Source organism: Cornus florida, unplaced genomic scaffold (genome assembly GCF_030987335.1).
Source record: "Cornus florida cultivar Cherokee Brave unplaced genomic scaffold, ASM3098733v1 CherokeeBrave_3.0.0_Hap2_Chr01, whole genome shotgun sequence".
NCBI classification, from domain to species: Eukaryota; Viridiplantae; Streptophyta; class Magnoliopsida; order Cornales; family Cornaceae; genus Cornus; species Cornus florida.
The window spans coordinates 77,324,231-77,468,409 of record NW_026775571.1 but is presented as its reverse complement, the minus strand read 5'-3'; the positions used below and the strand labels follow the sequence as shown (position 1 = coordinate 77,468,409).

At 35.9% G+C, this 144,179-nt stretch overlaps 4 protein-coding genes and 1 pseudogene across 4 annotated transcripts; 4 read left to right on the top strand and 1 right to left on the bottom strand.

Annotated features, from left to right (window-relative positions):
* The first annotated feature begins 9,127 nt into the window (after positions 1 to 9,127).
* LOC132301976 (endochitinase EP3-like) lies at positions 9,128 to 10,905 on the top strand. The gene is made up of 2 exons (XM_059799039.1): positions 9,128 to 9,597; positions 10,278 to 10,905. The coding sequence occupies exons 1-2, from the start codon at positions 9,174 to 9,176 to the stop codon at positions 10,631 to 10,633; spliced, it is 780 nt and encodes a 259-aa protein (XP_059655022.1). The 5' UTR covers positions 9,128 to 9,173; the 3' UTR covers positions 10,634 to 10,905.
* A 2,346-nt stretch (positions 10,906 to 13,251) lies between these two features.
* LOC132275425 (uncharacterized) lies at positions 13,252 to 15,603 on the top strand. Its single transcript, XM_059776914.1, has 3 exons — positions 13,252 to 13,542; positions 15,055 to 15,162; positions 15,275 to 15,603. Exons 1-3 carry the CDS (start codon positions 13,252 to 13,254, stop codon positions 15,578 to 15,580), a joined length of 705 nt encoding a protein of 234 aa, XP_059632897.1. The 3' UTR covers positions 15,581 to 15,603.
* A 39,612-nt stretch (positions 15,604 to 55,215) lies between these two features.
* Positions 55,216 to 56,873, top strand: LOC132302531 (endochitinase PR4-like). The gene is made up of 2 exons (XM_059799461.1): positions 55,216 to 55,664; positions 56,251 to 56,873. Exons 1-2 carry the CDS (start codon positions 55,235 to 55,237, stop codon positions 56,604 to 56,606), a joined length of 786 nt encoding a protein of 261 aa, XP_059655444.1. The 5' UTR covers positions 55,216 to 55,234; the 3' UTR covers positions 56,607 to 56,873.
* Positions 56,874 to 57,914: 1,041 nt separating this feature from the next.
* LOC132275418 (uncharacterized) lies at positions 57,915 to 124,049 on the top strand (annotated as a pseudogene).
* A 16,096-nt stretch (positions 124,050 to 140,145) lies between these two features.
* On the bottom strand, positions 140,146 to 140,994 carry LOC132275408 (uncharacterized). Its single transcript, XM_059776891.1, has one exon. The coding sequence runs from the start codon at positions 140,992 to 140,994 to the stop codon at positions 140,146 to 140,148; it is 849 nt and encodes a 282-aa protein (XP_059632874.1).
* Positions 140,995 to 144,179: the final 3,185 nt, after the last annotated feature.

Genomic DNA, 144,179 nt, shown 5'->3' with positions numbered 1-144,179 from the left:
AGACAAAAAATGTGTAACATAAAATTGACACCACATTAATCCGGGACCATATAATAATTTTTCTACACCAAGAGATATTTTTTGTCCTGTGTGTTGTCACTAACCTATTGAATGCTCTGGAAATTACATGGAAATCTTATGGATTTATCTTCTTGTTGCAGGGATGCCTAGTACTAGCATGTATATTGTGGTCCAAAATAAACAATGCTACTTTAGTGCCACGCAATTCATATTGAATCAACATACATACTTTATTCAAGAGAGTATTTGCACGAGAAAATTTTCTAAATGCTTTTGCTTTAAATGACTAAGATATGTCTTAGCCAAAATATAATAAAGAGTAGTGTTATTGTGAGAGCGTTCTCGTAAAATGTCTAAAAAGCTCACATTTATGAGCCACATAAAATCTGTCTATTTCTCTCTCTTAGTTTGAACGGATGAAAATTTTGTGATGAGGTTATTTCGAAGCTCAAAAAAGCGAACAAATAAATAATAAAAAAAGAATCTCAAATAGAATGAAATAATGTCACGAACGTGATAGATTAAGTCTAACCCACGAGAACCTATTTTTCTGGGTGCCTTTGTTATGACGGTTTCTAGAGGCTCTTTTCCATGTTTATTTTTATTTTGAAATATAAAATCTCTTTAATTCTTTATTCTTTTCCTTCTTAAATCTTCAAATTTCCTTTTTTTACTTAAAAAGAACTTGTATTTTCTTTCTTCAATCAAAACCTACCTAACCTTTTATCCCCTTCAAAGTTCTCTCATATTTTTTTCTTCTTAAAAAATACTATATTTCTCTTTCACTAAGTAACCTTCTTTTCTCTCTTATTCAATTTTTATTAACTTATTCTTTAAAATTTTATTAGAATTTATATACTTGGTGCATGTTTGACAATTATTTTCCGTTTTGTGTTTACATTGACAAATTAATGCAAAAATTAAACAAGTCCTGAAAACAACCTAATACACTATTACTACCTTATTTTATATTTTTCTACAATTCTACTAATTGTCTTGTTGCACTATTAGTTTGTTTTTTTTTATTTTTTTATTTTTTCATATGCTCAATATGTCTCCCTGAACTAAATTGCTCATTCCGCCCCTACTAGTGAGACACGATTGTGTATGAGTTGGATGTGTTTATAACTGTATTCTAACTATAATGATATATAATTATAACTATTAAGCTACTTAATTAACTAGAATTATATTATTTCCCTCATTCTATCTCTTCTTCTCCTTTTTGTTTTCCTTTTATTTAATTTTTTTCCCCACAATGATAAGAGGATTCTCGCTATGAACTTAATTCTCAATCATTCAATCGAATGAAACTTGTGCTCCATCCATTGATCACGTAACAACTAAAACACTCTAAATTCACAATAAGGGATTTAAGGGCTAATCAGTGCACTAGGTCACTACAAAATTTGGATAGGACTAGATAAAAAAAGCTTTACCTATACAAGTGGAGAGATGTTATTTCCGATTTCAACCGTTCAGTTCATAGATGAGGTGCTTATATTAAAATATAAATTTGAAGATAACTTAGATAAGGGATGCCCTTTAAAATAAAAGAGAGTGAGAATGTTTGATGAGAGGGTTGATTTTAACTTATTGACTAGGTCCACCAGGACCACCACTCCTTTTGAGCATTAACAAACACATTTTTTTTTTAGGTTGTAGCCTTATCATCATGATTTGCAATTACCATCGTGATATATTGAATTCGGATAAACATTAATATAAATCGGCTAAACTGGTCGGCCCATTCATAAAGGTGTGTAACTATATTGGACTCTATATCAGACGCTTAAAAAAAATTACAAACTGTGACGTATAGACCGATACGACTTATAATACCACATTTTTTATATTCCTTTTTCTTGTAAGCAATGCTGTGTAACTATCGGTATAAATCGGTTGAACTCGAATAAATATCAGTATAAATCGGTTGAACTAGCGGATTCATGAAGGTGTGTAACTACATAATGAAGGTATCTAACTATATTAGACTTTATATCGGACTCTTAAAAAAGAGTTACAAACTACTACGTATAGGCCGATATGGCTTATAATACCACATTTTTTTATACTAGTTTTTCTTTCCAAATTGGTGGGCCATTGCTAAGGATAGGTTCAATCAAATATTACCTTACCAGAAAATATTTTGTTTGTCACTAAAATATTGAATGCTCCTGAAACTAGGTGGAAGTCTTTTGGATAAGTTTTTTTTTTTTTTTTTTTTTGAAGGGTAAATGTTAGAGGTTAGTTGGTGCCAAGACTCGAGGTCATGCTCTCTAAGAGTCAACGGGAGACATCTTACCAGTTAGGCTAGAAGACTGGCAAATAATGAAAGTGTAAGAAAATGTAGACGGGTCGAATCGTCAATCTGATTATATGACAATTGAAACATAGGGGTGTGAAGTAGTGAACCCCGCCCACTCTTTTCTATCTTATGCAATTTTGAAAGGTAAGAAGATCACTTAGTTTAAGTCTTTGGTAATTTATATTGTAAGGTTACTTTAGAAAATTATTGAGTGCGTTACACTACATTCTCGAACCTTTGTTTGACTGGCAATATTTTTCAATGAATAAGAAAAATATGTAATTTAGATAAATCTCAATAGGCTGTGTAGTATAATACCTGCATATGGTCTAGACTCTAGTGTTATCTTCAATCTACTTTCGATATTTGGTCTCGAACGTATTAGAAAACGGTGGTCATGTAGTAGCCAAAATTAAGGAAGCTATGAATGTAGAGCATATAATTCTATCCAAGTGTTTTTTTTTGGGGAGTAAATTACACATAAAGTAATTTTCTTGTAAGCAATGCAGTGTGTATGTAGAGCCTAATAAGATTATTTTTTCAATTAGAAAAACATACATTCAGATTTTATACATAAACAGTCAACTATATATTATGATACCGAGTGAAATAGAAACTTACATATTTCGTGTGGATAAAGCTCTTACTCGTGAGATCATTTATGCTTAAACTAAATTATACTATTTCTCTCATTCTCTTACTCCTCTCCCTCTTCGTTTTTCTTTTATGATTAATTTTTCTTTAGTTGTTGATGAGTGAACCCTCGCTGTGAACTTAGTTCTCAGACATTTGGTGGAATGACTCTTGTGCTTCATCCATTTGATCCCGTGCACCAATTCACCGTAGAGTAGATAAAATTAAATGTACGTAGCTTTATCTATACACATGGAAAGATTCGAACATTAACAGACACGTTGTTTTTTGGGTGTTGTCTTATAATGCCGCATTTTTCATACTCATTTTTCTTTCCAAATTGGTGGACCCATCGCTAATGATCGGTTCGATCTATTATTACTAGAAAAATAGTAGTCTCATCATATTGTGGTCCAAATTAGATTCTTATTATAATTGTGTCTTTAGTTGTTGATGAGTGAACCCTCGCTGTGAACTTAGTTCTCATACATTTGGTGGAATGACTCTTGTGCTTCATCCATTTGATCCAGTGCACCAATTCACTGCAGAGTCTAGATAAAATTAAATGTGTGCAGCTTTATCTATACACATGGAAAGATTCGAAGTGTTCAGCTCAGCTGAAGTCTAATTTTTTTATGATAGACTTGATTGGCACTTATTGACAAGGTCTTACAGGACCACCACTCCTTTCGAACATTAACAGAGACGTTCTTTTGTTGTCTTATAATGCCGCGTTTTTCATAATCGTTTTTCTTTCCAAATTGGTGGACCCATCGCTAGTGATCGGTTCGATCAAATATTACTAGAAAAATAGTAGTCTCATCATATTGTGGTCCAAATTAGTTTCTTATTATAATTGTGTCTTTCCAATGGGGAAAAGCGTCTTCGTGTGCCTGCAATGGTGGAGCTACCAAGAAAGATGCTTTTGTGATCTTATTGGTACAAATATCAGAATTAGACAATTACATGGTCAGATTAAACTTTTGTTTGCTTCGATATAAAATAATTTTAAAAAAAATATATATTTTTTCGAGAAAAGTTTTTTTAAAAAAATTTTTGTGTCTGATAAAGTTCTACATTGAGATTGAACTTAAATTCATCGGACGGAGTATGTAAAATAATTTTCAAAAAATTGATTAATAAGTTATTTTTGTTAAATTTTTTTAAAAAAATTCTTGATAAATATTTTACTACAATCAAGTACTAAAAAATAAAAAAATATTTTTTTTGTAAAATATTTTATATCCAAACAAACAAATGTTGAATGCAAAATAAAAACCAAATGAAGTGAAAGACAAATTAAATATAGCCGGATGATACTTCTTTCACTTTTAAAAGTGGAGAGTTCCGTTCCTATAAGGAAGTCAAAGTACCAAATTGATGTCTTAGAAGGAAAAAAAGTTTCGAATAATAGACTTAGCCTTCTAATTAGGAAGTCAAAGTACCAACTATGACTTCATGATTAAATCATATAATAAGTCTGAAATGCCTTATATGTCCTCATAAAAACAAACTATCCCAAGCAGCCTACCAACTTTTTCTGATTCACCGAAATAATTGGCCCTTTTTATGACGGTTTCTGTGTGCCCTATTTGGGCTTGTTTGGGTGGACCAGTACACTTCATTTTGTATTAGCTCTTGTCTACTCTCTGGATTTGCGTATTGCTCTTTTATTAATGAGTAGTGATTTATGGGTTGAATTCAACAATTATTGAATCTCATCTATTTGAGTAGGGATGGTGGCCTCACCACACAATGTGACTATGGTTGTTAAATTATGAAAACAAATGGATGGCACTTTTTATTTTTTTAAAGTAGCTATACCCCTGAGGCAAACGGATAATATTTAGTTGACATTCATAAATAGTATCTAATAAATTAAAAGTTCAGTGCATCTACTGCCAACTTCTATTTGGAAGGCTATAATTTCTTAACTGCTGTAATTTCTACTCTAGGCCTTATCACATGAGGTGATGTCATGTGGTGGGGTTCACCACCTTACTTACATAAATAAAATTTGATAATTATAAAATTCCGTGAACAAATCAATAGTTTTCTTTCAATATATTGCACAAGTTTTCAAAAATAGAAAATAAAATAAACAAATCCATCTGCCCAATTAAATCTCACTGAAGCCTTACTATTTATTTAAAGAGAAACTGAGACTCCAAGTGTGTGAAAATTGAAAATGGCCTTTTAGATTAAAATATAAAAGATTTGTTTGCATGTTCCATTAAATTGAATCACACTGTTTTTCCTAAACTCGGATTTTGACATAAAAACTAATAATCTTGAGTCGATTCATATTGCATGGATCAATTTGGTTAGTTTTAGCCAATCCAAAAAAGGTTTAAGATAATAAATTTATTCTTTTTCCTCGTAAATGACTACCACAATGTTTTTGGAGCTTAATTAATCGTGAATGAATCAATTTTGTTTGTTAGTATAATAGTATTAGACATATCAAAATCAGATTTTTAAAAATTAATTTTATGAATTGTTTTCAAGAAAAATAAAGATAACTTACAAGAAGTATAGCAAATTCTTTATTATTTGAACCTTTCATTTTTTGGTTTAATGGATAGAAGATAACATTCCACCATATGCCCCGTGATTGTATTTTGCTTTTTTTTTTTTTTGGTTTTTTGTCTAAGGGGATTATGGTATACAACAGATTTATCTAAATTGCCTGTTTTGCTTCTCTAATACGTCTAATGATATCTTATCTACCTCTCAAATGGATTGTGACTTGTAAGAGTTCAAGTTTTTAAAAGAGCAAAGTAGTTGCATGAGTGATGTTTGTATATTTTTTGCCAATTAAAATATTTCTATTGTGGTGACCTTGTGGGCAGGTGTGTGTGAACGTATGTAAGTACCACCAATAAACGTACTATCACATTAAGCAAGTTACATGTGCACAATCCCACATTACTTAGGCGTGGATGGGCAAGTGTTATATGTAAATTCAATACCCTTCTATGACATAACGCATTTTAAAATCGTGATGGTCGTAAATTTATCAGAACTCTGGAGTTAAACATGCTTAACTTGGAGTAGTACTAGAATGGGTGACCCCTTAGAAAATTTCTGGTCTGAGAGAGCAAAAAAACAGACAATATTATATCAAAATAGGGTGAAAGTCGTTATAAATGGTGCTAGAGCCTGACCCAGATGGAAGTGTGGCCAATGAGGAGGTTGGGCTCCAAAGGGGTAATTGTGGTGACCTTGTGAGCAGGTTTGTGTGAGCGTGTGTAGATAGCACCAGTAGGTTACTATATTGGGTGAGCTACATATGCACAATCCCATATTGCTTGGGTGTGAATGGGGCAAGTGCCTACTACATTGGGTGAGCTATAAGTGTACAATTCTACATCGTCTGGATGTGAATGAGAAAGTATTATATGTAAATTCAACACCCTTTTATAACATAACGCGTTTTAAAAGCCGTTATTATCGTGAACTCACCAGAACTCTAGAGTTAATCTTGTTTAACTTGGAGTTTTAGAAGAATAGGTGACTCCCTGATAAGTTGGTTGGTGCCATTGTACATCTTTACTGTTAAAAATTAAATTTTCATGGCCTAATAGGAGCAAATTTATGGTCAAGTTTCTTACTTATATTTTTATAAATTGAAACCTTAACACATCCGTCTCTATTTATTTATTTTATTTACTTTTAAGATCTATTATATTCTCTATGCCTCGCGGAAGCTGAAAGCTTTGGATATTAATTTGGTCTAAGAACAAATTATAATATGTCAAACGAATCTAATGGACAACCCTTGTGATTCACGTTGAGAAACTAGACATTCAAGAGTTTTTTTAATTTTATATCATAACATCAATAATATCTTTCTACAGGTGGTTTTTTTTTTTTTTTTTTTTTTCTTTTCTACCGGCCTTAATTAGGCTTTGTTTACATAAAAACAAAGCATGCGTTGATGTCTTTTTACATCTTAAATTTTTCTCTAATAGAAAATACTAGTATGTATGTAGAATGTAATAAGATTGTTTTATTTAAGATAATAAATTTATTCTTTTTCCTCGTAAATGACTCCCACAATGTTTTTGGAGCTTAATTAATCGTGAATGAATCAATTTTGTTGGTTAGTGTTAGACATTTCAAAATCGGATTTTAAATAATAAATTTTATAAATTGTTTTCAAGAAAACTAAAGATAACTTACAAGAAGTATAGCAAGTTCTTTATTATTTCAACCTTACATTTTCTGGTTTAATGGATAGAAGATAAACATTCCACCATATGCCCCGTGATTGTATTTTGTTTTTTTTGTTTTTTTTTTTGTTTTTTGTCGAAGGGTATTATAGAATGCAACAGATTCATCTAAATTACCTATTTTGCTTCTCTACTACGCCTGGTGGTCCGTTATTTAACTCTAAAATGGATTGTGACTTGTGAGAGTTTAAGTTTTTAAAAGAGCAAAGTAGGTTTACGAATAATGTTAGTATATTTTTTGCCAATAAAAATATTTCTATTGTAGCGATCTTGTGGATGGGTATGTGTGAACGTGTGCAGGTAACATCAGTAAATTTTCACATTGGGCGAGTTACAGGTACACAATCCCACATTATCTGAGTGTGGATGGGCAAGTACTATATGTAGATTCAATACCTTTTTATGACACAACGCATTTTAAAATCGTGATGGTCGTAAACTCACCAGAACTCCGGAATTAAGCATGCTTAACTTGAAGTAATACCTGGGTGACCCCCCCAGAAAGTCTTTGATCCAAGGGAGCAAAAAACAAATAATATTGTGTCTGAATAGGATCAGGATCATTACAAATGGTGTAAGAGCCTGACCCAACCGAAAGTGTGACCAATGAGGACGTTGGGCCCCAAAGGAGTAATTGTGGCAACTTTGTGGGAGGGTTTGTGTGAGCTTATGCAGGTAACACCAGTAGGTTATCAATTTGGGTAAACTACATGTGTACAATCACATATCGTCTGGGTGTAGATGGGACTAGTACCTACCACATTGAGTGAGTTATAGATGCATAATCTCACATCGCCTGGATATAAATGAGATAAGTGCTATATGTAGATTTAACACATTCCTATGACACAATGCGTTTTAAATCTGTTATTGTTGTGAACCTACCAAAATTTTGAAATTAATCGTAGTTAACTTGGAGTATTAACAAAATAGGTGCCATTGCACAACTTTACGCTTAAAAATTTATGTGTTAATGGCCGCGGAACAGGAGCAAGTATATAGTCAAGTTTCTTACATATATTTTTATAAATTGAAACCTTAACACATCTGTCTATTTATTTTTTTATTTACTTTTAAGATCTATTATATTCTCTATGCCTCGGAAGCTGAAAGCTTTGGATATTAATTTGGTCTAAAAAAAATTAGAATATGCCAAACGAATCTTATGGACAACCCTTGTGATTCACGTTGGCAAACTAGACATTCAAGAGTTTTTTGAATATTATATCAGAACATCAATAATATCTTTCATTTTTTTTTTCTTCACTCTCTACAGGCCTTAGTTAGGCTCTGTTTACATAAAAACAAAGCATGCGTCGATGTCTTTTTACATCTTAAATTTTTCTCTAATAGAAAATACTAGTATGCTTGTAGAATGTAATAAGATTGTTTTATTCAGTTATAAAAATTTGATTAGACCGTACCTTCATATAATAGAATTACTGCTATTAGTCAGCCATGGACCGGTCCACTAGGAAAGGGAAAGACCATATGAGTAATTTTCCTAACAGATCTCTTTCATGAAAAAATGCATGAGCTTTTATGTTTTAATCATTAGACGAAACAATTTTTTTTGAGACATGTAAAAAATAAAATTAATTATTTAATACATTAAAGTAAAAAATAAATAAAAGAGTTGCCGAGTCTTTCCACAAGACCGCTTAGAAGCATATAAATAAATAAATAAATATATATATATATATATAATAATAATAATAATAATAATAATAATAATAATTTATGTATATGTGGACAATAGGCATTATTTTCTTGCTCTTTAATGAACAATGGACACACCGACTTAATTACATTTAAGACGAAATAAAATAAAGCATTTAATGCCTCAGTCAGTCTAGCCACTTGTATTCTAGAAAATTGAGTGCTAGCTTCACATGCATGCATTATAAATACCCCTCCCTCACAACCCTATCATTACACCACACATTTCTTTTCTAACAACAGTACTTGTTTTCAACATGGCTATTGCTTTCAATTTAGAAAAGGCCTCACTGATCACAGTCATTCTGGCCGGTATCCTCGCCGGATATCTGCCTGAATCTGTGGTGGGTGACTGCTCATGTGCCTCATATCAGTGTTGTAGTTATCAGGGGGAGTGTGACACTGGCAATGCGTTTTGCGGCTTTGGTTGCCAAGCTGGTCCTTGCTATAAGAATGATATCGTGGTTGCTGATGTTGTGACGGAAGACTTCTTTAATGGCATCGTCAACCAAGCCGGTACAGGAAATTGTCCCGGAGTGTGCTTGTACACCAGAGAAGCATTTCTTGAAGCTGCCGATCTTTATCCTGAATTTGGCACCACTGGTCCTGATAATGCAGCTCGTAAATTTTCTTTGCATGAGATTGCAGCTTTCTTTGCACATGCAACATATGAAACTGATCGTAAGATTTCATTCCCTCTCTCTCTTTAAATTTAAATTTTTAGGTGAATATATAATATATATACACATATATATGTAACACAATAAACTTTAGGTAAGAATTCACACATGCTCTACATGTATCACAAGACAAATTAATCTTCTTGTGTATTAAATTTAGAGTACTACTTCAAGAGAGCTCCCTCATGACCATGAGCTATTCATATTAAATTATTAATTTGAAATTTTACAGATCTCAAAAACTAATTTTAATCCGATAGTAACATATAGAGAGCTCATTATTCTTTCCAGTGATAGTTTATATATGTGTGTGTGTGTGTGTGTGTGTGTGTGTTATTAGTGCACACATTTCTGTGTGTAAGTATACATCAAGTTTTGGACTTTCATGAGTTTATTACACACGTTTACATCTACAAATACCCTTTTTCTTTTCTTCTTCTTCTTCTTCTTTTTTTTTTTTTTTTTTGCATATCATAAAGTAATCAAAAGGTTGTAGTACATTTTGGTATAAGTGACCCCAATTATCGAAAAAAGTTAATAAAAATAAAAAATATATATATATATTTTGGTACAAGTGCTGTCATGGAATGATAGAAATATGTCCTTGTGCGCACGGCACAAAAGTTAATTAGAGAGCTTTGCTATAAATATTACAATAAATAAAATCTTTTGTTTGTGCAGATTTTTGCAATATCTTTGAGGTACCGGTTAGCAACTCTATGGACTACTGCAACACAAACTATATTCAACAGTATCCATTGGCACCCAAGAAGGGTTACTATGATGGGCTAATGAACCCTAACATTGCCTCAAACGTATCTGTCACATTCAAGACGGCCTTAGGGTATTGGATGACGAAGATACACATACCCAATGTCATCGAACTAGGGTTTGGGGAAACAATCAAAATCATCCGTCCGCAAGACTGTACTGGTCATAGCGACCATCCCACTGACGCCGTCATTGCTCTTGATGCGTATTTCAAGGAGTACTGCAAACAATTTGGTGTCGACCCTGACTATGATCTCGATTGCTAAGTCACATATTAAAGTTCTTCTAGCAGTATCTATCTATCTATTTATATCTATATCTATAGATCTATAAGGAAAATAAAGAGTAGTCTGAACTTAATTTGTTTAGGTTCCTATTGATACTTTCCGGTATCTTGGACCTGCTAATATAGTGTTGACTACTTGTATTAATGTTTGATCTATAAGGGATCAAAATAAATAATTTGAATCAATTAAAATGTGGTGGTGTTTGGTTCATCCTTTACCTTTGGCAATAAATGTTTTGCATTTTTACATTATTCAATATCCATAAAAGATATCTTTGGAGATGAAAATTAGAACTAAAACAGAACAGTTAAAACTTAAGAGCTTTGATTCCGAACTAAGCTTCTGGGCTTGTTTTGTTAGACGTACGACCTTTTGTACTAGCTAATTAATTGGGAGTACTAATTAATTAACAGAAACTATATGAAAAAGACTACCACGATATATGCTACTTCCTTGCAAATAGACAAACAATGGACCTAATCAGCCGATTCAGCCCAAATAACATTTTTCATCTGTAAAAAATAGTGACTTTTTGTTTTTTAAGTAACTATCATAGTGCACTTGGGAAGACTTAAACCCTCTACTTTCATACTGAAAGGAGAAAAGAATAGCATTAAGCTATAACAAGTCTCGATTTTCTGGCTTTCTTTACTCTATTATTTGGTTGGATTATTGAATGATTGAGTTGTGGAATAAGTTTTAACTGAACCTAAGATCTAAATTATTTAATCAGTGACCAATTAAGAGCATGTTAGTCAGTTATATGAATTCTCTCTTCTTCTTTTTTTAATTATTATAAGTCATCTCATTTTCATTGCATGATTTCATTCCATATTAATTTTGAGTACCCTCTTTGCCTCGTACTTTTTATGCAAATTAATATTCCTCTTTCCACGGATTCATCAATAGATCTTCTATGCATATATCATTACTATCTAAATTTACTTTCTATAATATTATCACTAAAAAGTACCACATCTACTTTCTCTATCACATTTTGGTTTGTAATACTTATCTTTTTTCTAGTCACTCCTATAATCCACCTTAAGATTTTTATTTCCTTTACATAAATACTTTATACATTCTTTTTAATAATTTATTTTATAAAATTTTTGTTTTAGATTGTATGGTATTCAGCTTATCACAAAAAACACCACTCACTCGCCTCTATTTTGCCCAACAGGGTATGCCAATTCTACTAATTATTAGGGATGAGACTAGCCCGAGTAACTCGATTCCTGCCCAAAAAATTTACGAAAATGGATAAGGTACTTGAGACTATGAGATGGGACTGGTTAAAAATTTAGAGTCTAAATTTATTTTGAACGGGATTTGGACAAAGGTTTTAGTAGCCCAAGATACCCGAAAAATCCAAAGAACCCAAAATATATAACTTTTACATTTAAAATTATATTATTTATAGTATCATCAATAACGGATTAATCATATGAGATCATATTATTGCTATAAGATACATACTATGCATAGATTTGTTGATTTTTGTTACACCTTTGGACAGTTTAGACAGATGAATATAACATTTATTTTCTTTTAATATTTATTTGTTAGTACGATATTAAAATTTGGGATGATCCAAGAAACCCATGAAACTCACGTGATATGTGGGCTTAAATGTGATGGGGTTTTCGAAATTTGGTCTTAGTGTGAGCTAAGGTGTTAGAACCTTAGGTTTGGTGTGGGCGAACTCCTTACCCCGCGCAATCCCACCCCTACTAATTATATCAACATCTATCTCCCCCATACTTCTGTATTAATGATCATCAGTACGTACTAATACTTATAAGCCAACATGCCTCATCTAAATTGATACATAATGATAAAAAAAAATAAATAAAAAAAAAAACACCAAGTTGACCTTTTTACGAAAATTTAGGTAAATATAGAATTTCTTCTTACAAACCCTAATTTTTAGAAGAATAATTTTTCTTGAAAGGTGGGGTTACTTTTTAACTTCAAACTTCTTCGCTTCCCAACTTCCATAACCGTTTATGGGACGGGATCCACTTAGCCTGCCGAAACAACCGACCTGCCTATTAAAACCATTTTTTTTTTTTTTTTTTCATTTATTTTATTCTCTTCTTTTACATTCTCTAAATCATTGTTGAAATTAATGAAAATCCATCCTAACTAATACCAAAATCATTGATGAAATTAATGAAAATCCATACTAACTAATATCACGGGAAGTTTTTGACAGAGGAGAATTATTCAATCAGCTGATTGCGTTGCTCAAGGATCATACAGATTATTGTAAGTTTCGTCCTCTTTGATCTTTTAGAAACTTTGGATTTGAATATAACGTATTTAATGTATATACATGTTGTATAAACAGGGCAATATTTGTGTTGCTGGGATATGTATAATTAGATTTTGTTATATCATGTTGGTGTAAAGTGTAAACAACTCCAATATAAAGGCCTTTGTTATTGTTTTTAATTCTTGAAAAAGATTACTTATTATCAATTTTAATTGCCATTTCTGTTTTTCAAGAATTGATTTGTTTATTTTTTTTCTCAAACAACTTAACAGATCGATTAATAAACATCAATTGAGTGGCTTCCATGACGACAACAACAATGGTGACACAGATAATAGCAGTGATTATGATGATGATAGTGATTAGTGCAGATGCATTGGACAGAAATGGTGTATTTGATCCCTGTTCAGATGCAAAGATTCAGAGATGGGATGGGTTTAGCTTTGGTCTTGCATATTCTTCAAGAGAATCGTTCTTTTTCAATCAGACTCAGCTATCACCTTGTGATCAACGGCTCTCTTTATCTGGTAGTAAAGCTCAACTCGCCGTCTATAGGCCAAAGGTTGATGAGATTACTCTCCTCACCATCGATAGCAGCACCTTCGATCCGGTATGCTATTTAATTTTTTTTTTTTTTTTTTTTTTCAATTTTGTCTTAGTTTGTGCCCAATGTGGTTATAGAATATTTTTTCTAGAGATATAGTATCTTAACAAGATTATACTCTTTAAACCATGCCCCAATTTTTGATTATTATGTTAGCATTTCCCCCTAGCTCGGCACACAAGAAAGAGGTGGCAGCTACATTCTCATGGCGGTTGGAGGCCGTGAGTGCCCATTCTCACTCTGATCTAGCTAGTTATGGTCAGATTGACTTTCTCCTTCCCTTTGTACATTAAAATACTCTCGTGACTTCAAAGATATCTTGAATAAGGTCATTTTTAAGAGAACTTTGTACTTGTGTCCTATGAAATTTACTTTTTTTTATTCAGTTTTGCGGTCAATCTTTCTTTTGGGGGTGTGTGTGTTATTGGTAGCTGATTGTGATGCACACATCAGATCCCACATATATAGTATATTGGTTGACAGATGATATGATGAATTGCAGCATAAACCAATCAATGCACTATTAAAGAAGATTTTGAAAGAAAGTGTGATGTTCCAACATAGAATAGGGCAAGACCAAAATTAACATGAGATGATAGTAAGTAATAAAAAAAGAAAAAAGAAAAAAAGCAAAAAAAAAAAAAAAAAAAAAAAAAAAAAAAAAAAAAAGAGAAAATTTGATTTGATTTTACTGAGGTTATGGCCCAACTTAACTCTCGTTAGTTTCCCTATAGAATGTCTTATTCTTCGTTAGCCCAGGGAATGATTTTTTGCATTCCATCTTTACCTTTGCCTCGTCACCAAATCGTGGGATAAGGGAAAAAAAATAAGAATATCATCTTTAAATATCTTTAAATCCCCAGCAAAAAGATAAAAATAATTTAAATAAAAACAATAATATATCTTTGAAACTGTGTATTCCAGTACCTTTTTTTAATTCTTTCCTCCAAGGCATGGAGAGAGCCAGTTTAGAAGGTGCTTACAGGAGAACCAAATACGTTTTTCCAAGAATGAGTTCTTCAAAACGCGGACTAGTGGACTAATTCTGCTTAGAGTCAGAATAAAAGATGGAGGCACTACTCTAAAATCTTTTCTCATGTAAAATGATAATATTCAACACCCTTTATTATGCAAAGTAAACTCGTGAGCAACACATCGGTTATAAATTTGTTCCGCATTCCAGAGTATTTGTTTCTTAAAGAAGCATAATTCTTGAAGAAATTTGGCTGCTGAGCTTTTTTAATTAGCTTTTCTGACACCATGATATAATTAGCCTTTCTGACACCATGATATGTAGTATATAAAAGGCATAGAAGTGAATGCACGGTTCTCTGACTTTTTACAGTAACAAATGTGGTAGTGGTCATAACATCTATCGTTTTTGTTGTTCTTGATTTTGGGGAACAATTTCCATTCACCGTAGCAACACACACTTTATGTTTGATTGGCAGTAACACAATTTGAATAAATTGAAATGAATGATTCAGTTTCGTGACCTCTGTCAATTTCCAATTTCAGAATTTGTCTGGAGGGTATATGGTTGCATTTGCTGGACGGCAATATGCAGCAAGATCACTGCCAGTGTTAGTTGCTGATAATAGTAACACCATAACAAGTTTCACTCTTGTAATACCACTGAGCTTGGGCTTCTTTAACTTTCTTCAGAAAACCAACAAAGAAAATTTTCTGTTACACTACATATCATTGACCTTGTAATTTTTTTTATTTTTTCTGACAGGTCCTTGAATTCCAAAAGGGTACTCTACAAAACTTGTATTGGAAGAAATTTGGGTGCAAAAAGTGCTCTGGGGAGCCCTTTATATGTTTGAACAACCAAGATTGTGCAATACGAACCTCGAAGTGTAAGAGCAGTGGTGGATCTGTTGACTGCAGCTTTAGCATACAGCTCGCTTTCTCAGGTACAGACAAGAACCACAATGTGCTGAATTCATGGTATGAGGTGGAAAAACTTCGGCAATACTCCCTCTATGCCCTGTTTTCTGAATTTCGTGATTCTCTCCCTGGCTTTAAAAATCTTTTCTAAGCCTGTATAATAGCTCTATTAAAATGGACTGTGGCTGTTAAAGAAGCTCTCGTATTACTTAACACTTTATTTAATTAGGCCAGTGTGTATTTCCTGTGCAATGCAACATAGCGCACTTTATCACACAAGAAAATAATGTGATTCTCTTCATGTGTGGTAGTGACGAATACTATTAAATGACAGTTATGTGCTTTTAGGATCAAAGTTCCGATTCCTCTGCTTTTATATATTTGATAAAATTGGAACGGTTTAGCATATTTGTTTTCACCACAGAAGTGTACTAACACAATTGATTCAAATGCTTCTGGGAATGTTGGCCTCTAAGGAGGTCCTTTATATGCTAAATGGACTTCGATTTAAGACCAAATATGATTATTGGAAATCTCATGTTGGCCAGTAGTTCAATATTGAAGCATTTTGATAGGTCTTCTGGTTCAAAAACTGCAAGCACCTGTTTCTCTGTGTCCAATGCTGAAAGCACCTGTTTCTCTGTGTCCAATGCTGAAAGCATATGTTTCTCTCCCTCTACATATATGTATATATTTGTGCGCACGAGAGCATATATGCAACTGTGTGCACGTCTGTCTCTGCATGCTTGCTCATCCTCCCAAAATGTTGTCACTTGCAAACATGTTCATTTACGATTTTTTTTTTTTGTTCCATTCTCAATTTTGGACCACATGCATGGTGAAGGAATCAGGAGACTTCAAGAAATACAACTGGTCATGATCCTGTGCAAGTGTGGTATTTTTTCACACCAACATGTTCATGCTTAGTATGTTTGAAAACTTACTAATTTCTCCTTTTGACAAGGTGACTCACTTAGGGCCCGTTTACTAACGCTTTCACTTTTTTATTTTTACTTTCTTCAAAAGTAAAATTATACTTTTCATTCCTAAAAATGAAATATAAAGTAAAATTATGTTTATTAACTTTTTATGCTTTTTAATATTTTCAAAGTAAAAAATTAGAAACTAAGTTTAATAATTATAATTTTGATTTTGCTTTCTATATATATATATATATATATATATCAGTCTCTGTCATCGCCCCACTCATCACAGACCCACCTCACCCCAACCACATCTCAGTCTCTCTCATCACCCTCCACTTCCGTCTCTCTCTCTCACTTCACCCCACCCCACAAGACACCAAAACTTGGTTCTGTCTCTCTCACCTCCCCTTAATTTTAATTTTGCTTTCCCTGCTATCTCTCTCTCATTTTATTTTATTTTTTCCCGGATCTCTGCAACTTCCGGCAAGTTCTGCAGATTCCGGCGAGCCCTCCGATCACCACTTCCGGCCACGGTTTAACTGGAATTCTCTGGAGTTTATCCCAAAGTCTCTCTCTCTCTCATTTTATTTTATTTTATTTTATTTTTTTTCCGGATCTCTGCAACTTCCGGCGAGTTTCTGCAGATTTCGGCGAGCCCTTCGATCACCACTTCCGGCCACGGTTTAGCTGGAATTCTCTAGAGTTCATCCCAAAGTCTCTCAATCTCATTTTATTTTATTTATTTATTTTTTTTTTCCGCATCTCTGCAACTTTCGGCAAGTTTCTGCAAATTCCAGCGAGCCCTCCGATCACCACTTCCGGCCACGGTTTTGCTGGAATTCTCTGGAGTTCATCCCAAAGTCTCTCTCTTCATTCCATTTATTAGGGTTTCAAGATCTGACCTCACAAAACTTATGAGAGAGGAGAGAAATGGTTGTGACAGTGGCTATGGTGGGGAGGCCATGGTCGGGGACGCAGCGTGGACCGATTGGTGATAATAATTTTGGAGTTTTTTGTTTTTTTTTTTTTTTTTTTTTTTTTTTTTTACGCTACAGTAGAGAAAACACTTCTTGTGAGTAGTGTAGAAGGTAGGGAAAGTAACAAATCCCCACTTTCTCTTTCTTTCATTAAATTTGAAAGTACTTTCTAACAAATAAAAAGTAAAATTATATTACTAAACATAATTTTCACTTTTACTTCATAATTTTAGAAATTGGTAGTAGAAATCGAAAAGTAAAAGTGTTACTAAACAGGCCCTTATTAACTCAATTTATTCATAAGTTAAATATATTGGTTATTATTTTTTCCCAAAAATACGCCTATTTGCTAATGGGAATTTGAACTTTCACCTCACTTTTGTGAGGTTGGAGATATACCAGCAAATTACAAGTTACAACATATTAGTGGAGCTATTGACGGTAGTGTACATTTGGCATTGTCAAACAGTATAGACCATTTTTTTTTTTTTTTTTTTTCCCATAAATAAAATAGATCGAAATAGAATGTAGGAAAAATAGAGAGACACGAGGGCTAAGGAGTACTATACATGGCGTTTGTCTGGCATGCGCAGAATTGGGTTCTAGAGTTGCGTAGTCTTCTAAATATCTAGATATTTTAGAAGAGTTTTCTAGATAGTAGAGTTTAAGTCATGCATATAAACTCTATATAAAGAGTGATTTGTAACCAAATGAATGTACAGCAAGTAGAGGGTGTGAGTGCTACACTCAAGTAACAAGGCAAAAACTCTGTATCCCAATACTAGAAATAGAAACAGCAATATCCTATCATACGAAATGGAAACTGAAGTGTCAAAAGTTTAGTTTTAATACAAATATTCATCGGGGCTTAATTTCAATATATTAACAGTAGCCAAACTTATTAGGTTCATTGATGTTATGTAAACAATTAATAAAAATTATGAATGGCTGAGAATATTTTTATAAAGATTCTTTTAATTTTTTTTTTTTTATTTTTAGAAAAAAAATTTAAAGTATTTTTGTTTTCTCATTAAAATTCTCACGTCTGCATGAATGTGAAACTTTTTAAATTTGACCACTGAATCTTCAATATTAATTATTTGCTAGAGTTACAACTTACAAGAGCCCTTCTCAATAATTTAAGCAGCACGGTATTGGTAAGGAATTTTGAGTTGCCATAAATTTCAATATTTAATTAAATATTAATAGCCCATCCACCCATGGAAGAAATTGTCCCACTTTGTTTATGGAATTCAAGATTTCACTATTATTATTATCATTATTTTTTTTTTGGATGGTAGAGTAAACTTACACATTTATGCCTCTACTTGTGATGTTTCTACATTTTTATTTTTCCAATAATTCATGGAGACAAGGGTATTTTTGTCTTTTCGCATGTTTGTGTTCGGGATTGTGGTTGGGTCCATTTGCATTGTGCATTTTTAATTATGGGGATTAAATAGTATTTGCGTGTCGTTCACTTGTGTGTGTGTGGTATAAGAATTGAAGTAAAAGAAAAAGGGAAAAGAAAAGAAAATCTGGTGGGACCCACCACTCACACTTAAAATGGTCTTGAGACCACACTTCTTGCTCCACACATTCTCTCTCTCCCGTAGCTTCTCTCTCTCTCTCGTTTTCCTTTTCTTTTTCTTTCCACTTGAAAGGCAATCTTTGAGCTTTGATTATTCTCTCAATTCTTGGCGGATTAAGGTGCCATTTGAGGCAAAACGAAGCCCACTACGAGCTCTACGCACTCATACCAACAATTTCAGTTTTAAGCCTTCCTTTGGAGTTGGAAATTGAGACCCATCTTTAGGGTTTTGGTGCAAACTTGAGGTAGGGGCCCTTAATCCACTTCCTTCTTGTTCCATTGTGAGTTATATCTCCTTTGTGTGATAAACATGCTTAATTTGAGAGTTAATTGTTTCAATATTGTGTAATTGATGTCTAGAGAAATTCATGATTTTGATTATGATTTGTTCTATGTGAAAAGCATGTTGTGGTGATAGTTTTGTTGTATTTAATGTGTTGATGACTCAATTGATGATGTTGAATATGATATATGCTTAGTTGTGAAGTAATTATAAAATGTAAAACTTCTACATGCCATAATATTGTAAGCTTGAGACACATATACATGTACACGCCATTGGGTTGCATGAAATAGGATAAATCAGTTTTTGAATTGAAAACGGAAATTTTGGGAGAAAAGTTTTTGTGAAATGGTTTTGATAAACTCGGTCGCTGCGGGGTTACCAACGGGTCGGAGGTTAATATAGCCTAGAGGAGATTAGGGAGTCGCCCTAGCGTGGTTGAGCTAGTTGGGCCCCATAATGACGCCGCGGGGTTACCAAGGGTCAAGGACACTAGCCAATCCTCCTCTCGTGTCGCGGCGGGGTTACCAAAGGGCGTGCTGTATTAACAGTTGGAAAGTATGGTTTTGATAAATGAAAAATGGGGAGTGACATATCATGCATTGCATCTCATTGCATTGCATTGTTTACACTTGGAATTGACATTGAAGTTGTTTTAACCCTACATTGCATGATCTCCATTTCCCATTGGCCTATGCTTTGATTGGATTCACAAGGACACAAGATGTATGTCTTAAGTGTCACCTACTGAGCATATAGCTCACCCTTCTATATATTATTTTTTTTTCAGGTCTTGGAAAAGAATCGACAGATGCTAATCCACCTCAAAATGAAAGTTGTTAGAAGATAATTTTTGCTATCTTGTATTTAGCTATTTCACGTGTAATTATAGTTTTGGGAATGTAATTAAGTTTGTGAATGATCCTTGAGAAAATGTAATTAAGTATTACTCACTCAAAATCAGTTTTGTGTATTCTAAGTAACCTGTGGTAGTTCATGTTGTTGATGGTTATTGTATTTTTATTTAATGTTAAAATGTAATTATTATTATTTTTTTTGTACACTAAATCCTCTAGTGTATTTTAGTGACGTATGGTAAATTACGTTAATAACGTGGTTGTTGTACTAGAATTTATTGTTGAAATGTATTAATTTTGCACGTAAGTGTTGTGACATGGGTGGTTGATCGATCAAAAGTTGGAATACAGAGTCACACAGGACAGTGGAAAGTGGGAGTGAAGATTTTCTTGAACCGGTCGACGTATAACCCAAACCGGTCGACCGGTATCTTCACAGTGTGTTCAAACCAGTCAACCGGTATCCTAAACCAGTCGATCGATATCATGGCAGTGGGTTTTTCCACTGTTCATATCCCAAACCAGTCGACGTATAAGGAATATACGTCGACCGGTTCTGCCTTTTCATGTAATTACCAATTTAAGTTCTTAAAATTACACTTTGGCATCAATTGAAGTTGAAATTAATTATTTTATGACCCAATTAAATACCATAATTATATTTTTGCCCCAAAAGGACTATTTTATCCCGGATCTCATTTTAATTATTGTGTAATGCACGTAAATGACTATGACGTCCTTTAGGTCTTAATTTATTGAAATGTGAAAAATTACCATCTTGCCCTTTTTGGAACTCAACATTTTAATTTAACATGAAATTACCGTTTCACCCTTGGGTGTTTTTGAGGTGGGTTAGGACCCGTTTAATGATCCGGATCCATGAGGAGCTGGGTCGTTACACTACTAATGCTCTAATATGGGCCTGGTACCACCGAGCCATTTGGTCCTTTGATATTGGGGTCTTAAATAGATGTTAGGCTTGTCTCTACACTAAAATTTCTAAGTACAAATGTTTGATAATTGAATACATATATATATATATATATATGATTAAAGCTGATATTTTAGTAAGATAAAATTGAAAAGGGTTAAAGAATTGAAGTTAAATAACTTTTAGAGCAGTATTAACAAAATAGAATATTTAGTTTGATTGGTCCATCTCATAGAGTTTTAGATTATGCATGGAGCTTTAATACGGATCTCCATTAGACTACATGCCTATGCACCAAATTTACGTCATTTGGACCGCAAGACTCTTCCAAAGAAGAGGGGATCCACTTCCCGTAAAATTTTGTCTTATGAAATTATAATGTATGTAGGCCATACATGTGACAATTTTTTATTTTTTTTGGTGTTTTATGAAGTTAGTTTCTTGTAAGAAATACAATGTATGTAGACCCTACACAACATGAAGTTATTTTAGTAAGGGCGCAAATCTTCTGACATGAGATTTCCATACGGTCCTGCATTGTGTTGTAAGTGGTCTATATTTAACCACATGCTTCTTCATTTAAAAAATACTTATATCGTGTTTGATAATTACACCACTATTTATAAGTAACATCACAGGAGTCTAAAAAATAACGCTACCATTTATAAGAGGGTAACATCACTACTTAAAATAAAAGTTATTGACTGCCAAATATCTCATAAAGTGAAAACTATATTCATCCTCAAAATAATGTATGCACATAATGCAAACTAAGTAATGTCACATATAAACGTAACTCAATTCAACATATCATTTATGTTATTATTTGAAATTAAAGTATTTTAAAAATACATTAAATGTTAATTTAAAGAATTTAAACCAATTAAAGTCACTTGAATTAACTTTAGACAACAAACAAAGCATTTGATATTTCCAAAAAAATGAATAGAACCACATCCTTTTTTCTTTTTCTTTTTTTTTCTTTCAAATATTAAAAAAGCATACACTTAGGTATAAATTATTTAACATATCTTTAAAAAAAATTTGGCAAAGTTTACTATTAATTTTCACACCCACCGCCTTCACCATCAAAAGAAAAAATTTGGCAAAATTTAATATTAATTGTCACACTCACTGCTTTCACCGTCAAAAAAGGTATTCACATAGTACTGAAAAACTAATAGTCACACATAAATCTAACTCAATTCAACATATTATTTATATATTTTTTAAGTTAAATTTTATAATAAAAAATAGAACATTCAAAAAAATAGTCATATGTTAATTTAAATAGGATTTTGAAGGGAATTATGAGGTATTTGGCAGTCAATAACCTTTATTTTTTAAGTGATGATGTTGCCTTTTTATAAATGATGATGTTATTTTTTAAATTCCTATAATGTTACTTATAAATAGTGATAAAATATTACTTATAAATAGTTATATAATTGTCAAAGATCTCATGAGCTATTAAATGAAGAAGTACGTAATCAAATATAGACCACTTAAGAGCTTATTGCAGGACCGCCCATTTCAAAGGATTTGCACCCATTTTAGTAGTGCCAATTGGGCGGTGGTACTGCTGGAGACATGCTAAATTAGAAATGAAGAAGCGATAGCATGAGTTTTATCACCAATTGTTTTAGGTGTTGCTTGATAAAATTAAAAATTAATTACTTAAAATTTTAAGAACTGAAATTTTTAAGTGATAATTAAAAAATAAATTGCTTTTAACTTTTGTTTAAATTTTTAACTTTCAGCATTTATTGATAAGTGACAACATTTTGTTTGATTGCAATTCCTAAAATTACAAAAGACCAAAGTCAAAAATATAAGAGTAAATATATTTTTCATATTTCCAATTGGGTTTTCTTCAGAAATATGATTTTTGTCAGTATTAATTAATTAATATATATATATATATATATATATATATATATATATATATATAACATTAATATTATACCTATATACACCTAATAAAAATGAATGTGTAATTATCTTATTGGTTCACTACTGTATGTTTTATTTGGTACAAGGTCAATTTAATCAACAACATATTTAGTTTTAATAAAATAACTTTTATAATTTTTCAGTATTTTATAAAAACAGATGTAAAGTTCAGAAGAATAAATTCATCTTTTGATATAAAGTTTTCAAGAAAGTTCAATTTTTATAATTTTTCAAACATATGCCTCGATAATATAGTGGATTAGCGTTTTCGGTGAACTTTGGAGTGTCAAGCTTCAACTTTTTACATCTACTAATTTAAAATTCTAACCCTTCCTAGCTTGTAAATAATAATAATAATTTTTCAGAATTTTATATGGATGTAAAGAGGGAGAGCTTTCATATAATTAATATAGCATTCATAGTGTTTATGTAAATTTAATTAAATATAGTAAATAGTATGTAATGTTTATAAAAAATAAAAATAGCTTACTCTCCTAGTTGTAATATTAAAACGTGTTTTCCACATGATAAATCCTAGTTCTCAAAGACACAGGTAAGGTGGATGTTTTGCATATGTATAACATGTTTTTGTCTTCAGTGTTTTTAAAAATTGTTTTAAAAAAATTGAAATCAAACTAGCCTCTAATTCCTGGTATAATATACGCAAACCCATTAATGTTTTAGGATTGAGGGTCAAGTTTGACTAGGACGTGACGCGTAACTGTTTTCTTATAACTATTAAACTATATACTAGATCTGAAAAAGAAAAGAAAAAATTATTTAACTATACTGATATGTAATTATAACTATTAAGCTACTCAACTACAGTATAATTAATTATTTCTATCATTCTCTCTCTTATCTCCCTCTTTGTTTTTTTGTTTTCGTTTTTGTTTTTATTTCTATTTCCTATTTCTATAATTAATTGTTCTTTAGACAATGATGTAAGACCTCACATGAACTTAGTTCTAATTCTTTCTATTAAATACCTATCTGTTTGATCGGGTGGCAATACAATATGTTAAACTGAAAGCACAGTTTCATGTAAAAAATTCTTTACAATAAGTGATTAAAAGTTAATTCAGTGCACGAAGTTATTGTTGAGTTTGGATAGAATTAAATTTATGTAACCTTAGAAAGATTGTTTGTGATTCAAATCATTCAAGTTCTGTGACGATGTGTTAGTATTATAACTTTTTTTTTGAAAATAAAGATACCCTTTAAAATAATAGAGTGAAAATGTTTGATGATAGACTTGATTTTAACTTATTGAGGACCGCCAATCCTTCTGAGCATTAACAAAAAATTTCATACTCGTTTTTCTTTCCAAATTGGTGGGTCCATGCTAAGGATTGGTTTGATCATACATTACAATACTAAAATAGTATGTTTGTCACTAAAATATTGAATGCTTGGGTGGAAGTCTTTTGGATAACTTCAAATTTTTTTTTTTATTATTATTATTTTTCATCTCGTTTCTCTTTTAGAGCACGTATATCAATCTCATAATATATATACCATTTAAGTTAGGAGTACGGTTCAAAAGGGAGACATTAAAGACTTACCTCTCGAATCCCTTCTAACGTCGCTATGCTCCTGAGGACTATGGATAACTTCATTTGTTGGAGTGATATCCAGGGGCGGAGCCACGATTTTATTTCGGGGGGCACAAATCACAATGCACGTATTGAGAAAAAAAAATTTAAAAGGCAAAAGAAAAAAAATAGCTATAAAATAATATGCTAAATAAGTAATGTAAAAAATTATATTTGACAAATATAATAATCAAAATATTAATTAATAATATTTTAATTAAATACAATCACAAATGTCATCAATAAAAAGAAAGAAGATGAAAAAATGGTACAATACATAATTATACATAAGTGAAAAAAGAAAATATTTGAAGAGGGAAACAAAAATTAGGAAAAGAAATATATTTGGTGTACCATTTTTTTTTTTTTTTTTTAAAAGGAAATTAGAGTAATTTGAAAATTTTAGGATGGGCATTATTTAAAATTATCATATAAATATATGTATAAAGCAAAAATATATACTTATATATAGTAAGTTGGAGCAAGGGTATAGACACGTGTCCATTCTAGTCCTTAATTGAGTCCGTCCTACTGATATAGTCTGATTATATTGATGTCCAAATTAGATTTTATTATAAAAATGACACTTTTAATTGTCTTTCCAATGTTTTGTTGGAAACAAACCCAAGTGAAAAATGACAAAAAAAACTTGTGAAAAACGTGTGGCTCTGAGTTGTTGACAAAATGGAGGTGTAGGACGGTAGGTGGGACAAAATTTCGTAAAGTAGGGTGGAATTACGAGAAAGCTACTAAGGAATGCTTTTGTTATGTTATTCTTCTATAATGCGTACAAATATCAAACTACTATGACAATTACATGGAGTGATTTAAAAATTTTGTGGTGGGATCACAATGATGAATGGACCTTTTGCCAAATGAAAATGATTTAAAATGTGTTTGCTTTAATATGGCTACGAAACATCTTATGGCCAAAATATTAAATTAAAATGAAGACCATCAAATGAACGGAGTGACAAATAAAATATTATAAATACTTCCTCACTTTCAAAAGTCGGATTTAATTTTCCACAAGAGCATTTTGATGTGCGAAAAAAACAAAAAAAAAATAATAATAATAATGTTGTAAATAATAGGAATAGGCTTAGCCTATTTCAATTGGTTGCATGATTAAACCATATAAGAAGTCGGAAATGTCTTATGTGTCCTTAATAAAAACAAATTATCTGAAACAGTCTAACAATTTCGACTGATTCATCGAAATAATTGGCCGCTGTTATGACTGTTTCTGTATGCCCCACCTATTTGGGCTTGTTTGGCTGGATTATTACATTTAATCTTGTATTCGCTTCCGTCTAATCTCTAAACTTGTGTATAGCTTTTTTATCAAAGAGTAATGATTTATAGATCAAATTCGACGATTATGGAATCCCATTTATGTGATGGGATTTAGTATCTCACCACATGAGGTGAATATGATTATTAAATGATTGAACAACCGGATGATGTTTAGTTGGTTTTCATCTTCTGCTTTGAATGGATAAAAGATAACACTCGACCACATGCTCACATGATTGTTTTTTTTTTTTTTTTTAATTTTTTTTATATATATATTTTTATGTCAAAGTTATTATAGTATACAACCTCTTGAGATTTATCAAACTTACATATTTTGTTTCTTTATTGAAAAGTAACACATCTCATCTCTCTCTAACTATCAGGGACCTTATGGTATAGTGGTAAGGAAAAAATTAAAATCGGTGTCTTTCTATTTTAATCAACTTTATTTAATTTAACAATTAATCAATTAATCACATACAAGATAAAAGTAAAGTAAAACAAATAAAGTTTGAGAGATGACACTAGGATTTTAGTGAGGAAGCGTCAATTGGTAGAATAGACCAATTATTGTGGGAAAAATATCATGTACTGTGCAGTCTAAAGTAAACCGATCCGTCATTATATTTGAAACAAAGTACAATGAACTTTGATTCAGGCTCACACCCTATCGTTCTACTAAACACCAATCGCTGACAATCTTCTGGCTTTGCTACGTCTCGTCCAACATCTCTTGACTTTAGGCTTACTCTGGATCTTTGTAGAAGGATTACTGGTACATCAAATAACACTCCTCAAATACTTTAACCCTTTCAAAGTGTGATCGTTTCACCCATATTCTTCAAGATCTGAATTTGATGTAGAAGAAGTAAATCTACTTTCTCTGATCGTTGTAGATATAATATTTAATGAACTTTGAACACGGCCAGGAATTGAACAACACCTTAAAATCACTCTTGTGTTTTTGTGTGTGTTCTAGAAATAAAGACAGAAAAATCAAATTTGATTTTCTACAAAATATCTCTCAGATAGGCTTTTTAAGAATCAGAAGATGTAATGCAAAAGCCGTATCAACCTAGATGCAAATCAAGGTTTATATAGAATTTTCAAAGACCTAGATATGCATAGGAAAAGGTAAATTTCGTGTATAGGATTTTTAGAAAGAATTCTATATCAAATAAGAAGTATAATCAGATCAAGAAGCAAGGTTACCTAAAACTGCCGAAGACCTTGAACCGGTTCAAGATAGACAGTTAAAAATCGAAGAATCCTTTTGATTCTTGAACCAGTTCAAGATGGTCAATCTTGAACTCGTTTTCATATGATATTATGTGTCTCGATTTCATCATTTTTTTTTCTTTCTTTCTGTGCGCGACATCATCCGTTTTTCAACTTCAAAATAGGTGTTTTTCTATATACTAAGGGCATGAAGATTTTCTTGACTAGCTTTTTGTTAAACGTTTTTCTATAAGCGAGTCACACTTCGTCTTGGCGAATTCATCCGGTAGTTGGAACTTGACTCTTTGGTTGATAAGATAGGGTCAGATTTCAGGTTAGCATCCATTTATTCAAATTCAACCTGCATTAATGGCCTGACACTTAGAATTTTATTTTATTTTATTTTATTTTTTTGATTTAGGAAGTTTGAAAAATATACCCAGAATGAAAAGTGTCATAACCTTCTAACTCAACTTCCTACAGTGTTGTTCATACTTTTTTAGTAGATCATAGTTTATCAACCTTGAACAACTTTTCAATTCTGCAACCAATCTCGATCTTGAATTTTAAACTTGAAATTACAACTCGATCGGACCTGTTTTGACACCAAAATTAGCCAATTACAAAAATTATATCTCACAATCTCTCCCTTTGGCATTTCATGACAAAACCCTAAAAACAAATATAACCTACCTAAGTAGAAAAACAATAGATTACAATTTGTCAAGGATACATAATTCTTTTTATTCTCTGTTCTATTCTCTTCTGGATAAAAATTTACCTGATTTCCTACACAAGTATCAAGCAAAACTACCAGTGAAAGTTTAATAAAAATAGTTTATAAAAACTCCACTAACTCCCCCTTAATAGATTATCCATTTTTCTCCACATTTTTGGAACAAATTGACAAAGCTATCAATTTTAGAGCGGAGAAAAGGGATGAGAAACAATTAATTTAGTTAAACATATTATTAATCCAAAAATAATGATATCAAAAAAATATAATGACAATGTACACTGAACAAATGAATGAATGCATGATTAGATAACAAAATAAATCAAGCATCTGCATCTCCCAAAAAAAATAGTGGTTGGAAGATCATTATAAATCACCACCATTATCACCATCATCAGACTCCTCATCATCATCCTCAGCAAATAAAGTCAGATCTGGAGGAGCAGGTCTATAAACATCCTTAGTAGAACCACCAGCTTGCTGACCTCTAAGCAGTCTCACCTCAGCCTTGAGATCTTGAATCTCATCTTGCATAGCCTTCTGATTGTGAAGCAGTAAAGAATACATCAGATTCACATCATCTCTAGAAAAATTTCCTTTAGAAGGAAATAACTGTGTAATATTAATCTTTGGAATCTGTGATGATGTCTCATCTGATCCTCTCTGTGCTTTCTTAGCATTCTCTTTAGCTTTCTTGGATTTGTTTAGAGCACGGAGATTCAGCTCAGTCATGATATTCTGATGATAAGCCCTGGGAGGAATGAGAATTTATGCTTCATATAGAAACTCATAATGACCATGGGAACAGAGATGAATAGCGATCGACGAGAACTCTTCTTGTAGTAAACCATCATCAATTACACAATGGAAGGTGCAAGTTGAATTTCATAAAATACAAAACTTGTGCTCGCTCTTGAGTAATTTCATCTTTCTTCCCAAAATATCCAAGATTAGCCATAGCGAAGGAGTTGAAAAATGCCGCTTCATCTGTGAGGTGACGTGCAGGTATGTAATGATCATACCTTGGAAATCTAGGAACACAAAGTATGTTTGAAATTTCTGGTTATTCAAAACTTGAACCTTCCAATGGCAGAACACGTCCTGTGGTTGTATCTTTGTCTGGGAGTTCAAAGATGGCTTGTATCTCTTATTCATCAATTACATAGTCTGTCCCCAAAAATAGACACAACAAAATATGTTTCAAAAACTTCTCGGATATTAGAATAGAAATAGTGAACAATATCCAGAGAAAAACCACATTTCATTTTTGTGAAGAACATCCATTTATTTGACTCAATGTAGTCCACTAGCTTCTTCCCAGCATCTCTTAACTTGTTTAGCTTTACATTCCTTATAGTTTTGATGGAACCATCTTTGTAGACGTCATTATAAGCTTTCCATGCATGGGCATCATAGAAGTAATCTTCTGTAAACTTAATCTTCCTAGTAACAGAAACAGATGGATACCTAGCTGGTATCTCATGAGAAGGTAAGCTCGAGTCCATGGGAGCATTTGAACTTTCTTGGGGTTCACGGATGACTACCGGTTCTAGCTTGATTTGGAGCCTTTGGTGATGTAATACGTTTACCCTTAGCTTCCTTGGACAATCTTAGAGCCATTTGGTCTTCGGAATATTTTGGTTTGAAGCTTCTAAGTTCTTTCGGGAATTTTGTCGAACACTTGGTGTGCAACCCTAAAAGTGTTCTTGAGAAAACTTGATTTTGATCTTCTAAGCACCCAAAAATCAACAACAATGCACTCAATAATCCTAACACTTTTACAAATTCATTCCCAAAGTCTTCAATAATACACAACAAGTTTTTCACCAAAACTTAACCACTCCTCTAAGGTCTTTCAATCCCAAACTTCAAATTTCAAACCCAACACAATTTTCTTATATCAATTCTTCAATGATGTCATGAATTACAATATTGCAATTAGGAATGAAGAATATGATGATATTAAAATATAGGATGATATAACTATATGTATGGAAGAGAGGGGTGAGGAGAACAAAACTATGGCCTTGTGGTGTGCACAAAATGTCCGAAAAATGAGCAAATGGTATGACTTATGTGCCAATGTGGAACCAGTTCAAGTCTGGCAGTCCAATTTTAAGAAATAAAGCACTTCTTGAGCCGGTTCAGAAATCTTGGAACCGGTTCTAATTCTCCAAACTTGAATCCACAGACTAGGAATTTTCAAAAAAATTTACAAAATGTCCCATATATCCAATGACCAAAAAAAACTCAAATAAAAAAATCTTTTTGGATTTTAAAATTATTCAATTTTTTATTATTTTATTTTTTTTCAAAAAAACTAAGACCTTTAATCATTTAAATTCCAATTTAACACATGATCCAAATTTTTCAAGAGAATTTGAAGAATATTTCTGAATGCAAATGCATGGCTCCACAGAATTTTCAATATATTTCAAATCTCAAAAAACAATCACAACATGAAATTCAACTTGCAAATTTTATAGAAAAATTTAGAAATTCATCTAGCAAGTTCTTGTGTGTGTGTGACATCCATTCTCATCAATTTTTAATCAAATTTCATTAAATTATTGTCTAAATCATATGGATCGAAAAGTATCGAGATAAGATTATTTTGAGCAAATTTTCTAAGTATGGTGGCTTTCACTCTAAAGAGTAGACAGCGATTCCCCAGTTCAATTTGTCTCCACCTTTCTTTTTACTCAAATAACTCTACTTCAAAGTCTAATGGGAGCTTTCAATCCAAACTCAATAGGTAGCCTTTTCCTAAACAAATAATTCAATAAATTTTTCAAATTTTCTTTTCTTTTCAAGCTGAATAAATTTATTTATTTTTTCATGCTCCTATTTTTTTTTTTTTTTTTAAATAATAACCTTTATATCTTTTATGAGCAATATAACCTAGTCAACAATACTGTTGACCTTGAATCTAAGGATTTTGATGATCATAATTCATTAATGATGTTCTATGTGTACTAATGTTTACCTTGAGCAAAATTACAGATCAAAAGTATTCATCAAGACAAGTCATTACATATTAAAGCTCAAAGGAAAAAGCTTCACCAAGATATGAAAAAGATTCAAGAGAAGTTATCAAGATCTCATCAATGGGGTTAGCTAGGATGGTGAGCATCTTAGGAAACTTTGTTAAAGTTTGTATGAACACTTTGAAGCTCACACTCTCATAATCATGCATATAAACTCATTCATAAGTCTAAGGAACATAGGTCCAAGTTCAATATATTATCAAAACATGTTCTTGAAAATAAAGTTCCATTTCGGTCGACTGAAATGGAAGGATAATCTTAACCGGTCGACCGATTCTATAAAAAAGCTTGGATCGAAGTTTTTAAGTAATATCGGTTTACCGAAACTCAGGACCATTATATTTCGATCTACCGAACCTAGCAAATTAAATAACACCACTTGAGTTTCAGATGACCGAAAATAAAGAAGCAAATGAAATAGCAGAGCCGATTTACACAGAATGGTTTTAAACAATGGAGGAAGCAGTTTCGGTCGACCGAAACAAAGGGAGTTTTTCATCGGTCTACCGAACCAAGGTTGATGGCCAACCTCAAACCAATTTGGTCGACCGAACCTCAAGGGTGTTTTATTTTGGACGACCGAACCTGCGAGAATTCAAATTTGACCGGCCATTTTTCCTCGAAGTGCGTGTCCAACAGCTATAATACATATCAAATAGTTCTGAAAGTCTATATAATGACTGGTAGTCTTTATAAAAAGGTGTTACACTCATTAAAAAATACATTCTTACAATTATAAAGCCTTTCATCATCATATACACACTTCATATCATAAAAGAGTATTGAGCTGCAATTTATTCATACATACTCTAGAGTGAGCTGAATCTTGTACTTTAGATCTAAGAAAGATCACTTTGTACTTTATCAATCTTGTTCAAATCTTGTAAGGGCTGGTATGGCCCAAGAAAGACTAAGAGAAGGTGTTTTTCTTAGCACTTAGAAGTAAGGAAGAGCTTCTCGTAAAAGGTTTGCTCTCAACCCGCAGGGAGAAGCCATTGTGAATTGGGAAGTCTCAAGAGGGGTCTTGAGTCGAGGAGTAGGAGTTTCCGAACCTCGCTAAAATCGTTAAGTATATGTTTACAATCTCTATCTCTATCTCTTACATTTATTGTTTCATATTTTGTTTCATAAATATTATCCTTTGAAGCTTAAAATTCAGATTACTTTCTTCAATATTTATCAAGGAAGTTAAGCTTTGTTCTAATTAGTTAATTAAAACCAAAAATTAACCTTAGTTTGCTTAGACTCTATTCACCCCCCCCTCTAGAGTCTATATCTGGGTAACAATTGGTATCAGAGCTAGAACTCTATTGAAAAAAGATTAAGTGTATAGAGAACGATCATGGCAAACTTAAATGGTCATCTTCATCAAGAAGGCCAATCTAATACTAGAACTCCTTGGTTTGATGGAACAAACTACGGCTATTGGAAAAATAGAATGATAGATTTTCTTCAATCCGTAGACTATCAAATTTGGCTGGTTATAGTTAAAGGACCTTTTGTTCCAATGAAAATTGTTGACACAAGAAGAATTCCTAAAACTGAAGCTGAATAGGACACCAAGGATTATAAACTTATTTCCTTAAATGCTAAAGCTAAAGTCAATCTAAATTGTGCTATAAGTCCTAGTGAATATAATAGAGTCTCTACTTGTACCATAGCTAAATAAATCTGAGATAAACTTCAGGTTACTTATGAAGGTACTTCACAGGTCAAGGAATCCAAAATTGACATTCTTATGCATCAATATGAATTGTTTCGTATGAATGAAAATGAGTCTATTAGTGCAGTGTTTATGAGATTTACTGACATTATTAATGGCTTGAAACATCTTGGCAGAACTATGACTAACTTTGATCTTGCAAGGAAAATTCTAAGAAGCTTACCCGAAAAATGGGATGCAAAAGCAACGACAATTAAGGAAGCTCACAATCTCAACACACTTGAGTTAGATGAACTTCTCCGCTCTCTTCTCACATGGGAGATCACCCTAAAAGATAGAAAAGGAGATCATCATTGAAAGAAAGAAATTACTCTCAAAGTCTCTCAAATAGAAAAGGAAGTTGCCGGCAACAAAAGTGAAGATGATAATTTGGCTCTTATCACTCAATCCTTCAAAAGATTTCTTCATAGGAAGAAATTCAACAAGGGAAGGTTCAAAAAGGGTGAATCATCTAATGAATAGAGCAAACGAGACACCTATACCTGTTTTCATTGTGGAAAGCCGGGACACTTCAAAGCTGATTGTCATGTTTACAAAGAGGAAAAGAAAAAGAGAAGAGCAATGCAAGCCACTTGGGAAGATGACGACTTAGATGGCTCCGAAAGTGATGATGAAAAGGCAATCCTCTGTCTCATGGCAAATAGGGAAGAGGTAAACTCTAATTATGACTCTTCCTCTAAATGTGAAATGTCTTATGATAATTTAGTTGATGCATATAATGGATTACTTAATGATTTTAAAGAATTGCATGATGAACTAGGTAAAATGGTCAAAAAATGTGCTTCTTAAAGAAGAGAAAAACTTGTCATTGAAAACAAATTTCAAACTCTTCTAAATGAAAATGAGTGCTTGAAAAAGGAATGCACTTTGCTTAAAGCAACAAAATCATCTGAACTCATCTCTGAAAATGCATCCTTGAAGTTAATCATTGAAGACCAAATTGATAGTCTAGCAAAGTTTACTCGAGGTACCAAAAATCTAGAACTTATGCTAGGTGCTCAAAGAAGTGTCTTTAATAAAAATGGATTAGGATATGACCCTTTTGACAAGAAAGCATGTCTATTGAGAAAGAGAGAGCCTTTGGCTAATTACTTTATTAAAAGCAAGGACAAAAATTCTAGATGCAATTATTATAAAAGGATAGGTTATCTTATTCAAGAGTGCTCAAAGAGAAAGCCTAAGTTCATAAAGAAGTGGGTTTTTAAAGGAACATATGTGCTCTTAGCTAACTCCCATGGACCTAACAAGATTTGGGTACCAAGTGAAAATATTTGAAATCTTTTTTGTAGGATGGTTTCAAAGTCTCCACATTTTCCAAGGATAAATGGTTTTTAGATAGCGGATGTTCAAGACATATGATGGGTGACCGCACAAAATTCTCTTCTCTAGAAGCATACAACGGAGGAAGCGTAACATTTGGAGACAACTCTAAAGGCAAGGTAATTGGCATTGGGATCATAGGTATTTCTCCTTCTTTATCAATTGAACATGTGTTACTTGTTGAAGGTTTAAAGCATAATCTATTTAGTGTTAGTCAACTTTGTGATAATGGATTTGATGTGACTTTTAAATCGGATAAATGCATTGTTAGAAGAAATGAATCTCAAATATTTTGTGCTCCTAGAAGTGGTAATGTATATACCTTGCTCTTAGGTGAACTTTAAGAATAAGATGTTAAATGTTTCATGTCATCCAATGAACATAGTTGGTTGTGGCATAGAAGGTTAGGTCATGCTAGCATGGACTTAATCTCAAGATTGTCTAAAAATGAACTAGTCAAAGGTCTCCCCAAGATAAATTTTTCAAAAGACAAATAGTGTAGTGTTTGCCAAATTGGTAAGCAAATTAAGTCCTCCTTCAAAAGGAAAAAAGGATATAACCACTTTAAAACCACTTGAATTGATTCACATGGATCTTTTTGGACCGGAGAAAATTGCTAGTCTTGGTGGTAAACTCTATGCCTTTGTGATCGTAGATGACTACTCTAGATTCACTTGGGTATTCTTTTTTGTACGCAAAAATGAGGCTCATTCAATTCTTTCAAAATTTTGCAAAAGAGTCGAAAACGAAAAGGAATGTAAAATTAAAACCATTAGAAGTGATATGGGTAGAGAGTTTGACAATAAAGACGTTAAAAGATTTTGCGACGAAAACGGCTACAATCACAATCTTTCGGCACCTAGGACTCCCCAACAAAATGGTGTTATTGAAAGGAAAAATAGATCTCTTCAAGAAATCGCTAGAACCATGCTAAATGAGCACAGTTCACCTAGATCTCTATGGGCTGAAGTCGTAAACACTTCATGCTATGTTATAAATAGATTTGTTATTTGAAAAATTCTCAACAAAACACCTTATGAGTTATGGAACAAAAGAAAACCTAATATAGGTTATTTCAAAGTCTTTGGGTGCAAATGCTTTGTCCTCAATGATAAGGATAATCTAGGAAAATTTGATGCTAAATCCGATGAAGGCATTTTTCTTGGATATTCCTTTAGAAGTAAAGCATATAGAGTTTATAACAAGAGGACCTTAGTTGTGGTTGAATCCATACATGTTGTGTTTGATGATCCCCAACCTTTCCTATAAAAAGTGTGATGGGCAATGATGAAGAAGTTGAACTTGAAAAGGGTACCAATGAACTTAATACAAATAGGTCCCCTATAGAGCTTGAGAAGAGTATCAATGATCTCAACATAAATGAGTCTCCTATTGATATCTATCAAAGTTCTAATTTAAGTGTTGATACCTCTCAAAATAAAACTACTCTAAATGAATGGAAGTTAGTTCATAATCATCCCATTAACCAAGTTATTGGTGATCCATCCAAAGGTGTTAGCACAAGGTCACAATTAAGAAATGTATGCAATTTTATGGCATTTGTTTCTCAATTCGAACCTAAAAATAAACATGAGGCTGAAAATGATGAATCTTGGCTCTTGGCAATGCAAAAAGAACTCATTCAATTCAAAAGGAACAAGGTTTGGCATCTTGTCCCTAGACCTCAAAATAAAACAGTCATTGGCACAAAATGGGTCTTTAGAAACAAAAAGGATGAGTCGGGAACTATTGTTAAGAACAAGGCTAGACTTGTTGCAAAAGGCTATAATCAAGAAGAAATTATAGATTATGAAGAGACTTTTGCTCCCGTTGCTAGACTTGAGGCTATAAGAATGTTACTTGCTTTTGCATCTCACAAAAATTTCAAATTATTTCATATGGATGTAAAGAACGCCTTCTTAAATGGTTTTATAGATGAAGAAGTATATGTAAAACAACCACCGGGCTTTGAAAGCTATGATAGTCCAAACCATGTTTATAAATTGACTAAAGCTTTATATGTTTTGAAACAAGCTCTTAGAGCTTGGTATGAGAGACTTAGTGGGTTTCTACTTTCAAATGGTTTTAGTAGAGGAAAAATTGATAATACACTTCTTACCAAAATCATTGATGGCAACTTGTTGGTCATTCAAATTTACGTTAATGACATTATTTTTGGATTAACAAATGACTCTCTAAGTAAAGAGTTTGCTACCTCCATGCAAAATGAGTTTGAAATGAGCATAATGGGCGAACTCAACTTCTTCTTAGGGTTGCAAATCAAACAAACTCTTGATGTAATTTTTATTTCCTAATCAAAGTATACTAAAGATTCACTAAAGAAATTTGGCTCGGAAGACGCCAAACATGCTAAAACTCCCATGAGTCCTTCCTTAAAGCTTGATAAGGATGAGAAGGGCAAGGATGTTGATATTAAGAAATATAGAAGGATGATTGGAAGTCTTCTATATTTAACGGCTAGTAGGCCGGACATTATGTTTAGTGTGTGTCTATGTGCTAGATTTCAATCTTGTCCCAAAGAATCTCACTTAAATACTGTCAAGCGTATTTTTAAATACTTAAATGGCACTATCAACTTAGGATTATGGTATCCTAGGCACACATCATTTGAACTTATAGGATTTACGAATGCGGATTTTGCCGGTTGTAAAGTTGATAGGAAAAGAACAAGCGGGGCTTGTTACCTTATAGGTCAGTATCTTGTGTCTTGGTTATGCAAGAAACAAAATTCAGTCGCACTATCCACCGCTAGAGCTGAATATGTTGCTGCTGGTAGCTGCTGTGCTTAAATTCTCTATATCAAACAACAGCTTGGAGACTTTGGTTTATTCTTCAACAAAATCCCTATCAAATGTGATAATACCAGCGCCATTTGTATATCAAAAAATCCCATTCAGCATTCTAAAACAAAGCATATAGAGATCCGATATCATTTCTTAAGAGATCATGTTTCTAAAGGTGATATTGAATTGATGTTCATCAACACCGAGAATCAATTGGCTGACATTCTCACGAAGCCACTTCAAGAAGATAGATTTTGCACTCTTCGTCGAGAAATCGGAATGGCTATAGAAAGAGAGATTCATGATCATTAATGTATCCTTCAAGAAAAATAAAAGATATGCTTCTAACTCCAATTCGGCAGACCGAAACTATGTTTCGGTAAACTGATTTAAATATTTCGGTAGACCGAACCTAAAGCTTCCTCTATTTCGGTCGACAGAAATAAGGAAATTAATTTCCCTTCAAAAGCCATTTCAGTCGACCGATGAAGACAGTCGATCGATTGATTCTTCGGGGACCCAGATACGAACAGGGCCAAATTCGATTTAAAAGGCCCGCGAATCTCATTTTGTTGTCAATCTCATAACCCCCTCTCTCTCTCTTTTGCTCTCAAGGACGACTGCGAACCACTCTCACTCTCTCTCATTGCAAGGTAAGTTCCATTCCTCCTACTTAATTCAATCAACTCCTCATCAAACTTATCTATTGTTCATCTCTGAATTGTATTGAATAATCTGTCATCTTCCTAGGTTAGGTTTTGTTGTATAATATCCTGTCATCTATCTTATAGAATCCTTCATCCCTAGAAAGAACCTATGGCATCCCGAAAGAATCCTTCTAGAACTAATAGAGATCTAGAGAAGCGCACTAGGCATACACATGATACTGAAATTGTAACGATCCAAATCTTTACGGATCCGGATCATTAAACAGGTTCTTACCCGACCCAGAATCGTCCAAGGGTAATATGGTCCTTTCACGTTAAATTCAATTATCAAGGTTCAAAAAGGGCAAGAAGGTAATTTGCTACAATTCAAGTAATTTGGAACTCAAAGGGTATAATAGTCATTTATTTGTATCACATAATAAAAAAAATAAAGTTCGGGACAATATAGCCTTTCTAAAATGACCCAAATCCTCACGGATCCGGATCATTAAACGGGTCCTTACCCGACCCAGAATCGTCTAACGGTAATACGGTCCTTTCACGTTAAATTCAATTATCAAGGTTCAAAAAGGGCAAGATGGTAATTTGCTACAATTCAAGAAGTTTGGGACTCAAAAGGTATAATAGTTATTTATTTGTATCACATAATAAATAAAATAAGGTCCGGGACAATATAGTCTTTTTAGTGGTCAAAATATAATTAATGCATTTTATTGGGTCATAAAATAATTATTCGCAACATTAATTTGGTGCCAGAGAGTAGTTAGGAAAGCTAAATAATAAAAATTATACGTGGAATAGGAACCAGTTGACGTGTAGAAATTCACACCTCAATTGGTTTGGGTCATGAACAGTGGAAAACCCACTGCCAAGATACCGGTCGACGTGTGGAAAGCTACACGTCGACTGGTTTGGAACGTGCACAGAGAAAAGCTTACTGCCAGGATACCGGTCGACGTGTGGGAAGCTACACGTCCACTGGTTCACGTAACTCGGTCGACGTATAGGATTTTACGTCGATTGGTTTGGGTCATCTTAACACATTGTCCAAAGAAAATCAAGATACAATAACACTTGATGATCAACCACCCACGCCACTACACTCACCTACATGCTTAAATACATTTCAACATCAACAATAACAACAACCACGTTGTTAACATAATTTGCCACACGTTACAAAAATACACTAAAGGATTTAGTGTTGATAACACCTAATTACATTACCCCACTGGCAATATACATGATAAATCCAAATATTTTACATATTGCAAAAATAATACATTTTAAATCAACATCTTTACAAAATAAGTTCAAGCTCTACAAAAATACATCCAAAATGCTCCCTAAGTGCTCTCAAGCATGAGGTGAATTATCATCCGCAAATTCCTTTCCATGACCTTAAAAATGATAAATATAGTGGGGTGAGCAAAAGCTCAGCAGGTGGCACTTAAGACATGTCTCTTGTGTCCCCGTGAATCCAAATAATTAATAGGACAATGGGAAGCGAGATCATACCATGTCGGGAAAATACAACATCATATCCAATCTCAACATAAACAATACGGTGCAATGTAATGCAATGCATGCCGATGTCGCTCCCCGTTTTCAACATTCAAATCCATCACTTTTCAAACCTTTAATGTAACCCCCTTTGGTACCCCCTCAGCGCCGAGAGAAGGATTAGCTACTGTCCCTGACTGTTGGTACCTCCACAGCGTCATTATGGGGCCTAGATAGCTCAACCACGCTAGGGCAGTCTCCTTAGTTCCCTCTAGGTTACATTAACCTACCACCCTTTTGGTGACTCCGCGGCGACCAGGTTTTCATAAAACCATTTCATCAAAACACTTTCCCAAAATTCCCCTTTTTCGTATCAAAATAATTCTTCCCTTTTTCATGCCCGATGTCAATGCATGAATGTATCAACATCATGTCTATGCCCATCATTCTACAGTTACTTAAAATTTAATTGGCAAAGCATAATTCATAAGAATTTTTAATGAACTACAACATGTTTTCATACAATAAAATCTAGCATGTTAACAATATAATAGACATAGGAACTTAACATATAAGCATGCTTTTCATATAACTTATTTAATACACATCCTTTTATGTTTACATATCTCAATCAAGTCATTTTAAACTAAAATCGACACAATTAAGCATTCTAAGACACAATTCAAGTAGATTAACTCACTAAAGCACAAGACTTCATGGATTAAGGACGCCTACCTCTTAATTGTGCAAAACCCTCAAAGTAGGTCAAGAATTTTAAAATTCCTAGGGAGCTCAAAGCTGGAATCGCTGGTACACACGTGTAGAGCTCGCCGTGCTCTCCGTTTTGCCGCAAACGGCACTCAAAATTTCCAAATATTGAAGGAGTAATCTTGATTCAAAGTTTGTTGCAAAACAAAATGAAATAAAAAAGAAAAGAGAGGAAGAAGAGAGAGCCACGGGAGAGTGAGAGATAAGAGACCCAAAAAAAAAAATGTGGTCTCTAGCCTACAAATGTGATAGTGGTGGGTCCCACCATTATCCTTTCTTTTCCCTTTTTCTTTTATCTTATAATCCACACCACACAAATACATGCAATGCACCACTATAGGAATGCTACATAATTTACATAAACTAAAAAGTATGAAATGCAATTAAACCCAACTAAAATCTCGTACGCAAAACGTGAAAAGACGAAAATGCCCTTGTAACGACAAAATTCCGAAAAAATGAAAAAATGAAAAATGAAAAATGCTGAAAATTGGAAACATCACAATCTACCCTCCTTAAAGGGATTTCGTCCTCGAAATCTACTCTCCTTATGAAGAAGGTCAACAACCACACACTCTTCGAGAACGCCTGACACTACACTCCGAGATTATGAACCCACTGACATTATTGCCTTTGACACCGGACGTCGTCAGACAAGCACACACCACTGTCATCAAAACCCAAAATGGTACTTATTTCTCACCTCATCATAACATAAGACTAACTAGGCCATACGCCTGACTCATAATGGACATCGGTCCACTCAACATTGCCACGAAAGGCTCCAAACCCAAAAGAAAAATGGTCACCAAATCACCAATTAAGATGACATCCAACCACAACTCATCCTCTAAAGAACACACACTGAACCACGAACAAGGAATCCCGTCCATCTCTCAATCAATCTCAACTCTAATCTATACGTCCCTGACAGACCAAACACTTACTATCCAAGACGTAGCTACACCACCATGTGACCGTACGAACGAACACTAATCATACTTATAAGATAATCATTACACTTAACAATCTCAAGATGATTAAACAATGAATTTTCTAACGACTACATAATCACAAGTCACCCAAAATAATAAAATGTATTATCCTGTACCTAGGTCATAAATCCTCAAAACACAATATTCAATAGACAATGGTTGCATCACAACCCCTTTATCGGACACTTAATCCTCCCTAACACACCTCATCACCTGAGACAAATCATTCAAACCCACACTGTCACACTGACACAACACTTAATACCATACTCTCACTATTTATGACAACTTGAAATAATCATTGACCTTTGACCCGACATTTTGTTAAAGATGGACTGACTTAGGAGAAATGGTTGGCCAGGCGACTCTCATCATCGTTCCGATCTCAACACAGACGTCGTTCCTGTCCTCAGGCCAAAACCTCAATCATAACCTTACACAGTCTACAAACCACCATGAGATCCATTCTCTAAACAATCCATTGCTTTACATAACCTCAACAACTATACAGTCAAATACATATCCTCATAATTTCAATCATACCTTAACTATATAACTATAACAAACAAAATGATATAGCACCGTATTTCTCAATCATCGATCAACATTAAAATTTCCTAATCTTCTCATAATACCCGTACCAGGTAAACAATTCTATAACATAAATCGATCCAATCCTGACCTCATTAAAACACACCATACGACCGTCTCATGTCTGAAACCTCAAAACCAGAATCAATCATTCCTATTACCCTCAATGGAATCCCATAATCATTCTCTAACTGTATAACATTCAACAATACCAACACCGATCCTCAAGACATCGCTAGAATCAATTACTTATAAAAACATCTGAATACATGAGTCACATTATATCACCTATTCATCCTCAACCTTTCATTCATGATAATATTCTTGCCGCCATCGCAACCAACAAACATTAGAAACACAATCCCCATTCGACAACCCGTGCCTCATATCCTACCAGTCAAAACCATTCTCAAAACAAACACCATAAAACTAAAGGCTATACCTCCCTCCGGGGAAGTAAGTCGACCCCCTTCAATCAGAATCTCAATCGACGAACTCTAAAAGCGCAACACCCACTCACAAGTCCGTCCGTTCGTGGACGCGCACAACTCCTAGACAAAGACAAGACCCATAACAACGACGTCCTTGCCAAGACTAGAACAAACAAGAAGGGTAACAAACCCCACGCTCACAAGAGGCAAATGATTAGCACCTGAATACACTTGACAACCTGTCACACATTACTCATTGCTTGTCCAACCATGGACACTTAATCTAAGCAACCTCCCCCATTACCGGACCGTCCTATACAATCAACACAAAAACCCCACACACACTTCTCCGCATCACTATGCTCATCGAAACCAATTAGATAAAAGCACCAACGCTCTCAACATACCAACATTGACGTTGGACACCGCGTCCCATCCTACCTGATAATCACCTAATGAAAACTCTATGAAATACAACGACATATGATCACCTGTTCCATCTTTACCTTTTGAAGGCGACACTGCTTCAAACATTATATACACAAAACCTGTAACCTCAATCACAACGAACCACTGGTTTATCAAAAGAAAAGGGTGCCTATTTGGCAATATCGTCCTCACTAACCCCAACAACCATGCCATTCACAATCGTCATAACTGATATACAATCCCATCATCCTCCTGACACCATTATGTTCATTAATGCAAAACATCACGTCACAATGTCTCTACTACCACTCATTCGAAATAGCGGTTCAAACCTACCAACCCATTATACCACTAAGCCACCACTAAACGACTTTTTCTCAAACATCCTTAAGACAATATCATCATAACAAAAAAACAAACATTACTCTTGACTCTCCCCACAATGATCATTGCCTTCTACTAGAAAAGAACTTCAAAACCAATGAATCCTCAAAACAACAACGAGCATAAAACCTAAAATACCTAACACCCAATTGTCACCTCAAAATCATTAATGATGCTATCAATCATTAACGCTTAACCGACAACCTAATTCACTCCTTCTGGGGCAATCTACGTGCCTAAACAAGAAAATTTCATGTTCTAGGTCCAACATCATTGCCATTACCATCACTATCTCCATTACCTATTAGACCGAACACTTACCAAAAGAAAACATTAATAAAATGCAATTACGTACCTTTGACTACAGGAGGTCCCTCCGGTAACTCAACAAGAGAAACAACCGGACTGAATATATGACCTTGAGTCTCCCATTCCTGTGACTCTCTAAGGTGAACAATAATCCGTGATACTGAAGGTCGAGTCGGTCCTTGCTCGGAACTTACCCCACTGACTGGAATTCCACCTCTTTTGGGACAATCCTTCTTCCTATGATCAAGCTGACCACATATAAAACAAACTCCAGAACTAGACCGATCCCAAGGGCACTCTGCTCTCAAATGACTTGTCTGCTTGCACCTATAGCAAGCCTTCTCGACCTTAGGGAATGTCTCCAGCGGTGACGTAAAAACCATAGGAGAATGAGAAGAATCACCCTTTAACACTTTTCGTACGTGACTCTCGGACAACATCTCCATCTCCTTTACCAGATTCCACAATTCCCTATCTCCTGATCCATCCCTAACCCTTGTTCTCTCTGACTGTGCCATCGACCTTTGAGTTTCCATGACTACTACACATATAAAGTTTGTCATAGCCTCAACCAGATTCTTAACCAAAAGGTCCCAATCAAAGAGCTCGTCTTGTTCCCCATCATCATCTGTTCCTCTAAGTCTCTTCGGAGGCATGACTCTAAAAATGGAAAGAAAAAGGTCCAATACAACACAATCATACAACCCCGACTTAAATATTTGAACACTCACACACAATAAGGGCACCTAGTTATGAAATATGAACCCCCTCTACGGTCATGCTCTAAGCACCGCACAAAATGCAACTAAAAGATCAGGATAACTACACACCAAAAAGCTCAATCCACGAGCTAGGAGCCCAAGTCATTAGTTCGACAAAAACCGGCACCCAACCAACCCTAGAGTATCCAAGCTCCTCGCTTACTCAAGTCAAAACTAACACAACCACTAGTGCCACTACAAGTACTTTACCACATGCACCCCATACCATAATACCATCGTGATCTTTCATTTAAATATTTTTATTTTTATTTTTATATTTTTATTTGTATTTTTTTTTTAACACCCCGTCTTTCCTTTTAAAAACACATACTTGCATAAACCGTGCTTAAATAACCATTACAACACAAAACAAAACATGCTTGGACATACTATGCTCACCACTTGCCACATTAACATTTAAAACAACATTGCACAAACTGTGCCTACCACTTGCCACTACAATAACCCCCAGACTTATCATCATAACAAGATCAACAGGTTTTCCATCATTATCATGATAACATTACGCATTACTGTAAACGTGTAAGCATGTGATCACATAAACAAATAAGCAAGTAGACAAGTAGGCACGCCTTTCCAACATTTAAACACATAGCACATAATCATGCAGTTTAACTTCCCCACGAGGACCTAAGTGGGCCTTTACCCGTCGTCCTAAGGTTTTCGAACCATCGCTCTGATACCATTCTGTAACGACCCAAATCCTTACGGATTCGGATCATTAAACGGGTCCTTACCCGACCCAGAATCGTCCAAGGGTAATACGATCCTTTCGCGTTAAATTAAATTATCAAGGTTCAAAAAGGGCAAGATGGTAATTTGCTACAATTCACGTAGTTTGGGACTCAAAGGGTATAATAGTCATTTATTTGTATCACATAATAAATAACATAAGGTTCGGTACAATATAGTCTTTCTGTAACGACCCAAATCCTCACAGATCCGGATCATTAAACGGGTCCTTACCCGACCCAGAATCGTCCAAGGGTAATACTGTCCTTTCATATTAATTTCCATTATCAAGGTTCAAAAAGGGCAAGATGGTAATTTGCTACAATTTAAGTAGTTTGGGACTCAAAGGGTACAATAGTCATTTATTTGTATCACATAATAAATAAAATAAGGTCCGGGACAATATAGTCTTTTCGGTGGTCAAAATATAATTAATGCATTTTATTGGGTCATAAAATAATTATTCGCAACATTAATTTGGTGTTAGAGAGTAATTAAGAAAGCTAAATAATAAAAATTATACGTGGAATAGGAACCGGTTGACGTGTAGAAATTCACACCTCAACTGGTTTGGGTCATGAACAGTGGAAAACCCCCTGCCAAGATACCGGTCGACGTGTGGAAAGCTACACGTCGACTGGTTTGGAACGTGCACAGAGAAAAGCTTACTGCCAGGATACCGGTCGACGTGTGGGAAGCTACACGTCCACTGGTTCACGTAACTCGGTCGACGTATAGGATTTTACGTCGATTGGTTTGGGTCATCTTCACACACTGTCCAAAGAAAATCATGATACAATAACACTTGATGATCAACCACCCACGCCACTACACTCACGTACATGCTTAAATACATTTCAACATCAACAATAACAACAACCATGTTGTTAACATAATTTGCCCCACGTTACTAAAATACACTAAAAGATTTAGTGTTGATAACACTTAATTACATTACCTCACTGGCAATATACATGATAAATCCAAATATTTTACATGTTGCAAAAATAATACATTTTAAATCAACATCTTTACAAAATAAGTTCAAGCTCTACAAAAATACATCCAAAATTATCCCTAAGTGCTCTCAAGTATGAGGTGAATTATTATCCGCCAATTCCTTTCCATGACCTGAAAAATGATAAGTATAGTGGGGTGAGGAAAAGCTTAGCAGGTGGCAATTAAGACATGTCTCTTGTGTCCCCGTAAATCCAAACAATGAATAGGACAATGGGAAGCGGAATCATATCATGTCGGGAAAATAAAACATCATATCCAATCTCAACATAAACAATACGGTGCAATGTAATGCAATGCATGCCGATGTCACTCCCCGTTTTCAACATTCAAATCCATCACTTTTCAAATCGTTAATGTAACCCCCTTTGGTACCCCTTCAGCACCGAGAGAAGGATTGGCTACTATCCCTGACCGTTGGTACCTCCAAAGCGTCATTATGGGGCCAGATAGCTCAACCACGCTAGGGTAGTCTCCCTAGTTCTCTCTAGGTTACATTAACCTACTGGCCCTTTGGTGACTTCGCGGCGACCTGGTTTTCATAAAACCATTTCATCAAAACACTTTCCCAAAATTCCCCTTTTTCGTATCAAAATAATTCTTCCCTTTTTCATGCCCGATGTCAATGCATGAATGTATCAATATCATGTCTATGCCCATCATTCTACAGTTACTCAAAATTTAATTGGCAAAGCATAATTCATAAGAATTTTTAATGAATTACAACATGTTTCCATACAATAAAATCTAGCATGTTAACAACATAATAGACATAGGAACTCAACATATAAGCATACTTTTCATACAACCTATTTAATACACATCCTCTTATGTTCACATATCTCAATCAAGTCATTTTAAACTAAAATCGACACAATTAAGCATTCTAAGACACAATTCAAGTAGATTAACTCACTAAAGCACAAGACTTCATGGATTAAGGACCCCTACCTCTTAATTGTGCAAAACCCTCAAAGTGGGTCAAGAATTTCAAAATTCCTAGGGAGGCTCAAAGCTGGAATCGCTGGTACATACACGTAGAGCTCGCCGTGTTCTCCGTTTTGTCGCAAACGACACTCAAAATTTCCAAATATTGAAGGAGTAATCTTGATTCAAAGTTTGTTACAAAACAAAATGAAATAAAGAAGAAAAGAGAGGAAGAAGAGAGAGCCATAGGAGAGTGAGAGATAAGAGACCCAATAAGAAATGTGGTCTCTAGCCTACAAATGTGATAGTGGTGGGTCCCACCATTATCCTTTCTTTTCCCTTTTTCTTTTATCTTATAATCCACACTACATATATACATGCAATGCACCACTATAGGAATGCTACATAATTCACATAAAATAAAAAGTATGAAATGCAATTAAACCCAACTAAACTCCCGTACGCAAAACGTGAAAAGACGAAAATGCCCTTGCGGCGACAAAATTCCAAAAAAATGAAAAATGAAAAATGCCAAAAATTGGAAACATCACAGAAGCTGGAAGGTCCAACCCACCAAATCCTGAAACTCCCAACCCATATACCACTCCAAATATGCTTATCTTTCGTGAACCCAAGTTCAAGGAAGTCTATGAAACTCGATTCCTCCCCAAGATTGTTGAAAAAGGAATTTTTTTTGATAATACTGAAAATGAACCATTGATTCAACATACTTTCTCACTGTTTAATGCAATAGGCTTAGGTGAATTTGTATCACTCAAAGTCCCTTACTACCCTAAGCTTGTAAGGTTGTTTTACACTTATCTAGAGAAAAGTCTAGGGCAAAACACTTATGATTCCTTCGTCGTAGGCACTCACATTCACCTTACCATGGCCAGCATTCAGTGCATTCTCAAAATTCCTCTCAGCGATATCACCTATTTCACATCCTATAACTGGTACTGTGGGGAAGAATTTGATCCTCTCCAAGCAGTTCAACAAATGAGCCATTTCCCCACTGAAAACACTGACAAAATCATAGCAAGTCAGTTAACCGTCCAAGCATGCCTCATTTATCATATCATCATCCTTCCAAAATCAGGCGGACGCTCGGATGTGTCGTTCATGGAAGCTTTTCTCATATGGTGTGTCCTAAACGGAAAGAAATTTGATCTTGCCTTCATAATCTATCACCACATGCAAGATTGCAATAAAAAGGAGAAAATACACCTATTCTATGCCATGCCTCTTACCCTAATCTTCAGAAAATACAAGGTGCGAATAGAAAGGGAGGATAAAAAGGAGCTTACTAAACTCTACAAAATAGACAGAGACTTGCTGAATCGGATGGGGCTCAAAAAATTTGAAGACCACATTTGGTATGACCCTAAGTTTGGAGATCTGACAAATGAGGGCCAAGATATTATCATGACAGAGCACCAAGCTGAAGGTGCTAAAGTGGGTGGAAATGCAGAAAGAGAAGAAGAACAAGAAGAGGAAGAAGGAGGAGAAGAGGAAGAAGAGGAAGATCAACAGGAATCTATAAATATCCCTCCTTCCAAAGAAAGGTCTCTCTGAGAGCTTCTCCTTGAGAGTATTTCACTTTTAAAGGAGCAAATTGCCATTGAGAAGGAAAATAAGGACCACATTCTCGCCTTGCGCGAACGAGTTGAAGTGGTAGCAACTGAAGTCGATGTTATCAAGCACGACCTCGCTGATCTTCGAGCTACGGGACTTCCTCACTTTTGATGCCCTTCCACCCCCTACCTTTTTGATGCATGACAAATGGGGAGAATGATGTTGATGTAGGTTGTGAATGAGAATGAAATGTAGGATGTTAATTGTTGTGATTGAAAATGTAGTTGAGATGTTGTGAATGGGGTAGTAAAATGAAGTAGATGTATTGACCATGTTATCTTTTGAATGTACTTTGAATTCATGAATCGAATGGAACTACATGAATTGCATGTTTTCAAATACATTGTCTTAACTTTTAATATATATATGCATACATGCCTTAAATATGTTTTGCTTTTAATTTTTAGATGAATGCACAAAAAAAGGGGGAGATTTGTAAATCTCTTATATGTATATCCTCACTTTTAAAACTATGCACATTGATAGGGGGAGAACTGTTCATACTCTTTATTCACATTTGACGAACACATCAATGAATTGTCATCATCAAAAAGGGGGAGATTATTGACCTTGAATATAAGGATTTTGATGATTATAATTCATTAATGATGTTCTATGTGTACTAATGTTTACCTTGAGCAAAATTACAGATCAAAAGTATTCATCAAGACAAGTCATTACATATTAAAGCTCAAAGGAAAAAGCATCACCAAGATATGAAAAAGATTCAAGAGAAGTTATCAAGATCTCATTAATGGGGTTAGCTAGGATGGTGAGCATCTTAGGAAACTTTGTTAAAGTTTGTATGAACACTTTGAAGCTCACACTCTCATAATCATGCATATAAACTCATTCATAAGTCTAAGGAACATAGGTCCAAGTTCAATATATTATCAAAACATGTTCCTGAAAATAAAGTTCCATTTTGGTCGACCGAAATGAAAGGATAATCTTAACCTGTCGACCGATTCTATCAAAAAGCTTGGATCGAAGTTTCTAAGTAATATCGGTCTACCGAAACTCAGGACCATTATATTTCGGTCTACCGAACCTACCAAATTAAATAACAACACTTGAGTTTCAGATGACCAAAACTAAAGAAGCAAATGAAATAGCAGAGCCGATTTACACAGAATGGTTTTAAATAATGGAGAAAGTAGTTTCGGTTGACTGAAACAAAGGGAGTTTTTCATCAATCTACCGAACCAAGGTTGACGGCCAACCTCAAACCAATTCGGTCGACCAAACCTCAAGGTTGTTTTATTTCGGACGGCCGAACCTACGACAATTCAAATTTGAACGGCCATTTTTCCTCAAAGTGCGTGTCCAACAGGTGGAATACATATCAGATAGTTCTGAAAGTCTATATAATGACTGATAGTCTTCATAAAAAAGTGTTGCACTCATTGAAAAATACATTCTTGCAATCATAAAGCCTTTCATCATCATATACACACTTCATATCATAAAAGAGTATTGAGCTTCAATTTATTCATATATATTCTAGAGTGAGCTGAATCTTGTACTTTAGATCTAAGAGAGATCACTTTGTACTTCATTAATCTTGTTCAAATCTTGTAAGGGCTGGTGTGGCCCAAGAAAGTCTAAGAGAAGGTGTTTCTCTTAGCACTTAGAAGCAAGGAAGAGCTTCTTGTAAAAGATTTGCTCTCCACCCGCAAGGAGAAGTCATAGTGAATTGGGAAGTCTCAAGAGGGGTCTTGAGCAGAGGAGTAGGATTTTCTGAACCTCGCTAAAATCGCTGAATATATGTTTGCAATCTCTATCTCTATCTCTTACATTTATTGGTTCATATTTTATTTGATAAATATTGTCCTTTGAAGTTTAAAATTTAGATTACTTTCTTCAATATTTATCAAGGAAGTTAAGTTTTGTTCTAGTTATTTAATTAAAACCGAAAATTGACCTTAGTTTGCTTAGACTCTATTCACCCCCCCCCCCTAGAGTCTATATCTGGGCAACAAATACAATGATTTTTAATCAAATTTCTCAAATATGGACTAGTGTACAAAATATGAACTTAAGAAATTCAAGTCTAAAAATCTCCTAATCAAAGCAAATTAATTTTCATTGTATAGATTACAATCCAAGAATCTATTTTTATCAAATCATCTTGTGTCCCAATTTGCATTCAAAGATAGATCATAAATTCAACTAAAAAAATTTTCACATAAATTATTATGAAAAATATGATCAATGTCTCAAAACATTAACCAAACCCTAACCCTAAAAAGTGAACCAATGGGTACAAAGTTTTTCAATTAACACAATCGATGATCACTAATCACCCTAGGACTTAGGTTGAAGGTTTTGTATCCAATGTCCTTTTGCAAACTAGTTCCAATGACTCAATTGGTACATAATTGACCAAATCGTCTTTCTTGATCCATACAGTCTTCACTCTCACTTTCTGAAATTTTTTTTTTTAGATTTTAGTTCTTTCCTAGGAAAATTTATAGCTTTAGAATTTTTAGGTGAACCAAAATTCTTTTTCTTTTTAGAATGCATCATTTTCTTAGCATGAACATCATGAGAATGAAAGTTAGAAAAGTCATTCTTTTTCCTATGAAAACATGAATGATGGCTGTGTCCATTCTCACCACCAAAAGTGCAATGCAACACATTAGGCACATGACATATCATAATGCAATGAATTAACCAAACTAGGATCAGGCACAGTATAATCTACAGATTTCACAAAAACTGTTTTACCTTAATTATTATATGAGCCTCTAACAAAACCTAACCCAATTTTATTATTCACATTCTTACCAATGTTGATCATCTTATTCAGTTTGACTTGATCAGTAGTAAAGCCTATTAGTTTATCATGTGTCTTTTTCAATTCAAGCTCACTATATTCAATTCTCAAAGTAGGATATTCTTTCAAATCGTTAGCATTTCTTACCTTTTCTTCAAAAGTGCTGAATTTTTCATTGAGATCAGATATGATAGAATTACTTTCAAAACTCCTTCCGTTTCCTTCATCAATCTGTTTTCTTAGATCATCATTCTGTTCTTTTGTTTGTATAAGCTCATTTGCTAACTTGTTGACAGCCAATTTGACTTCAATAGTTTCTTCGAACATCTTCTTCAATTTTTCTTCATCCTTCTCATCCTCTTGAACCTGTTCATCATGAACTTCATTGATTTCATCATCTGAAATGTCAAAATCAGACAAAGAAACAACATTAGGACCTTTTTCAAGAAAAGCTACATAAGAAAAATCATTGCAATCTTCATGAGGAGATTCATTATCACTATAAGTATAATTTTCAAAAACAGAAACTTTCATTGTTTTCCCTCTATTCCTATCATTTTTATCTTTTTTAGGATTAGGATAAATATTTACCGAGTGACTTTTGCCACCACAATTCCAGCATGTGAATTCAGTTTCTTTTGACTCTTCTACTTTCTTTTAATTTATTCTCAATTTTTACCCCTTGTCAAAATTTCTAGGATTGGCCCCATTGCCATTCCTTCTCTTCTATTATCTTTGCAAAAACTGATTAAATCACCTAGTTATAAAAGCCACATCTTCATTAGAATTTTCATCAACAGAATTATCAACCTAAGTTGATTTTAAAGCAAGATTCTTTTCTTTTTGATTTAGATCAAAATTTTGTATCTCAAAATTGTTCAATGAATGTACAACTTCATCTACTTTCATCCACTTTGGAACTAGACAAATCCTAGTGTTCAGTGATAGTTTCTACCCTTATCTGAAATCTTTTAGGTAAAGACCTTAAGATCTTCTGACAAATTTTCTTATCAATAACTTTTTTGCCTAAGTGACGAAGTTCAGAAATAATTTCAAGAAGACTTGAATAAAAATCAAAAAATGATTCATCTTCTTTCATCACAATATTCCCCAACTTGTGAGAAAACATTTGGATTTTGGATAGCTTCACTTTTGAAGTTCCTTCATGAGTAACCTGCAAAATATCCCAAGTATCTTTAGCAGTTTTACAATCAGAAATTCTAGCATATTTAGATGGAACAACAAAATTTATAATCGTATATAAAGCTTTTCCATTAGCATTATTACGCACAGATTCAATTGCAGTGAAGTTAAAAACATCTTTTAAAACTTGAACAGCCTTACTATTGACAATATTTTCCTAGTAGGAGGTGTATAGTCTGTCTCAACAATAGCCTACCTCTTGAATTTTGCAAATAAGCTCTCATTTTTTATTTTCAAAAATTATAATTGTTTCCTTCAAATTAATAAAGGACCACTTTGATTAGATCCACCCTCTTTCAACGCATAAGACATGATGAATTTTTTTTTTTGAAAAACAATCAAAAACTTTCCATTAAGATCAATTCAATGTATAGAGATTGGCTCTGATACCAAAAGTGAGTTTATGCAGCATAAGGTATATGTGAAAAATTTAAATTTTTAAGGAAAATATTAAAAACTGTATCTTTCTATTTTAATTAGCTTTACTTAATTTAGCAATTAATAAATTAATCACATGCAAGATAAAGTAAAGTAAAGCAAATAGAGTTTGAGAGATGATATCAGGATTTTAGTAAGAAAACCCCAATTGGTAGAATAGACCAATTGTTGTGGGAAAAACCTCGTGAACTATGCAGTCCAAAGTAAACCAATCCACTATGTTTGAAACAAAGAACAATGGACTTTAACTTAGGCTTACACCCTATCGTTCTACCAAATACCAATCGCTGATAATCATTTGGCTTTGCGACGTCCCGTCCAACATCTCTTGACTTCAGGCTTACTCTTGATCTCTTTAGAAGGATTGCTGGTAGATCAAACAATACTCCTTGAATGCTTTGACCCTTTCTAAGTGTGATCGCTTCACCCTTTTTCTTTAAGATCTGAATTTGATGTAGAAGAAGTAGATCCGCTTTCTCTGATCGTTGTAGATGCAATATTTAATGAACTTTAAACACAATAAGGAATTGAACAACACCCTAAAATCACTCTTGTGTTTATGTGTGTGTTCTAGAAACAAAGACAGAAAAATCAGATTTGATTTTCTGCAAAATATTTATCAGATAGGCTTTTTAAGAATCAGAGATGTAATGCAAAAGTTGTATCAACCTAGCTAAATGTAAATCAAGGTTTATATAGAATTTTTAAAGACTAGATATGCACAGGAAAAGGTAAATTTTGTGCATAGGACTTTTAGAAAGAATTCTATATCAAATAGGAAGTATAATCAGATTAGGAAACAAGGTTACCTAAAATTGCTGAAGACCTGGAGCTGGTTCAGTGAAAGTTGAACCGATTCAAGATAGCCAGTTAAAAATCGAAGAATCCTTTTGATTCTTGAACTGGTTCAAGATGGTCAGTCTTAAACTTAAAGGCCTGACACTTGGAAATTTTTTTGATTTGGTAAGTTTGAAAAATATACCCAGAATGAAGTGTATGTCCTAACCTTCTAACTCAACATTCCTACAGTGTTATTCATACCTTTTTCGTAGATCATAGTTTATTAACTTGAACAAGTTTCTAATTCCGTAACCGATCTCGATTTTGAATTTTAAACTTAAAATTACAACTCGATCGGACTTGTTTTGACACCGAAATCAGCCAATTACAAAAATTATATCTCATGTGAGTGATGTACATGTGTGTGTATTTCTTGCCAATAAAAATCTCTAGTGATCAAAATTATATAAACCTCGCTAGTCGAACAAAGATTAGAAATTATAGTGTAATTTTCTAAAGCAATCTTAAAACATAGATTACCAAGGACTTGATCTTTCAAAGTCTCAATCTTAGGAGTTCAAATTCATATAGGAGCAATGGAATAGTCAGTTTCCTGTTAAGAAAAATAAAATTCTATTTATATATAGAATATTTTAATAATTAACTTTTAAGATTTATTATATTTTCATATGCCTTGGAAGCTGAAAACTTTGGATATATATTGATTTGGTCTCGAACAAATTAGAAAATGGTGCTCGTTTGCCGGGGCGGAGCCACCTGTGGGCTACAGCCCAGGTCTAAAAAAAAAATAATAAATAAATAAATTACTACTACTATTTCCTATCAGCTATAACCCAGCCCAAGTTACCCTATCCATGATAAATGGCCCAACCCACTAGCCCAGCAAACCAAAGCTGATCAACCTAACTATTCTGCACTGAGGCATACTGCATACACGAATACACGAACTGATACAAGGGTTTGAAAATCCCATGAATCACCCACTTGAGTGAGCCCTTACAAGACCTGAACAAGAACCTTTAGAATTGGACCAGAAGATGATGATGAAGACTTGAAGAGTCAGACTAGAATGGAAAAATCCGAAAATCATCTTGTAAGTGGTCAAATTTAGATTGTAGATACATCTATATATATATATATATATATATATATATATATAGATTTGCATACTTTAATCTAGGGTTTTAGTTACTTAAAATTGGGAATTTTTTTTTTTGGTAATTCAAAACTTAGGCTTTTATACTTGAGATAGTTTGGGTCTCGAGTGTTATGTTATGTGTAGACTATACGTAGTTATATCTTTGGAATTTGAAAATTCATTTGTGTAGTTCGAATGCTCTGTTGGTTGTCAAGGATGAATCTGTTGGTTTATCACGTATGTATAGTATTAAATAGGGTTCTTAGCTCCATTTTATTTTCATCTCCAATTGAGGGCAGAGCATACCCTCTTGTTTCTTCCATTTCTGACCCAGTTCTTCCCACTGAGAAGGAAGAACCCATTTCCCAAATTTTCTTATCTTTAGCCCTTCCTACCTTGAAATCCTAGCTCCGCCCCTGCTCTCGTTTAGTAGCCAAAATTAAGTAAGCTCTTCCATCTGCCAAACCAATCTTATGTAGAGCTTACAAGTCTATCGATCACCAAGCATTTTTTTCTTTCTTTGGAGTAAATTACATGTCATAAAAATAATTTTCTTGTAGGCAATGCAGTGTATGTAGAGTGTACTAAGATTGTTTTATTCAATTATAAAGATTTGATTAGACCCCCTAAGTACCTTCATATAATAGAACTACTCCTATTCGTCAACCATGCATGCACCGGTCCACTAGGAATGAGAAAAGACCATGAATATATATATATATATATATATATATATATATATATATATATATATCTCACACACACACTCGCACACCACTTGGAAATTTATATATATCAGGACAATGGACATTATTTTCACGCTCCTTAATGAACAATGGACACACCAACTTAATTACATATAAAATGAAATAAATAAATCATGTTAATGCCTCCTATTGACAAGTCAGTCTAGAAAATTGAGTGCTAGCTTTCACATGCGTGCATTATAAATACCCCCTCAGTCAACCTTATCATTACACCACACATTTCTCTTCTAACAACAGTACTTGCTTTCAACATGGCTACTGCTTTCAATTTAGAAAAGTCCATACTCATCAGAGTCATTCTGGCCGGTATCCTCGCCGGATCTCTGCCGGAATCTGTGGTGGGTGACTGCTCTTCATGTCATCTCGATTATCAGTGTTGTAGTTATCAGGGGGAGTGTGACACTGGCAATGCGTTTTGCGGCTTTGGTTGCCAAGCTGGTCCTTGCTATACGAATGATATCGTGGTTGCTGATGTTGTGACGGAAGACTTCTTTAATGGCATCGTCAACCAAACCGGTACAGGAGATTGTCCCGGAAAGTGCTTGTACACCAGAGAAGCATTTCTTGAAGCTGCCAATTTTTATCCTGAATTTGGCACCACTGGTCCGGATAATGCAGCTCCTATATTTTCTTTGCATGAGATTGCAGCTTTCTTTGCACATGCAACATATGAAACTGATCGTAAGATTTCATTCCCTCTCTCTCTTTAAATTTAAATTTATAGGTGAATATATAATATATATACATATATGTAACACAAGAAACTTTACGTAAGATTTCACACATGCTCTACATGTATCACAAGACAATTAATCTTCTTGTGTATTAAATTTAGAGTACTACTTCAAGAGAGTTCCATCATGACCATGAGCTATTCATATTAAATTATTAATTTGAAGTTTTACAGATCCCAAAAACTAATTTCAATCCGTATATATATGTTATTAGTGCACACATTTCTGTGTGTAAGTACACATCAAGAAGTTTTGGACTTTTATGAGTTTATAACACACATTTACATCTACAAATACCTTGCATATCATAAAGTAATCAAAAGGTTGTAGTACATTTTGGTACAAGTGACCCCAATTATCGAAAAAAATTAATAAAACTAAAAATAAAAATAAAAAAACATTTTGGTACAAGTGCTGTCATGGAATGATAGAAATATGTCCTTGTGCGCACGGCACACAAAAGTAAAATGAGGTTGTTAATTAGAGAGCTTTGTTATAAATATTACAATCAATAAAGTCTTTTGTTTGTGCAGATTTTTGCAATATCTTTGAGGTACCGGTTAGCAACTCTATGGACTACTGCAACACAAACTATATTCAACAGTATCCATTGGCATCCAAGAAGGGTTACTATGATGGGCTAATGAACCCTAAAGTTGCTTCAAACGTATCTGTCACATTCAAGACTGCCTTAGGTTATTGGATGACGAAGGTACACACACCCAATGTCATCGAACTAGGGTTCGGGGAAACAATCAAAATCATCCGTCCGCAAGACTGTACTGGTCATAGCGACCATCCCACTGCCGCCGTCATTGCTCTTGATGCGTATTTCAAGGAGTACTGCAAACAATTTGGTGTCGACCCTGACTATGATCTCGATTGCTAAGTCACATATTAAAGTTCTTCTAGCAGTATCTATCTATCTATATATATATATAGATCTATATGGAAAATAAAGAGTAGTCTGAACTTAATTTGTTTAGGTTCTTATTGATACTTTCCGGTATCTTGGACCTACTAATATAGTGTTGACTACTTTGTATTAATATTTGATCTATAAGGGATCAAAATAAATAATTTGAATCAATTAAAACGTGGTGGTGTTTGGTTCATCCTTTACCTTTGGCAATAAATGTTTTGCATTTTTACATTATTCAATGTTCATAAAAGATATCTTTGGAGATGAAAATTAGAATTAAAACATAACAGTTAAAACTTAAGAGCTTTGATTCCGAACAAAGCTTCTGGGCTTGTTTTGTTAGACGTACGACTTTTTGTACTAGCTAATTAATTGGGAGTACTAATTATATTAACAGAAACTATATGAAAAAAGACTACCAAGATATATGCTACTTCCTTGCAAATAGCCAAACAATGGACCTAATCAGCCGATTCAGCCCAAATAACATTTTTCATCTGTAAAAAATAGTGACTATTTTTTTTTTTTTTTTTTTTTTTTTTTTTTTTTTAAAGTATCTATCATTGTGCACTTAGGGAGACTTAAACCCTCTACTTTCATACTGAAAGGAGAAAAGAATACCATTAAGCTATAACAAGGCTCGATTTTCTGGCTTTCTTTACTCTATTATTTGGTTGGATTATTGAATGATTGAGTTGTGGCATAAGTTTTAACTGAACCTAAGATTTAAATTATTTAATCAGTGACCAAATAAGAGCAATTTAGTCAGTTATATGAATTCTCATTTTTTTTTTTTTTTAATTATTATAAGTCATCTCATTTTCATTGCATGATTTCATTCCATATTAATTTTGAGTACCTTCTTTGCCTCCTACTCTTTATACAAATTAATATTCCTCTTTCTATGGATTCATCTATAGATCTCCTGTGCATATATCCATATGTACTATCTAAATTTACTTTCTCTAATATTATCACTAAAAAGTACCACATCTACTTTCTCTATCACATTTTGGTTTGTAATACTTATCTTTTTCCTAGTCACTCCTATAATCCACCTTTAAGATTTTTATTTCCGTTACATAAATACTTTATACTTTCTTTTTTAATAATTATTTTATAAAATTTTCGTTTTAGATTATATGGTATTCAGCTTATCACAAAAAACACCAGTCGCTCGCCACTATTTTGCCCAGCAGGCTATGCCAATTCTACTAATTATAAGGGATGGGACTAGTCCGACTAACTCGATTCCCGCCCAAAAATTTTACAAATATGGGTAAGGTACTTGAGACTATGAGATGGGACTGGTTAAAAATTAGAGTCTAAATTTATTTTGGACGGGATTTGGACAAAGGTTTTAGTAGCCCAAGGAACCCGAAAAACCCAAAGAACCCAAAATATAAGAATAATTTATAACTTTTACATTTAAAATTATATTATTTATAGTATCATCAATAACGGATTAATCATATGGGATCATATTATTGCTTTAAGATACATACTACGCATATATTTGTTGATTTTTTTTTTTACACCTTTGGACAGTTTAGACAGAAGAATATAACATTTTATTTTCTTTTAATGTTTATTTGTTAATACAATATTAAAATTTGGGATGACTCAAAAAATCCATGAAACTCATGTGATATGGTGTGGGCTGAAATGTGATGGGGTTTTCAGAATTTTGACTTAGCGTGAGCTAAGGTGTTAGAACCATGGTTGTTAAAATCGCGATTCCAACTCGTAGAATCGTGCGATTTTACGATCCAAATACCCAAATCGATCCGAATCGCAGGAAAATCGTGGCTTTGGCAGAATCGTGAGTTGAATCGCCGGAATTGTACGTAAAACCATGGAATCGTACGATTTTATACGATTCCAACGATTCTGAATTATCCACGATTACGGCCTTGTTTTGGGTTTAAGAGTTGTGAAGAAACCCTAAATCGATTACCACAGTGCAACAATTCCATCTCTTTCGCGTCCTCTAGCACAACTCTGAGAAGAGAAAAGATGCCGAGGACAAAAAGAATGCTAGGGTTTTGGTGAAGAAGAAGCAGAGGAGGAGGAGAGAGGGAACAAGAGGCTAAGAGAGCTTACTTGAAAAAGACAATAGGAGCTGCCGCTGCCGTTGCCGCTGTGGAATTGCAACAGGGGAATTTTGGTCTCTTCAGTTCGTCTGCGCCGGCTGGGGAATTTCACTCTCTACAGATGGGCAAGTTGAGACTTGCCTAAAAAAGATTGGTCTTGGGCCTTGTACTTCTCTTGGGCTCTATTTGTTCTGTTATACAGCTGGGCCAAACGGGCTTTGCAAACTTTAAGTTTTTGAAGCCTAATGTAATATTTACATTTATATAAAATTTGTCTTACATTCCAAAAACTAAATAAATTAAATTTTAAAAGAATTTGTTAATAATTTTATATGAAATTATTCTTTTATATATATATATATATATATATATATATATATATATTTATATTTGTGTGTTTGGCTTATTTTTTATTTATTTTGAAAATAATTTTTGTTGAAAAAGTTAGTTTGAATTGTATTTTTATTAATTTGGTAGAATCTTACGATTTACGATCCGATTCTACGATTCCAATTCTACGGAATCCAAAACGATTCTACTTAGAATCCCGATTTTAACAACCTTGGTTAGAACCTTAAGTTTAGTGTGGGTTAACTCTTTACCCCGCCCAATCCCACCCCTACTAATTATATCACCATCTATCTCCCCCATACTTTTGTATTAATGATCATCAATACGTACTAATACTTAAAAGCCAACATGCCTCATCTAAATTAACACATGAAAAAAAAAACCAAGTTGACCTTTTTACGAAAATTTAGGTAAATATAGAATTTCTTCTTACAAACCCTAATTTTTAGAAGTAAAGTTTTTCTTGAAAGGTGGGGTTACTTTTTAACTTCAAACTTCTTCGCTTCCCAACTTCCATAACCGTTTATGGGACAGGATCCACTTAGCCTGCCGAAACAACCGACCTGCCTATTCAAACCTTTTTTTTTTTTTTTTTTTGGCCCTTTTTCATTTATTTTATTCTCTTCTTTTACATTCTCTAAATCATTGTTGAAATTAATGAAAATCCATCCTAACTAATATCAAAATCATTGAGGAAATTAATGAAAATCCATACTAACTAATATCAAGGGAAGTTTTTGGCAGAGGAGAATTATTCAATCAGCTGATTGCGTTGCTCAAGGATCATACAGATTATTGTGAGTTTCGTCCTCTTTGATCTTTTAGAAACTTTGGATTTGAATATAACGTATATACATGTTGTATAAACAGGGCAACATTTGTGTTGCTGGGATATGTGTAATTAGATTTTGTTATATCATGTTGGTGTAAAGTGTAAACAACACGAATATAAAGGCCTTTATTATTGTTTTTAATTCTTGAAAAAGATTACTTATTATCAATTTTAATCGCCATTTCTGTTTTCAAGAATTGATTTTGTTTATTTTTTTTTCTCTTTTTGATGAAGTTGTTAATGATGTAAACAACTTAACAGATCGATTAATAAACATCAATTGAGTGGCTTCCATGACGACAGCAACAATGGTGACACTGATAATAGCAGTGATTATGATGATGATAGTGTTGCTAAAATATATGCTTCATATGATATTTAAGATATAACAAACCTTATACTAATATGTCATGAGTTAATTAAAATATGCTAAGAAATCATTAATTAAATATGCAACTCTATATTTAATTAAATATGCAAAATAAAGCAATAAAATAATAATAATAAATAAAAAACCTGGACCGAGCCTAGTATTGGATACTATGTCCTTAAGACAGATTCGCCCCGCTATAGTGCTAACGGACTTAGTGACGTCTATCTCCTAGGATACAACGGACTACATCCACTAGTAGCAGCACTACAAACTTGTGGATACGGCAAACCTCTTCCGTGTAATACTCTCTCTGACTCAAAAATGCATCTATACTATATAAATACTGAATTTGGTGCAATCTGAACCAAATGGTTCGGATTAATCTTAATATGGCTCGATAAAATTGGATTGGGGTCTAAGTGGTTCGGACCACTTAACCTATGGTTTGAACCCACTTGGGTTGGGTTCAAGTCTAGAGAAGGAGATAGAAGAAAATGAAAAATGAACAACTTGCAAATGATCCAAAGGGAGGTATTTATAGAAACAAAAATGCCTTTTCAGATTGGGTGCATCTCTTCATCATTGAACACAACCATTGCAATAGGTTGCAATGGTTCACATGGTGTCTATTCACCACTAGACACATCCATTCTAATAGGTTGCAATGGTTCACATGGTGTTTGTTCACCAATAGACACATCCATTCCAATAGGTTGCAATGTGCCTTTTCAAGTGGGTGCAACCATGGGTTATGATGGTTTGGAAATAGGTGTAACCCTTTGAAAAAACTAAAAAGTGGTTTTTTAATTTAAAAGGTATAACCCTTTAGAAAAAACTAAAATATGATTTTTTAATTTAAAAGGTGTAACCTTTTAGAAAAACTAAAAAGTAAATTTTTTTTTTTTTTTTTTTTTTTCAAAAAACCAACCACCCAAAAAACCCACCCATTTGTGAAACCCATTTAAATAAGCCCAGCCTAAAATTAGGCCCAATCCAAAATTCCCAAAAAGAATAATCTGGACTTGAAAATTAGGCCCAAGCTCAAGCCCAAATCCTAAACTCAGCTTATTTAAATTTCAATTTGTTTCAACATTTTTTTCGTGTGGGACAAACACTTCACACATTTTGCATACCCATTTAAGCTTATCAAAACACCACACTTTGGAGCTAATTTCTCATTCATCCGGAAACGGATTTGAGAAAGTAAATATACCACGTTCATCTCCTTACGGAGAGAAATGCGTTCGTTTAGAGATCCGCAAAAAATTATTAGCGGAATCTATTCCAAATCTCATCCAAAGTTTATATTTTTTAATGCCCCCGTTTCCAACAGATAGTGATTAGTGCAGATGCATTGGATAGAAATGGTGTATTTGATCCTTGTTCAGATGCAAAGATTCAGAGATGGGATGGGTTTAGCTTTGGTCTTGCATTTTCTTCAAGAGAATCATTCTTTTTCAATCAGACTTAGTTATCACCTTGTGATCAACGGCTCTCTTAATCTGGTAGTAAAGCTCAACTCGCCGTCTATAAGCCAAAGGTTGATGAGACTACTCTCCTCACCATCGATAGCAGCACCTTCGATCCGGTATGCTATTTAATTTAATTTAATTTAATTTTTTTTTAAAATTTTGTCTTAGTTTGTGCCCAATGTGGTTATAGAATTTTTTTTCTAGAGATATAGTATTTTAACAAGATTATACTCTTTAAACCATGCCCCAATTTATTATTATTATGTTAGTATTTCCCCCTATCTCGGCACACCAGAAAGAGGTGGCAGCTACATTCTCATGATGGTTGGAGGCTGTGAGTGCCCATTCTCACTCTGATCTAGTTATGGTCTGATTGACTTTCTGTAACGACCCGAACCTGTGAATCCGGACTACTAACCGGGTCCTTTCCTGAACCCGAGGTCACTTAAGTCAAATATATCCGTATTTAGTGTCCATTCATCATTTCTAGTCTTAAATAAGCTTTAAGAAGTTTCTAGATAACATCTTTACATGCGTTAAACTACTATTAAAACAAGTTTGCAGTTCTTGAAGCAAAATCAAAGTTTTACAAAGGTTGAAAATATACAACTTTACAAAAGGAGCTTGGTTCCTAATTACATGAAAAGGCGTGATAAACAAAAGTTCTAATTCCTTCTTAAAGCTGTGGTGGATTGTCATCCGCCACTCCTTTTCCCGAGCCTGAAAAGAATGTTAAATAATGGGGTGAGCTAAAAGCTCAGTAGGAAGTGACAAAGGTACACCTCTTGAAACCCCGTGAATCCACATAACGAATAGAAATACAGGAATTAGAATCATACCATGCCAAGGAGAAAATAACCATAATATTAATATCAACAACCCAAGTCAAAAATGAATATACCGTGAGATGGGTTGCAATGTGTGATACCTCTCGATCCTAGAGTCATAGGTGATCAAGTCCGAGCACAGTTCCGAGGAATACTAAACAATTAAGTATATAAACAAACATAGAATACAAGAAGAATTTAAAGAATAATGATTAAATAAGCTGACAGAATCTAAATAATACATCCTCAAAATATTAATTAAATAATCCACTAAATCCAAAACCTCCAATAATTATCATAACTCGGGAATCCATCTAGTGGACCCCTAATAATTTACCAACTGTAATTAAATAACTGAACTAAAAGAGAATCCAAAACAAAAATATGAAGAAAAGCCCTACGTAGTCGGAAGAGTGAGTGACTGTCTCTACTCAGCACGAACAAGCTCTAACACTGGAACTGTCAAACACTAGAAAAATAATAGTTGGTCAAGCCCACGAACAAGTTCCACTTTATTACAATCCAAATAGAGACCCGATATGTAGATACATCATAGACAACTCAACAATAGCTAAGTAGTCCATATATATATATAAATACACACTATATATAGGACGCTCGCTAGACCATAAGTCTGTTTTAACCTGAATAGAAGGTAATATGCAAATCGCACATAAAGTGGGTATGTATACCTAAACCTACCAGGGTACCCAGATGTTTACTATGTCCAGTTATCCATCCTAGGCAAAATATGCACCCTAACCATGATCCTGGACTAAAGCTCATACCATGGTACCATAATCATATTTATATAAATCCATCCAAAACCAAGGTATGTCATTCAACTGTTCATTGACCTGACACAAATATAAGTAGGACTAAAGTTTTATAGTTAATCCGTTCCCTTATTCCAGAATAAGTAAGGCTTAGCGTTTTGAGCTAATTCGTCCATAATATGCCACTGTCCCATACCGGTGCATTTCATCCACAAGATCTAATAATTAACGATATAATTATGTAATGCAATAATCAATTACATCCAGAGATAAACATAATAACAATCAGAAAATTAACTGAATTTATTATTGCTAATACATAATAAACATTATATAATATCCATGAAATTTCTTAGAACAATTTCAATAATGAATTAATCATTAAATCAACATGTAAATTTAACTGTAATTTCATATTGATTACTTCCATATCATAAAGGTATAGATTTTAGCGTTTTGGGATTTTAACAATGTTCAGTGTAGCCATTAAAAACCCCCAATACAGTCTAAGTCACTTTAGAAGACCCCAGATACCCAAAACAGTAGCCAAAACCCATTCCCGTAAGGTTTCCAGCAAGGGAGCCGGATCCCCCCCAATGCGAGCCGGCTCTCACCCTCATAGAGCCGGCTCTCTCAAACAGAGAGCGGCTCTCAGACTAAGGGAGCCGGCTCCCTTCTCCATGGAGCTGGCTCTCTCTTCTGAGAGCCGTACTAAATCCTTTTGGGAGCCGGCTCTCACCCCTTGGGAGCTGGTTTTTAACCTATTTTGCATTATCTTCCTCATCTCTGATGAGTTCTAATCCCTCTGCTCTCCATTGTTGATGGTTCTAAGAGTCTGAACTATGCCCCGCACTATTCTAAATAATTTTATACAGTTGATATGCATCATAAACATAGATTAAAACAAACTTGCATATAACAAATTTCAGATTAATCATGAACACATAAAATACACATAAGAATAGTTTAAAAATCAATTTAATCATGCAAACATGGTCAATTTAATGTCTGATTAGTCCTGGAATTAACCTAGGCATGCACAGAACATAAGTCTAAGGGAAAGAGTAAGAGAAAGAACTTGTCTTTGAGATTTCGGATTAAAATCTCAACGTCGTCTTCCTAAAACTTTTGGCAACTTATGATTGCCGTCAAACCTCCTACTACTCTGGTTCTAACCTACAAGCAAACCCCGTTCCTTTTTCCCTTGGTTCAGCCTTGAGCTTCGACTGAGTTCTCCCTTCTCTCCTCACGGTTTTCTCTCTTAATTCTCTGCTACCACTCTCCTCTACAAGGTGGCGTGAATAGGGTTTTATGAACCCTAAGGCAAACAACACTATGTATATATATATAGGTGTGGAGGGAAAAATCCCCCTCCAATAAAAGTCATCCACGTAGCCACAATAGAAGTTTTATTTAAATCTCTTGATGGGCAACAAAAGCCCAACCCTATTTAAGCCCGAATAAAGACACCAACAGGCCAAGGTCACTGATGTTGAACTTCTGGCCCATTAACAAAGTCATTCGGACCAAGATACATTCGGCCCAAATTCATTTAAAGAAGGAAACAGTCCTGCTGATCGAAGGATTCATCATAAAAGGAAAGCTTTATGCAAGGAAAGTTTGGCATGGAAAGAATTATAAAAATGAAAGAACTCTATTTGCAAATAATGTTATATATGGAATGAATTGAAGGACAAGCAAGGCGAGTCCTTCCATAATTCTGCCACCTTTTTGTATATAAATAGAGGCCTAGACCTCCAATAAAGATCATTGAGCAATATACACTTTTCTCTAAGTATTCTTATTGCTTATTTTGAGTGAGTTATATTATTTCTTTTAATTTCTTTTATTGAGAGAAATTTTGCACCTACACTTTGGTGCCGTCTGTGGGAATCATATAGAAATATACTCCCACTATTGTTTCAAATAGTTTATGTTACTACGATCTGGAATGTCAACCAGAGGATCTGCAACAACGGCCGACCAACAGATAGAATTAATGCAAAAGATGCGAGAAGAGTTCTTACCCCAATTCGAAACACTTCGTCAAGCGAACGAAGTCAGCACGGCCCAGATTGCTTTGCTCCAACAGAAAAATGATACTCTTCAGGCAACTATGGCTCAGGTAACACCACAGCCACCACCAGGTGACACAACAGCACCTCCCTTCAACCGCAACATTCCTCCGGTCAACGATCCTCAAGCCAATGATGGTCGGACTAACAAGGTTCAGCCTAATGACGTTCAGCAAGAGCAGAGGATGAGAACCGAAGCGGTTGCTTCAGGCAATCATCCTCATCGCATGTAGGATGAACAAGCCAAGTCTGTAAGCTTACGGTATGGACTAATGGCATTCTGAATGGCGCTGGTGTCCAGGACGCCTTTGATGAGAAAAGGCTCTTGAGGATCTAGACGCCAGCCAAGATGGCCAGGGAACATAAGAACTCTTTAGTGAAAACTCTGTTTACCGATGATATATACCTTGTTGACAGGCCTAAGAAGTTCACCATGCCTTCTTTGACTCAGTTTGATGGTACAGGGGATCTTTCTCGTCACCTCGACCACTATTCACAGAAGATGGCTCTGGATAATCATAATGATACATTCATGTGTAAGGTTTTCCCAACTAGCCTAACGGGGGCCGCATCAGAATGGTTCAAGAATAGGCTACACAAGTCCATCCCGAACTATGAAATTTTGTATGCTATGTTCCTAGCACAATACTGTGGAAACAAGAAGCTGAAGAAAACCATCTCTAGCCTCTTCACCATAAGACAGAAGAGAGGGGAAACACTTCAAGATTACTTATCTAGATTTAACATGGAGGCCTCGGAAATAGCAGATTGTCATCCTAAGACTACTATTGAGACATTCAAGATCAGTATGATTCAGGGTACCAAATTCCATACCTTCCTAGTCAAATATTCCCCTCCAGACATGTAGACTCTCAATACTATGGCACAAATCTACATTTGACTTGAGGAGAATATAGCCCACTGAGCATAGCATGCCACCCTCGTCACAATGTACAATAAGCCTTGGGAGAAAGTTTCAAGTTCAAAAGGTCAAAAAAGCTAGCATGCCTCAGCACCGATCGCTCAGGTACCTGGAAAGAGGCAAAAGACAGAGGAAAGGTTCACACCTCTTCGTATCACCTTAGCTCAGCTATTCCAAGAAAACAAGGTGAGATTCGCAGCACCTCAGCCAATGAGGCAACCCTTAGGGCAAAGGGACAAGAGCAAGCACTGCCCCTACCATAGGGATTACGGGCACACAACCAATGATTGCAGATCCCTTAGGTGGCAAGTGGAAAACATGATAACCAGAGGTGAGTTGGTGGACTACCTCACACCAAAAGAGTATGTGAAGCCTCGGGAGGTCAACCCTCAGAAAGTGGAGGGCAATCAAGTAAAAGCCATTCATGCAATACATGGGAGATCAGAGGACGACCAAGAGTCAAAAGATGTGTACCGGTCCAGACTCAGGGCAGCCTACAAGCTAAGGAAGTTATCCTTAGTAAACACTATCGCTTCAGGCAGTATCAGTATTGGGTTCGGTGATGGAGATTTATCCAGAGTTTATCTTCCCTATGAGGATCCGCTAGTTAGAAGTCTTCTGGTGGCAAATTGTATGATCAAAAGAGTTTTGGTGGACCCTCGTAGCAACGCCAATATTATCACAAAGGCAGTCTTCGAGCAACCGGAGATCCCTTCATCATCAGTACGGCCCACCTCTAATCCTTTGATGGGGTTCGATGGCACAAAGGTGGACCCTCTTGGGGTAATTGATTTATCTGTCACTGCAGCGAAAAGGACATTGAAGGAAAACTTTGTTCTAACATAAATCCATCATTCTTACAATCTCATTATGGGAAGAGGTTAGATCCACCAAATGAATGGGGTTCCGTCTACCCTTGATCAGGTGATGTGATGCTTGTCTCCGGATGGTAAGGAGGTTATTAATCCTTGGGGAGATCAAGTCACCACCAAAGAATGCTACATGCTGACACTGAATGAAGCAAAGAAGATGATCAAGCAGTCCCAGCCAGTTGCGACCCCCGAAAGTATTTCCAAATAGCAATTATGGAGCCCTCTGCCCAAGTACTTGAAAGCAGAGGATGAAGCTAAAACTACAAAGCCTACCAATAAATCCCTCGAGGCTGTCGAAGTTATCATCGGCGATCCCTAGAAAGTCACTTATATGGGCTCTTCCCCCACAATCGAAGAGAAAGAAGCATTAGTTGATGTCATTCGATGGAACGTAGATGCATTTGCCTGGGATCATTTGGATATGGTAGGAATCAGCCCGTCAATCTCATATTATAGCCTGAAGGTGGATCCGGTGTTTAAACTAGTTAAGCAAAGACACAGAAGGTTCGCTCCTGAGCGTAATCGAATCATTGCTGAAGAAGTAAGCAAACTGCTTCAAGCAGGCTTCATCCAAGAAGTGCACTATCCACAATAGCTCTTGAACGTGGTGGTAGTTCGAAAGAAGAATGGAAAATAGAGAGTGTGCATAGACTTTACCAATCTCAACAAGGGTTGCCTTAAAGATAGCTTTCCACTACCCAAGATAGATCAGATGGTCGACACTACCACTGGCTATGAGAGACTCACATTCCTCAATCCATATTCCGGGTATAACTAGATCCCTATGAATCCAGAGGATGAAGAGAAAACCATCTTTATAACAGAGAAAGACACTTATTGTTACAAAGTTATGCCCTTCAGACTCAAGAATGCTGGGGCAATTTACCAACGACATGCTAACAAGATCTTCGACGAGATGCTGGGTAGGACGGTTGAAGCCAACATCGATGATATGGTGGTCAAAAGTGTAAAGAAAGAGGATCATCCCAAGCACCTCCAGGAAGTCTTTGACATTTTGAGAAGGTATAACATGAAGTTGAATCCTTCCAAGTATTCCTTTGCAGTCTCTTTAAGGCAGTTCCTCAGCCATATTGTCAAAAAGAGAGGAATAGAAGTAAGCCCTGCTCAGGCTCAGGCTCAGGCTCTTATACAAAATCAGGAACCAAAAACTTGCAGGGAAGTACAAGTTCTGACTGGTCAAATAACGGCTCTCAGCCGTTTCATATCTCGGTTATCAGATAAGTGTAAACCATTCTTTGATGCAATAAGATCCAAGAACAAAGACATACGGGGACCTCAGCAGCAAACTGCTCTCAATCAATTGAAGAGTTATATGGCTGAGCCTCCAATTCTGTCCGCTCCAAAGCCTAGTGAAACTCTCATCATGTACTTAGTAATCTCCGGCATAGCCACAAGTGCCGTACTGATCAGAGAAGAAGGAAAGAATCAGTACCCACTCTTTTACACAAGTAAGACGATGACAGATGCTGAGACGAGGTACAGTAAAGCAAAGAAGATTATATTAGCATTGGTGTATGCAAATAGGAAGATTCAGCACTATTTTGAGTCTTATATCGTTGTAGTCTTATCCAATTACCCTATACGAGTTATTTTTTCCAAGCCAGACTTATCCGAAAGAATAACTAAGTGGGCAATCGAACTCAGTTCCTTTCATATATCTTATGAGCCAAAGGTGTCACACAAAGGCCAGGCATTGGCCGATTTCATCCTTGCGTATAAAGATAAGCCCGAAGAGCCAGACCCTTCCTGTGATACCCCCAGATTTCCAGATGCGGGTTGGCCAGGCCCACGCCCGATTACCCAAGGATATCAAACCAATTAGTAATAAACGAACATAGAATACAATTAAGAAAACAAGAATAAATAAAACTGCTAAAATGAAACTAGAATAATAATCCAAAGCTGAAAACCTCAGAATAAAATTTTATAAATAATGAATTAATCTGATACATCCAATTTCTCCAATTCTAATACATCTCGGGAATCCATCTCTAATGGACCCCTAATAATAATCCAACTAAAAAGAAAGCTACTTAAAGAACAACCAGAGTAAACCATAGAGAAAAGTCCTACATCATCGGAAGAGTGAGTAGTAGTCTCTGCTCAGCACGATTAAGTCTAAGTCTGGATCTGATGAGTACCTGAAAAATAGAGGTGGGTCAGGCCCACGAACAAGTTCTAACCTACTACAATCCAAGCAGAGACTCGATACGCATATACATTCTATGCAACTCAACAATAGCTAATAGTCCATACGTATGTATATTCACACTACAGGACTCTCACTTGACTATGGAGAGGGTCTCAACCTGAATTGAAGGCAACATATGAAAACGCACCCATAGGTGGGCATGAGTACCTAGACCTAACAGGGTATACCTCAACCTCTCATATCTAGCTACACTGCATATTCGCACCCTAACCAATAAGTCTGAGACTTAAGCTCATCTCGTGGTACCATAAAAATATATTTAAAATCCATTCATATCCATCTATAGGAAATCTAATAAATCGTTCAGCTTATTCAACTACATAGACTTATATAAGAGATCCAATAAGTCGTTCAGCTTATTCAACAACACAGACTTAAATATAAGGAGAATTATGTTTTTATAACTCGTACACTTATTCCAAAATAGGTAGGATTGAGTATTTTGAATCAGTCTATCCCTAGTATGCCACCGTCCCATACCGATGCATACAATCCAAATATCCATATCATTACAGAACAATGATTAAAGTTTCAACAATTTAAATCCAAGATCTAAACCATGTAATTGCAAGAAATGGCTTAATAGTTCAACAACCAGCATCCAGAGCATGCATAGATCAGTTTTAATAAATCAACAACTCTATCATGCATTTAAATAAGTTTTATAATCATGTTATAGTCTAAACAATTGCTAAATTAATTTAAGCAATTTAATTCTTTCCATGATTCTCCAATAAAATTAAAATACGGAGAACAGGTATAATCCATTCTGTAATCCACTATGAGCATAATAATAACATTATCAGAATTAACATGCTCACTTTAAACTATTCCAAGATATTCAGTAAGTTTATAAAACATAATACTGTATATTTAGCAACTAGATTCCCATTAAGCATAACTGAGCAACTAAGTTCCAGTAATTGATCATTCATGTCATACATATAAATATCAATTTAAATCCAAGATAGCATAACAGAATATACAGATTCATATGCTTACTATTATACCAAACCAACACTAACTAAAACAAGTCGTTAAATTCTATACGTCAGTTAATCCGTAGCTAGCAGTGATTAAAGTTTAAGTATGATTATTCCTACCACTGTTCCATGACTAGTATGGTGTAACCATCCACTATAAACTGCAAATTAAATCATAGGCAATTAAACCTCTACATCTCCAAAAACGGTAACCATATTTGCATGTAACAATTTATGCATTGTTTTACTTTAAACACCAGTGTTTTAATCCACGTTAACTAACCCTTGGAAACTTTAATATGGCCTTAGAACATACTGAAAACCCCAATTATACCTTCTAACAGGATCTGAAATCTCCAAAATCCAACCCTCGCAGCCCAAACGGTCGTCGAAACATTAAAAACTGGAAAAACCTTGTTGGAGCCGCCTCCAAACAAAATGGAGCCAGCTCCAACTCACTTGGAGCTGCCTCCAAATAACTTCGAGCTGGCTCCAAAATATTTTAGAGCCGCCTCCTTCCTCCTCTCCTTCGTTCTGCTTGCTTCCTTCAACTGTGTCTTCTCCGGCGACGTCCAGTTCATCCATCCTAAATTATTAAGGCTACTACTAGTTTAAGTTATGTCTCAGTATGATCTAGAAATAGTTTAATGCCTTAGACATTCATCGTCAACAATCGAAACAAGAATTATGCAACGAGAGGTTAAAATGAGCAGTTTATAATTCGAGAACACACACTGTTTTAAATAATTCAATCATATGAACCAGAGTAATATTAAGGCTTTTCAAAGTGTAAGAATAGGTTTAAAGTGTGGTATAGGTTCTACACATTCAACAATAATAAATAACAGTATAAGTAGATTGGAAAGAAAGCTAAGAAACTAACAATGAAAGGAAAGAATAAACCTCCACAGCGCGAACTGAAGCCGAAGGAAGAAGCTAGTCTAGCCTCATGTCGCTCATAATTTCTTCATCTTTGGGTAGCCATACCCCCCGTGCAATTGCCTGGGCCGCAGAAGGGTCTGTAACAATGGAATCTCCAGAGTGAAGAATTGACTTGTCAGCTTTGGAAAAAATGGGCCTCCAAGATTCTCCAGCCTCAGCTAGGATGTAATCCCTAACCTTAGCCTCTGGGTCAACTTCATTAGCCTTCTTCCCTTTACTCTTAGAGACATTTTTACCCTTACTAATGGAAGGGGGTTCTACTTTGTCTTCTTCAGAGGAGGTTCGTCAACCTCCTTCTCATGCTCAGTAGAGTGGATAACGACGAGATGATGATCTTCTGCCGCTTTCTTCTTAAGAGCTTCAGCTCTTTTCCTCTCATCATCAGTAAGAGAGAAGCTGTCAAAAGAAGAAAGGGCCAAATCCATGAGGTCGGCTGCTGCAGCGCTGGAAACAATTTATTTTAAGTTGTACAAAGGGAGAAACTCCTCAACGGATAGGGGATCACTCTAAACCTATTCTTCGAGAAAGGAGAGCTTATTCTTAGCTGCTAGGGAGGGGAAGGTTATTGAAAAAAAACACCAAGAAATTCATAAGTGTGACGAAAGAGTAAGACTCGACATGGGAAGCAACCCGAGCACTTGTCATGAAGGGAGGAAAAATATTCTATACCTAACTTCCCAAATTTGCGTGGGATTGAGAGTTTGCTCGACTGAGACATAACCTAATTCCCTTTAACAATTATCATCCGCTCTTTCCATTTTTTCTCAGAAGAAGGAAGGTCCCTACATATTCTCTGTTGAAGAGAGGAAGTAAAATAAAAACGGCCAAGTTCAGTCCCATGCCAAAGATGGTGTAGGTAATCAATAGGTCGGCGAGAGTCAAGTCAAGACTCTCTAGTCTTCGGCGAACCAAAAGCGCTGAGACTATTCGAAGAAAGTTAAGGTTTACTTGAAGAAGGGCAAGACCTAACTTATTGAAGACCAAGTGATAGAAGGGGTGAAGAGGAAATTGAAGAGTGTTGAGGTGCCCAACCGATAAGAGCAATTCATTCTCTTTGACACCCTCGCCGGAACTAAAATCACCTTCCCCAGGGTATTCAACAATTTCTACCCATTCAGGGATCTCAAATTCCTCCATTATAGATTCAATGGTGAACTTAAGACGCCGAATAGATAAAATCATCATTCTCTCCTCTTTAGAGAAGACACTATCTGATCCAGAAGTAGATACTTCAGCTTAAGGTTAAGGAGCATCTATATGATTGACTGAATCGTTTGCGGATTCAATAGGGTCAGAAACCCTAGGAGGACGACCCTAATGAGAATAGGGAAAGATGAAGGTGTGGACTTAGAATCTACAGCCTCTATATAGTCATCGTAAGTGGGTGAGGTGCTTATGATACAAGATCAAAGAAGTAGCTAAAGAACTAACCTGTTTACATGATGAATTGAAGAACTCAATAGACGTAGTGAGAGCAAAAACGAGTCTTGAAGTAAGTCTTGCAACAGAATGGCAATTGACTCTCCTTGAACTGCCTTTTGCAAAGTAGGCAACCGTGCAACTTCAATTTCCTTTTAATTAGGAGCCGTAGTCCAATTAAAGAGGGAATTGGGGGCAAAGTGTAGAGGGAAAAGTCCCTCTCCAATAAAAGTCATCTACGTAGCCACAATAGAAGTTTTATTTAAATCTCTTGATGGACAACAAAAGCCCAACCCTGTTCAAGCCCGGATAAAGACACCAACAGCCTAAGGTCGCTAATGTTAAACTTCTGGCCCATTAACAAAGTCATTCAGACCAAGATACATTCGCCCCAAATTCATTTAAAGAAGGAACCAGTCCTGCTGATCAAAGGATTCATCATAGAAGGAAAGCTTTATGTAAGGAAAGTTTGGCATGGAAAGAATTATGAAAAGGAAAGAACTCTATTTGCAAATAATGTTGTATATGGAATGAATTAGAGGACAAGCAATGCGAGTCCTACCATAATTCCGCCACCTTTTTGTATATAAATAGAGGCCTAGACCTCCAATAAAGATCATCGAGCAAAATACAATTTTCTCTGAGTATTCTTATTGCTTATTTTGAGTGAGTTGTATTATTTCATTTAATTTCTTTTATTGAGGGAAATTTTGCACCTACAATAAGCATATACAAAACCAACCCTAATCCTAATTGCACCCTAAGTCTGCTAACTTAAGGGAAACGAAAATAAAAGAATAAAAAGTCTGTATGTGACGATATATATATATATATATATATATATATATATACACACAATTAACTCATAGCTATATATATATATATATATATATATATATATACAACTAATTATAATTATTAATATTAATCACTTGAAATTTTAATAAATATAATATCCATAAATATACATATATCCCCATATCTATTTGAACAACTATCCGTGGGTAATAATTGTGCCCATTTAAAACTCCTAACCAAGTAGTCCATAAGACCCAAACGGTTGGTCCATTTCTACTATCCAAGCCCAAAAATTAAAAATAAAATAACCATTTAATTTAAACAAATAATATTAATTTAATTTAAACAATTAATTACAACCAAACACTTATTCAAACAACACAATTAGTTCAATTTCCACATAAGCATACAATTTAAATAAACAAATAATTTAAGTAAACAATTAAACAAATAGCCAAATAAATAAATAATGAATGTAAAATGCACTTACATAATTAATTAAATACCGAGAATTATCCTTTTAAAATTAGGGGTATTACATTCTTTCCCCCTAACAAGAGGAATTCCATCCTCAAAATTCGCTCTTACCTCTTCCAATATTTCAGGAAACTGCGAGCAAATGACATTAAAAGTATAACCTTATTGCAAAGAATCTGATCCCGACGGTCTACAATATGACACGGTGGCTCCATATATGTTGCATCCGGCTGCAACTCAATCTCACCAACATCGATATCCTGATACCAATCCTCATCTTACAGAAATTTTCGCAACATGGAAACATGAAACACATTGTGCACACGATCTAAATGGTCCAGAAATGCTAACCGATAAGCCACAGCTCCAACTCGATCCGTAATTATGAATGGACCAACAAACCACGGTGACAACTTCCCTTTCTCCCCAAAGTGCATTACTTCTTTCATATGAGACACTTTGAGTAGAACCTGATCTCCAACTGAAACTCCAATGCATAAGTATGACGATCGGCAGAACTGTTCTGCCTACTCTGGGCAGTACGCACGCGATCCCGAATAAGAGCGATCTTCTCAAAAGTATCTTTAATGAACTCAGGACCTAAAAATCTACTCTCTTCAACCTCCATCCAACAAATAGGAGATCGACATGGTCAGTTGTATAATGCCTCAAACGGTGCCATTCCAATAGTTTTCTGGAAGCTATTACTATACGCGAACTCCACAAGTGGCTAATAATTCTCCCAGTGGCCCTTGAAGTCAAGAACATAAGAACGAAGCATATCCTCCATGATCTGATTAACCCTCTCGGTCTGACCATCAGTCTGAGGATGATAAACAGTGCTAAGATGCAATTCTATACCCAAAGCCTGCTGAAAACTCTTCCAAAATCCTGACACAAAGCTCAAATCCCTATCCGATATAATAGATAACGGAATGCCATGTAACTTCATAATTTTTGTAATGTAAAGTCTCGCCAACTGCTCCGAAGTGAAGTCAATGCGAATAGGGAAGAAATGAGCTGATTTAGTTAACCTATCAACGATGACCCAAATGGAATTGTGATCCTTGAATGAATTAGGCAATTTTTCCATAAAATCCATAGAAATGCTCTCCCACTTCCACTCTGGTATAGGTAGTGGCTGTAGAGATCCTGGCAGCCTCTGATAATCAATCTTAACCATCTGACAAGTACTACATTGAGAAGCAAAAATAACAATGCCTTTCTTAATACCTGTCCACCAAAACTGCCGCTTCATATCCTGATACATTTTGTCTCATTCTGGATTAACAGAAAACTCAGAATGATGAGTCTCAGACATCACATCCTTCCTTAAATCATCATTAGAAGGTACTATTAAACACCTTTTGTACCTCAAACCTCCATCAATCCCAACATAGTAAAATAGAACCTCCCTAGAAGCTATCTCTACAACTTTATCAATGCACTGCTGATCCATAAGTTGTGCCTTCAGGACCTTGTGAATGATAGAAGGTGTAACTACCATGCAAGCCATAAAAGTATCAGACAACTCATTAACTGTCTTTAAAGTATTCCACTCAGTAGTGAATAAAGCATAAAGACTCGTATAGTGTCGACGACTGAGTGCATCTGCCACCACATTTGCTTTCCCTGGATGATACTGTATAGAGAAATGATAGTGTTTCATAAACTTTAACCATCTGTGCTGTCTCATATTCAGCTCCCACTAAGTGAACAAATATTGCAGACTCTTATGATCACTAAATAATTTGAAGAACTCTCCCAACAGATAATGCCTCCAAATGCGTAAGGCAAAGACCATAGTTGCCAATTCTAAATCATGTGTTGGATAATTAAGCTCATGAGGCTTAAGTTTACGAGATTTATACAAAATTGGTCATTCTTCCTACTTTAACGCACACCCAAGACCTTGCAAAGAAGCATCTGTGTAAACTAGATACTTTATCCCACTCTATGGAGTAGACAGAATCGGCGCAGAAGTTAACTTATTCTTTAGCTCATCAAAAGCTTTCTGACAGTATTCATCCCACACGAACCATACACCCTTCTTAGTAAAATAAGTGAGTGGTGCCGCTATCTTCGAGAATCCTGAACGAATCGATGATAGTATCTTGCCAATCCGAGGAAACTCCGAATCTCGGTAGGTGAAGTAGGCTATCCCCACTCTACCATTACTGAAACCTTGGCTGGATCTACCGTTATTCCCCTAACATTACGTGAGCCGGAAACTTCATTTCTAGTTGCCAAAATTCACATTTCTCGAACTTGGCATATAACTGGTGTTGATGAAGTGTTCGCAACACTGTGCGAAGATGTCTAGCATAATCGTCCTCTAACTTAGAATAAATCAAAATATCATCAATGAAGAGAATGACAAATTGATCTAAGTAAACCCTAAAGACTTTGTTAATTAAATCCATGAAGACTGTTGGTGCGTTAGTTAATCCGAAAGGCATGACCCGAAACTCATAAGAACCATATCTAGTGAGAAATATTATCCTAGGAACATCCTACTCCAGAACCCAAAGTTGATGATATCTAGAATGCAGATCAATCATAGAGAAATATGTAGCTTCCTTCAACTAATCAAAAAGATCATCAATCCTGGGTAAAGGATACTTGTTATGAATAGTAACCTTGTTCAACTCCCTGTAATCTATACACAGACGAAGTGAACCATCATTTTTCTTCATAAACAAAAGTGGTGCTCCCTAGGGTGAAGTACTCCTACGAATAAAACCCTGACTGAGTAATTATTGAATCTGATCCCTCAGCTCTCGTATCTCTACTGGTATTATCATGTATGGTGCTCTAGCAATTGGCATAGTACCTAGATTTAAGTCAATCATAAAGTCTATCTCTCAACTTGGTGGCAACCCTGGAATTTCTTGAAAAACATCCGAAAATTCCTGTATAATTGGTATGCTATCCAGTGACACAGTAATCTACTCATTAGTATCCTCCTCCATATAGAACAAATATGTGCTAGTAACCCCATTAGAATGTGGCATAGCGACGACGTACATATCCTGACTAGGTATGGTGAAAACAATAGACCTATCATAACAATTAATTTGGGCATAGTAGTGAGATAACCAATCCATTCCAAGTATCACATCATAAGTGTGCATGTCCAAGACCAATAGATTGGCTAGAAACCTGAGTCTACTAATATCTAGTGTCACAAGCCCATCACAAATGGTAGTATCGCCTAAAGGTGTAGAAATACCATGAGGTCTATCGCATCCTCGTGTTGTCATCCTAGATAATGCAACAAATGATTTAGATACAAATGAATGTATAGCACCCGTATCAAATAAAACACGACCCTGTGTACCATGAATAGGAAACATACCTTTAACAGCCTGAAGTGCCTAAACATCCTATGGCATGGGTTAAACACCCTGCCATAATGTAACTATTGCGGTGCCTGTCCCTAAGGCTGTGGCGGTGCTGGTAAAGCCGGATATGTCTGTCCTTGAATCCGTAGAATCTGAGGAGCGAATAAAGGTAATGGTGCCCTCTGTCCCTACTGCACATGTTGTTCCTGTCACTATCCTACTTTAGGACACTGCCTGGAAGTGTGACCAAACTTTCCACAAGTGTAACAACTTCCCTGGAAAATGCCAAATTACCTCCTCTGTTGGTTAGTCTATGGCTGACCCTATCCTGCCTGTGGTCCCCCATCTTGCTGCCTCCGAATAGGTGCCCCATTCCTGTGAGCATTTGAATTACCCTTATGCTTCTTCCAAGACTGCTATCCTTGGAATTTGCCCTTATCATTGTGTCAGTGTCCATTGCCATTCCCTTTCTCAGCTGATTGATTAGCAGAGTTTTTATCACCCTGCTTCTCACCTCTAGCCTGTCTGAAGTCCACGGTCAATTGATACTACTGTAATGCAGCGTCTACCACATGAGCACAAGCAGTGTAGATTGGACAACCCGTAATAACCCGCTTAATAGACCACATAAATCCCTTAATGAAACTATTACGTTTCTTCTCCTCTGTATCCACCTCATCTGGAGAAAAAAGAGATAAGCGCGTGAACTGCTGCTCATACTCTGCCACTGTCATGTTCCCCTGATCTAGATTAAGGAACTCTGTCTTCATAGCTGTCCTAACTGCATATAGAAAGTACTTCTCATTAAAGCGAGTACTGAACTGCTCATAGGTCAATAAAGTCCTCTCCTCTACGGTGGTAACTGACTCCCACCACTGGAGTGCATCACCGACCAGCTTGAAGGTAGCAAGCATTTGCTTTTGAGCCTCTGTGCATTGAACCATGCGAAGATGTCTCTCGATGTCCTTCTTCCACTGGTGAGCTGCTTTCACATCAGTGGAGCCTGTGAACTTAGGTGGGCTCCCCTTTGTGAAAGAACTCCTAGCCTTTTCCTAAGGATCAGTCTGAACCACTGGTGCTGGTATAGGTGTCTGCTAAACCTGTGGCTGATTCCGAAGTGCAGCTGTTACACCTGCATCTATAGCCCAGGTAATGCGGTCATTGAGATGAGGAGGATATTCTGGATCTCAACCCTGATTCTGAGTCTGCTGAACTTCCTCCTGCTCTACACATAACTGACCATCATCATCCTGAAACCCAAGCAATTATTATTCTTCCTCCATTAGCTGACGATGTAGAAGATCTTGCTGCCTACATGCTGCTTCCCTTCGCTTCCTATTGTTCCGTCTGGTTCTAGCGTTAACCATTCTGTTAACATAAAAAGACAGATATCAGCACGATTTAAAACGAACTGTAAAGGAATACAACGAATCCTAAACTTAAGCTCTAAATAAGAGAATACGCTATGTGGAAGTCTTATTACGAAATAACCCTAGAAACACTTGAACCCGGAGGGTTTTCATACCAACTATGATGCCCCTCGATTCTAAAGCCACGGGTGATCAAGTCCGAGCACAGATCCGAGGGATACCAAATAATTAAGTATATAAACAAGCATAGACTACAAGAAGAATTTAAATAATAATGATTAAATAAGCTGACAGAATCTAACTAATAAATCCTCAAAATATTAATTAAATAATCCACTAAATCCAAAACCTCCAATATTTATTACAACTCAGGAATCCATCTAGTGAATCCCTAATAATATCCCAACTGTAATTAAATAACTAAACTGAAAGAGAATCCAAAACTAAAACATGAAAAAAAAACCCTACGTAGTCGGAAGAGTGAGTGATTGTCTCTACTCAACACGAACAAGTTCTAAGACTAGAACTATCAAACGCCTGAAAAATAATAGTGGGTTAGGTCCACGAACAAGTTCCACTCTACTATAATCCAAACAGAGACCCGATACGTAGATACATCCTAGACAACTCAACAATAGCTAAATAGTCCATATATATATATAAATACACACTATAGGACGCTCGCTAGACTATAGGTCTATCTCAACCTGAATAGAAGGTAACATGCAAATCGCACATAAAGTAGGCATGTATACCTAGACCTACCAGGGTACCCAGATGTCTACTATGTCCAGTTATCCATTCTAGGCAATAAACGCGCCCTAACCATGATCCTGAGACTCAAGCTCATATCATAGTACCATAATCATATTTATACAAATCCATCTGAAAACAAGGTATGTCATTCAACTGTTCATTGACCTGACACAAATATAAGTAGGACTAAAATTTTATAGTTAATCTATTCCCTTATTCTAGAATAGGTAGGACTTAGCATTTTGAACTAATCCGTCCTTAATATACCACCGTCCCATACCAGTGCATATCATCCACAAGATCTTATAATTGAAGACGTAATTATGTATTACAATCATTAATTACATCCAGAGATAAACATAATAATAGTCAGACAATTAACTGAATTTATTACTGCTAATACATAATAAACATTATATAATATCCATGAAATTTCTTAGAACAATTTCAATAAATGAATTAATCATTAAATCAACATGCAAATTTAACTGTAATTTCATATTGATTACTTCCATATCATAAAGGTATAGATTTTAGCGTTCTGGGATTTTAACAATGTTTAGGGTAGCCATTTAAAACCCCCAATACAGTCTAAGTCACTTCAAAAGACCCCAAATACCCAAAACAGTAGCCAAAACCCATTCCCGTAGAGTTTCCAGCAAGGTAGCCAACTCCCCCCCAATGGGAACTGACTTTCACCCTCATGGAGCCGGCTCTCTCCAAGAGAGAGCCGGCTCTCGACCTAAGGGAGCCGGCTCCCTTCTACATGGAGTCGGCTCTCTCCTCTGAGAGCCGTACTAAATCCTTTTAGAAGCCGTCTCTCAACCTGTTCTGCATTATCTTCCTCGTCTCCGATGAGTTCCAATCCCTCTATTCTCCATTGTTGATGGTTCTAAGAGTCTAAACAATGTCCTGCACCATTCCAATTAATTTTATACAGTTAATATGCATCATAAACATAGATTAAAACAAATTTGCATATAACAAAATTCAGATTAATCAAGAACACATAAACAACACATAAGAACAGTTTTAAATCAATTTAATCGTGTAAACATGGTCAATTTAATCTCTGATTAGTCCTGGAATTAACCTAGGCATGTACAGAACACAAGTCTAAGGGAAAGAGTAAGAGAAAGAACTTGCCTTTGAGATTTCGGATTAAAATCTCAACGTCGTCTTCCCAGATTTTTCAGTGACTTATAATTGCCGTCAAACCTCCTACTGCTCGGGTTCTAACCCACAAGTAGACCCCATTCCTTTTTCCCTTGGTTCAGCCTTGAGCTTCGACCAAGTTCTCCCTTCTTTCCTCACGGTTTTCTCTCTCAATTCTCTGCTGCCACTCTCCTCTATAAGGTGGCGTGAAAAAGGTTTTATGAATTCTAAGGCAGACAACACTATGTATATATATAGGCATATACAAAATCAACCATAATCCTAATTGCACCTTAAGTCTGCTAACTTAAGGGAAACGAAAATAAATGAAAAAAAATAAAAATAAAAGAATAAAAAGTGTGTACGTGATGAAAAAAAAAAACATATATATATATACAATTAACTCATAGCTATATATATATATATATATATATATATATATATATATATATATATATATATATACACACACACACACAACTAACTATAATTATTAGTATTAATCACTCGAAATATTAATCAATAAAATATCCATGAATATACATATATCCCCATATATATATAAACAACTATCCATGGGTAATAACTGTACCCATTTAAAACTCCTAATTAAGTAGTTCATGAGACCCAAACGGTTGGTCCATTACTACTATCGAAGCCCAACACTTAAAAATAAAATAACCATTTAATTTAAACAAATAATATTGATTTAACTTAAACAATTAATTACAGCCAAACACTTATTCAAACAACACAATTAGTTCAATTTCCACATAAGCATACAATTTAAATAAACATATAATTCAAGTAAATAATTAAACAATTAAACAAATAGTCAAATAAATAAATAATGAATGTAAAATGCATTTACACAATTAATTAAATATTGAGAACTATTCTTTTAAAATTAGGGATATTACATAATGTCATGCAATGTTACCCTCTATTTCCACAACCATTTCTCAAATCCCCTTATTATTATTATTATTATTATATTTTTTTTTTCAAAGGCCAATTTTTCTTTTTTATTTCTTTCAAAGCCAATTTCCCCTTTTCTTTCCAATGAGTTCATGAATGTTTTATACATTTAAATGTCATGCTACAAAAAAAAATTCATCCAAGGCAAATTAATTATTCACAATATACATGCATTGTAGAAAATCTCTAAATTTTTATATCATGCCTTCAAATCACAAAATTCAACACATACAACACAATAGGCATGAAATATAAACACATAAGCATACTTTCTCACATAATAATAACAATACACATAATCATAAGTTTCCTATACAACAATTGAATCATATTAAAGGAATTCATCACAATTATAGCATGCTAGATAACAAAACATGGAGAATAATTCACTAAAATCCAAGACGTTATGGATTAAACACCCCTACCTCAAGAAGGATGAAAACCCCCAAAATGGGTCCAAAAATTCAAAATCCCTAGACTGCACCAAATGATTAATCGTGTTCTCCGATTTGTCGCAAACGACACCCAAAAATTCCAAGGGTTGAAAAAAAAATCAAAGATTGAAATTTTGCATAAAAGAAAAAGAAAAATAGAAGGGAAAGAGAGAGACAGAGCCTACAGGAGTGAGAGAGAGTGAGAGAATCTGATGGTGGGTATGGCCTTCAGGCCATTAAAATGAAATAAAAGTGGGTCCCACTCACTTTAAAAAAAAAAAATCTTTTTAACTTTTAATTTACCACAACACACACACACACACACACACACACACACATATATACAATCTACATTGTAGCCATATAAAACACATTAAATAAAATGAATGGTATGCAAATAGACCCATCCAAAACCCCCGTACGCAACAATTCTGAAAGTGGGTTCCACCCGGGACCGTCCGGCCCGAAAAAGGGAAAAATGTCAAAATGGCAACCGATGCATTTCTAAGAGTCCAAAACTCAGGGAAATGTCCCAACCAACTCTCGGACACACCCGGCACACCCCACGGTGTCCGGCACTCAAAATGAGAAAAGACGAAAATACCCTCAGAAAATCAAAAAATTTCAAAAAATAGAAAACGATGTAAAATAGAACTATTACAATCTCCTTAACTTTAAAAGATTTCGTTCCCGAAATCAACCCACCTCATAAGAAAAAGACGAAAGGATGCAAAAACAGTGTACATCTCCGACTACCCCATGCAATACGCTATACGAAGAATCTCACGTCTCATGTCACTCGCAACCCTATGCTTGTGACCCAACACAACCTCGACCGAATAGTGATCACAACCACACATAACCCTTTCCTCGCAATAACTAACGGAATGCAAAGGCACCCCTCGTGCCAAACAAAACTCGCTATCGCCATATACCACGATCTAACGCCACATACTCAACACACGAGGCACAAGCCCTTTAACCAAACATTTAACACAGGTCAAAACCAATTCAATACATAAAATCGAACTAACACGATCAACATGAGACATTCCACCAAAAAAACTGTTGGATCCCATACACGATAGGTCCAACTAGTAGCGCCTCGCATAATTTGCACTAAATACCCTAAGGCCCACAAAATAGGGGTTACAAAACCGCTCAACGAACCAATATACAAACTCCACTCGTTATCCCAAAAATACCCTTAAAACTACTTCTGATGACTGATCGGTTGAGTCGATTATAATTATAAATCAACCTTCACAATAGCACGAATCATTGTAAAATAGGGCTACTGGTCGGGTAAGTCGAACCACTGGGACTGCGCTAATCTATGGCAACCTAAGTGTCTAGAGCCTTTTTAGAATGATAGGGGTGTTCATAGAGGATTTGTTGGTTGTCACTTAAACTATGAAATTAAGATGCATAAAATAAAAGTTTGCAAGAGTTGAAAGGAGATGAAATACAAGTAAAGAGGACTAGGGAAGTGAATCCGCCTCCATCCCTATACACATGCTGGATTAGAGCTAAATTGGGGAAAAACAATATATATTATGGTCATGATACATAGCAACACTTGGTTGCTATAATATCCTCAAGAAGTTCATTAAATCTGAAGCAAGCATGATCCATCAAAGGTTAACATGTTTAGACTACCTAACTAAGGTGTAGCTTAACCACATTTACTTGAATGAAAGACTATCAAGCCCTAGATAAAATGATGAAGCACATGAAGGTAAGAAATAAGCATAAATCATCAAAGGTTTCACCTAAGCAATGATCTATCAAAACCTTTATCAACATGCCATTAAACCATTTCATAACCTTGCTTCCATTCTTACTATGAAAACTTGAGCAATATGATTAATATAAGACATCATCGAAAACAAGATAATCAACTTAAAGAAATCATCCATACATATATCAACATTCATTACAAGAAATGAAGTGCTTTTGGTTATGAAAAGACCATAGAATATACATTTTAATCCCCAAAATATAGCCTAAATTAGAACATACTTACAAGGGAGGGGCCTCATTACCTCCCTAGATGGAGGTTTAGTTACCCATGGAAGCTTTAGAAGAAGGAATAAGCTTGGTTGCAACCTCCATTTTCGAGCTCCCTTTCCTTGGCTTCAAGAACTCTATCTTTTTCCTCCTCTTTTTCTCCCTAGCAATCTTGCAAGGATGAGATATGATGTTATGTGTGGTCCTCTTCCTTTTGTAGACATTCCTCTCCACTAAACAAGGCTCAAAACCCCACCAAAAGACATCTCCAACCAACCCATAAAGATGGAAATCAGAGATGAGGGAAACAAGGTGCAAGTGGGCTGAAGTGATGGTTCCAGGAGAGTAGTCTACCCATAGTTTGAGCGCTCGAACTAAGCACTTCGAGCGCTCGAAGTTAGACCAGTATACTCCTTCCTCTTGACCTGCTTTGCATTACTTTGGTAGAACAGCCATAACTTTCTGCTCCGAACTCCAAATGATGAACCGTTTGAAGATTTAGAAAGTTAATTCAAAGCTCTAAATATGTCATGTTTTAATTGAAGTCCAGTTCTCTAGTTTGATCAGTCAAAAATGGCAAGCAAAGTCAGATTGCACTGCTGCCAGAACTTAGCATTGAGCACATTGCTATTCAAAGATTGAATAAAACACCATTTTTGCTCCTTTTTGGCCAATGAACCTGAAAATATATAAAAACGTGCAAATAAAGATAATTTATAAAGAATAATCAAATAATGGATTTAACTAATGCAGCTAAAGGCGCTTGAATATGCAATATTTGGCCCTTATCACACCCCTGAACTTACATTTTGCTTGTCGCTTAGCAAAACTAAAATGAAAAACTCAATGAAATGACAACAATGGGAATGCTTCCACAAAATCAACTATGGCAAAATGAAATATATACATAGCTCAAATATAACTCGAAACAGACACAGGACTGGAGACGGGGTCATTAAGTAGACTACCATGCATATATGAAGCATTGATACAAAAATTGGTTAAACACATTTCAATATACATGCATCAACATCCTAGTCTATATAAATAACTCAATTGTCATCTCTTGACTGGAAATCAACTCTAGCTTCAGTGAAAGTGGATTGGATTCACAACATGCGGCTTTTACTTTCTTTTTCCAATTTCAAGACACAAGTCTTCAAATCATTGAATTCCATTTTAAATGAAGTCCCTAAGGCATGAATTAATTTACAAACAACTTTGTTGCTTGTTGACAATTTATTTTAACTCAAAAATGATACATAAAATGGTTGTACAATGCTGAAATCGACGAAGTGGAGCGACGAAGGCAAAGGTTTCCAACTATATAAAAGCGCAAAATGCTTCCCCCAAACTTGAAATGTGCCACCTGTAATGGGACACGAAGATAAGGCATAACAACGACAAAAATAGTAACAAACAGTAAAATATGGACGGAAAATTGATGAAAAGAAGATAACAGAATTGCTAAAGGATTTTCATTCATAATAACATGATTACAAAAGGAACTGAAAGTCAATCATGTTGAACCAGAGCAACTTGTGCATAACACAATCCGAAAGTTGAAAAGTAAAACAAAAACAGAAAGGAAACATACACAAATACGAAACAAAATGATAAAGTCCAACACTGGCAACTATCTACGAGGCCGGGGGAAAACGGGCGAAGATGGCATTGAGGAGAGATTGAGTCTCACGCCGGTCCTCCTGTGCCACGCGACGGTCCTCCGCCGCAACACGGCGGTCGTCTGCAGCAAAACGACGGTCTTCTTCGGCACGGAAGTAGTCCGAGTGTAGTCGGCCAAAGAAATCTCAAAACGATCCATTCGCTCATGAATACGAGCAAGACTAGCCTGGATGAAGGCCTAGTCTGGCGGAAGATCAACAGGAGGCTCGTCCCTTTTAGCGTCTTCCACCATGGGGTCATCCTTAGAAAAAGGAGGAGATAGAGAGTGGGGCAAATGAGGAGCAGCGAGCCGAGGGTTCCGAGAATGGCTTAGAACATTGGTCCATCGGCAGAGAGAAAAAGTTTTAATCTTTTTACCCCGTGGTTCATGAGGAGGAACAATGAAGCCTTTGTGCTTCAAGAGCTTGATAACGAAGAATGGTAATGGCAAAGGCCGATTTTTAAGACGCTGCTGCCGTGCGTTGATACATTCGTCCTAAAACTGCATAAATGTGTCCCAAATGAGTTCCGGGACAGAAAACCATTTGCCTTGGTCCATGGCATACAAGGCTTGCAACATCAGGCCTCGGCGCTCGGTGCTGTGTGCCAAGGGGTAAACATTATGCTTGAGAACAGAGTCAAGGAACCAAACTCGCTCCGGAAGGGTGGATTTGAGGGTAAAGCTTCAAGGTCGATGAGGGTCATCCACGTTGCAAATGGCAGCGACAACCTGCTCCACAGTTAAAGTATCCGGCTCCTTATATAAAGGGAGATTCTTATGATTGACAATGTCATCGGGGCACTCCAGAGGACAGCCAAAGACCGTCACCATGTCAGCAAGAGTGAAGGAAAAAGGGATGCCATCAATGGATGTGGTGAGAGAGACCGGCGGCTCTTCGGGGCAATTAAGATTCTGGAAGAAGAGCCGCACCACACGGGGGTAGGTGACCTTTGCAACGGGTTGGCAAATGTGCTGAAGGCGCCGGTTAACTAGTTCCGCGGCAGCCCATGAAGTGGTGGGAAGAGTGTCAAAGACACCCGTGAACGGGAAGAGAAGCTCATAATTGAGCTTTTTGTCGAGCCAAGGGGCTCGGGGCTGTTCATAAGGAACGACGGGAACATCCTCAGAGGGTCTAGGACGACGGGAAGGGCAGGCACGAGACATTTAGAGAGGCGGACTTGGTTGGGGAATTTCAGCGAGCACCTGGTATGCATAAAGAAAGAGAGGATGTGAGAAGGAGATGAATTGAGGAAGAAACCCAAAAATTTTCAGACAGAATGCTCTCTATGGTAGAGCATAGCAACAAACACAACTAAACTCCAAGGATTTGATGCCCATACTCCTCAAATGTAACATAAATGGAACACAAAGATTGAAGAGAAAGAGGAAAAAGACATACCTTGAAAGAGGAGTGGAGAGAAGCACGGATGGAATGAGGAGGAATAATGGGGGTGATGGTTATATATAAAGGGATGGATGAAGAAGAAGGAGGGGAAGTTGGAAGGTTGGAGGTCGTGGGTTGTTGGTAAATGAAGGAGAGAAGTGGGATGGGTTAGGAGGTAATGGAGGAAGAGAGGAAGGTGGACAGGTTGAGGTTGTGGGTTGATGGAGGGAGTGGGGGGGAAGTAATGGGAGAGAGGAAGTTGGAAGTGGAGGGAGGAGGTCGTGGGTTGAGGACCTGGAAAGACGCGGGAGAGAGAGAGAGTTCAGATTTAAAAAGTGGGGAAGGAGGGTTCGAGCGCTAGAAGTTAGGCCTTCGAGCGCTCGAACTTGAGGCAGTGAGTTTCGAGCGCTCGAAGTGAATACTTTGAGCGCTCCAAGTTGAGGCAGTGAGCTTTTATGGATGTTCAAGCACTCGAAGTGTGTCTTCGAGCGCTCGAACTTGAGGCAGTAGGCTCTTGAATGAAAATTGGAAGTTTCGAGTGCTCAAAGCTTGGACTTCGAGTGCTCGAAATTTGACCAGTGAGCAAAAGCCTGGGTAAAATGACTGAAATTGTCAATTTGTCAACATCTGTTCAATGCATGGATGGAATTTGGAGAAAATTTTTGAACTTTGCAACATCACTCCAATACATGGATGGAAATTAAGGAATTATGATCCAACAATGCATTAAAAATTAGAGGTTACACACATGTGAAGCATTCCAAAGATCCGATAAAATTGCCGGATGGAGCTGAAAATTTCCAAGAATGAAAACAAGGGTTGTAGAAGGCCTAAGAAAACCAGTTTGAATTTTTTGACACAATTTAAGATAGTTCCGAAGAAGGTCAAATTTTTGGCTTTTCTTAGCGAATTCCCCAAAAATTCAAGGCTCAGGCAATTGAGAAAAGGGAAGCTTGGGAGTAGAAAAAATTGCTTCCTTTGAATGCTAAATTTAATGTCGATAGCTAGACGAAGCTAGAGCAGGCATCAATCCTCGTAAATTGGGTCCGTTAAGAGGACTTTCTCAATTTTTTGGGTTGGGACTATGCCGTCAATGCAAGGCTTAAGCCATTGGCCATTAACTTTAAAGAGCAATCCTTTTGCCGGATCTTGGAGTTCGATTGCTCCATGAGGGAAGACAGTAGTGACGATGTATGGACCATCCCATCTTGACCGGAGTTTACCGAGAAAGAGTTTCAAGCGGGAATTGAAAAGCCAAACCTTTTGTCCTGGGGCGAAAGATTTGCTAACAATGTGCTTGTCATGAAAAGCTTTAGTCTTTGCCTTATAGATTTTGGCATTTTCATATGCATCATTTTGGATTTCCTCAAGTTCATTCAGTTGCAAAGCATGATTAAAGCCGGCCTGTTTGAGATCAAAATTTAGCCTTTTATGGCCCAAAAAGCACGGTGCTCTAATTCTACTGGAATATGACACGCTTTGCCAAAGATAAGTCGATATGGCGACATGCCAATGGGTGTCTTATAAGCCGTCCGGTAAGTCCAAAGTGCATCGTCTAGTTTTAGTGACCAATCTTTGCGGTCCGGTCGAATCGTTTTTTCCAAAATGTGCTTTATCTGCCTGTTAGAAACCTCTACTTGACCACTCGTTTGAGGATGGTAAGGTGTAGCAACCTTATGGATGACGGAATACTTAGAAAGGACGGATTTAAGATAACGATTTCTGAAATGTGATCCACCATCGCTGATGATTGTTCGAGGCGTACCAAAACGACTAAAGATGTTAGATTGAATGAACTCGATCACAACTTTATGATCACTGGTTCTGGTGGCCGCGGCTTCCACCCATTTGGAAACATAGTCCACCGCTACAAGGATGTACTCGTAGCCATAAGAAGGTGGAAATGGTCCCATGAAGTCGATTCCCCACACATCAAAAATTTCAATTATTAATATGGAATTGAGGGGCATCATGTCTCTTTGGGACATGGATCCGAGCCTTTGGCATCTTTCACATGATTTACAGAAATTGTATGCATCTCAAAACAAAGAGGGCCAGTAGAATCCGCTTTGAAGAACTTTGTGAGCGGTCTTTTTGGCACTGAAATAGCCTCCACAAGCAAGAGTATGAGAGAAACTGAGGATGCTTGTGGTCTCAGTTTCGGGAATACATCGCCGGATGATTTGGTCCGAGTAGTATTTGAATAGCTCCAGATCTTCCCAAAAGAAATGCTTGACTTGGGAAAAGAACCGGTCCTTCTCTTATTTGGACCAATGAGTTGGAATTTTACCTACCGCAAGGTAGTTAACAATATCCGCAAACCATGGAAGATTTGCATGGGAAATCTGGAAAAGTTGCTCATCCGGAAAAGAATCATGGACAACAGCGAAATTGGAAGATTTTTCAATGAGTAAGCGAGAGAGATGATCGGCGACAACATTGTCTGCCCCTTTTTTATCCTGGATTTCAATGTCGAACTCTTGAAGTAAGAGTATCCATCGAATCAAGCGGGGTTTGGTCTCTTTTTTTGATAGCAAATGCCGAAGGGCGGCATGATCCGAGAAAACTATGACCTTGGAACCTAGAAGATAGGAGCGGAATTTGTCCAAGGCATAAACTACAGCTAGCAACTCTTTTTTAGTAGTTGTGTAATTTAATTGAGCATCAGAAAGAGTTCGACTTGTGTAATAAATGACGTATGGGAGCTTATCCACACGTTGGCCCAAAACCGCGCCTAATGCATAGTCGGATGCATCACACATGATCTCAAAAGGAAGAGACCAATTAGGCGGTTTCATTATTGGGGCAGATGAGAAGAGAGTGCGAAATTTAATGAAAGCTTCCATACAAGCTTCATCAAAATCGAATGGAACATCCTTGGCTAAGAGATTACACAAGGGCCGTGAGACTTTGCTAAAGTCTTTGATGAAGCGACGATAGAATCCGGCATGGCCAAGAAAAGAACGGATTTGACGGATGGAATACGGAGTAGGAAGATTAGAAATTAACTCAACTTTGGCTTTGTCTACCTCGATTCCCCATTTAGAGATGACATGTCCTAGAACAATGCCTTCTTGGACCATGAAATGGCTTTTTTCCCAGCTTAGAATTAGATTTGTCTCCTTACATCTTTGGAGTACAAGAGATAAATTGTTGAGACAAGAATCAAAGGAGGAGCCAAAGATAGAAAAATCGTCCATGAAAACTTCCAAGAATTTTTCAACCATATCGGAAAATATGGACATCATACACCTTTGAAACATTGCAGGAGCATTGCATAGCCCAAAAGGCATGCGTCGATATGCAAAAGTTCCAAAGGGACATGTGAATGTTGTTTTCTCTTGATCTTGATGGGCGATTGCCACTTGGTTATAGTCGGAATAACCGTCAAGAAAACAATAGTAACTTTGGCTGGCTAGCCTTTCTAGGATTTGATCAATAAATGGTAATGGAAAATGATCTTTCCTAGTTGACGAATTAAGCTTCCGGTAATCAATACACACACGCCACCCGGTGGTGGTTCGTTATGGCATGAGCTCACCCGCTGAATTTTCAATAACGGTGAGACCGGATTTCTTGGGAACAACTTGTGTGGGGCTTACCCACTTGCTATCAGAGATGGGGTAGATGATTCCCGTATCTAGCAATTTTATTACTTCCTTCATTACCACTTCCTTCATGTTAGGATTTAACCGGCGCTGAACCTCTCTAGTAGGCTTTGCGTCATCCTCCATATGAATGCGGTGCATATAAATGGAGGGGTTAATTCCCTTCAAGTCAGCCACTGCCCAACCAATAGCTTATTTGTGCTCTTGTAGCACTGCTAAAAGGTTGGTTTCTTGGTCCTTTAGAAGATCCAATGCAATGATGACCGGGAGAGTTTGATTTGAACCAAGGAATACATACTTGAGATGGGCCGGGAGCGGCTTAAGCTCAAGTAGTGGTGGAGATTTCAGAGACGGAACTGGAGGAGTAGTGGAAAGCTGAGGAAGCGGCTCTCTTGGAATTTTCCAAGGGGGAATATCCATGATAGCGTCAACATCAAGTAGAGAATTAACTTCTTGGATGGATTGGCCAATATCAAAGTTTAAGAAGTCGAAATAAGACATGTAAGTTTCAAGGGGGTCCTTACTTAGAATGAAGGGGAGAGATTCTTCAACCACTTCATCAATGACATCAACAAGAAAACAATCATCCTCATTAAAAGGATGTTAAGTTACATGAAAGATATGGAGTTTGACTTGTATGTTTCCAAAAGCAATGTCTATCACCCCGGTTCGGCAATTAATTGATACATTAGTCGTAGCTAAGAATGGCCTACCAAGGATCACTGGAATATGCTTTTTTGGATCGTGGACCGGTTTCGTGTCAAGAACCACAAAGTCTACCGAGAAGTAGAATTTGTCCACTTGGATGATAACATCCTCAAGAATGCCTCGTGGATGCTTGACCGATCTATCGGTAAGTTACAAAACCACGGAAGTCGGCTTCAAATCTCTCAGGCCAAGCTGTAATTAAACCGAGTATGGAATTAAATTCACACTAGCTCCTAAGTCAAAGAAGGCCCTCTCAATTTTGTTGTCACCAATGACACAAGAGATTGTGGGGGCACCCGGATCCTTATACTTTGGAGGAGTGCTGTGTTGAATGATAGCACTAACATTTTCAGTTAACCTCACTTTATTTGGCAAATGACTTTTAGAAGTGCACTTTTGAGTGCACAAGTCTTTGAGAAATTTTGCATAGGGAGGGATTTGCTTGATAGCATCCAAGAGGGGCAAGTTGATCTTCACTTGCTTGAAAACTTCCCACATGTCTTGAATTTTACAATTCTTGTTCCCAATATGTGTTGACTCTTGAAGACATTGCGGAAACGGAGCTTTTGGCTCATAAGTAGTTTCTACATTTGGGTTAATATGTGTGGGATTTCCGTGAATGGTATTTGGACGAGAAGAGCTTGGAATTTGATTGGAAGAGCTTGAATTTGGATTTCTCAAAGGAGGTTCTTTTCCATTTTTGTCTCCATCAACCTTGTTGTCAACCACTCTACCACTCCTAAGGGTGGTGATTACTTGAACATGCTCATGACTCGGCCCACTCGATGGAGAGGTTTCATCAATTGCATGCATCCCTCTAGGATTTTCAAATGGTTGAGCGGGAAGCTTACCCTTGTCCTTTCGAAGCAATTGGTTCACAGAGTTAGCTATTTGGCCCACTTGATTTTCGAGCTTAGCTATGGATTGAGTATGAGAGTGAACCATTTGAAGAGTAGGCTACAAAGATGTCAAGAGTTGCTTGTTAGAGTCCATGATTTGCTTGTTTAATGACTCCATCATTTGCTTGTTTGCAACCACAATTTCATCAGTTGGGTACACCGGAGGTTGATTAGAGACATTTGGATCATACGGAGGACGATAGCTTGAGGAGGCTGGAAATTGCCTATTTTGAAATTGAAGAGGGGGCTGATTTTGATGCCCTTGATTTTGGAATTGGGAATTTTGTGGGGCTTATTGCCGCCACGAAAAATTAGGGTGATCTCGCCATCCCGAATTGTAGGTATTGGAATAGGGATTATTCCCGGATCTTGAGAACATGGCATTAGCTTGCTCTTCATTTGGATTGGAATATTGCTCCAGTGTGGGGCAATCTTCTGTGAGATGGAATGGACTAGTACATGATGAGCATACCGAACTTACAGAATTTTGAGATAATGAAGGAGAGAGATGTGGTGCCATCAATTGATAGAATTTTTGAGGTATGGCATCCACTTGGGATGATTCCTCCCTTATTGATTTTGTTTGACACGGGTTGGTGTTCTTTGTATTGGTTGAGGTCGAAGCCCTACGAGAATTATGTTGAAGTGAATTTTCGCTTAAATTCTCTAGTAAGGTCCAAGCCTCATCTGCATTCTTGGACATGAACATCCCACCACAAGAAGAGTCAACCATGAATCTATGGGATTCGGTTAAGCCAGCATAGAAAGCTTGCACTAATTGTTATTTTGGAATCAAATGATGCGGACATTTTCTAAGAAGGTCTTGTAGCCTTTCCCAAGTCTCATAGAGTTGTTCTCCATCCGTTTGAGAAAAGCTAAGAATGGAATGCCTCATTTGGTTGGTTTTACTCACCGGATAATACTTCTTAAGGAACTCTTGCTGTAATTGAGCCCAAGAAGTGATGGAATTTAGAGTGAGTGAGTTTAACCAATACTTTGCCCTATCTTTTAAAGAAAATGGGAAAAGATGCAGATGGAGTGCATTCTCAGGAAAACCTCTCAACCGGATGGTCGAACAGATTTCCAGGAATTCATCAAGATGCTTATACGGATCTTCATTATCAAAGCCATGGAAAGATGGAAGCATTTGAATGGTACTTGATTTGATCTCCTATTGAGCATCAATGTTTGGCATCACTATGCATGAAGGTGAAGCATATATTGTAGGGATGAAATGGTCCCTGAGAGTCATTGGCTCTTCATTTGGAATTTCGGCCCAAATTCCCTCATTTCTAACATCTCTTACATTTTCAGCCATTGTGTTAAATTTAGTTTCAAGCTCTCGTACTCTAGAAAATTCCCTAAGGTTTCGTCTAAGAGTTCTTTCAAGTGAATTTATGTCAACTGGCGAGTCAAGAGTTGGTAGGGAGAGCGATCTACGGCCAAACATCAACAATACATAATGCTATCAATGCTACTATTCATCATTCACAACTCCACATACGATGTTCCCATTCTCCTCAATTATCAAGACAGAATTTAAATGGCCACGACAAGGACCGATGCTTGTACATGAAATTTAAACAAGATAATAGCCTTAACCAGGGCTTTAAAACTAAATTATCACTAAGGTTAACACATGCACAATATATTACAAATTCGAAACTAGAAGGTCAAGAAACTTACCTGGAGTCCCCTAGACTTACAAATTTGATAGCGTTCCCTCAGTGAGCCCCAAGTTCCTAGAATCTCACATAACTTACAACAACAGAATTGTCAAAACCAGACAAGAAATATTCACAAATCAAAATATTAACAATCAAACCAAAGTTAACCCTAGAACTTCGGTTGCTAAACCGTTTGTAGTCCCCGGCAACAGGGCCAAAAATTAATCGGTTGAGTCGATTACAATTATAAATCAACCTTCGCAATAGCACGAATCATTGTAATATAGGGCTACTGGTCGGGTAAGTCGAACCACTGGGACTGCGCTAATCTATGGCAACCTAAGTGTCTAGAGTCTTTTTAAAATGATAAGGGTGTTCATAGAGGATTTGTTGGTTGTCACTTAAACTATGAAATTAAGATGCATAAAATAAAAGTTTGCAAGAGTTGAAAGGAGATGAAATATAAGTAAAGAGGACTAGGGAAGTGAATTCTCCTCCATCCCTATACACATGCTAGATTAAAGCTAAATTGGGGAAAAACAATATATATTATGGTCATGATACATAGCAACACTTGGTTGCTATAATATCCTTAAGAAGTTCATTAAATCTGAAGCAAGCATGATCCATCAAAGGTTAATATGTTTAGACTACCTAACTAAGGTGTAGCTTAACCACATTTACTTGAATGAAAGACTATCAAGCCCTAGATAAAATGATGAGGCGCATGAAGGTAAGAAATAAGCATAAATCATCAAAGGTTTCACCTAAGCAATGATCTATCAAAGCCCTTATCAACATACCATTAAACCATTTCATAACCTTGCTTCCATTCTCACCATGAAAACTTAAGCAATATGATTAATATAAGACATCATCTAAAACAAGATAATCAACTTAAAGAAATCATCCATACATATATCAACATTCATTACAAGAAATGAAGTGCTCTTGGTTATGAAAAGACCATAGAATATACATTTTAATCCCCAAAATATAGCCTAAATTAGAACATGCTTACAAGGGAGGGGCCTCATCACCTCCCTAGATGGAGGTTTAGTTACCCATGGAAGCTTTAGAAGAAGAAAAAAGCTTGGTTGCAACCTCCATTTTCGAGCTCCCTTTCTTTGGCTTCAAGAACTCTATCTTTTTCCTCTTCTTTTTCTCTCTAGCAATCTTGCAAGGATGAGATATGATGTTATGTGTGGTCCTCTTCCTTTTGTAGACATTCCTCTCCACCAAACAAGGCTCAAAACCCCACCAAAAGACATCTCCAACCAACCCATAAAGATGGAAATCAGAGATGAGGGAAATAAGGTGTAAGTGGGCTGAAGTGATGGTTCCAGGAGAGTAGTCTGCCCATAGTTTGAGCACTCGAACTAAGCATTTCGAGCGCTCAAAGTTAGACCAGTATACTCCTTCCTCTTGACCTGCTTTGCACTACTTTGGTAGAATAACCATAACTTTCTGCTCTGAGCTCCAAATGACAAACCGTTTGAAGATTTGGAAAGCCAATTCAAAGTTCTAAATATGTCATGTTTTAATTGAAGTCCAGTTCTTGAGTTTAATCGGTCAAAAATGGCGAGCAAAGTCAGATTCCACTGCTGCCAGAACTTACCCTTGAGCACATTGCTATTCAAAGATTGAATAAAACACCATTTTTGCTCCTTTTTGGCCAATGAACCTAAAAATATATAAAAACATGCAAATAAAGATAATTTATAAAGAATAATCAAATAATGGATTTAACTAATGCAGCTAAAGGCGCTTGAATATATAATATTCGGCGCTTATCAATGACTACTGCCTTTAACAGCTACATCATAGCTGAACACCCACGACTGTAATCAAGAGAACCATCCGGCCTATTAAATGTACTATCAGGTACTCGGGAAAACAATCTGTGATACCCTTCGATTCTAGAGCCACGGGTGATTAAGTCCGAGCACAGATCCGAGGGATACCAAACAATTAAAGTATATATACGAACACATAATACAAATACGAAATAAGAATAAAATAATAATAAGCTGAAAGAACTCTAAATTAAAAATCCTCAAAATTTATAGATTAATATAAATTCCAAACTTTCCAATATCTGTACAACTCGGGAATCCATCCTATAGACCCCTAATAATATTCCAAACTGAAAACAGAAGCAACTGAAATAAAATCTAAATCTAAACATGGAAAGTAGCCCTACGTAGTCGGAGGAATGAGTGTCTGTATCTGCTCTGCATGACCAAGCTCTGACCCTGAATCTGAAGAACACCTGAAAAATAAAAGAGTGGGTCAGGCGCACACGCAAGTCCTATTCTACTACGATCCATACAGAAACCCGATACGCAGATACATCCTAGATAGCTCAACAATAACTATGTAATCCATACATACATATATATATATATATATATATATATATACTACGGGACTTTTACTAGACTATGAAGAGGGTCTCAACTTGAATAGAAGGAAACACGCAAAACGCACCTAAGTGGGTATGAGTTCCTAAGCCTAATAGGGTATACCTCAACCAACATAGCCAGTTACATATCCTACTGCATATACGCTCCCTAATCGTCGAATCTGAGACTCAAGCTCATATCGCGGGACCATAATAATATATTTAAAGTCCTATCCTATCTATCCATAAGAAATCCAGTTAGCCATTCAGCTTGTGCAGCTTCTTTGACTTAACATAGATGACAAGTAATCCAATTCGTCATTCAGCTGTGCAGGTTCTTTGACTTAAATATAAGTAGGATTTAATATTTTGAAACTAATTCGCCCCTAGTATGCCACCGTCCCATACCAGTGCATACAATCCTTACATTCCACTAGTTGATAATACAGGTAATGAATGCAACTACCAACTAATCCACAAAATCCATAAAATTGACAGAATATAAATAAATGTTTCCTTCAATTAATTCCATAACAAGCATAATAACATTGGCCAATTATCATACTTATATTTCCAGTCCCACAATTGATGCGTTAAATGTTGAAACTTAAACATCAATTAATCCTTAACAAGCATAATAAAAATGGTATAGATTTTAACATGCTTCATTTATACCACTGATACATGATTAGAATTTGATAACCATTCACAGAAAATTGCTAGAACAACATAAGCAATTTAAACCACTTTCATCCATACAGATTAATACATACATAATGATATTAGACGCTCATTATAGAATCTAAAAATCATGTTTCAACTATTTAAATGGCTAAAGTAAGTTTAGGTATCGAAATCCTCTAAACAGTTCATTACTTAATGCGGTTAATAACAAATTAGACCCAACTTAATCCAAACCAAGCACAGTAAATTTCAAGTAGTTCACTAAAATTATAACTATGTTTCAATATGGTTAAACAGTATAAAATCATATATATAAGAATCTCTAAGTTACAGTATGTAAGTTGTTTAACAACCAAAATGCGACATATAGGACTTTTCCCTATTTTCACACTGTCCGTTCCTTAATCCATTTATGAATTATTATTTCCCTATATTTTTACAGGTTTATAACAATCATAAGCATCATTCCAAGCAGTTTAAATGAATTAGAACTACCCTGCACAGTCCAAACAACACCCTAAAATCAACAATACGCAATTCTGGGTGAGAGCAAGCTCTCACAAATTAAGAGCCTGCTCCTTTGGCATGGGAGCTGGCTCCCTAACTTAGGGAGTCTGCCCTATGCAGCTAGGAGCCAGCTCCATACTCCTTGGAGTTGGCTCCATTGATGAGGGAGCTGGCTCTAGCTCCCTTCTTTTGGGAGCCCTTTCTCTTACTCTTTGAAGCTTTTCTGCATTTTTTGCTTCGTCTTCCTCGCCTCCGATGATACCCAGGCCTCTGTAATTTTTTTAATACTTGTTCAAGTGTTCAATTAATGTCCTAGATTAATTATAACGCATCGACATGCATCAACGACATCAAATAAACTAAGCTTAAACTTAAATACAGCATGCACCAGTTAACGGAACTATAAGAACTTCCAACCCAGTTTAATTCACCAAAATTAAATATATTTAACACGTGCATAAACGACTTGTTTTAACATTAATTAAACCCCTTGAGTCTACCTAGGCATGCACAGAACACAAGTTTAGGGGAAAGAGTTAGAATAGAGACTTGCCTTCGGTTTCAGTTTTGAAACCTTAAACCACCGTCTCTAAGTTTTTCGACAGATTCTGGACTGTCGTTCAACACCTCCGTTGCTCTTGGTTCAATCCAGATGTAATCCCTTCTTGGTTTAGCTCTTATCCCTAGCCAAACCCTATCTTTCCTCTCTCTGTTTTCCTCTCACAACTCTCTGTATTTCGTCGCCTCCACTGCTACGTGACTTGGGTTCTAAAAACCCTTAGCAGACTAATACAAGTATTTATATAGGCTTATACAAACATAACCCTAACTCTAATTATATTAGAAGACATTAAAAAACAATTAATCATATAGCTAAGTCGGCTACGACCTAAAAATATAAAACCCTAAAATCATTACTAATAAATCGGTATAAATGTAATTATTAATAAATCCTAATAGTTAACTTAATCCTATATACACGTATAAATATACATGTATATCCATCCATGAGTAATAACTGTACCATAAAATCCCATATCCAAGCCCAACTCATTTGTTTAAAACATTAATTTAATTTAAAACATATTTTATCATTTAAACAAATAAATCAAATAAACAATTAAATCAATTTAAACAAAATTAAAGCAAACCCACAAAATCATATAATTAAATTAAACACATACTTCAATTAAACAATTAAACAAATAACCAAATAACCAATTAAACAAATACACAATTAAACACAAAAACACATAGCCACGTAGACAACTAAAAATGCCCAAGAAATAAAAATTAAATTTCAATTTTATCCTTTTGAAAACTAAGGGTATTACATTCTTCCCCCTAACAAAAGAAATTCCGTCCTCGGAATTCACGAAACTCTGAATTAGTTATCTTTTAAAATTCATTTCCGTTTTCGTGTGCACAGCCTCTTTATATGGGCTCCACCAAATTCCAACGCATCCAACAATACACAAGGTTCCTATATTTAAGAAACACCATAAATGTATAGATCTGTACTACGTAATATCCAAAACCTCAAACATTGCCACACTAACCTCCTTGTGCTAACAATTGCACAGATAATAACTGAAAAGTGAAGTAATACTTTCAATTACCCATGCAAACTAAGGATATATATCCTAAGCATATCCTCCATGATCAAATATAATGGCTTGATCAACTCTCCCGTCTAGAGATGCGAAGCAAAGGTGTGGCTCCAACATCTTCAAAAAATTCTTTTGACATAGCAACTTTTATCTACGATAATGAATAACTGCATGCTATAACTCCATTATCAGTGCAATGTAGAACTGATATAAAACTCCAAAGTACACACTACTAGAATGAATGTCCATAAATGAACTTGCTTTATCCACCACTCTTAATCCATATGGAAATAAAATTCCAACCAATGTCGGTAATTTCTACCAACCATCCACTCCTGATTAGTTATACTCCCATTTTGATATAGGAAGTGGCTAAAACCTCCAATGATATCTGATTATCAATTGTCTACCTTCCTTACAGGAATTTTACTGAGTGACAATTATATATTCGTCTCTACCCATTCCTGTTCCTCAAAACTAACATTAGATATCGTGATGCAACTCATAACCATTTGACTACACCGTAAACTTTATGAATTTTTACAACTTAGTCACTTCGACCCTCTTAGCATCATTAAGATAAACTACTAATCCTCCTTCAATATCCTAGGTTCATCTAAGTAAGGTACTACCTCCTCCAAGGTCAGCTCCAATATTCCAAGTTGACCTCTTCAATTACCTTGGTAATAGAAAATGTTATTTTACACATGTTAAAACTCAACTGATTACGCAATAACCACCGAAGGTTTAATTTCCATAGCGGTTGATAAGATCATCCTTCTTCCTATTACTTTCACTAGACGAAACTTAATGCAAAGTGTGATTAACTATATCTATCCATCTAAGCCGTCTCGTGATCCGTGTTAACTGATATCTTACCAGTTCCAAAATAGACAAAGTGAAGCTGATTTAATTTTATCAGTTAAGCAATATCCCAACCAAAATCCTGACCCTTGTGTAGAATCAACAATCTTTCAACTAAATCCGTGGAAACTACTCTGTCATTCCCACTCTAGTATGAGAGATGGTTGCAAAGATCTAGCGATCTCTGATTGTGCATCCGAATTATCTACTAGATATCAGACTTTGAGACACAATTATTATGTCCCTCCTCCTGCCTGTCCTCCAAACATCTACTTCATTCCGTGAAGCATCAGGTTTCCACCAGAATAAAGAAAGAACTAAGAGTTATGAACCTTAGTCCTTACATCCTCCTTCCAATTTGTCTACAGAAAGTACCATTAGTCTAGTACCACCAGCTTTCATCTGCACCCATTGTTTAATTTGGAGCATCGCCAAACGTTAACTCTGCAACTAAATCCATACATTCCGATCCGCAATAAACTTACCGATATAGAAAGTCAATTGGTAATTCCATTTATTAAAAGTCAACTAACTACGACTGTTCCACAAACATCGTGCACATCTTCTTTACTGAGGTGTTCAATCTCACCTCCATGTCCTTGATATCCTACTTCCCTAACATAAGTAAATGTCTATTAAACCTCATGTCTAACTTCAAAAGAATATGGTTTCTGCCCATCCTCCAAATAGTTAGCAATTTCCTAGCAACAACTATTCGTTGCGAACTGTTACTTAAAAAAAAAAAAAAAAAAAAAAAAAAAAAAAATCCCATATTATTTGTGCAAAGAAAGAGACTTTGCTTCCTCCTCAATATACAACCCCATCAACTTCTCCCAATGACACGCCCTCATGAATAAAAATTTTCACTAAGAATAGATTGATGAATAGCTAGTCCGTCTTCTATGCTCAGTCGGTGTCATTCCAATAAGTACTTAAACCAATACACAATCCTTCTGCCGACTTGGGAACAACTTTTAAAATTTCCAAGAAGATGTTCAGCAAAGTCAGTACCTCCGATAAATCATCGTGGAATTATAGTATATCAAACCAATCGTACTAGATTATTTGCCTCGTACTGCTGGTTTTAATTATCCCATCCTGAAGATATACCATATTTACGCATGTCTAAGTTCAATAGATTGGCTAGAATTATGTATATCCACCAAATCCTATGACCACATGCTCACAATCCTAGCGTAAATAACGTTATTCCTCCAAAACCGTAGTTGGTTGATCACACACTTGTGTCCCCAATTAAACCACATTCCCAATCCTAAATAATTGACGAAAATGAAACACATAAGATACATACAATTAAAACAAAATACAGCCCCACTTAAAACATCGTTCTTTCTAGAAAAGAAAATCCTTTTTTATTTTTTATTTTTAAAAACCACCCTTACCAGATTGATTCACAATTTTCTTTTATAGTTTCGTAGGTACTCATCCAACCTCGAAACATATGCTTTAACCATAGCTTAAAACAAAATCCATTTGCCTCAGCAAATTTCAAAAGCTTAACCCTCATCCTCCTTATACACGGAATGCAAACCGTCTAATGTAGCTTTATAAAGCAATTTAGAATATCACAACCTAATCCCCATACTCTCCGGAATGTGATATAAAAGTATTGTTTCGTTCTGATACAAACTCCATCCGATTCCTAAACTCCTGAAGAGTACTTTTCATCTACCTCTTTTAAAAGTAATACAAAAGTCTATATGTAGGTTAATCCACACCAACTCTACTAGTATCATTCATTATACTATTAGCGAATAAGATCACCCTCGTTCGATCCTTCATCTTCAAGATTCAGTATCCTCTTTCTTGGATACGTTGTAATCTTCTCCATTAAAATCTCTTTCGGACTCATCCTCTTCGATTTTCACCTTTATGAGAACAACTAAAGTCGTGTTGGTCCCGTTATGTGGTGACCTAAAACACCCTCCTAAATCCTTCCTTGGCTTATACTTTTAAAAGTAGCGCCAACCCGAACTAAACCTTCGATCCCAAGTTCTGCTTCTGACAAAGAACTCGATAACATACTCCTTTACTCCTTTGGATCTGTATCACTTTTGCCTTGGACCCCATCCTCCTCCTAGTGTCAACCATTCCATAACTATGAAATATAACTGATATCTGCTCCTTATAATGAACCGTAAATAGAGTACAACGAATCCTAATATGGCTCTAAGTTTTAAGAGATGCAACGCGGAAGTCATATAACGAAAGACACTCCTAAGGACACTAGAACCTGGAGTGCTCTGATACCAACTATGATACCCCTCGATTCTAGAGCCATGGGTGATCAAGTCCTAGTACAGATCCGAGGGATACCAAACAATTAAAGTATATATACGAACACAGAATACAAATACGAAATAAGAATAAAATAATAATATGCTGAAAGAACTCTAAATTAAAAATCCTCAAAATTTTTAAATTAATATAAATTCCAAACTTTCCAATATCTGTACAACTCGGGAATCCATCATGTGGACCCCTAATAATATTCCAAACTGAAAACTGAAGCAACTGAAATAAAATCTAAATCCAAACATGGAAAGTAGTCCTACGTAGTCGGAGGAATGAGTGTCTGTATCTGCTTTGCACGACCAAGCTCTAACCTTGAATCTGACGAACACCTGAAAAATAAAAGAATGGGTCAGGCCCACACGCAAGTCTTATTCTACTACGATCCATACAGAAACCCGATACGCAGATACATCCTAGATAGCTCAACAATAACTATATAGTCCGTATATATATATACACACACACACACACACACACACACACATATATATATATATATATATCCGGGACTCTCACTGAACTATGAAGTGGGTCTTAACCTAAATAGAAGGCAACATGCAAAATGCACCTGAGTGAGCATAAGTACCTAAGCCTAACTGGGTATACCTCAACCAACATAGCCAGCTACGCATCCTACTGCATATACACTCCCTAACCGTCGACTCTGAGACTCAAGCTCATATCGCAGTACCATAACAATATATTTAAAGTCCTATCCTATCCATCTATAAGAAATCTAGTTAGCCATTGAGCTTGTGCAGCTTCTTTGACTTAACATAGATGACAAGTAATCCAATTAGTCATTCAGCTTGTGCAGCTTCTTTGCCTTAAATATAAGTAGGATATATTTTATAATTTGTTCCCTTATTCCAGCATAAGTAGGACTTAGTATTTTAAAATTAATCCATCCCTAATATGCCACCGTCTCATACCGGTGCATACAATCCTTACATTCCGTTAGTTGATAATACAGGTAATGAATGCAAATACCAACTAATCCACAGAATCCATATAATTGATAGAATATAAATAAATGTTTCCTTCAATTAATTCCATAACAAGCATAATAACATTGGCCAATTATCATGCTTATATTTCCAGTCCTACACAATTGATTCGTTAAATGCTGAAACTTAAACATCAATGAATCCTTAACAAGCAAAATAAAAATCGTATAGATTTTAACATGCTTAATTTATACCACTGATACATTATTAGAATTTTATAACCATTCACAGAAAATTGCTAGAACAACATAAGCAATTTAAACCACTTGCATCCACACAGATTAATACATACATAATGATATTAGATGCTCATTATAGAATCTAAAAATCATGTTTCAACTATTTAAATGGCTAAAGTAAGTTTAGGCATCTAAATCCTCTAAACAGTTCATGACTTGATGCGGTTAATAATAAATTAAACCTCAACTTCATGCAAACCAAGCACAGTAAATTTCAAGTAGTTCACTATAATTATAACTATGTTTCAATATGGTTAAACAGTATAAAATCATATATATAAGAATCTCTAAGTTACAGTATGTAAGTTGTTTAACAACCAAAGTGCGACATGTAGGACTTTTCCCTAATTTCACACTGTCCGTTCCTTAATCCATTTATGAATTATTATTTCCCTATATTTTTATAGGTTTATAACAATCATAAGCATCATTCCAAGTAGTTTAAACGAATTAGAATTACCCTGCACAGTGCAAACAACACCCTAAAATCAACAGTACGCAATTCTGGGTGAGTGCAGGCTCTCACAAATTGAGAGCCTGCTCTTTTGGCATGGGAGCCGGCTCCCTAACTTAGGGAGCTTGCTCTATGCAGCTAGGAGCCAGCTCCATACTCCTTGGAGCCGGATCCATTAATGAGGGAGCTGGCTCCCCCCTTTTGGGAGCCCTCTCTCTCACTCTCTGAAGCTTTTCTGCATTTTCTACTTCGTCTTCCTCGCCTCCGGGGATACCCAGGCCTCTGAAATTTTTTAATACTTGTTCAAGTGTTCAATTAATGTCCTAGATTAATTATAAGGCATCGACATGCATCAACAACATCAAATAAACTAAGCTTAAACTCAAATACAACACGCACCAGTTAACGGAACTATAAGAACTTGCAACCCTGTTTAATTCACCAAAATTAAATATAGTTAACACATGCATAAATGACTTGTTTTAACGTTAATTAAACCCCTGGAGTCTACCTAGGTATGCACAGAACATAGGTTTAGGGAAAAGAGTTAGAACAAAGACTTGTCTCTGGTTTCAGTTTTGAAACCTTAAACCACCGTCTCTGAGTTTTTCGACAGATTCTGGACTGCCGTTCAACACCTCCATTGCTCTTGGTTCAATCCAGACGTAATCCCTTCTTGGTTCAGCTCTTGTCCTTAGCCAAACCCTAACTTTCATCTCTTTGTTTTCCTCTCACAACTCTCTGTATTTCGTTGCCTCCACTGCTACGTGACTTGAGTTCTAAAAACCCTTAGCAGACTAATACAGGTATTTATATAGGCTTATACAAACCTAACCTTAACTCTAATTATATTAGGAGACGCATAAAAACAATTAATCATATAGCTAAGTCGGCTACGACCTAAAAATATAAAACCCTAAAATCATTACTAATAAATCATTATAAATGTAATTATCATTTAAACAAATAAATCAAATAAACAATTAAATCAATTTAAACAATTAAAGCAAACCCACAAAATCATATAATTAAATTAAACACATACTTTAATTAAACAATTAAACAAATACACAAATAACCAATTAAACAAATACACAGTTAAACACAAAAACACATAGCCACGTAAATAACTAAAAATGCCCAAGAAATCACAATTAAATTCCAATTTTATCCTTTTGAAAACTAGGGGTATTACACAACTCGTCAGCATAGCTCAAAGATTAACTGATCGAACAGTTGAAACTTCTTGGACACGTAGTCCCGTACCAAGTACACCACCATTCACGACAAGTCACTTGAATACGTACAAAGAATACCATCAATCCCAAGCAAGACTCACTCTAAAATGGGATCGTACATCCAAACGTACACAATGCACAACACCGTACTCCTTCTGTCACTAAACATAGTAAAATCAAGGATTGTTGACCTTTGACCTGACATTGTGTTAAGGAAAGATTGACTCAGAGAAATGGTTGGCCAGACCATTCCTATCGTCAATCCGACATCAACACCAATATCGTTCTTGTCTTCAGGTTTAATCCTCAAACACACACATATCAATCACTATGTTTACTCTAGACACACGATTCACAACACATGGTCTAACCATTCCCTATACACAAGTCACATCACAAATACTAGATATTATTACTAATTGCAAAACCCTAAGAAAACGTACACACTGGTAAACATGTCATGCCACACATCGCATTGGTCACGACCTTTCGGAATGAATTCCTAAAACCAAAGACTTCACCTCCTACCGTGGAGGTAAATCGAACGATCCAAAACAAACCCCCATTCAGAATCCTAACAAAAGAGGGAATTCTATAAAGTTTTTTCGCCCGCTGACATGCACAACTCCTATGTGGAGATACGAAACTCACAGGCAACACGGTCCTAGTTAGAACCAAAACAAGAAGAAGAAAAATCAAGTCCCTCTACTGCAACAGAGCTGAACACACACCTATTGATACCTTGCATACGCTATGCCAATAAAAAGGAACTAAACGGAGATGAAACAACTCAATCTGCAATTTATACACCTAACATCCACATGCAATAGAGAACCGTACCCATTCCCAAAACACTAGGGTTAGACAACGAGTCCTAAGACATCGCGTCCCATCCTGCCCAAAGAAGAACCTTATAAGCAAAAATCTAGACCTTCCTTTCATAGAATCAACTAGATAATGCTGACCACTACATCAGTAACCTTTAAAGTAACATGGCTAAAACCTTTCTGTCATTAATCTATCATTAAAACCATTAAATGAAAACTCAACTGTTCATAAAACACACATCATTATCCAATAAAACTATCTATAATACTCATATAGTCTTACAAATACATCATTGCTTTACTACATAATGGTCACAACTGGTACATCATTATAACTTAAAACTCATACAAAATATCTCGAACTATATCCTGCTCCAAGGGCTCACACGCCAACCATCATCTGTATCACCCCAATCCGGAACCACATTATGGGACTTGTCCACCATTTTGGCATAAATAAATCAAATATAGCACAAAACTCACGGGTAGCCCACGTTACAACACGAACAATAGTGTACATGTATCTCCTGTCACACCCAATCTCATAGGTATCCCCCATTACACAGTCACAGGTAACCTCCGTTACTGCACCAGACTCACAGGTATCCCCTATTACAACACAACACACCTCACAGGTAGCCCCCGTTACAACACGACACGACGCACTGACAATAACATAACAAGACGCACATATGACAATGAGACACGACTCCCAGATAACTATACAACATGACTCATACACAATCTGATCGGTTGTCAATTATACATCAACCTTTGCAATAGCACAAATCATTGTAAAATAGGGTTATTGGTCGGGTAAGTCGAACCACTCGGACTGCTAGTTTATGGCAACCAAGGTGTCTAAAATCACTTTTAGAATGATAAAAGGGGGTTGTAGAGTTTTGTTGGTTTGTCATTAAAATTAAGGGTTTAAATTGTATAAAACAATAACTTGCAAGAACTTTAGAAAAAATGAATTTAGAAATAGAAGACTAGGGAAGTGAATCCACTCCGACCCTTCAATAAGTATGCTAGGACATGATTTACTTGGGGAAATAACATATATATATATATATATATATGACCATGGAATGCAAAAACACAAGATTGTTACATTACCTTCAAGAAATATATGAGATCAATAGGCAAGAATAACCTATCAAAGCATCACATGTTTTGGCTACTTAAACTAAGATGTAACCTTGGACATGCTCACTAAGTAAAAGGTTATCAAGCCCTTGATCACATAATAAAAGCACATGAAATAGAAATCAAGAATAATCTATCAAAGGAAGGCCCTAAGCAATAGATTATCAAATTTCCTAAATATCATGCCAATAAAAATACTTCCATAAACTCATCTCCATTGTCACTATGAAAATATAACAATATAATCATAAGAGAAAAACAATCTAAGACAAGATATTTAACTCAAAATGATCATTAATAGACATTGAAGTTCTTTACATCAAATAAAATGCTCTAGGTCATGGAAAGGTCATATATATACATTAAACCCCCAAATATAAATTAAAACAAAGCAATGCTTACAAAATGGAGCTTCATCACCTCCCTAGATAGGGAGTTAGTTACCCATGAAGACAAAGAATGAAGAAGAGGATGAAGAATCCCTCTCCATTTTCACACCTTAAGCTCAAGAACACCCAAAACCCTTCAAACTCATTATTTCTCTCTCTAGAACTTAGCAAAAATGTGAGATACCTCAAAAAGAATAGCCTCAAAGGGTTTTTCTAGCCAAAAGGATCACATTTCCCTCCATTTTCGTGCCCCTACAACCCTAGGAGCATTCAGGACCACACAAAAAAGGGTCAAAGGGATAGCCTTGGAAGAAACAATACAGCCATACCCACTTGTCTTCAAATCGGCGGGCTCCCGCGGTTGACTGAAAACCGTGATGGCCACTAGATGGTTTGGCAGGCGCCTGCGGGTTTCCGGCGGGCACCCGTGGTGCTGATAGCGGGGGCCCGCAAGTCTGTGGCAGGGCCCCGCGGCGACAAGAGCTTACTGGGGTAATCGGCGGGCGCCCGCGGTAGCCTGGCGAGTGTCCGCAGAAGCATGCCTTCAGTCTTCTTACCCCCTTCTTGAATCACACAGGATTGGTCCGTTGATGCGGTCTTCATTCTGAGTGCTATGCCGCAAAATTTATACACATGATGGCTAAAGAACTTGGCTCAAATAACAGTTCCCAGCACGGCTTGTTTTGGTTCTTCAAAGGATCCACAAAACCGCTTCTTTAACTATATTTGGGGAAACCGACCTGAAAGAAGACGGAAATAAACAAATAAAGCTAAGCTGTACATTATAATCCACTAGTAGACTTAACTGATGCAATTAAGGGTGTTTGAATATGTAATATTCGGCACTTATCACACCCCCAAACTTACATTTTTCTAGTCCCATAGCAAAACCAAAATATAGAACTTAACAAAATTGACAACGTATGAAATGCTAACAACATGCATCAATCATGAAGTGTGAAAATATCAACAAAGCTCAATTACAACTTGGAACAATAGAAAATTGGAGATAGACTCATTCAGCAGACTACCTTGCATATATGAGGCCTTGATAAACAAAAATGGTAAAACACATTTCAACTGTTATGCATCAATCATCATAGTCTATATAAACACTTCAATTGTCATTTCTAAAAGAGACTTGAACTCTAACTTCAGTGAAAGTGAACTGGATTCCCAATATGCGGCTTTTACCCTCTTTTTCCAATCTCAGAAACACAAAGCCTTCAAATCATTGAATTTTCATCAAATCAATTCCCACTTCTCACCTTTTGGGAGAAATCCTCGCTTTTTTATTGCTTTTGTAACTTTTATTTTTATTATTTTTAATTTTTTTTTTAATTATTATTTTTTTTTTTTTGAATCATGTTCAATTATTAACCTAGATTTTGGGCCCTCCACCTTTCGGCACGAGAAGTTTAGTGCTTGATGAGGCTAGAATCCCAGCTACTTAGTGAAAAGGGGTTGTTATCCACCTTTATCAAGAATGAAAACTTTCAATGCACTACTAGCGTAATTGGGATATAACCAATTCAATAATCAACAAAGCATGTACCCCACAAATGAATGCTAGTGTGCGTCGGTGCTAGTGTAGAATTCTAAAGTGATCTCAAAACAATCACAAAATCAGGATGATGTGGACCACAAGTGCAAGCAAGATATCAATCTTTTGAAAAATTTACTCCTAAATGGCATCCATAAGGCATACAAGGAGTATTGGACTCTCAAGTCAAGCAATTTTTAAATTTTAAGCAATATAGTCCTCAAAATATCAAAATCATCGCTAATATGGACCAATCATATAAAATCTCTCAAATACACAAGTCATGCTCAAAATTTTGAATTTAAAAGCAAACACTATAACATACACCATTAATCCCAAACTTAAACGGCACAATGTCCTCAATGTGCAAAGAGAACAAAAGGAAAGAGTATACCGGTGCAATTAAGGCAAAGAATGGCTGGGACTGAAGTATCCATAGTGGGCGGCATGGCCCCCCCAAACTTGGGATTAACTGTGGTCCTGAAATTTGGCACTCAGATAAATTCATCAGATAACAAAGGGGATAACCGGTGCACAGTTGACATGCAAGTATAAATGAAATAAACAGTGAGAGAGGTACAAGGGTGGTGCTAAAAATTGTGTAGCATTCTCTCTCACTGTAGTCACTGTGATGCACCTGATGGAGTCAAACAGATAAATATAAGAACATAACACATGACATCCATAACAAAAGCATATATAAAGAAAATAGAGTACTAGAGTACATCAAAAGAGCAAAGTCGACATATCCGGCTGCAAATAATATACAGTGACAAAAATGAAGTATAGATCACAGAGGTGTAGTATTAAAAGATAGAAAAAATTGAAAATCTCAGGTGGACAAGGTAGGACGGGTAGGGCGAGCTCCGCGGATATCGTGAGATAAGTCTCGGAGTGCAGTTATGACATTCGTGTGGAATATAGCAAAATCTGCTCAGTGGGCCACAGCATCGGCTCGAATGGCAGCAGTATCAGCTCTGATAGCAACCACTGCATCCTTAAGAGCCTGAAGACGCTCTCCAAAGCCGGGGGTCTGACTAGGAGCCTCAGGTACGGATGAATCAGAAAAAAGATCCTGAGTCTGCTCCTTATCGTGTACTGGCGACCTAGCTGGAGAGTGCTGCTCTGCGTCATCTGTAGGTTGCTATAAATCAATATCCATACGCTCGACAACCAGATCAACTGGTGCATCATCCGTTGCCAGGTCTGCTGCTGCTACTGGCTCCTCAGCCTCTAAATCGTCTAAATCTAAGTCCTCTGCCGCCTGAGCTGTAGCCTCCTGTAATCGGGTAATAATAGCATTATAGCTCTTGTCCCAGTCTTTCTTCAAGAAGTGACAGGAACCTCTCTCAGGGTGCTCCTGATGATGGAAAGGATAGCGCTAATCAATTAGTATCTGGGTGATGAGGTGTCCAAATGGGAGAGACTTAGCTCTTCTGGGCTTCTCTTTGCTGATATACTCATCGAAGAGTTTCCTCATCACACTCCAAATGAGCACTGGAATAGATACCCAGTGGCCTGTATAAAATGCGTAGAGGGCTGTCAAATAGTCTCCTCACCGCTGAATCTTATGCCCGGCCATATATATGTTCCAAAAGAGAACGGAATCAAATAACCATAGGTCATCTGGAAGATAAGTACGTATGGTGAAAGTCTTCCCATCGGTATGGTGACCTGTCAAGAAAACTGCAATGTCGGCATAAGAAGGCCTGTATAGCCTCGGATATAACTCCTGTAGCTCCGGAGGGCATCGGTGTGGACAATGGCATGATCTAGCTAGCGTGTCCACAGTAACAGTAATCTGATGGCCATCTATGGTAGTGACCAGCTCTGCCGTGGTACGCAGGGATGGTTGGAGGTTCTGGAAGAACATCCATACTAGCCGCGGGTATACTGGCTCAGTAACTGGGGTAAGAATAGCTGCAAGGCCCCTCTGGATAATATCATCATAAGCTGATCGGGTCAACATAGATTTGGAAAAGAAATCTGTCTCGAAAACTAACTCATAGTCCACTGTCATATGTGCATATCTAGGGGCGGGCTTATCAAGCTCTCTAGCTGGCTGAGGTGGCTGGTGTGGTGGAGATGGTAATGGTGAATGCTCAACCACAGCCTCATCCTGTGATGGAATGGAGATGGTGTAAACGCAGGCTGAGCCTCAGAAGTAGATGGAATATGATTAGCCTCAGCCTCATAAGAAGGTGACTGAGGTGGAGTAGGCTCTAATGGCTCCTCCTGTGCAAGGTCTTGTGCATAAGAAGGACCGGCCTCGGTATCGAAAGTGTGCCTGCCCCGGCGGTGATAGTGACCACGGGCTACAGTCTTACGCTTAGGCATGGCCTGAAAAATAATTTAAAAACTTGCAAGGGGAGTCAATGCCAGAATAAAAAATTGAAGACACAAAATAAAAACATGCATGTCAAATAAGATAAACAAAACATATATGACATGAATCTATACAAGTGATAAGAGGTGAACATGCTAAGAAATATGAGTATGAAATGCATCCAATGTGGAATATCATAGGCATTGGGTATGAATGAGATAACATGGACACAAGATAAGATACATGGAATGTGTGTATGAAATCTGTGAAGTTCAATCGATCACAAAAAATTGTGAGATCGATCTGTCAAGATCGATCTGAGAAATAAGTTCAATCGATCAAACTGTGCGATGTGAAAATCGAAAGGTCACAGATCTATGACGTGGATGGCACGAGGCCTTCACGAACAGGTCGTGGGCCCATCAACACAACATACAATCAATCCTACTCACTTTACAAAGCCCATACTCCCACAAATCGAATAAAAACATAAAATATATACACATATATACAAATCTATATACACATATACATAACATGCTTCAAGCTTCATCAATGGTGGATTTCATCAACAATATATCATGGATCTAGCATGTAAAGTACGAATACATAAAATAGAAGCTTAGATCACAAAGTGGATTTCGGATCTCACTTAAAATATGAGAGAAGTGGAGATGAGATGCGAAGGGGTGAAATCCGAGAAGAGAGAATCGAAGCTCATTGGATCTCACCGGAGAAGATGATGAAGATAGGTGCACAATGGTGACAGGAATAAGGGACTGAGGGTTTGGAGGGTTGGATCGATCTAATGAATCGATCTTGAGACCCTCAAGTTCTATTTTTAAAAACTTTTCTCGTTCAGTTCAATCGATCGAACTGTGATGATCTCTCTTCAAAGTATTTTTGGAATTTTTCAATTTTTTTTTTTTTTAAATTAAAAACTAAAATTAAAAATTAAAATTGATAAATAGAAAATATTTTTGGATTTTTGAAAAATAAGAATAAAAATAAAATAATCTTTTTGGATTTTTAAAATAAATAAAGTAAAATCTTTTTTTTTTTTAATTAAAAATATTTCTTAAAAATATTTTTGGATTTTTGAAAAATAAGAATAAAAATAAAATAATCTTTTTGGATTTTTAAAATAAATAAAGTAAAATCTTTTTTTTTTCTTAAAAATATTTTTGAATTTTTTAAAATTAAAAAGTCAAACAAATGTCAAAATAGAGAATTGAAGAACAGAGATCGATCTGAACAAAATGTTCAATTGATCAGATAGAGAACAAAAATATGCAGGTTTTTGGTTCAAAAATTTGGCTAAGTGTTGGAACTCAAGATCAATCGAACTTTGAAGTTGGATCGATCTAAGGTCTTCTAATCGATCTGAGAATAAGTTCGAACGATGGGACAGAGAGGTGATTTGGATTCAGGTTGATGCAGGTCGAAAATTTTTCTAAGTGTTGGATGCAGATAGAAGTTCGATCGATCGAACTCTCATTTGAGATTGATCGAACTTATGCAAAATGCTCAATCACAACATAAAAGCTCATGCAATCCTAACCACAGTTCCTAGCAATGCATATGAACCAAAAACAAGTATCTAGACTTCGCAAGAAATGAAATTTAAGATAGAAATGAGGGAGGAATAGGGTTTTGATACCCTACAAATACTTTCGCTAGTCTTTAACGTCTCTAGCAAGACATTGGGCTCTTTTAGCCCGGATCAAAGATCTTGTAATGCATCCCCTCCTTGTTGGGGTGATAGATGCTTTGAACTCCACCCAACAAATGGTTCTTTGAAGAACTTGTTGAATTTAGCTCAAAAGAAACTTTTGATCCCTTGTCAATGCAATCACAATCTTTAGGCTTCCATGCCCTTTCAAAGCAAGAATTTGAAACAACACTTTGAGAATGCAAGGTTGAAGATGATCCCTTTGAAGTTTTGGTCTTACACTAAAGCTCACTTCCTTGACATTGAATATTATGACATTTATCTACAACATTAACCTCTCCTTCATATTTGTCAAATGAGTTGGGTGTGGGGTTGAAGATATTCAACTTCACCTTCATGTGACCAAATGAGATTTTCATTATCCCCGTCCTACAATTGATGTTGGCATTAACGGTTGCCAAGAAAGGACGGCCAAGGATAACGGGAATTTGGCTTTTAGGATTGGGGACTGGTTCCATGTCAATGACAATGAAATCGACGGGGAAGAAAAATTTATCAATTTAAATCAATATATCCTCAATGATACCCCTAGGCTTCTTAATGGATCGGTCGGCAAGTTGTAAAACTACCGACATCGATTTCAATTCACCTAGGCCCAATTTGACATAAACCGAGTATGGAAGAAGGGTAACACTTGCTCCTAAGTCAAGAAGCGCCCGATTAATGATATAATCACCAATGATGCATGATGTGGTAGGTGAATCGGGGTCCTTAAACTTTGGTAAAGTGTTATGTTGCAAAATTGAGCTCACTTGCTCGGTCAAAACCACTTTTCTTAGTGCTTGGCTCTTGTTCTTCCGTTTTTGGGTGCACAAATCTTTCAAGAATTTGGCATAAGCCGGAATTTGCTTGATTGCATCCAAAAGTGGAAGATTGACTTTCACTTGCCTAAACATTTCCATGATTTCGTTGGTTTTTGCCTTTTGCTTGTCTTTTGAAATTGATCCTTTTAAGGCATCCGGAAATGGAGCTTTTGGCTCAAACATTTTTTCAGCATTTTCTTTTGAAAACTCTTCAACACAAGAATTTTTCAAATCACTTTGTTTCAAATCATTTTTCAACAAAACCTTTTCAAATTCATTTTTTGGCAAATCTTTCTTCAAATTATTTTCAAAATCATTTTTCAAATCACATTTTGAAGCTTTCTCATTCACAAGTTCATGTATATGCAATAAAGGAGGAATGGGATGTGAAACGGGATGGGTGACAACTTGAGGTTGTACCGGTTCACTCTCTTCATTGGACATTTCAACTTGATTGTCTACAACCCTACCACTCCGTAAGGTAGTCACCGCATTAACATGCTCAATGGTGTGGCCTTCCGATGAGGAATGGGTTTCCACAACACATTGTTACTTAGGTGGGGCATTCATAGGCATCTTTCCCTTCTCTGTTGCATTAAAAGTGCTTGCTATTTGCCCTACTTGGGTTTCTAGCTTCGCAATAGATTGAGAGTGGGAATAAAGCAATTGTGTGTTTGCCTCCAAAGTGCCCAAAACATTCAAAACTTTTTCTTCAAAGGCGGGACTTCTAGCATTTCCTTGGGAATAAGATTGGTTGGGAAAATGAGAGTTAGCAAATTGATTCCCTTATGATTGATAAGGTCTATAACCTTGGGATCCTTGGTTTTGAAGTGGAGGTGGAATATACTTCCCTTAAAAACCGCCTTGGGAAGGGTTTGAGCCCTCTCCTTGGTTTTTCCAAGAGAAGTTCGGATGATTTCTCCAACTTGGATTATAATGAATACCATAAGGATTGTTCCCTTGGTTCACAAAAGCTGCATTGACTTGTTTATTAGGTTCATTTTGCACTTGTCCGTGAGAACAATGAGAAGTAGAATGAAGAACACTAGAACAAGTCATACATATTTCATTTGATGCACGATGAAAATGGTTAGGGAAGGAAGATACTTGGTTCGCCGAGTTTTGGTTAATCAAAAATTGATCAAACTTTTGAGATAAAGACTTCATTTCGGCGGCTATTTCATTTGAATGGTTGATTTGATGTAAGCCAACACTCTTCCTACTTTGTGAATTTCTACCATTCTTGGATGATAATGTTCTATGCAAAGAATTTTCACTCATGATCTCATAAAGACGCCACACGTTATCCTCATGCCTATCAATGTAAGAGCCACCCATGGAAGCATCAACCATGCCCTTATAATTGTCCAATAAGCTCTCAAAGAAATATTGAACTAATTGCCATTTAGGCATGTCATGATGTGGACACTTCCTAAGCAATTCATTAAAGCGTTCCTATGCCTTATGAAATGTTTCTCCATCCCCATGTATAAATTCTCTAATGGAAGTTCTCATAGCATTGGTCTTAGAAATCGGATAATACTTCTTCAAGAACTCTTGTTGCATTTCTGCCCAAGAAGTTATTGAAAAAGGCTTAAGATTGTTAAACCAATACTTTGCCTTGTCCCTTAAGGTGAATGGAAAAAGTTTGAGTCTTAAGACCTCTTCCGGCATGTCCGTTTATTTTACAGTGGAACATACTTCAAGAAACTCATCCAAATGCTTATAGGGTTCTTCACTTGGAAGTCCATGATAATTAGGAAGCATTTGAATGGTTTGTGGCTTAATTTCATAATGATGTGCTCTAAATGGTGGCAATTGAATGCATGTGGGTGCATTGTATTCATTAGGCACATAGTGATCTCTTAAAGCAAGTGGATGATTAGCAATTTGAGGTGCAACATGGGCATCTTGATTTTGATTTCCTTGAATGATAGGAGGTTGTGGAGCATACATTGGCCTTGGCATTCCAAATGGAACTTGGCCTTGTTATTGTTGTGGTTGGTGAATGAATAGACTAGGCATGTCTAATGGTACTTGAATGTTCTCATGATGCACATTTGGATGGAGGATACCTTGTTGGTCTATGTGACCAAGGTCCTCTACATGCTCTTCATTATAGCCTTCCATTGATGTAATGGATTGGGTAGAACTAGAACTTCCTCTTACCCTAGGATTTCTAACTACAGATTCAAGATGCAAATCAAGAAGGACAAGAGTTGGTCTTAGTGATCTACGACCATGCATGCACAATGTAAAACACACAAACACAATGAATAAATAAGCACTTTGACTTCACAACAATTCAATGAAACTTTCTCCACAAACACTTAACCCATACTCCTATGCTTTAACAACAATGATGCAAAGAACAATTAAGAATGCCTCCAAGTGGGCTCATAATTTATCTAAGAACTTAAAAAAAAAAAAAAAAAAAAAAAAAACCAAGCCTCCACGCTGGCCGATGATTTAACTAAGGGATTGAGTAAAGAAAGTCTCACAAAGGTCTTTTAGCACTTCAACTCCAAATTTATAGCTTAGCTTAGCAATTTTTTTAAAAATTTTTAGCATTTTTCCTTACTTGCTTAGCTCCTTTGCTTGAATGCTCCTTTGCTTGCCTCCTACCTCAATGCTCCTTGTCAATGATGAACAAACACAATAAGTAACAAAAAGAAAAATAAAAACAAAGTAAAGACACGATCAAAAGAGTACTAATTCCTAATGAGTTCCACAAATACGACGTTGCCTAATCCCCGGCAACGGCGCCAAAAACTATGGTCGTCGTCCTACCATAAGCTTAGAAAGTGTATATTAAGGCGAGGGCCAAGTTTTACATTTATAAAAGCCACTACTACCTTCACTAAAAATATAGTTAGGGTGAATAGGGATCGTCCCAAGGGATTGGAGTCGAATTTGATTGTGGAATCACAATTATGGTTAGTAGGTCAAGTGATCAAACAAATAGTTGGTTGGTTGATTAAACTAGAGAGCAAATTAAACTAAATAATTGAATGTAATAAAGAGTAAGTAAGAGAGAGAGAGATCCTGGGGTTTAAAGGTCACCACCAAACAATACTTTTCTACACCCTTAACAAGTGACTAATGTAATACCCCTAGGGGTATCACAACTAATGAGGGAAATGTGTGTTGCAATATTGATGTGTGTGCGTGCTTGGTTGATTCAATTAGCAAGGATGACCAATTAAGTATAGATTATCTAAGCAACATGTGAAAAGCACAATATATCCAACAATTAAGTATATATTGTCTAAATAGCATGTGAAAAGCACAATATATCTAGCAAGTCATTAATCCTTTCATTAAGCTCACAAGCCAAATACACCACAAGGTTAGAGATATATGCTACTTGCATTCAAAAGTATGGAACATCAAACAACAAGCATGGATTGTCCTCCCATCTAACAACTATGCTACCACTACACTATAATTAAGCTAATGATATGAAATTAAACTAATTAAGCTAAGGGATAGGCACAATCCATCAAGAAATGAGCATGAACCATCAAGAAAATTACCAGAGCATTCCATTAAGCACTATGTTTTGACAATCTCTAGATCTATGGCATTAATACACATAGACATGCATCAATAACACAAGAAATGGAGACAAACACATGAACATCTATTTTAGCATACATAGACATATAGTTAGAATGAAATGATCAATTGGAAGCATTAAACCACATAAACCATTGAATAAACAAGATCTATATATATATAAGTACCAAAACATGTATTACAACACTAATCCTTCAATAATACACAAAATCAAGATGTAGAAAGCATGCTTGGGGCTAACTCTAGCCCCAAGAAGATGTCTAGCCACTCATGGTAGTGCTTCTCCAACCCTCAAGGGCAAACTCCATGAAAGAAATCTACTCCTTAGTTGATGAAGAGCTCCCAAGCTTGTGTCTTTAGACTCCTCCTCCTTTCTTCCTCCCTAAGAATAGCCTCTATTGTGATAGATCAATCTCTAATCTCCTTTTTCAAAAAGTGTATCATATTCTATATATAGGTAGGTTAAGTGACACACAAAATGAGCTGGGGTTGTGCACAAAATATTCTCCAATGATTGGATAAGGATAGCTTTCAATGAGCTGGAAATTTAACTTTTTCGCACTGGAGGAAGTTCGATCGATCGAACCTTGGACTTGGATCGATCGAACATAGTCGAGATCTATCGAACTGAAGTTGGATCGATCCTCAATAGCGGCGCTTTTTGGATAAAAACAAATCTGAGATATTTCGAAGATATTTTTGGGAAAAGGACAAAAATGGTTGGTAGGGTGGTACAACTAAATAAGATCAATCATTTGGATAAGGACAAGGTAGTTCGATCGATAGAAGAATGATGTTGGATTGATCGAACTTTTGAGATCTCTGAAAATGTCATCATGGCTCTGATCCATCTTGAAGTGCTGAGATCGATCATGTTGAATTGATCGAACTTTGATCTGAGATCGATCGAAGATGTTGATTTCCACCTTTTTCTTCTTTTTGCTTCCACTTAGCTCCTTTTTTTGATTCATCCCAGAATTGCTTCATTTCTGCTCTTATTTGGCTAAGTTAGCTTATTTTCGGGATAAGTGCCTGAAAATGGAAATAACACGAAATCAATCTAAAATGATAAAGTAAGATAGATAAAGGTACTAGAATGCCTAAGTTTATGAGGTTTAAATACGCACTTTTCAACGCTCATCAACGGTCTTGAAAATAAAATCAATCATGGTTAGGCTTGCCTCTTTGTTATGTTCTTAAAATGCATTCAAATGATCATTCACTTTGATATTTGGTGAGACAATATCTTTCAAAGACTCAATTAAAATATCAAGAAACACCTTCTCTTCATCCCTCTTCTCTTCCTCAAACCATATCTTCACCTTCCAAGTTAGCTAAGGAGTCCATTGGAGAGTTCACTTCATTTTTCAAGCTTTCAAGGTTAAAACCACAATTTTTATATATTTTAAAAAGGCATGTCTCAAAAGGGTCTTTGGAGATAATAGAAGGAAGATTTTCTTCAACAAGTTCCTCCTCCTCATCTCCTACCTCTATAGTGGTCAACATCTCCTTACTCTCTAAAGTAGATATGGTCAGGATAAAATCATAATCAAAACAAGGAAAGTCCTCATTAATCATGTTATGCTCTATTGGATTAGCCACTAGCTAACTCACTTGCCACTTCCTCCTCTATACAAGATAGAGTGCTAAGCATTAGTTCACTTACAACTTCTTCCTCACTCTCCTCATCCTCATCTATGTAAATTGGAGTTCTTGTCATTTTTTCATTTGCCTCTTCCTCTTCCTCTTGACGAGAAAGAGTACTTTCAATTTGCTTAACTTAAGCTTCTAACTTGGCTAACTTTTGAGAATGAGAATTAATAAGTGGTGTTTGTGAAATATGCACATCAAGTAAAACTAATACTTTTTCTTCAAACCCGGGTGAGTACCTAGAAGGTGGTGGAGTTGGTTTATCATAAAATGGTGGAGAAAGGTAGTAGTCACAAGGAGGATAATGAGAATAGTCAAGTCCATAATAAGATGATGACGCTTAAAATGAATTGGATTCAATCTCATAAAGATTAAAATATGATGGAGGAGCATAAGGTGAAGGGAAGTAATTCCCCCCCAAACTTGGATCAAAGAATCCTTCCATTCACAATTCAAATCCAAATGCAACAAATTATGGCCTCCACATGGGCTGATGCTTGGACAAAAATTTAAACAATATAATGAGCCTCAATAATGGCTATCACAAGCATGTAAAGAAGTGAAACAATTAAAATACAAGAGTTTCAAGAATTTCTCACAAAGGTCCTTAAACAACTTCTAATTAATGTTAGCTTTAAGCTCCAATGATTACTTCAAGTTTTAAAGTTTGCCTTTCTTGAAGTCAAGTACCTAATTGACAAATAATAATGAGAATAAGAGAAAAGAATATATAATGGAAAATAAAATAAAAATAGAAGCAATCAAATGAACACTATTGTCTAGTCGAACTCCAACAAAACCGTTAATCCCCAGCAACGGTGCCAAAATTTGACGAGACCGCTTGTATACTCCAAAATAATGTAGTGAATGTGCGGTTCAAGAAAAGCCTTTTAAGTCAAGTTTAAATTTATAAAAACCACTATCACCACTATTACTAACGTAGCAAGAGTGAGTAGGGATCGTCCTAAGGGATTATACGTGTTGGAATTTAATTTCGACTCTAATGTATCAATTGATTGCAAAGAGAGAGATTGGTTGATTAAACTAAGATACAATAAAATTAAAATGCAAGTAAAGTAAACTAAGTTGAGATAGGGATTTAAGAGATGAGAAATGAGGTCTTAGGGTGCATTGGAATCGCCACTAAGCTCATGTAATTAACCATTTGCTTTCCATTACTGGGGAATACATTATTGCAATCTAGATGTGGCCACAAACATAAACACATTTTGCATATAAAAGTATGAATTATCTAATACAAGAGTGAATTGTCTACCTAACCAACAAGTAAACTAAGTGTAGAACAACCCACCAAGACAAAAACATAATCCATCAATTAGTTAACAAATGGGTCTAATGAGAGCACACATCAATCTAAAGAATCATAGAATTGCAATAATAATCGTGGAGTATCAAACTAAGCAAAGATTGTTTACCTACCTACAAACATGAATTAAATTATAGAACAACCCATCAAGTGTAAGTATAATCTATCAAATTAATTGACAAACCCATTCAATGAAAACCCATGCTTAGCCATCACTAAATCCTTAATTAATCACACATACACATGCAACCAATATAGAGAATCTAGTATAGAGATCAATTCCCAAATAATCACACATAAGACAACATGTAATTAAAATAGAGAATCATAAGGAAGAATTAAATCAACAATCACAAGGCTAAGCAGTAATCACAACAATATATATATATAAATCCCCAAAAATAGAAATACAAGGGTTTAGATTACACAAGATTTAGGGCTCATCTAAGCCCTAAGTGTAGATTTAGCCAATCATAGAGGAGGTGGATGTGGTTATGAAACCCTCAAGGGCAAGCTCTAAACATGGATCTATCTTCTTTTTCTTTGAAGCTCTAGAGAGAGAGAGAGAGTATGTGGATCTAGAGATGGGTTCTTGAGATGTGCCTCCACTTCCCTCTTTCTTCTAACCCTAATATCTAAATTTCTAGAGAGAGAAACTAAAGAAAATATAGAAATTACAATGTAAAAAATATGAATCTCTCAACAAAGATGGTTCAATCCCTCATATATATAAGGCTTTAAGAGCCCAAAAATGTGAGAACTCGGCCTTATGATCTCCTCTTTGAAGCACAGTTCGAGTTGGGTCAAAATGAGCTTCAGATCTGCTTTTTAATAACTTTCGCGAACAATTTGATCGATCTCACTTTTCTTCGATCGATCTGGGTTCGATCGATCTCACTTTTCTATGATAGATCTCACTTAGCAGTTTTCAGCATTAGCCTCCTTTTTGCTCCAAATCAGCCTCCTTTTTGCTCTAAATTTTCACCAAGACTTAGTTTGATTCCAAAAAGGCCTTAAGAAGCCATTTTTAGCTTGTTTTAACTTTATTGACCTAAAAAGGGGAATAACACGAAATTAGTCTAAAATAGAAAAATAAGATAGATAAATGTCCTAGAATGTTCAAACTTAAGAGGTTTAAATGCGCACTTTTCAGCGCTCATCAGTAGGTCCCACTCACTTTTTAAATAAAATCTTTTTATCTTTTAATTTATCACCACACACACACACACACACACACACACACAATCTACATTGTAGCCATATGAAACATATTAAATAAAATGAATGGTATGCAAATGGATGCAACCAAAACCCCCATACGTGACAATTCCGGAAGTGGATCCCACCCGGGACCGTCCGGCCCGAAAAACGAAAAATGCCGAAATGCCTAAACCTGGAGAAATGTCCCAACCAACTCTTGGACACACTCAGCACATCCCACAGTGTCCAGCACGCAAAATGAGAAAAGACGAAAATACTCTCAGAAAATTGAAAAATTCTAGAAAATAAAAAATGATGAAAAACAAAAATATTACACTTTCTCCTTCCCTTTGTATATTAAAATACTCTGGTGACTTCAAAGATACCTTGAATAAGGTCATTTTTAATAAAACTTTGTACTTGTGTCGTATGAAATTTAGTTTTTCTATTGAGTTTTGCGGTCAATCTTTCTTTTGGGGGATGTGTGTGTATTATTGCTAGCTGATTGTGATACACACGTCGGATCCCACATATATAGTATGTTAGTTGACAGATGTTGAAAGATATGATGAATTGCAGCATAAACCAATCAATGCTCTATTAAAGAAGACTTTGAAAGGAAGTGTAATGTTCCAACATAGAATAGGGCAAGACCAAAACTAACATGATGAGATGATAGTAAGTGAAAAAAAACAAAAAAGAGAAAATGTTATTTGATTTTACTGAGGTTATGGCCCCAGCTTAACTCTCGTTAGTTTCCCTATAGAATGTCTTATTCTTCGTTAGCCCAGGGAATGATTTTTTGCATTCCATCTTTACCTCTGCCTCATCGCCAGATCATGGGATAAGGGAAAATATATATATATATATATATATATGTATATATATATATATATATATATATATATATCATCCTTAAATATCTTTAAATCCGCAGCAAAAAGATAAAAATAAAAATAAAAAAAACAAACGTATATCTTTGAAACTCTGTATTCCAGTCCGTTTTTTAATTCTTTGCTCCAAGTCATGGAGAGAGCCAGCAGTTTAGCAGGAGCTTACAGGAGAACCAAATACGTTTTTCCAAGAATGAGTTCTTCAAAAGCCGACTAGTGGACTAATTCTGCTTAGAGGCAGAATAAAAGATGGAGGCAATCTTCAGAATGTTTTTTGAATGAGTACTCTAAAATCTTTTCTCATGCAAAATGATAATATTCAACGCGCTTTATTATGCAGAGTAAATTCATGACTAACACATCATTTATAAATTTGTACCGCAATCTAGAGTATTTTACAAAAGTTGTTTCTTCAAGAAGCATAATTCTTGAAGAAATTTGGCTGCTGAGATTTTTTAATTAGCCTTTCTGGCACCATGATATGTAGTATATAAAAGGCATAGAAGTGAATGCATGGTTCTCTGACTTTTTTCAGGAACAAATGTGGTAGCGGTCATATCATCTATCGTTTTTGTTGTTCTTGATTTTGGGGAACAATTTCCATTCATCGTAGCAACACACACTTTATGTTTGATTGGCAGTAACACAATTTGAATAAATTGAAATGAATGATTCAGTTTCGTGACCTCTGTCAATTTCCAATTTCAGAATTTGTCTGGACGGTATATGGTCGCATTTGCTGGACGGCAATATGCAGCAAGATCATTCCCAGTGTTAGTTGCTGACAATAGTAACACCATAACTAGTTTCACTCTTGTAAGACCACTGAGCTTGGACTACCTTACTTTTCTTCAAAAAAACCAACAAAGAAAATTTTCTGTTACACTACATATCATTGACCTTGTAATTTTTATTTATTTATTTTTTTTTTTCTGACAGGTCCTTGAATTCCAAAAGGGTACTCTACAAAACTTGTATTGGAAGAAGTTTGGGTGCAAAAAGTGCTCTGGGGAGCCTTTTATATGTTTGAACAACCAAGATTGTGCAATACGAACCTCGAAGCGTAAGAGCAATGGTGGATCTGTTGACTGCAGCTTGAGCATACAGCTCGCTTTCTCAGGAACAGACAAGAACCACAATGTGCTGAATTCATGGTACGAGGTGGAAAAGCTTCGGCAATACTCCCTCTATGCCCTGTTTTCTGATTTTCGGGTTTCTCTCCCTGGCTTTAAAAATCTTTTCTAAGCCTGTATAATAGCTATTAAAATGGACTGTGGCTGTTAAAGAAGCTATCGTATTACTTAACTCTTTATTTAATTAGGCCAGTGTGTACTTCCTTTGCAATACAACATAGCTCACTTTATCACACAAGAAAACAATGTGATTCTCTTCATGCACATGTGTGTGGTAGTGGCGAATACTGTTAGACGACAATTATGTGCTTTTAGGATTAAAATTTCGATTTGTCTGCTTTTATATTTTCCTCTCAGAACCTGAAGAAGAGGTGAGTAGGGCTTTCTGTGTCCCACATACAATGGGCAAAAACATCAGGAAAGAAGAAAAGAAAGGTGAGAATAGCAAACCAAAGAATTATATTATGAATCCCAAGGAGTTGACTCGATTGGATAAGAACTTAGCCCTCAGAAAGTATTAGGTCTAAGGTTCGAATTCTCTTGGGTGCAAATAATTAAAATGAAAAAATATGAATTATATTGTGCCTCGGAATTATGTGGAAAGGGAGGGGAAATAAAAGGAATTATGTGCGATAGAGAGAGAGATAAACTAGGAGAAGGAACTTAAATGATTTCAGTCTTCATTGTCTTTAGAAATCTGAGGCAGGGAAGTAGGTTTGAGATTAGGAAAGGAATTAAAAAGAGCTTTGGAATACACCACCTTTGCAGGGTGCTAATGCATGTGGTGAAAAAAAATATAATAATATTAATGCAGGATATGGGACATGGTGTTGTAGGATAGAAGTCCTACATTGGTTATATACCAGAAAACTAAACCCTTCGGGACATTTGATAAAATTGGAACGATTTAGCATATTTGTTTTCGCCACAGAAGTGTACTAACACAATGGATTCAAGTGCTTCTGGGAATGTTGGCCTCTAAGGAGGTCCTTTATATGCTAAATGGACTTGGATTTAAGACCAAATATGATTATTGGAAAGCTCATGCTGGCCAGTAGTTCAATATTGAATCATTTTGATAGGTCTTCTGGTTCAAAAACTGCAAGCACCTGTTTCTCTGTGTCCAATGCTGAAAGCATATGTTTCTCTCCCTCTACATATATGTATATATTTGTGCGCACGAGAGCATATATGCAACTGTGTGCACGTCTGTCTCTGCATGCTTGCTCATCCTCCCAAAATGTTGTCACTCGCAAACATGTTCATTTCCGATTTTTTTTTTTTTTTTTTTTTTTTTTTTTTTTTGTTCCATTCTCAATTTTGGATCGCATGCATAGTGAAGGAATCAGGAGACTTCAAGAAATAAAACTGGTCATGATCTGTGCAAGTGTGGTATTTTTTCATACCAACAAGTTCATGCTTAGTGTGTTTGAAAACTTACTGATTTCTCCTTTTTAATTATAAGGTGACTTGCTTAATTAACTCAATTTATTCATAAGTTAAATCTTGACAAAAAGTACGCCTATTTGCTAATGGGAATTTGAACCTTCATCTCTCACTTTGTGAGGTTGAAGATATACCACTAACTTACAAGTTACAACGGATTAGTGGAGCTACTGACAGTAGTGTACATTTGGCATTGTCAAACAGGTAGACCATTTTTTTTCCCGATAAATAAGATAATCTTATAGATCGAAATAGAATGTAGGAAGAGAGAGAGAGAGGAAGAGGAAACTTCCAAAACAAAATAAACAGAAGCCTAAAGCTAATCAAAAGATAGCTAAATGTGGTGCCTGGTAGGGGAGACACGAGGGCTAAGGAGTACTCTACATGGCGTCTGTGGGGCATGTGCAGAATTGGGTTCTAGAGTTTGCTAGGGTTGGGCGTAGAGATTGTGGAGTATTGGACGATTCTAAAAGGTTGTAGTAATGTATAGAGGAGAGTCTGTTCTTGAGAAGTAAAGAGTAGTGTAGTCTTCTAAATATTTAGATATTTTATAAGAGTTTTCTAGATAATAGATTTTAAGTCATGCATATATATAAACTCTATATAAAGAGTGATTAGTAACCAAATGAATGTAGAGCAAGTAACCAAATGAATGTAGAGCGAGTTAGTGCTAATGGAAACTAAAGTGTCAAATGTTTAGTTTTAATACAAATATCCATTGGGGTTTAACTTTAATATATTAACAATACTAATATATGAGTGACTGACTACAGCTACTCATGTTGAATCTTCTAACTATCTTATACACAGTAATTTTGTAGAATGATGTTCGAATAACATATACGAGATTTATTCTACTTCACCAACAAAAAAAAATTTCTAAGTATCTATTCAAATTTTTCATTCTACTTTTTATAAAATTCCCAATTATATCCTTATTCTTATATTTTTCCTTTTCCCCTCCTTTTTCCAAGTTTTTCACCTATATAAATTATTAAATATATATCTAATTAACAATTCCGAGAATTAATAAAACTTTCCATTTTCTCCCATTTACATTTACCTTCCCTTGGAACTCACTTCAATAAATGAACAACTAAGTCATTTAAAATAATTTAAAAATTATACAATAGTAAAAAAATATATATATTATTGACTTAGTCATAATGTGTAATCAAATGTGTGAGTCCATAATGTGATAATCAAATGTGTGAGTGGCCCTACTATTACATAATGTAATAATCAATATGTTGATGCTAAAATCGGCTCCTAAGATCCGATTTGGAATTGAATGGAAAACGGGCATGCCATAACCAAATATATGGCTCGACTGTAAATTGTCAACTTGTAGTCTCTTTCAAGGGTTGACTTTCAGACGATGCGAGGATAAAGAGAACAGTAATACTCCTCTTAAAGTTCAAGAACTGCCTTAGTTAAAATTGACTTTTAAATGAATAAATTATAGTAAAGATTAAGAGAATAAAAAAGGGAGGAAAACAGATATAGCAAGAAAAGAAAGGGAAAGAATAAAGAAAGAGAGTGGAGAGATACCGAAAGATTGAGATAGAGAGATAAAGATGAAGAAGAAATAGTAAGGATACTATTCTTAAAAAGGCTTGAAGAAGCAAACAAATAATAATAAGGATTCTGACGGTGCTGGACCTTCAATACAGCATGCCTCTTTGTTTATTTATAGAAAATATTGTAAACAAATTCCTACCAATTAGCATTCTAATTACAATAAAACTCTCACTAACTACTAAATTCAAACTCAAATTGATATTCCTAGATAAAGATTAATTCCTAACTAAAATCTGGTAATCATATAAATCTTACCTAACATAAAGTGTCTCAATAGATTTCAAAAATATTCCTATCTATTCCTATCCGATCAATAAGTGTAATACCCCGATATTGTAAAAAGGATTTATTAACTAAATTAATTTATATTATATTATTATTATTATTTTTAAGTGATTTGTTTTATTTAATTAGGTGCTTGATAGTTGTGATTTGTTTTATTTAATTAAGTGCGTAGGTAAATTGTATTATTTTAATTAAATTATATATTTTGTAATTTTATTTGTTAAATTTATACGGTGTTTGATTTGTGGAATGCTAGTTAGTGAAGTGTTTATTTGATTTGCGTGATTTTATGTTGGTGTAACTTTATTGTTAATTATTGGTAGCTATTAAATTTAATTTCATTATTTTAGGTATTTAAGTTATTTGTATTGGGATTAAAGGAAGTTGGACCAACGGATGTGGTATTGGGCTTGAAGGAAGCCTTGTTGGGTTAATTGGTAAAGGCCCATGGTTGTGAGGATATTTAATAATTATCTTTGCATAATTATACCTATATAATTACATGTGTATATTAATTCATTATTAAATCATGTGGAGGGGTATATATGTCAATATAATTATATATTGATATATATAGGTATATATAATTTATTTAACTAATGGTTATATATGGAAGGTAATATATATATGTTTATAGTAAAATATATGTATGTATATATATTATTTAAAAGATAAATATTATTTATTTTATATGATAATCCTAATGGGAAAAGGATTTAGTTTTTGTATGTATATAAATAGACACATAAGACTTTAGGGTTAGGAGTTTTTCCACGTTAGAAAAATAAAAGAATTAGAGAGAGAAGAAGAAGGGCTAACGAAGAGGAGGCCGGATCAAAGAACGTAAGAGGAGACCGGATTTGGAAAAGAAAAGGCGAGTTCCTCTCTACTTCTCCTTTTAGAACTCATAAACTTATCACCTTGATTATCGAAATTATAATTTTATTTTATTAAATTAAATTATTATTCAGATTGGAGGAGCATATTTATTCTTTACAAAATTATAGAATTAAACATGTGAATATATGTATGCATTGTTCTGATAATTTAGATCTTGTAGGTGAGGTTAGGTTAATTAAATTTTATTTTTCTAAAATTTTTATATTTTGCGTTAACCTTGTGTAGCACGATTAATTAAATTAAATGGATTTTAATTTAATTGTATATGTTCATTTATGCCCAAAATAATAAATAGAGCTTTTGGGATTTTTCTGAGATTTTCTGAACAATTTCTGAAATTAATTTATATTTTTAATGTTAATTTAGAAATTGTTATATATATATATATATATATATATATATATATATATATATATGTTAAATTGTTTAACAAACACACTGGAGGCGGCTAGTATTTGCGCACCAATAGGATTTTTATCCAGTGTGGTCGCGTACGTAGGAAAAGGGTGCACTCGTTGATCTAGGCCATAGGATTAATTTTATTTAGTTGGATTGATCTGGTGTGATGCAGTCCATTGTAAGTTGATACACATGCGGCATCAATGGTTAGATGTAGTTGATTAAGGGAGAGGATCCAGTGCATCGCGGCTTACCAAGAGCACCAAACAACAACCAATTAGGAGCTGCCAATACGCGCCGAGAGTGGCTCAGGCGCGTGAGGGCGCGTGAAGGCGCGTGGACGCGCCTGCCGGTAAGGGGAAGCGCGTGGAGGCGCGTGGGAGTAGTCTAGGGGTATGTGGCGGCGCGTGAAGGCGCGTGGGGATACGTGTGAGGTCCTGGAAAGTTGCTTGAGACTCCGGTGAAGTTCCAGTATTTATCTTAAGCTTGTTAGGGTTAAAATTAATCATTAGATGGTGTGTTCTTGATATTTTGAGAGCCTCAGAGTGTTACTAAGATACCTAGTAGCATTTAGTGGTATAAATATAATTAATTAAATATTTTTTGCAAGGAAAGGAGGTGTATATATGTGTATATATATGTAGATATGATTTTTAAATAGTCAACGATTGTTATGGAATGTATGATACACACATATATATATATTATAAAATATATGTGTATATATATATTATTTAAGATTATTAAATATTATAAATCTTGATTGGTATGACTTGATTCGTGTATGGTATGGTTGATTTAAAAGCGTAATAGATACACGGTTATTAAATTAAGGACATGCTTATTATATGCATGTGAAGTCTATGTATAATTATACCTAGAGTTAAGTTTAAAGTTAATACATGGTTGAATTGTAGGCATGGATGAGTTGCCAAAGGCTTTGATATACTGCCTTATTGGTTATGAATAAGTTTCATATATGGGAAGCATGGTTGAATTGCTAATTAATTGTAAAAGTAAATATATTGAAGGAAGCATGGTTGAATTGCTAGTATATAAATAAATATATTTATAAATGGTATGGTTGATTTGCCGGTGCATATTTAAATTGCTATATGTGTAGATGACTAAATTACTGTTTAGGATGGAGTTAAGGTGAGTGGGGTTTACTTTATGAGAAAATTATAAAATGGGGGGCTTGGTCTAGGTATGACTAATAATTAATTATTGGTGAGTGGTTTTGACAATTTAATGCCCTATTAACTGGTAGGATTCTTGCACTATATATATAAGTATTTATATATATTTGTAGCATCGTATATTAAAGTTAAAGCTTAATTAGGGATGGTTTTGGTAAAGATGATCTGTTTATTGGTTTTCAGAGGCTTGGTAGAGAGAACTTGCTCGTAGGGTTTAACCCGCGATTTATTTTTCAGGTTGTAGAAGGTCAAGTCTCAAGGTTGAGGATCCGCAGCTGGAGTACTTATCCATTCCTTCTATTTACGTAAAAGTAGGATATTAGTTTTGTTTCAGTTGATATTAGTACTTAATTGGTTGAAATTCTAAATAGTAACTTTTGGTTAAGGGGTCCTTGAGTTACGAGATTCCCGAGTTGTAACCATTTGGAAGTTATTAATGGATTTACTATTAATTGGATTTCTTCAGCGTTTTATTTTATTCTTTATTTCATTTTGTAATCCGTGCTTGTTTAAATACTTTAATTGGTTTGATATCCCCTGATTTTGTGCGCGGACTTGATCAACCCGTGTTCCGAAATTAGGGGTATTACAGTTGGTATCAGAGCACTCCAGGTTCAAGTGTCCCTAGGGTGTCTTTCATTATGTGAATTCCGCTTTGTGTACTCGTTTCTTTAGAGCTTAAGTTTAGGATACATTGTATTCCTTTACGGTCCGTTAAAATCGTACTGATGTCTATCGTTCTATGTTAACAGCATGGTTAACACTGGAAGAGGACAGAATCTGAACCGTCGACAGAGGAGAGCTGCACGTAGGCAGCAAGAACACCTGCAACGTCAGCAAATGGAGGAAGAGCAGCAACGACTTGGGTTTCAGGATGAGGGTCAGCTTCAGGAGGAGCAAGAGGAAGTTCAGGCTCCGGCTCAGGGCAGGGATCCAGAGTATCCTCCTCACATCAATGACCTCATTGCTCGGGCTATAGAAGCTGGGGTAGCAGTTGTACTTTGGAATCAGCCTCAGGTACAGCCGGCACCGTTACCAGCACCGGTTGTTCAGACTGATACTTGGGAGAAGGCCAGGAGTTCTTTCACAAAAGGGAGTCCACCTGAGTTCACGGGCTCCACGGATGCGAGAGCAGCTCACCAGTGGAAACAGGACATTGAACGACATCTTCGCTTGGTTCAGTGCACGGAGGTTCAGAAGCAGATGCTTACTACCTTCAAGCTAGTTGGAGATGCACTGCAGTGGTGGGAGTCAGTTACCACCATAGAGGAGAGGATGGCATTGACTTATGATGAGTTCAGTGCACGCTTTGAAGAAAAGTATTTCCCTTATGCAGTTAGGGCAGCCATGAAGACTGAATTTCTTAATCTGCAGCAAGGGAACATGACAGTGGCGGAGTATGAACAGCAGTTCACACGCTTATCTCTCTTTGCACCGGAGGAGGTGGATACAGAGGAGAAGAAGCGCAACAGTTTTGTCAAGGGACTGATGTGGTCTATCAAGAGAGCTATTACTGGTAATCCAGCCTACACTACTTATGCTCAAGTGGTGGACGCAGCTTTGCAGCTTTATCAGCTGAATGAGGATTTCAGACAGACTAGGGCTGAGAAGCGGGGTGGCAAAGATTTTGCTAACCAGCCAGCTGCGAAAGTGAATGATAATGGGAACCGACAGAATGACAAGGGCAGATTCCAGGGCCAGCAGCCTTGGAAGAAGCACAAGGGTAATTCAGAAGTTCAGAGAGAGGGAGTTTCCACTCAGCAGACTGGAGCACCTCAGACTGGACTGGGACAGCTACAGGGTAATCACCAGGAGGGGCAGTCAAGTATATTTAGGGGTCATTGCTATAAGTGTGGAGATTATGGGCATTCAGCCAAACGGTGTCCTGGGTTGGCTCAGAAACAGCATGGGCAACAGGGACAGTGGCAACCATTACCTACTCCACAGATTCCACGTGTGCAGGCTCAGACATTGTTGGCCTTACCAGCACCACCGCCACCATAGGGACAGCCTATACAGCAGTTGCATCAGGGTATGGTGTACAATGCCACACCTTGCAATGCATGGGTACCTCAGAAGAATTGAGGTATGTTTTTTTTATTATTATTATTATTTCAAGGTAGATGTAGAAATGACTTAGTAGATATAAGTGCATCATGTTCATTAGTATCTGGATGGTTTTGGCTTATGATGGTGATATATATTTATACATATATATACAAATCATTGACTGTTAGTATATTACACCACTAAGTGTTTAAGTAATTTACACAATTGTGAGCATTTTATTATAGATATTTACATATTAAATATCTTACATGGCAAATAGTGGAATAAGGGAAAATGAAAGTTTGGGACAAATAATCAAAATTTCATTTCATGGATACGTGAATTCCGAGGACGAAATTCCTTTGATAGTTGTGATTTGTTTTATTTAATTAAGTGCGTAGGTAAATTGTATTGTTTTAATTAAATTATATATTTTGTAATTTTATTTGTTAAATTTATACGATGTTTGATTTGTGGAATGCTAGTTAGTGAAGTGTTTATTTGATTTGCGTGATTTTATGTTGGTATAACTTTATTGTTAATTATTGGTAGCTATTAAATTTAATTTCATTATTTTAGGTATTTAAGTTATTTGTATTGGGATTAAAGGAAGTTGGACCAACGGATGTGGTATTGGGCTTGAAGGAAGCCTTGTTGGGTTAATTGGTAAAGGCCCGTGGTTGTGAGGATATTTAATAATTATCTTTGCATAATTATACCTATATAATTACATGTGTATATTAATTCATTATTAAATCATGTGGAGGGGTATATATGTCAATATAATTATATATTGATATATATAGGTATATATAATTTATTTAACTAATGGTTATATATGGAAGGTAATATATATATGTTTATAGTAAAATATATGTATGTATATATATTATTTAAAAGATAAATATTATTTATTTTATATGATAATCCTAATGGGAAAAGGATTTAGTTTTTGTATGTATATAAATAGACACATAAGACTTTAGGGTTAGGAGTTTTTCCACGTTAGAAAAATAAAAGAATTAGAGAGAGAAGAAGAAGGGCTAACGAAGAGGAGGCCGGATCAAAGAACGTAAGAGGAGACCGGATTTGGAAAAGAAAAGGCGAGTTCCTCTCTACTTCTCCTCTTAGAACTCATAAACTTATCACCTTGATTATCGAAATTATAATTTTATTTTATTAAATTAAATTATTATTCAGATTGGAGGAGCATATCTATTCTTTACAAAATTATAGAATTAAACATGTGAATATATGTATGCATTGTTCTGATAATTTAGATCTTGTAGGTGAGGTTAGGTTAATTAAATTTTATTTTTCTAAAATTTTTATATTTTGCGTTAACCTTGTGTAGCACGATTAATTAAATTAAATGGATTTTAATTTAATTGTATATGTTCATTTATGCCCAAAATAATAAATAGAGCTTTTGGGATTTTTCTGAGATTTTCTGAACAATTTCTGAAATTAATTTATATTTTTAATGTTAATTTAGAAATTGTTATATATATATATATATATATATATGTTAAATTGTTTAACAAACACACTGGAGGCGGCTAGTATTTGCGCACCAATAGGATTTTTATCCAGTGTGGTCGCGTACGTAGGAAAAGGGTGCACTCGTTGATCTAGGCCATAGGATTAATTTTATTTAGTTGGATTGATCTGGTGTGATGCGGTCCATTGTAAGTTGATACACATGCGGCATCAATGGTTAGATGTAGTTGATTAAGGGAGAGGATCCAGTGCATCGCGGCTTACCAAGAGCACCAAACAACAACCAATTAGGAGCTGCCAACACGCGCCGAGAGTGGCTCAGGCGCGTGAGGGCGCGTGCAGGCGCGTGGACACGCCTGCCGGTAAGGGGAAGCGCGTGGAGGCGCGTGGGAGTAGTCTAGGGGTATGTGGCGGCGCGTGAAGGCGCGTGGGGATACGTGTGAGGTCCTGGAAAGTTGCTTGAGACTCCGGTGAAGTTCCAGTATTTATCTTAAGCTTGTTAGGGTTAAAATTAATCATTAGAGGGTGTGTTCTTGATATTTTGAGAGCCTCAGAGTGTTACTAAGATACCTAGTAGCATTTAGTGGTATAAATATAATTAATTAAATATTTTTTGCAAGGAAAGGAGGTGTATATATGTGTATATATATGTAGATATGATTTTTAAATAGTCAACGATTGTTATGGAATGTATGATACACACATATATATATATTATAAAATATATGTGTATATATATATTATTTAAGATTATTAAATATTATAAATCTTGTTTGGTATGACTTGATTCGTGTATGGTATGGTTGATTTAAAAGCGTAATAGATACACGGTTATTAAATTAAGGACATGCTTATTATATGCATGTGAAGTCTATGTATAATTATACCTAGAGTTAAGTTTAAAGTTAATACATGGTTGAATTGTAGGCATGGATGAGTTGCCAAAGGCTTTGATATACTGCCTTATTGGTTATGAATAAGTTTCATATATGGGAAGCATGGTTGAATTGCTAATTAATTGTAAAAGTAAATATATTGAAGGAAGCATGGTTGAATTGCTAGTATATAAATAAATATATTTATAAATGGTATGGTTGATTTGCCGGTGCATATTTAAATTGCTATATGTGTAGATGACTAAATTACTGTTTAGGATGGAGTTAAGGTGAGTGGGGTTTACTTTATGAGAAAATTATAAAAGGGGGGGCTTGGTCTAGGTATGACTAATAATTAATTATTGGTGAGTGGTTTTGACAATTTAATGCCCTATTAACTGGTAGGATTCTTGCACTATATATATAAGTATTTATATATATTTGTAGCATCGTATATTAAAGTTAAAGCTTAATTAGGGATGGTTTTGGTAAAGATGATCTGTTTATTGGTTTTCAGAGGCTTGGTAGAGAGAACTTGCTCGTAGGGTTTAACCCGCGATTTATTTTTCAGGTTGTAGAAGGTCAAGTCTCAAGGTTGAGGATCCGCAGCTGGAGGACTTATCCATTCCTTCTATTTACGTAAAAGTAGGATATTAGTTTTGTTTCAGTTGATATTAGTACTTAATTGGTTGAAATTCTAAATAGTAACTTTTGGTTAAGGGGTCCTTGAGTTACGGGATTCCCGAGTTGTAACCATTTGGAAGTTATTAATGGATTTACTATTAATTGGATTTCTTCAGCGTTTTATTTTATTCTTTATTTCATTTTGTAATCCGTGCTTGTTTAAATACTTTAATTGGTTTGATATCCCCTGATTTTGTGCGCGGACTTGATCAACCCGTGTTCCGAAATTAGGGGGTATTACAATAAGCCCTTGCGTGCAGCTTTGCCCTGTGTAAAACCTGCCACATCACTATTCCTTTATCTGTAATCCTTTCATGCATAACACTGATAAGCCTTGTTTCAACTGATTTAAAAATCCGAATCCCTTCAGCCCAATCATGACCCAAATCCAGTGCTTTTAAAGCCATACTTCCAAGCCCGAACTAATCACTGTATCCTCAGCTCAATTTTTGTGCAACCCAAGTACTTAAACATCATCATTTATCAGGCCTATATACTCTTGGCCCATAATACCATGTTAATGTTTATTAAGCCTAATTAGAGCCCAGATCCAAATTACCAAAATGGGTATCAACAATGCCCCCCAATTTTGGTAGCCGTTTTAACTATTCGGCTTCCAAAATTAAAATACACCCATTGCATCGTAACTCTGTATTCATCTTATAATCCAATCAACTTTATCTTGATTCACTTCCTAAAATAAATCGATTATGATAACCCATCTTATCATCATTAATTATCGCAGCAAACCCAACCTTTCAACCACACACTGCTCTTCACTAAACCAACTCTCTTTGCAGACTCTTCTTTCCATTACCCTTCTTTTTTCTCCAAACTTCTCTGTGTCTAACCCTTTTCTACAAAATGACTACAAAACAACTAAAACAAAATGATCTGAACTTGGAAAACCCTTTTTCCAGAAGCAACATCGCATACACAACTAACAAAATCCACGATCAAAACCCTAGATCAGAGCGAACTGGATTCCAACACATTGATCGACATCTCTGAAAACGCTAAGGGACTTGGCCCAACGTTTCCTAATCGATTCCCCCCTTCCTTGTCTCCAATTTATCCACAAGCCGAACCGCACCTTCCTTTCTCCAAAACTTTCTATTTTCTAACGGGTTTAAAGCCTGGAGGAGATTAAATCAATTATCTCCTTCAGGATGAGGAAACCTCCTTTAACTTTCCAGAACAAAAGGGGCTAAACCCTTTGTGCAATCACATGGATTGTTCTTGAAAGAAATGTTAGGAGAAAAAGGGACTGAAGTAGATGAACAAGAACATATAGGATTTTTACTTTTATGGTTGTGTAGGTATTTGTTGTGTGCTCCTGCTATCCAAATTACCAAGGACCTTACCCAATTAGCTATCACTTTATCCAAAGGGAAACCCATGGCCTTAGCTCAATTTCTGTTAGTGTCCTTGTATAGAGGCTTATCTGATCTTATTACTTCCAACTTTGCAAGATCTGGAGGCCCATTCTGGCTATACCAGTTCTGGCTGTATGCCTATTTCCCTAAGTTATCCTCCCCCATTCTACCTGTTCCAAATGATCATTTGCTATCATTCGGATATGCTAGAGTCAAACCCAAATATCACTCTTTCAATTACTGTTTTCAATTTTTCTATCACTAATGCAAGATCAAGACTTAATCCCAATTCCTTCCTTTTTTCTAAATGTCAACTAGCTCCATCCTGGTTGTTTCCTCCTATTACCGAGTCTTCAGCGGAACAGATTGAACTCTATACCAATTCATGGGTCTATACCAATTCATGGGGCTATTTCTTGATTGCAAGAGATATACTTTGCAATATTGTCACTCCACATCTACCCAAGAGCCAAATTGGGGTTGAATTTTACAACCCGGCTCAGTTGGCCCGGCAATTTGGACTAACTCAAATGATCCCAGTATCTCCCTATTTTTCTTATAACAAGAACTATCATCGGCGAGTGAAGCTTTCAAACAGTGAACAAGTTCAAGATGTGTGTAATCGATTCACCCAACTTCTTCAAGGGTTTCAGTATAAACCATTCCTTGAAGAACCGCGTACTGACCCAAATTTTGAGAATTGGTGGATATCTTATATCACTTTTACCAGGACTGTGGATTCCAGTCAAATTGTGTGTAATCTTCTCGGCTCCTACAAGTTCATTTCCCTTAATTTCCAAGGTTTGGATTCCATTGAACCCATTGCCCTTTCCACTGCTCCTGAACCAGATAATACAATAAATGTGGTAACAAATCGTCCACCTCTTACAGCCCCTACAGGTAGGACCAGATCTCGCTCTCGGCAGAGTAAGTTTTACATCTTCTTCCTTTCCATATAAATTTCTATTTATACGCTTACTAATCATAAATCTAGGCACACATTCCAATGCACCAGACAAATCCATACCCACCAAGTCTGAGGAGACCCATGTTGATTTCTACGTCCCCCTCCAAAGTATACCTTCATCTTCAGCTACTAAGGTAATACCCGCAACTGAACCACATATTTACTCTAATGCATACTGCTTTTCTTACTAATCCTTCATTTTCAGAAAACAACAAGAAAGAAAACTGTAGGAAGGAAACCTACTCAAAAGGCAAGAGCAAAAAGAAACTTTCAATTGATCGATGATGATGAAATTGATGATGATGAGGTCATATCGAAGAAGAAGGAGAAACCTACTATTGTTGAATCTCCCAATGTAATTTCTTTGTTGCCTGATCTTGTATATATATTACTATTTGAATATAATTAAATCAGCATTATTTTCAGAAAGCTACAATCTTCTCAGATCAAAAATCAATTCAGGAAATTTCTACAGATCATATTGAGGATGAAGACAAAATTGAAGTATCAGTAGGACAAAAGCCAAGGTCTCCAGTGTCTTCCCTAAACCTGGCTGCAACTTTAATTGGTGAACAAATTGGAGATTTTGATGAAGTAAGTGATGAAGTAAGTGATGATATATATATATATATATATATATATATATATTTCTGACTTGTTCTTGTAAACTCATCATACCTATGGCTAACCCAACATATTTCAGGTACAAAAAGGCTCGGCTATTCCAACCATTCTTGTCAGTACCAACCCAAGTTCCCCCTTTGCAACCCTTGACTCTTTATTTGATTCTGTCTTTAACTCACCTGATCTTGAACCTTCTGAAATTCCAACTGAACAAGCCTCTGACATACCCCTAGAATTAACAAAAGCCATCCAGATATTGTCCCAAATGGTACAACAAGATTTGTCTCTCGCCCCTTCATTCAAGAGTGAACTGGCCGAGACACTTTCTTTCCTTAGTAATTACCCTAGATTCTCCTTGAATGATCAAACCTTTTTTTAAAAATTCCAGTTTCGAGTGCCTTCTTTGACAATTGCTTATGCTGAATCAGTCCATACTATTGATCACTACTCTTCCCAGTACCATGAGAAAGAAAAGTTTTCTCAAACTTTAAAGAAAGGAAAGGAACTGCATCTATCCATGAAGAAAGAGGCTGTTGAGCTGGATGCTAAGGAGAAGAAACTTCAAGCTGAACTTGCTCAACTTCAGTTGGACAAGACACAGCTTGGTAACAAGGTGGCTGATCTGAGGGTTCAAGCGGAGACCGCAGCTCCCAAATTCAAAGCTTTGCAAGCACAGATGCCGAAGTTGGAGCAAAACAAGAAAATGGCAGAAACATCCATAAATCAATCTCGGGCTTTGTGGGCAGACTTCAAAGCCAAATTTGAAGAATTTCATAGTAATTTCACCAGAATTTGAACATTTATGGGTCTATAATATGTTTTGAACAATTTGCCTTTTGTGATGTGTTGAATAGTCTTGTTATGATATTCTGACTTTTGAAGTATACTGAGCTTTTATTTACTGTATAAACATATTTATCCATAATTTGTTCAAACAAAAAGGCAAAATACAATCCAAGCTATTTTGACTTAACTGGAAACTTCTTTTCTTCCATAAGCTTAAAAATAGTTGGCTTATATTTTTTAAGGTACCTTCCATTTATTGGCCTTTCATGCACTTCACCATCTAGATTTTTTAACTTATAAGCTCCTCCATGCAATACTTGGTGAACCAAGTATGGGCCTTTCCATGTGGGTGACCATTTTCCAAAAACTCTATCCACCTTTTCAGGTGGAAGAATTATTTGCCATACCATGTCATTGTCTACTTGAACTTCACCCGTTTATTGTAGGCCTTCATTACTTTTGCTTTATGGACCATGAGGTAGTCTAAAGCAAGTTTCTGGACTTCATCTAAATCTTCTAACTCGGCAAGCATAGCTTCATTGTAATCGGCAGGTAGAAGATTGTGTTGTTAAGCTACTCTTGCCGATTTCACATTCAACTCCATTGGCAACATAGCATCATGGCCAAATGTAAGCCGATATGGAGTAGTCCCAGTAATTGTCTGCTTCGAATTTCTATAAGCCCACAAGGCTTCTGAAAGGGTCTCATGCCAACGCCTCAGCTTATCTTTTATCATTTTCTCAATAATTTCAATAACAACTTTATTTGAAGCCTCGACCTGACCATTCCCTTGAGCATAATAGGGTGTTAAAGTTACCATTTTCACCTTCATATCACGGCCAAGTTGTAATACTTCATTTGCTCGAAAAACAGATCCATTATCGGCAACAACTGTTTCCGGCAATCCAAATCGGTGAAAGATATATCGCTCAAAAAATTGTATAATGGTATTATGAGTTACCGATACATATTCCTCGGCTTCTACCCATTTAGTAAAGTAATCGGTAGCTAAAATAATCCAATGATGACCCTTCGATGAAGGAGGATTAATCTTGCCGATTAGATCCATAGCCCAACCTCTGAAAGGCCATGGTTTAACTAGTAATTGCATTTCTATTACTGGAACCCACTGCATTGGACCATGTTTTTGACAGTCTATACAGCCTTTTGCATAAGTCATACAATTTTTTCTCATTCCTGGCCAATAATATTCATATCGGCGTATCAACCATCTCATCTTTATGCCGGCTTGGTGAGCTCCACATATCCCTTCATGTACCTCGGCCATAATCTTTAAACCCTCAAACTTGCTAATGCACTGAAATAATAATCTATCATCAGCCGATCTTCTATAAAGATCTCCATCCATAAGAACATAATTGACTGCACCTCTTTTTATTCTTCTATCTACTTCTGGAGTTGGATATTGCAAAAACATGATGTAAGGGATTCGCCAATCATTATCATCCAACTCGGCAATATCAGTAGCAAAGATTTCTTCCATAATTTGATTTCTTGCTTCAGCTGATGGAAGAAATCAGTGTGTAATCGTCATTACTCTTTCCTTTATACCACTAGGCACCCTAACTCCTGAAGCAGTCTGTGCTAAATCATTAGCCATTTTATTCATAACCTTTGGTCTATATTCCAAAGTCACATTATGAAATTGGTTGACCAATGAATGGAATGATCTTAATTGCCAATTTAAACATCTGAAGTCTTCTGAGATTTGATTAATCACTAAACTCGAATCTCCCACAATGTGGACATCTTTGACTGCCATTTCTAGCAGAATTTCTAAACTGATAATCAATGCTTCATACTCGGCTTGATTATTTGAGCACCTGAAAACCAAAAAGAAGGAAAACGAAATTTGATTCCCTGTTGGGGATATTTTAACTATACCAGCTCCCGAGCCTTCACTGGTACTTGACCCATCGAAAATTAAAGTCCATGGAGTCATGAATATGGATGCCGAGTCAAGCTCATCAAATACTTGTGACTCAATTTCAGGCAAGGGATGATCGGCAAGAAAATCTGCCAATGTTCTTCCCTTAATTGCCTTTTGTGGAACATATGCAAAGTTGAATTCCATTAGCGCCAAAGCCCACTTGCCAATCCGGCCTGTGATTAATGGCCATGATAGCATATACTTTATAAGATCGGTTTGGCAAATAATATAAACCAAAATAGGCAACATATATACTCTTAATTTTATTGCTGCAAAATACAACTCCAAACATAATTTCTCAATCGGTGTATATCTACACTCAACTGGAGTTAAAACTCGGCTGAGATAATATATTGTTTGTTCACTTCCTGCTTCATTCTCTTGTACTAACATAGCTCCAATAGATTCTTCAGCAGCCGATAAATATAACTTCATCGGCTATTTCTTCCTTGGTGGCATCATGACAGGAGGACTCGACAAGTATTTCTTAATCTAGTCAAATGCCCTTTGATGTGTGTCATCCCATTTGAATTCTTCCATCGGCTTCAACTTGAGTAACAGGGAAAACACATGTAATTTCCCAGCTGTATTAGCAATAAATCTCCTAAGATAATTCATTTACCCAAGTAACCTCTATAACTGTTTCTTACTTCTTGGCGCACTAGCATCAATAATCGCCTTAGCTTTATTCCTATAGATCTTTATACCCCTTTAATGAACCAAGAAACCCAAAAAGTTTCCTGTCGATACTCCAAAGGCACACTTTATTGGATTCATTTTTAGCTTATGAGCCCTCATCCTCTCAAAAGATGCTTTGAGGTGGACTAAGTGCTCTTTCTTTGTTGCTGACTTTACCACCACATCATCAATATACACCTCCATAAACTTGCCGAGCATATCATGAAAAATAGAATTCATAACTCGTTGATATGTAGCAACAGCATTCTTTAACCCAAAAGGCATTACCACCCATTCAAAAGTTCCAATCGATCCAGGATACCTAAAAGCTATCTTTGGAATGTCCTCCTCGGCTATATAAATCTGATTATAGCCTGAGTGTCCATCCATAAAAGACATAATTTGGTGCTTTGCAGCCGCATCAATCAGCTGATCGACTATCGGCATTGGATATTCATCTTTTGGAGTTGCCAAGTTTATGTTTCGGAAATCAACACATATACGTAATTTTTCATTCTTCTTGATAACAGGGACAACATTTGATAACCATTCAACATACCTTGTAGTTCGAATGAAGCCAGCATCCAACAATCGTTCGATTTCCACCTTGACTTTGTCTACCACTTCTTAAGACATTCGACGAGGTGGCTGTTTATATGGCTTGTAGCCATCTTTAATGGGCAGCCGATGTTCCACCAATTCTCTGGATGAACCTGGCATTTCCTCATAGTTCCAAGCAAAACAGTCACTTTATTGTTTCAACATGCCGATAACCTCGGCTTGTAATTCTGGTTCTAACAATGCACTAATATAAGTTGGTCTAGGCTCTGCGTCAGTGCCTAAATTCACCTCCTTCAACGGATCATGAGTTTCTGCTTTAAGATCATCGAGCTTAGTTGGTGCTAACTCCAAGTCTTCCAACTGAATTACATCCAACTTTTCATTACTGAACCGATCGATCTCCGTAAGATTAACCGATGGTCCTGACTCTATTATTGCTTCTTTTTTTAGCCATTTTTCGGCTATGTATGCTTGTAGCCTAATGCAAGCGGCCCTAAAGGCCTACTGCCGAGCAGCTTCCCTTTTAAGTTTCGCTTCCATCAACAACTTCTTCAATTATAGCAAGCCGAGGGAGTTCTACCTTCGGCCTGTAATTCTCCTGCTGCAACTCGCCGATTTCACGATCGACAAGACTTCTTCTCATAGTTGCCGAGGTTGGTCTTCCATCGGCTCCTGTTCCCATGAATCGAATAGGAACACATTCTTCGTTATACAAAACAGCATCTGCCGAGTACACTTTTGCCACAAATGGCTCATTGGCATTTAATATTTTTACCTTATCTCCATCCCAAAAAATCAGCATCTGGTGTAATAATAATGGGATGCACATATTTGGATGAATCCAGTCACGGCCTAATAACAAATTATAGGAAGTCGTGGATTCAATAATAAAAAATGCTGCAAAAGACATCCTACCTCCAACTTCTACTTCTAAAAGAAGGATCCCTTTAGTGCTAGTAGAGCCTTCATTAAAACCACAAATCGCTACATCAGTAGGAATAACATCTTCCATACTCTTGCCAAGTTTCTTCAATGTGTTTGCTGGAATAACATTCAGAACCGAGCCATTGTCGACCAAAACTCGATTAACAAGTTGACCTTCTACCTATATCTTAACATACAAAGGCCTGAGTTGCTAAGTCATTGCTAACAAAGGTTTTTCAAAAACCACTTTCTCTGCCGATTCTGAAGAAAGGATTGATAAATTCCGAATCGGCTGAGTTTCCTCCTCATTCTTCTCAGTATTTACATTTGATGCCGATGGAGCCTGGAACATTGCTGGTAATACTAATGCCATATTACATGACATTTCATCTGGGAAACTGCCAAACTGAATTCTGAATTCATTGTTACGTCTGGGCCACATCGGCTGATGCTCCTTATCCGGTTCATCTTTATCTGGAATACTGATTTCCTCTGCTTGCACTACTTTGCTTCCTCCTTCAGCTCTCCTTTTTTCCTCAGCCCTTCTCCTTTGTTCTTTACGCTTCTGAGATCGAATTAGGCCCCCATTCTGAGATTGTTGAGCTTTAGGGAACTTTGGATGATTAACTCGAGTCCATCCATCTTCATTCGAGTCTGTCCTTGGTTTTCCAGTTCGTACTCTATATGAATCGGCTCCTTTCTGTACCCAAATTTCTGACTGAATCGGTAACTGCCTCTTAAAACTGGGATACCGATTTTGGGAATGAAATCGGCTAGACATATCAACTTGCCGAGTTAGCCTTCCTGCTTTCAAATTGCTGTTACTATGACCACCTTGCCGAGGCTCCTCCCAAGGCTTCAATGGGAAAGTAAGCCTCTCAAGAATTCTTTTCTTCTTTGGTTGAACCTCCATTGGCACATCTTCCTTTGGTTTTTGCTTTCCTTTGCAATTTGGGCAGCAACCATGGTCAATCAAGGCTAATTGAGCCTCCCTTAATTGCTTCTACAATTCTACCATCTTTTCAGGTGTCGCAGTTGATGAACGGAACTCACCAGATATCTTTTCAGCCTCCTGCCTATTCTCTCGCTTGGCTAAGCTTATCAAATTTGTAGATGTGATTGTTGGAAACGGATTAGTATCCACCTTCATGGTCTCTGAAGTTTTCTCCGGGAATTTTAAAGTGCCTTCGTCAATAGCTTTCTACAACACACCTCGTAGAACAGTACAATCATTAGTAGCATGGTTCCAAGAGTTATGATACTTACAATACTCTTTTCCTTTCAAATCAGTTGCCGATGGAATCCTATGCCCTTTAGGCAAAGATATCATTTTATCGGTCATCAAGTGATCAAAGATTTGATCTATTTTTGACAAATCAAAAGAATAGCTTTACCCCGTATCGGCAAAACCTTTCCTTGCTGCCGATGTTGATGTTGATGAATTGCCCCCAGTGGTT

Coding starts and splice junctions, on each gene's coding strand:
- LOC132301976 (XM_059799039.1), top strand. CDS start 9,174: ATGGCTATTGCTTTCAATTTAGAAAAGGCCTCACTGATCACAGTCATT. Junction 9,598..10,277: donor TGCAACATATGAAACTGATC/GTAAGATTTCAT, acceptor TTGTTTGTGCAG/ATTTTTGCAATATCTTTGAG.
- LOC132275425 (XM_059776914.1), top strand. CDS start 13,252: ATGGTGACACAGATAATAGCAGTGATTATGATGATGATAGTGATTAGT. Junction 13,543..15,054: donor ATAGCAGCACCTTCGATCCG/GTATGCTATTTA, acceptor TTCCAATTTCAG/AATTTGTCTGGAGGGTATAT. Junction 15,163..15,274: donor CCATAACAAGTTTCACTCTT/GTAATACCACTG, acceptor TTTTTCTGACAG/GTCCTTGAATTCCAAAAGGG.
- LOC132302531 (XM_059799461.1), top strand. CDS start 55,235: ATGGCTACTGCTTTCAATTTAGAAAAGTCCATACTCATCAGAGTCATT. Junction 55,665..56,250: donor TGCAACATATGAAACTGATC/GTAAGATTTCAT, acceptor TTGTTTGTGCAG/ATTTTTGCAATATCTTTGAG.
- LOC132275408 (XM_059776891.1), bottom strand. CDS start 140,994: ATGAAGTTATATTTATCGGCTGCTGAAGAATCTATTGGAGCTATGTTA.